This window comes from Dromiciops gliroides, chromosome 3, assembly GCF_019393635.1.
Source record: "Dromiciops gliroides isolate mDroGli1 chromosome 3, mDroGli1.pri, whole genome shotgun sequence".
Classification (NCBI taxonomy): Eukaryota; Metazoa; Chordata; class Mammalia; order Microbiotheria; family Microbiotheriidae; genus Dromiciops; species Dromiciops gliroides.
In genome coordinates, this window is record NC_057863.1 from 522,100,333 (window position 1) to 522,244,511 (window position 144,179).

General features: G+C 38.3%; 1 protein-coding gene across 1 annotated transcript; it reads right to left on the minus strand.

Annotated features, from left to right (window-relative positions):
- Window positions 1-6,358: 6,358 nt before the first annotated feature.
- TMEM123 (transmembrane protein 123) lies at window positions 6,359-88,825 on the minus strand. Its single transcript, XM_043996738.1, has 4 exons — window positions 88,435-88,825; window positions 22,227-22,553; window positions 18,183-18,327; window positions 6,359-8,898 (listed from the first exon to the last, which is right to left on the minus strand). The coding sequence occupies exons 1-4, from the start codon at window positions 88,526-88,528 to the stop codon at window positions 8,874-8,876; spliced, it is 591 nt and encodes a 196-aa protein (XP_043852673.1). The 5' UTR covers window positions 88,529-88,825; the 3' UTR covers window positions 6,359-8,873.
- Window positions 88,826-144,179: the final 55,354 nt, after the last annotated feature.

The following is a 144,179-nucleotide window of genomic DNA, read 5'->3' on the forward strand; positions in this document are numbered from 1 at the left end:
ACACAATTTACATTTAAAAAGTAGAAAACCAGATAGCATATGATTCTGTACATTTAAGGATTAAGGACAGCATTCTAGCAGCTATTCTATTTCCTCTGATGAGATACTATGGCCATTCAGGTATGCTGCTACTAGGTAGTTGGGTGATGATATACTTGGACCTAGAACCTTAGGATTTGAATAACTAGGCTTTCAACAGAAGTCAACTGAGGGACTTAAACAGCTTATTTGGGTGGAAAAATATATTCTCTAAAGTTCTGTGAGTATAGCTAATGTGTGATACATTTTGAAGGGTGATGCCTAATTTAAATGCATATAAAGACCTGGGTACAGTTTGGCACCTTTAAATATTTTGGAGGGACAGTGTGATCTAATGAATAGTGACCTGGGCTTCAGCCTATATTCAAATTTTCCAACAATATGGCCGTAGAATCCTGGTAAAGTTACTTAAATTTCCTATTGCCCTAGGCAACTTTGTTAAGAATAAGTTGAAGAACAAATGCCAGTCTGTAATGGTAAAGGGAAATTTCTTTTGCCAATTAAATAACAGGTTATACATAAAAAAACAAGTCAATCGTTGCCTAGTTTATCCAGGTTTCATTAGACTTTAGTAGATATGACTCCAGTTGCTTACCTTGGAGATAGAAATGGTTGTAGTGCTTAGATTTATTTTTGCAATTTTATAAAATGTCAGAAATTCCCAACTTCTACTGAGATTAATTGCCTTTAGGTATAGAATCCAAGTAGTAGGGGAAAAATCATTCATTTTTTTTCTTGTCCTGCCTCCATTCATTCCATGGTTAAAAACAGAAAATCAATGGGGCCAGATGTTCATTAGTGTCTCTCTTGAATTGTTCTCTACAGAGGAAGACTTCCTTAACTATTTCTTAGTGGGCTCTCCAAACCTTAAAGCAAACAATAAAAAAAATCCACCATAGAATTTGCTTCAGATGCTTAAGTTTATTCATTAGGATCATAGGAGCAGTATGGGGTGGTTGAAAAAACACAATACATAGAATTGGAAGGTCTGGGTTAAAATCTTGGCTCTGCTACTTGAAATAGTGTGGTATAATGTTAAATGTTGGAGTCAAAAGGCATCTGTGTTCCAATCTTGTTTTGTGACACACACTGTGTGGCCATGGCCAAGACGTTTAAACATCCTTTTTATTAGCCTCCTTGAGTTTGTTTCCACATATGCAAAATAGAGTTAATATTTGTAGGATCAGCACCGCTATATAAATGGGCTGTTGCTACTATTATTACTATGTGAACTTAAGGTAGTCACTTCTCTCCTCTAGGTCAAGTTATTCATCTCTATTATGAGGGAGTTGGATTAGTTGACCTTTTGTGTGCATTCCAGCTCTAAAACTATGATTTTATGCCTTGAGAGATAATGTAGTCCAAATCCCTTAGAGCTGAAGAAACTGACTTGCCCAGAGGAACAATAAAGCCAGGATTTGAACCTGATGCTTTTCCTACTATGTATTCCTTTAGCAGCTCTGCAGCATCTACACCCTTTAAAAAACTACTTGACAAACCTGATATAAACTGTTTGCAATAAGTTTGGAATACCAAAATATAACTTCAAAAAAAAATAAAACGCAAAAATTATTTTCTCAACAATAATTACTAAATCATATGGTACAAACTAAGTGCAATAAGAACTTTAAATCAAACATTGAGTTCCTTTTATGTACTAGGTTTTGTGGAGTTGAAAGATAAATGACACTGCCCTGAAGGAGCCTATGTAATAGAGATAAAGCATTCCTTCATAGAATCAAAGATTTCATGCTGGAAAGGACATCAGAATTCAACTAGATCGGTTTCTTCATTTTACAGATGAAGATATTGAGGCACTGGAAAGTTAAATGCCTTGCCCCAGGGCACAAAGGTAGTAAGTAGCAGTTGTAAACCCAGGTTATCTGAATCCAGTGATCTCACGATAGGCCCACACTACCTCCTTTATGCAATTAAATAAATTCATTAAGCATCTGTAACGTATAAGGCAAGAGGTAGCATGGTGCCCTGTTGCTGACCCTTACTAGATAACAAACCCCAGGCAAGTAATATAACTTCTCTGTACTTTAGGTAACTCTCTGGGATCTTTCTCCTCAAAGACAATTGCTAACTTTAAGTTGGTAGGAGTTCTCATATGAGGTGTTTTTTACACTGTTAACATAGTAGCTCTTTCAAGTATATGAATATGTAGAAAGCAAGATGAAAAACATTATGAAATCTCAGATTTGGAGAGAACTATGGAGGTAGTTTTGTCTAACCTTTACCTGGACAAAAATCTCTCAACAACATACCTGTAGTTATCCTTCTTTTGCTTGAAGACTTAGTGAAGAGGAAACCACATCAATCAGCATGTGCTGCTAGGCACTATCTCCTAAGGCAGCCTATTCCATTTTTGGACAGCTCTAATTGTTAGGTAAAAAATAGGTAAAGGTAGCTCAGTGGATAAAAAGTGCTGGGGCCTGAGTCAGGAAGAGCATAGGATGCAATGAATACTGTCATGGAAGCAATGAACGTGAACTTAAGACTTTGGGAGATAGTGGGGGATAGAAGGGCCTGGCATGCTATGGGGATCATAAAGAAGTAGGACATGACTGAACAACTGAACAACTGAAAATTATTAGGGAATTTTTCCTTACATCAAACAGTTTTCTCTGTACATTCCACTCACTGATCTCACTTCTGCCTCTTGGGACCAAACACTGACTTTGTTTCCACTTATTTGCTATTACAGAAAGTGCCACCTTTACTACTGTATATGTATGGAACTTTTTTGACTTCAACATTCCTGGTATATGTATGTAACAGTGAGCTCTCTGGGTCAAAGGGTATGGGAATTTTGTTCACTTTTTAAAAAGTTTCTTTAACTTTTTTTTTGGCAGGGCAATGAGGGTTAAGTAACTTGCCCAAGGTCACATAGCTAGTAAGTGTCAAGTGTTTGTGTCCAAATTTGAACTCAGGTCCTCCTGAATCTAGGGCTGGTGCTTTATCCACTGTGCCACCTAGCTGCCCCTGAAAAAAGTGTAGTTTCAAATTGCTTTCTATTATTTGGTTCCTCTACTCAACTGTCAAAGAGATCTTCCTGAAGTGCAGGTTTGACCATTTCATCCCCAACCTCCAAAGAAATGTTCTTTACAGGCAACCTTTCATTTCTTCTTCAGGGGTGAGACCTGACCTATTTCCCACAACACACTCCAATCCTGGCCATTGTTTTTATCTAATTTTATAATGCCTCACCATTCTTGTGAAAACACTAAATAAAGTCCTGTATCTTTTTACCTGCGGAATAGGTGTAGGTGTGTTTTCTGCTCCCGTTTGTTTCTTGTCTTCCATCTCTCCACTCACATATCTTCCCACTCCTCAAGATATAGATTTATTCTTGGTGAAGGACAGGATTTAGTCCCTGGATTAATTCAAGTCATCTTCCTTCTCTCCTAATTTTTTAAGGTTTCCTTAAATTTTTAGACCCCTAGGACATTTATGTCCCTTTTGTTTGCACCCAATTTTAATTTTTTTTAAAATGACAGCTTAAAGACAACTGAATTGATTGTTTTGTTTTTTTTTCCTTTGTAACTATGTACTTGCCTTTTTCCTGTCATCAACTTATCTGGAATGTTTACAAGTTAAATATTCTGTTTACTTTTTTTTTTTAAGTAATGGTCTCATATACTTTTTAGTTGAAGTTTCAGTTTTTCCCCTTGGTGACTGACAGAATATTTTGGGTTAAAGATTGAACATTTTTGCTATTTGCAATATCTTGTTCCATTCTTTTCTTTGATTTCTGGTGACTGAAGAGAAATTCTGAGTACTCAAACTGAAGTTCCTTCACAGTTGATCGTATTTCACCTGAATGCTTGCAAAGTTTGTCACTGGAATTGTTACAATTAACCATCCTTTTTTTACATTTTCTATACTGGTGATCTGTTCGGTATTTTCTGTTGTTGATTTTTCAGTAGGATATTCAGGGTTTTTTGTTTTGTTTTGTTTTGTTTTTGTTTTAAAATCATGTTCTTTTGGAAGACTTAGAATCCTTAAATTCTTTCTATGTGATTTGTCTTCAAGTTCAGTCACTTTGGTTTGTGTAAAATTAATGTGTCCTTTAAAGTTATTGCCTTTTGCTTCTCTACTACTAAATTTTGTTCTGCTCCTGTAATTGCCACTTTCTAAGACCTCTTCACCACCTGGCCCCAAATTACCTTTGTAGATTTTTTTTTTTTTTAAGTGAGGCAATTGGGGTTAAGTGACTTGCCCAGGGTCACACAGCTAGTAAGTATTAACTGTCTGAGATTGGATTTGAACTCAGGTACTCCTGACTCCAGGGCCCGTGCTCTATCCACTGTGCCACCTAGTTGCCCCCACCTTTGTAGATTTTTAATCAATTACTCTCAACATGTCTATGGTGCAGTCATACAGGCATTCTTAATGTGTATGAGGGTATACACAGCACTTGTTCTCTCATTTCTGTGCCTTTGCACTGGCATATTCCCCATGTCTGAAATTCATTCCCTTCCACCTCTTCCTCTTAGAATTCCTGTTCTCTCTCAAGAATAAGCTTAAATACCACCTTTTTACATGATACCTTCCCTCATCTCCCAGCTTCAGCATTCCTAAGGGCAGAAATTTACATTTTCTCTATTTGTATCCCTGATGCCCAACATATAACAGGTACCTAAAAAATGCTCATTGGTAATTAATTATTGAAATCTCCATTGTGAGATCTAGATTCTCTGGCTTGGTTGTCTTTAGTCCTTTATTGAGAGCGCTGATTTCAGACCCAATTTCCATCCTAGTATATTCTTTTAACCATTAAAAAATTTCTTTGATTTCTGGGGAAATCTTGCTTTTATTGATGATTTTTGGTTAATTTTTCCTTCAATGTATTTTGGCCTTAAATGTTTTTAAACTCATTTTTCTTTTTTGTTTTGCTCACTCTGATGATTTATCTACTCACAAACTAGATTTATGCTTGGGCTTTTTCCTTCTGACTTTTTTTTTTTAACTTCCATTGGCCCTTCTCTGACTTTCCTCCTGACCCTTCTTCCTTCTTCTTCTAAGGTCTATATTAGGAGTAGTTGGCTCCCTTTCCATAGCAAACTGTGGGTATAAAAGGAATGACTCCAGATAGGTTTCTAGTCCCCTTTTCCCTCTAGCCAACCTTCTCTACACTGTCTTGTTTTCCTCTCCTCCATTTTCTCTCTTCTTCAGGTGGCTAGGTAGGTACACTCTCTACTTCCTCTTGAGGAATGTGTGTGTTGGGGTTCAAACTGAATCACTGCTGTGGGGGGACTAGAAAGGGATCATAATAACAGAACAAGAAGCACAAGCTTATCTGTGAAACTGACAGCACCCAGAGAGGTCATGAAATGGGGTCGGAAAAGTTGAGTAAATTTGGAACCTTTACACATTTTCAAGGAAAAGTAGTATTATACAGAGGATTTAAAGAATTGGCCTTAGGGTCAGGAAAACATGTTCAAGTCTTCTCTCTGATTTATCCCATATGAACTCAGGCAAGTCAATCTCTTACTGACACAAACAATTATAAATATAAATCGCAGAGTCATTAAACAACTGCTTTGGAAGAGGAAGTCTCCTACATCATCGAAATCACAAGTGTGGATAAAAAATGTTTAATTTTCTCATTTCAGTCAGTCAATACACATGACTGTGCAGGGTGCTAGGCCAGACAAGAATGGGGGGGGGGGGGAAGACATCCTTGCCCTCAGGGAGCTTATGTTCTAATTAGGAAAGGGTAGTGTACAGGTGGCTTGTCCTCCCAATATGCACCTATAACAAATTCAGACTGCTTACTCTTCACAGGCTCTGGAAGAACCGAACAAAAAGACTTAAGAGATATCATAGAGATAGCATCCTTTCATCCAGGCTGTCTCACTACTGTGAGCCATGTTTTAACCTCACTTAGACTAACTACACCACTGTAACAACCAGCCTCAGCACACAAGCAAGCAGACTGTTAAAACGAAGACAAAAACAGACTGTTATTTATCTAATTTACTGCTTAATTCCCCAGGGAATGAGATTTGGTAGGATTTTTTAGCATTGAAGGTGTTTTATAAATATGTTTGCTGAACCAAGGAATTATTGTTTTGCTTCATTTGCAAATTCAGTTTATGAAGGCATTTACAGTTCTGAGTTATGAGATGATCTTTGCTGTCCCTCTTCTGTTCACCCAGAGAAAAAAAGCAGATTTCATGTCAAAATACTATATAGTGTCTATTTAGCACCTGACAGCTGCCTCTTGTTTTTCAGGCTTTTTCTGTTGATTGCCCTACTGCTTAAATCAAATTAAATAAATCAAAACACTGGAACCATTTTTTGTTGATGATGAAGTGCAAATTTTCATTTTATTACTTATCTAAAAATAGACCTCAGCAATAACAATATACCCAAATTGTGGTTACTATAACAAAAGAAAAGGAAAAACAAAAAGGAAACAAGAATTTGCCTTAAAAATATTTCTGGAAAGACAAAATTAAAATTACTTTTATGCTGCCAACTCTCAATTACTTATGTTTGATATACCTTCTGTGTGTTATCTATAGACTGTTTTAAAGCTTGGGCTGGTTTCTGCCCATCACCTAGCTGTGCACCTGGACTAACTTCATCAGTTGTCAAGTCAGCCAAATGCAAACTAATTTTAATAAATGTCTGTCAACATAATTAAGGAAATCAATACATAACCAAAAAACCCAGAATGTAATCCAAAGTCAAATTCAAAGGTACTTCTCATTATCTGTAATTAGTTCTGCTAATTTTGGAGGGTGTGGGAGGGGTCATGGGAACAGATAATCAAGAGTTGGCTTTTGCAAATAATGATATTTTCATATTAACATTATATTGTCATGTAAAGAAGAGAAAAGCAATATCTAAATTCTTTAGAAGCACAAGACAAAGTAGAACATTTTCAAAGCAAATAATGATATTCAGAATTTCAGGAGCTTGTCATCTTCAAAGTGCGACATGAGTATTTTAGAAAAACTCAGGAGGCCTACTCCACACAAGTTCCTGTAGACTTCAAACAACAGGCTCACAAGGTGGGCATGGAACAAACAGAATACAGCCCCATTCTTGCACCAGACCTGGGAAGAAGGCAGGCCTTCCTATTCTCTCTCATCTTATTTTACAGAGGAAGAAACAAATGCAGTGAGTGGTTGAATGACCGACACAGGGTCAGGGAAGTCAGTAGCATATAACTCAGTCTCCTGTTTGGCCTATTTGTCCATATCCTTCCTCAAAGTATGTGCATGTATGCCATACAAAAATTTCCCTACTAAATGCAATGTCAAACGGACTCTCACTACACAGTCTAATCTTTGGGATCAGTGGCTACTGTTCCTACATTTATCACATCCTGTGGCCACTGAATATAATAAGAAGGCAGTACTTTAATGTCCATTTGATGCCTAGGATTTGCTGCAAAGAAGAACTGGCTAGAAAAATATTCCTTATGCTCCTGTTAATTCAAAGTGTGTTTAAGGAAGTCTTCATTGCATCCTAGATATCTAGATTTTATTGTGGTTTACTTTGGTTGTCTGTTAGAAATTCATTTTCAGTGGGACTAGATACCCCAATCATGACTTGCCCTGAGATTTACATGCTGGGCTACATACTGGGTCAAACACCAAGAATAATCCCTGGGCCCTTCATTCCTCCTAATCATGCCCAACAATACTTTTGTTTATAATACAAGTGTCCCAGGAATACACTGTGCTTTCATTATCCCTAACTATATACACTGTCCTAAAAGAGGCCATGAATCACAAAAAGAGCAAAGTTGTTTGTTTTAAATGAGGGTGGGAGAGACTTCCTTAGACATTTCTGAATGTAGCTGAATCAAAAGCACAATTTCCAGTGGCAATCTAAATTTTCACAGTATTAAAAAAAAACTACAGTGTAAGTTCTTTCCTGTCATGCCAATTTGATTTGGTTGTTCCAAACAGCCAGTATGTAAAATCACATCATGTAAAACATAATTCACTGAACCCATGACAAGGAAAAGTAAAAATAAGATTGCCTACCAACTACCATTAAAAGCTCAAATGAAGTACTTAAAAAATAAAAACCCAAACTCCCCAGCTGGCAGTCCTTAATGGAATACAGCCCCATGTAAAACTCTGAAGCAAAAATTCTGGATTACTCTTAAAAGTTTGGGGTTTCTTTGTGGAGGGAGTGCTTGGAGAGGGATTGTAATAAACTGCATTGAATAGTATGTGTACTGTTAGCATGTTGAAACAAGGTTCGAATTTTTAGACTTATTAACACCCCCAATATCTGCTAGCTGGCATGTAGTTTCTGCTTTATCTGTACCATCAGCAAACTGGAAGGCTTCTACTTTCTGGGGTATACCAGCGGTTGGAAGTTTTGTGCTCACACGGTAAGGGTACTTTCAAAGACTAAGAGTTATGATCAACCATGGCAGCAGTGGTCCCTCCCCCACCCCATGTGGACGTATGCCCAGATGATATCCCTGCCTTTCCGTGTGGATGCCTTCCAATTGCTGACTCTATGGATCCAATTTTACAGCACCACAAATGGCTTTTACGATGTCAAAACTAATTTGTTTTTAAGCGTGTTTGTGGGGAGAGGATACAAGTTTTGTGTTAATTTGTGAACTTGAAACCATCAAGTCTTTTCATTAAAATACAAACATGAAAACAAATGCAACCACTTTTTTTTTTTTTACCTTTAGTGACCATGGAGAAGCTTTACACATTCATAGAACATATTTTAACTTGGTGGGTATGGTCTGTTTATATGCTTTTCAAGAGGGAAACTTTCTGAAATTAATGATGAGAGTTGCACCATCTTCTTCCTTTGTGTTGGTACTTGGATGATTTTCTTTAAATGATAGCGTCATGTTCATCACTGCAACAACATGAAATACTGGAATTACTCTCAGTTTTGTAGTGGTACTAAGAATACCTGACTATTCACATTGATTATGAAAGTTACCTTGCAGAAGAGTTTAAATTCAGATAATCTGGATTCATTTCCATTGCTCTGCTTCATTTCTTATATAAAGGTAAACTTGAATATAAGAAACAGGCAGCTAAGAATGCTAGTTGGTATTCTCAAATTTTATCTATTTTTTTTACTTGAAGGAACTGCAATTTCTCTATTGTCTTTCTTGGATGCCTCCTCATGGGATGGATGTGGTTTTGAGTTCTTAGAAGCTTAGGATAGTTCTGGCAGGGCTTATCAACAAGTTAGAAGGACTTCAAGTATAAGGCCTGTGGTAAAAAGTTTTAACAGTCGGTTAGATAATGGAGAGACGCCAGTTTTTTTTTAGGACCACCCTTTTGGGGAGGAGACCAACAGCATGAGCTACGCATACCAGTCCGCCTGCCACGCACACCAGATTGCCTGCTGAGCACTCGACTTCCGGGGTGTGAGCTTAAAAGGCAAGGAGAGAACGGAAGTGGGGCCTTTTTTCCTGCTCCGCTGGTCTCCTGGCTGCGCTGCACAGACAGACGCGGACTGGAGTTTGACTTGGCCTGGCTCTCGGTTAACAGCACGCGCTTGACTCGGTCTCTCTCCCCAAAGGTGGCCTTTGGCTTTTGGTGAGTTTTATACGGAATATAGACTAAGCCTAGATTTAAGACGATTTGTATTGTATTTCTACTTTCCTATCCTTCTAATCAACATCACCTTGTGACTACCATACAATAAAAGCTCTATTTAGGAAACCAGAAGCTTCTTCCATTTACTAGTCTGGGAGATAAATTAAGGGAAAGGTTAAGTAGGGGAGATTTATGATCTAATATCCAATTTTAATCTCACAGGCCCGATGCCAGACTATGTAAGTTGAGGACTGGTCTCGCTAAGTTTGGAGAGATTTATCACTGTGTGGACACCATATCGTGATTTTATTTTTGGTGCGAGCAACTCATGAGAAATGTCTACACTATGGCACAGATGGGGAGAAATCTCCACTAGTGGAGGAAGTACCCATATGGATGAAATCATGCATGCTTTAAGTAACAAGAAAGGTCTATGACTCCAAAATTCTACAGACCTCTAATTCTGTGGTTTCAGGAGCGCAGGAACTTTTATCTTATTTACAAATGTATTTACCTTAGTGCTTAGCAAATAGTTTACTACCAAACCAGATTACTAAGTGATGAAAATAATAATAATGGCAAACATTTATATAGTACTCCCTATGTGCCAGGCACTGTGCTAATAAGCACTTTACAATTATTACCTGGGAGGCAGGTCCTATAATTAGCCCTATTTTATGAGAGGATGAGGAAACTGAGGCAAGCAGAGGTTAAGTAATTTGCCTAGGGTCACACAGGGACCAAGTATCTGAGGCCAGGTCTTCCTGATCCAGGCCCAGACACCCTTTTTTTTTTTTTTTTCACTTGAAGGAACTAATTTCCATTTACGGATTACAACTAAATTTATAGCTAAACCCAATCACTACTAAATCAATTTAAAGTCAGAATTTAATGGAAGAAATAAAATTCCTTTTTTCTTTATGGATTTTATAAAAATCAAGCTTCCTTTGTAGAACAAGGGGTGCTCCTGCCAACAGAGATCCATTGCTCTGAGAGGGATCATAGATCTCATGGGGGTTCATAAGCAGGTGAGGAATCAGGCAGTTGTGAGGAAAGACCAAGTCTGCAAAAGTTAAAAATTACTATGTTCCACCAAAAACAATGATTTCAAGAAGAAAAGCAGAGTTGGGACGAAATTACTATATCAATTGCTAGCTTTACAAATTCTGATCTTACAAAAGATGAGCAACATTTAAATATGACATATAATCAAATCATGGCTTTTAGTTTGCTGGTGAGATTTGGGAAGGTGATAGATTACACACATTCTGGGCACATTTGAAAAATATTCAGTATTCAGGGGCAGCTAGGTAGCACAGTGGATAAAGCACCAGCCCTAAATTCAGGAGGACCCGAGTTCAGATCCGGCCTCAGACACTTGACACTTAACTAGCTGTGTGACCCTGGGCAAGTCACTTAACCCTCATTCGCCCCCTCCCCCCCCCCAAAAAAATTCCAGTGTTCAAAACTATTTCTAAGCTGATAGGGTTTGAGTCACAAAGCATTTTCTTGCATCTGTGGACTGGGCAAACACACACAAAAAAGCGCTTTTGTCCAAATTTGTACTTAGTTGATAAAATGCCAACTAGGTATTTCTTTTTTTAAACCATGTGACAATACGTCAGAAGATCCTTTGCCTTTTGTGTTGTGGACTCTTTTGACTTCCTGGGGAAACTTAGGGACCCCTTCTAAGGATGTTTTAAAATGTATAAGATAAAAACAGGATCACAATGGAAAACAATTAGAAATACAGTTAACAAGATCTTTTGAAAAAACAAGTTCATGATCCTTAGGTTAAAAACCTCTACAGCTGCAGAAGAATAAAAACTATGCCACGGCACTACTTGACTATAATTTTTTGGGGGGACACCTGTTAGTATCTGAATGATTTTTTTTTTTTTTGGTGAGGCAATTAGGGTTAAGTGACTTGCCCAGTGTCACACAGCTAGTAAGTGTTAAGTGTCTGAGGCCGCATTTGAACTCAGGTCCTCCTGACTCCAGGGCCAGTGCTCTATCCACTGAGCCACCTAGCTGCCCCCAATTTGAGTGATTCTTTATCCTAAAATCTCTACTACTTCTGAATTTCAAAATACGTTTGTATTATTCTGATGAATTAGGAATAATACAAATACAGAAATATGGTACACATTGCAGTATAAATATAAACTATTTGGTAAGATTTAATACTTTAAAATTTAGTCTTTCTAGGGTGATAATTGAAAGCATAAGCCTAAAAATTCTTCCTTTACCCCTTTTATAACTTTATGGAAATAAAATATTGATGTAAAAATGCAGAGATCTATTTTAATGTGTGATATGACTAATGACCAAAGCCGGTGAATGTCCAAACAGGAAAGGACAGGTAATTGATTAAACTTATGTTTATAATTTATGCTTAAGTGTAAATATGTTCCATGTCCTTTGTTTAAAGGACACATGTTACTCTTGTTAAAACCAAAATCAATCTGAACTTGAAAACTTGTGTGTAGTTACGGTCACCCAACCTTAGGCAATAACAAAGAGGTTGCTGTTTACTTAGTGCTTTAAAGCAAGCAAAGCATATATTTAATCCATATACTTAATCTCATTTAATCTCATAGCAATTTTATGAGGGAAGTTACAGGGTGTCCCAAAAGTCTTAGTACAATTTTGAGCTTTAATAACTTCAGAAGTATAATTCCTACAAACTAAAAAAAGGTAATTTAAAAGTTCAATGATTTAAGTTTATTCTAAACCTTTTTTAATTTTGTGGATTTTGAATTATTTTTAAATTTAATTTTAACAAGATCCATGGGGCACGTTCTCATTAGACATTGTGTGTGTAGCAGTTTCTGGATGACACTTTCATCAGACCAGTGGATTGACAGAGGAGGTCCTCTTGCTTTGCTTTGTCACTTCAGTCACCTGATCTGTTTCCATTAGACTTTTTCTTGGGCAAGGGGTGGGGGTCATGTCAAAACTGCTATATATTCATTAAAACTTCATCCCTCATATGATCTTAAGGCTAGGATTATAAATGTGGTCCTTTCAGTCATTGGGAGGCAGCTAATTTAAGTTGTTTGGAATTGACCAGAGTAAGGTATAGCGCAAGACGGTGGTTATATTGTATTGTAACAAGAAATATATCAATATTTCAAAATTTAATAGTTCAATCTTTTTTGTAAATGTGTATGTGGAATTTACACTTCTGAAGTTATTAAAACAAATTGTATTAAGACTTTTGAGATTTTCTATATAAGAATCTCCATTTGACAAATGAGGAAACAGGCCCAGAGAGTTTCTGTGACTTGCCTGTGGTTGTGCAATTGCAGTAAGTGTCAGGTGGGATTCAAACAGAGTTCTTTCTGACTCCAAGGACAATACTGTGTCCACTGTATCATGCTGCCTTTCAAGATAAATATAAGGAAGCTAGCAAAAGTTTAGGGAAGAGGGGCAGCTAGGTGCCACAGTAGATAAAGCACCAGCCCTGAAATCAGGAGGACCCGAGTTCAAATCTGGCCTCAGACACGTGACACTTACTAGCCGTGTGACCTTGGGCAAGTCACTTAACCCTCAGTGCCCTGCCCCTTCCCCCCAAAAAGAAAAGTTCAGGGAAGGGCATCTAAATTGATCAAAGTAATACATTAGCTTTGATAGGAAGGTACAATACAACAAATTTTTATTAAATGCCTTCTATCAATAGGGCACTGTGCCAAGGTCTTAGAGATTCAAAGATATTTATAACACATGTCCTGATCACTAGGGCTTACAACATAATTGACAGAAAAAGACATGTATATGCATACATACACACACACATACACAACAGAACATGACAACACTGAGGAGTGAGGTCTTGGCCAAGTACTACGTGAAGTTTGAGTCAAGTGAAATTTCCAGCTATGGAGGATGGGATCAATTAAAACTTGGAACAGATGCTTCTGTGAATTGGGCCTTGAATGAAGAAGAGACTTTAAGAGATAGAGAAGGGAGTCCCATTCCAGGTACTGGGAATCGTGGGAGCAGACACAGAACATAGGAGAAGGCAGAAACAAGAAGAGGGGATGAGCAGTCTACTGTGACTGCAACACTATTGTCTAGGGAAATAATAAAAACTAAGAAATTGGAGTCAGATTGTAAAGACCTTTGACTACCAGAATTATGGCTACACACTTTAGGCAATGAGAAACCACTCAAGATTTCAAAATAAGTCACATGATCACAGCAAAAGAACAAGAAGATGTCTCAGGCGGTAGTATGAAGGTCTACATGAAGAAATAATAGACTGAAGTCTGGAAAACCCAATTAAGATGCATATGTTATGACTGTTTAGTTAGGAAGAATTGGGTAGTTATGAAAAAGTTGTAACAGGAGGGGAAAGAAGGGAATGAATGTGAATATCCCTCCTGGATCTGTGTCATTTGCCTTCCAGGCCAGGGCTTACCTCTGATGAGATATTGACAAGGTGTAATTGAAAGATGAGGGTAGAGAAGAAGAAAGAGTTAAGGTATCATTCTGAAGTTACAAACCTGGGTAACTAATACGATATCAAAAGAAGAAATTATAGGAAAAGGAAGTTTTGGGGGAAAGATGAAAAGCTTGGTTTGGGCCATACTTAATGTGATAGCAGTATGTCCTGGTGAAGCTGGTCTACAAGCAACAGAGGGTAGGAAAAAAGCAACTGGCAATCATGCGCAGATGTAATAAAATTGAAAACGTGGGAGTAGTTGAGATCAAGGATGAGAATGAAGGTGGTCAAGGACAGAACTCTAGATAACACCAACACATTAGGGATCAATTCAGGATACAATGCCAGCAGAGGGAAAAGAAGAGTAGGCAAGGCAGAAGAGTCTTGAGTGAAGATTGTTATCTCGGCAGTCGAAGGAGATTGTTCAAAAGGGGTTGATACCAAGAGTGACCAATAGCATTGAAAGTGGCAGAGGTCAAGGGGAAAAAATGACAGTAAAAAGGCTACTGGATTTCGTGCCAGAAGATCATGGGTAGGGACAGTTGTTTTAGTAGAGAAGTAGGAATGGAAACCAGATTGCAAGGGGTTAAAGGAGTCAGTGGGTAGTGAGAAAGTCAGCAATTGTAAAATTACTCTTTCTTAGGGCAGCTAGGTGGCACACTGGATAGAGTACCTGGCTTAAAGTCAAGAAGACTCATCTTCCTGAGTTCAATCTGGTCTCAGACACTGTGTGACCCTGGGCAAATCATTTAACCCTGTTTGCCTCAGTTCCTCATCTGTAAAATGAGCTGGAAAAGGGAATAGTGAACCATTCCAGTATCTTTACCAAGAAAGCCCCACCAAAGTCTGAAACGACTGAACAATAACTCTTTCTTAAAATTCAGTAGTGAAGCAGGGAAAATCAATATTTTATTTAAAAAAGGAGACTGTAGAGGGCATGATTTATAATGTATGAAAGAAATGGAGGGATGATTGGTAGAGCAAGGTCCTGAAAAAGAGAGGAGAGGATAAGACTGAGGAAACAGGTAGAAATAGCAAATAAGTTCTCCAAATTCAATAATCCGTCTTCTATTTTCAAGACAAAATGTTCCTTGTGCCCAGAAAATACTTCCTTCTAACCCCCACCTCTTAGAATCCTTGGCTTCTTTAAAGTTGCCACCTTTTATGGGAAACCTTTGCACATCCCACAAGTTACTAACATCCTCTTCCTACTTAAATGTCCAGTATTTACTTATCCATGTAGATGCTGTATTTATCCTGAGTAAAATGTAAACTCTGGTGTCATCCACATAGCCGTCACTTAAAAATGCTTATTTCCACTGGATGAAATTGGAAAAAAAATGAGTAAATATGATGAAATTCTTGAGAACCCCTAAGTGGTACAGATAAGGTGTATAAAAATTTGTAGATAAAATTCAGAATATTAGAACAAGAGGTGCCTTGAACAAGTTTGTCTTTGTGCAAATAAAAATAAATATAACCACCATTCACTGTTATGGTTCTAAGGGAACACGGGATACATGTCTAGAATCTGGAGGTCAGTGGAGATAATATTAGGGAGAAAAAGTACCATGCTCTCCCACAGAGCTGAGTTTGGTGCCACATTCAAGTAAAGAACACTGAGTTACAAAGATTACTAGATAGACAAATTTAATATGGACATGCCTTCAAAAGGCTTTTAATTTGTTAAAGCCTTCTGCTTTGATCAGGGGTGTTAGCAAATGAAAGCATCTGCTGATCCTGGTTTCTCTGTATAAAATGCAAGACTTGTGAAATTTACATGTACTTGTAGAATGTTAACATTCTTTCAACCACTGATGGCCACGCTCCCATTCTTTCAACCACTGATGGCCACGCTCCCCAGAAGACGGAACAATAGGATAAAGAACACTGTTCCTTTAAGACATTTTTTCATATGGAGTATGATAAAAAGGACAGAAATTATTTTTGTAAAGAGAAAGATTTATATGTTGCTGAATGTTGTAAGATATTAAACTGTTAAAGATGAACATTTTGATATCTAAAAGGAGTAGGAAATTTTTTTTCTAGAAATAAAAATTGCTAATATATGTATATAAAGAAATGTTTTCAGATGGGACCTGAACATTTTTAGAAAAAATAAAATGTGCTTCAAAGACTCAGATCCTTTTGTGAATGATGTCTCATGTTGGAACCGTTTTTAAGAAAGGTTTTTAAATATATCAACAATTGGAGAAATGTCAACGTAAAGATAAACATTGTTAAGGACACCAAAGAGAAGTTGGACCATTTTGAAGCCTTCTGAGCATTATGGTACCTCAGTTCATTTGCACAGGAATGTTTTAGGACTCTAGAGAGAATAAAACTTTTAAAATGAGAAATCCTATAATTATTTAGCTATTGAGGTGGTTTTTTTTTTAAAGGACAACTGATTTGATGATAAATGTAAGGAACTGTGACTTTTTGAGTGAAAGGAGAGTTGTTGAGAATCAGGAATCTTTCATTTAAGCCACTAAAATGCAGAGAAACTGCTTTTAGGACCCTGAAATGAGAGAAGAATTCGACATAGGTTCTTTCTTTCTCTGAGAAGGATTGAACCCAGAACAGGACAGGCTGGGAAAGCTGTTGGACCTGTGGCTGACAGAAAGCTTCAGCTGAGTGATTGCTGATATGCGGAAGAGAGATTTGACTTCATAGACTGAGGGACAGCTATTGCTTTTCAGTACCATCTCAAGGAAGGAGAGAGGTGATGTCCTTTTACTCTCTTCTGCTATTTCTGGCTGAAGAAGGAAAAGGAGAGGGGTGCTTTGCAGCTACTTTTGATACCCTGTAGTTGGCTAGGAAACAAAAGAGTCAACTCGAGTTGGAGTGAAGTTCTGATCTGACAACACAGCACTTTGGTAAGTGAATTACTGGCTGGACTGGTCTATGTAACCTAGAGATATTGGATTTGATGAACTTTTTGGTTCTTTGGCTTAAGGAGAATTGGCATTCATAAAAAGAAGTAATGTATTCTAAATGTCCTTTTAAAGTTGATGATAAACTGAGAGCTTGTAAATTTTTTATGCACACACACACATACATAAACATACACACACGTCCGAAAAATGTAGAGAATAAAAAAGGATTTGCTTAGTTGAAGAGTGGTGAGTATTAATAGGGAGACAATGAGCAGAGAAGCAGTTTCTCATGGTTATGGCTTAGCAGTATGCCTGGCACATCGTAGGTGCTTAATAATGCTTAGTGACTTATGATCCTGAATGACTCAAAGACATCAAAACCTGCTGACCAGAGCTGTGAATTACTGGGCACACAGGTTTACAGGTTTTTCCATCTCATGTACTTTTCTGCCAGGTTCCTGTAAGTGTGCACCCAATTTGGCAACACAGACACTGGTATATTCATGAGAGAATGTGATCCATGTTTATATATATATATATATATATAATTTTTTTATTATTAAGCACTGACTTTAATATTAGTATTTATGTTATTTATCTTGCCTTTAAAGAAAGATCTTTAATTTGTAGATCCATTAATTACTTTTTATTAAATATATGGTTATGTTTAAGATCTAAAAATGCCATTACTGTGAGTGAGTGGTTGCAAAAGGATCTTGCACAGTGTGGATGAGTTACCTTGTATATGGCTGGTTGTGTAGACAAAGAACTCATCATATAGGAACTCGAGATAAAATACTGCATAGGGAGAGTACATTTTTCTTCAACACGTTTATCCATAGGATCTTGAGAGAGTGTGTATGTAACTACATCATATTTAGTCTATCTTTGGGAAAGAATTGCTAATGTGAGGGCAGGTTGGAATGACTGAGTTAACTCAAAGAAGGAGTGGTGTGTCAACATATTTTGTGAGAAGGATTACATTTATATGTGGTGTGGCATTTGGGAGAGACTATTCACACTACATTATCACTCACCATACCATGACCCCTGTTATAATTGGGGGGCCTCATGTAGGGTGTTGTCTATACCTCCACTGTAGTGTCACTACCACCTGTGGCATTAACAAAATATAAACTACAGATATTTTTCCTCACAGTTTTTCTGTTTTGGATATTTCAGCTGGAGTTTAGCCATAAAATAGACATTTAAAAAAAAAAAGGAGAGAAAAAAGACATGATGTCCCAATATGTTCAAACTTACATGGTTCTGTATCGAATGCCTCTTGAATAATACGTTTTGCATCCAATGTAGAGAACAGATAAAACTCCCAGAGTTAGTACGATACCACCAACAAAGCTGCCGATATCAAATTTTGATCCTTTGTTCATTTTGGCATTGATGTTGGCTGTGGCCAAAATAAAGGGGAAAAATGGGTTTTAGCATTTGGTTTTTTAATACTGTATTAGTCAAAAATCCTTCTGAATTTTAGTGCAGGGAAATCTGGTACCAGGGTATTGGGATAACACGGGTGACAGAAGTGCTTCCTTGCTCATGTGGCTCGGCTCACTGTGATTGCCTGTCTCTCATTTCTTTTGCTTTTATCTATACCTTTCCCTTAACTGAAATCCCTAAGAACTCTCATTTTAAGCAGACCTCCAGAAAAAGTGCTATTTAGGTTCAGGTCCTAGTAATTCTGTCTCTTGGGGTCAATTCTTGAAAGTCTCCTATTCGACTAAACCAGAAGGCAATTTATTTGGTTTTCTGTATAGTAATTTCCATGTGCATAATAATAATAATAATAGCTAACATTTACATAGTGGTTACTGCATACCACACACTGTGCTAAGTGCTTTACAACTATTGTCTTATTTGATCCTCACAAGAGCCCTGAGAAATAGGTTCTGTTATCCTCATTTTACAGATAAGGAAACTGAGGCAGACAGGTTAGGTAACTTGCCCATGGCTACATAGCTATTAAGTACCCCAGTCTGGATTTGAATTCAGGTTTCCTTGGCTCAAGACCAGGAGCTTTATCCACTGCCACCTAGCTGTCTCAAAAATACATATACTTATTCTTATAAATAGGAGTCTGAAATTCCTTAGTGGAAATCTCACCCTCCAGGTGGGGGACTGAAATAATGCTAAACATAAAATAATAATAATAATAATACTGGGTTCTAATTTTTTTGTTGTTTTGTTTGTATCTGAGTTTCATGTGTAACAACTGGACAATCTATAATTGCAAAGTCTATATATAGTTGCAAAGATTTTGAATTTCATTAGACATATGTTTTTGAGCTATCATTATTTGATTTGATGTGATTATTGGAAAAGTTATTTAAAGTTGTGTTAAGATCAATTTTGTAGGAGATGTTCCAGCTGAGGAGATTTTCTAGCTGGTGAAGACCATGTAAATAGCCTGGGAAAGACTTCTCTGCAATCATACCTGAGATCACACTCGGAATACAGAGCTGCATCCAGATGATGACCCAAGAATTATCTGTTGAAGATGAGACTTCCAGAGACTTCACTGGACATTTCCTTTTTGCTTCCCTTTTCCCTGTTCCATACACTATTTGTAATGTCTACCTCCTAAAGGGGAGTGCCCCCTTTAGTTTTGTCAATGTGTGGCTCATTTTCTTCTTTTATTCCCCTTCACATTGTTAACCATTATAAGCCCCATAGTTAAGAACCCTTTGTAAAATATCTGTAATATTAATTTGATTCACTGAGGAAACACAGTTTCTCAATGGGGACCTGTGAGAAAATAATTATTAATAATGATTTCTTGGGGGGACCTAGAGACCCAATTTTAGCCTTTCTACCCCTCCCCCCCCACTTCTAGAAAGCCCAGTGCTTGAGAAAGTTCTAATCTCTTTCAGGGTTTAATCCTGTTCAGGTTGGATTCTAGTCCAGTGAACTGAGGGGATTAAGGCACATCTATCAGAATGTGCCTTTGCCCTCCAGGGGGTCTCCCCCATTAGGTCCTGATGTCATTAAAGTACAGTTCATTTTAATATGGACCACCTTCAAGTAACGCCAACCAATGGAATTAAATGATACTAGCCAATTAGCTTTGATCAATGTGTAGTGACATACCTCTATCAAGTGGATAAAAGGAAAGAACACATGAGGCTCTGGGCTGTCACCATCTTGGAACACATTCTTGATCTGAATCCACTGTTGGCTGGACAGGGTAGACTGTTAAGACATGTGCTTTCTCTCTCTCTTTTTTTTCTGGCAGGGCAATGAGGGTTAAGTGACTTGCCCAGGGTCACACAGCTACTAAGTGTCAAGTGTCTGAGGCTGGATTTGAACTCAGGTCCTCCTGAATCCAGGGCTGGTGCTTTATCCACTGTGCCACCTAACTGCCCCCATCTTAGAAATATGGTACTGGGGGGTTTGGGGCTTGTGTTAAATGCCACACGGTCAATGCTTTAATAATGTGTAATGTTAATTAATAATGCTTACTGCTAAAAAAAATACATGTACTTATTCCTCTGATGAGCTCAAGACCAAATATATTTCAATTGCTCCCTGGAGAAAGGTAATCAACTTTAGAACCACATCAAACTATGGATCTCAGGATAGGCAGAACACTTCAGAGTGTAGTCCAAATCAGATTAAAATGTAATGGAGAAATATTTAACAAAATAAATAAAAACATCAAAGAACATAGATAATGTTAATCTGTGGTTTTTCTAAATCAATATGTCACCCTCAGGGAAGCCTTATGTATGATTTAATGGCCCCCATTTCTATTTGAGTTTGACATCCCTGCTCTAGTCCAAGCCTTTCATTTTATAGAAGAGTAAACAGAAGCCCATCAGGGGTTTCAATGACTATCCAAAGGTCACCTGGGTAGTGAGCAACAGAGCCAGAATTTGAACTTGCATCTCTTGACTCTAAATCCAAAGTTCTTTCCCATTATATGACAACAGCTGCTGCTCACTGAATATAGGGCTCTGAATTGTACAGCCAGAAACATTTCCTTAAAAATTATTTTTCTGTGTGTAAGCAAGCAATTGTGGCAATAAAGTTAACTTCACTGAATTTCATAACATGCTTTAAAGTTTGCAAAGTTTTTTTCTTTTTTAACAACCTCATGAGGCAGGTTGGGTGTGTATTATCATTCAAATCCCTTCCTCTTATATAGATGAGGAAGGAGAAGCTCATCAGGAAAGACTAAGGTGATATTTTTCCATAACTAATTTATCAATAAGATTCATGGCATAAATGAAAACATCACAGATTCTGGGTTGGTAGGGTCCTGAGATTACCAAATCCAAATCCTTAAAAATGAGGAAACTGAAGCCCAGAGAGATTATGTTAGTGGAATAGGGTCAGTCATATAGCTAGTAAGTAGGGGAGTCAAGATTTGGATCCAGGTACCCTGTACTCCAAGTCAAATCCAATTTCTATTATACCTCACAACCTCAAATAAGGGCTTAGATTGTGTGTGTGTGTGTGTGGGGGGGCAATTGGGGTTAAGTGACTTTCCCAGGGTCACACAGCTAGTAAGTGTTAAGTGTCTGAGGCCAGATTTGAACTCAGGTTCTCCTGAATCCAGGGCCAGTGCTTTATCTACTGCACCACCTAGCTGCCCCTGGGCTTAAATATCTTAAAAACATTTGGTATAAGGGATTCTGATGCAGATGTTTATAGGAGAAGCAAGCCAAAATGAGGTAATCCCTTAAGATTAGAATTTGGTGGCTGTTTTGTTTTTTAGACTCAGTCTCTCTAGCTTGCCCACAGGGCAGCTAGGTGGTATAGTGGATAGAGTGCCAGGCCTGGAGTCAGGAAGACTCATCTTCCTGAATTCAAATTTGTGTGATTTGAATTTAAATTACTAGCTGTGTGAGCCTGGGGAGATCACTTAACGTTGTTTGCCTCAGTTTTCTCATCCGTAAAATAAGTTGGAGGAAAAAAAATGGCAAACCACTTCAGTATCTTTGTCAAGAAAACCCCAAATAGGGCCATGAAGAGTCATAAATGGCTGGAAATGACACAACAAAAAATGAAATCTTGCCCAAGGTGGGATGTGCAATGGCCACTGAGGACTTGATCCCACTACTGATGGGCATGGAAGCTCTACCTCACTTTTGTTTTTCCAACCTGGACCTTCCACTCCCCCTTAGACAGCTTTTAGCCCTATTGCAGTTCAGAACTCATGAGCTCAGGTGAGCTACCAGCCTCAGTCTCCCCAGTGGCAGGGACTAAGAGGTCTGAGCCCCTCTGCTCTGGTAAGGCTAGATTTTGAAAAGAAGTTTTGACACAGGAGACATATACTAATTAGGGTCATACCTGTGGCCAGTGTAGCCATGGTTGTCACTGTACTGTTGTTGCTGGCTGTGGCAGCTGATGATTTTGAGGCACTGTGGGCTGTTGTGCTTCTTGTTGTTGTCAATGGTTTCACGGTGGTGTTAGTCCCAGGTGTTGAGAGTTTAGTTGTTACCTGAGGTTTTTCTGTAGTTTTGTTGATAGAGGCGGTTGTGTTAGCAGATGAGCTCTGGGACGCTGGTGTAGTTGTCACAGGTTTGATGGTGGATGTCACGTTGGATTGGACTTCTGTGCCATTGGTCTTATCTTGCAGAATTTCACTTGTGGTGTGGTTTGTCTTTGCATCTTTACCTTAAGAGAAAACCAAAAAAGTTATTAGTTTTGGAAATAAGCTGGAGAAGGAATGGGAAAACTGAGTGTCCATTTCAGTTGAGAATTCCATGGTTTTCTTACTAAATGATAGCTATAACTGGCATAATTAAGAAAGGGGCATTCAATAGCATGAAATACACTAGACTATTTAGTCAGAAAGCCTAGGGTCTAGTTCTTGCTTTAACTTTGTATTAGTCACAACCTCCCTGCACCTCCCTGTCCTCATCTGTAAAATGTTAATGATATTCATCTCTCAGAATTATGAAAATCAAACAGGAACATGCATCTGAAAATACTTTTGGAAATAACAAAGCAAAGCATGTATATCTTGTAATAATTATCCTTCACCATTCACTGAAAACAAGTTGAGGAAGGAATAAGCAAACTGAAGCTGACTGGATTTAGATTGGCTCTCAGAAAGAACTTTAGCTAGGTAGTACAGTGGACAGTGCTGGGTCTGAAGTCAAGATGACCTGAGTTCAAATCCAGATGTAGAAGCTTACTGGCTGTGTGACCTTGGGCAAGTCAATTAACCTATTTGCCTCAGCTTTCTCATCTGTAAAATGGGGGTAATGAGAGCCCCTATGTCCCAGGGTTATTTTGAGGATCAAATGAGATAACAAAGTCCTCAGTACAGTGTTTGCCACAAAGTGAGTACTATATAAATGTTAGCTACTATTACTGACTGTGGAATACTCAAAGGGCACCAGCCAAGGAGGTGGCAAAGGCTTCTTTGAATAATAAAAAGAGGATATAAGACCATTTCCAGGCATAGTAAGTATGCAGCTTTTCATCTTTTTTAAAAAAATTAGAAAAAAAAAGCCAGACAAGCAGACTAGTGTTGAAAGCTACAGGTTGATCCTGTCCTATACATAAAATGAAGAGCAGATTGTACATAAAGGAGCTGCGGTCTCATGTGCAAACTTTTTGTTGTTATTGTTCCTTGTATATGCAAATGTCCTCATTTTACTTCTTTGTTAAATTTGGGATAAAAACGAATTAATTCTAAAAAGTTCTGTGAACTTGTTAGGGAATTGATGAACTGGTCAGGAGTTGTATTACAGTAATACCATGTGCCTCTAAAGCCTTCCCTTGGGCTTCTTGAGCTCAGGGACTGCCCTGGACATGAATTTAGCTTACTAGAAGTCAGCCATTGTCCTTCCTTATATATAATGCTCAGAACTGAACACAGTGTTCCAGATTTGATCTGACCAGAATTACCTCCTTATTCCTGGCCAAAAAGCTTCTCGAAAGAAGTCTAAGGTTGCATCACTTTTCCCAGTGGCCAGTATCCTTACTGTTGATTCATGTGCTTACAGTCCACTAACATCCCCATATCTTTTTCGGATGATGTGAATTCACTAGCCGTGACTTCCCCAACTGTTTTTATCCTGTTGAATGCAGTGATTGTACCTACTCCAAATTAAAAAAAATTCTAGTTATTCATTTAGATGGGGCCTTGGTAATCTTAGTGTTGTTGGCAAACCTACACTGATTGCTGAATTGCTGAGAATTCTTCAGTTAAGAAACTCTTTCCTTGTAACAACCCTCTGAGTCCAGGTATCATATATATTGTTATCCTCCTGTTACAAGATAAAGAAATTGAGTATTGGAGAACTTTATTGTCTAGTCCAAGGCTAAAAATGTAGGTAGTACATGGTCAGGGTTTGGACCCAGCTATCTGGGCTCCAAATCAATGTGTTCTTTTCAATACATTATTACAATGTTGTTCACCAAACAAATGTACCTGTCCTTGCTGGGAACAGTTGCTCTTTATGTTAAGAGGTAAGGCCAGCCTGTGGCAAAATGGAAGTCAACTAAATTTGTCATTCTACACTGTGCTCCCCTGCAGACCCAGCCTCACCGCTCCCTTTCCAAATACTGGAATACCAGCTGCTTGTGTCTGTGGGAACACTGATGGCCTTGCTCGAACTTATTGTGCAGTGAAACTCACACTCTGTCATACCTTTCCCATCCCGGGGTTTCTGAACCCTTGACTGTGATAATACAAACGCACCCTCCCTTCCCCATCCTTCACTGTCTTGCTCTGCTCCCTTGTTCCCAACACTCAGGATCTATCCACATCTTCTAATGTGCTCTCTGGAATTTCTGTTCCAGAGCTATCAAAACTAACAATGACCTGTCCAGGAAAAAAAAATGTCCCCATGAGACACTTTTAAGTTTAATCTGTATCATTAACATTTTCTTCATCACTTTCTTAAGTTTAGACAATCAACAAAACAAAACAAGCTGTGATTGTGGCATTTGCTGATTTTTTCCCCCAGCACTTCAGGCACTAGTGAGTTCATGCACATGCCCAGGATGTGTCATCCCTGGCTACCCTTTCCAGCTTTGGTTGCACTTTCATTATATACCCCAACTCTTTGTTATAACAGGGGAATTAGAATACTCATTGTTCTTCACTGTCACTTTCAGGCTCTCCCTCTGCTACCATCACTCAGTTACATCTTCTCCTTTAAGGCTCATTCAATTCATATTTCTCATCTACAGACCCCCCAGGTGACCCTTCCTTCCTCAAGGTGTTTGGTACCTGGCTCACAGTTCCTGTCCCTGTCCCTCCCTCCCCACCCCCAACTTGAGGACTCTCTACCCAGTTTTTTTTTTTTCCCAGGCTCACCCACCTGTACTGACTTACACTCTCCTCCCTTCTACATCTTGACACCTCAGTGAACCTGCTCTACTCTCTATTCTCTTGCCCCCGATGTTGCCCTGCCAAGCCCCTACCTTGGATCACTCCCATCATATACTGCCTTTTTTCTTCTTATTTACTGAACAAACCTAGAAAAAACGGTGGAGCCATGCTGACTGGATTCAATAAAAAATTATGTCACATAACTTCAACTGGGAGCTCACTGCTGCAAGGCAATCCTTTTACACCTCTCTAATTGATTCACTATCCTACTCACTACAACAGCTTTTCCAAAAAATTTTATCTCTCTTGAAGCTTCCCATCTCATTCTTACTTTCTCTAAGCTGAGAGCTCCTTTTTCTTCCCTGGTCCTTATGCCATAAGACTCAGATGCCTTCTTGAATGAGTTCAGTGCCTGGCTTGGAGCTAGGAGGCCCGATGGATATAGCACTGGGCCCAGAGTCAGGAAGACCAGACTTAAAATCCACCCTCAGACACTTAGTAGCTGTTGCATCCCTAGGCAATCACTTAACCTGTCTGGCTCAGTTTCCTCAACTGTAGAATGAAGATAATCATAGCATCTACCTCCCAGGGTTGATGTTAGGATCAAATGAGATGACATTTGTAAAGTGCTTACCTGAATAAACGCTTGTTTCTTTCCTTCCCCATCTATCTCTTCCTTTACCCTTGTCCCACGTGAAGAGGTGGCCCTTCTCCTCATCAAAAAAAACCCCTCTCTACAAGCACTTAATCCCATTCCACCTTGTCTTCTTTTTGTCCCTTCTGTCACTCCCTACTCTCCCACCAATCTTAAATCCTTCCCTGCTGCCTATAAACAAGTCCTAGTCTCCCCTATCCTCAAAAAACCTTCACTTGATCTGTCCATCCCTGACCACCATTTCCCTCAATCTGCCCTCCCTTCTACTAGCCCCACCTCCCTTTTCTTTCCCCTTTCCCCTCCTACTTCTGCCTTCCCTTCTATCAGTGCCCCACCCTTGTCTTTCCCCTTCCCCTATAGGGTTACAACCAACTGAGTATGTATGTTATTACCTCTTTGAGCCTCCCTTCTTTCCCTCTATTGTAATAGGTCTTTGATGCCTCTTCATGTGATGCGATTTACTCCCTTTCTGCCTCCCCTTTTCTTTTCCCCCAGTACAATCCTTTGTTACCCCTTAAGGTTTTTTTTTAATATCATCACATCAAAATCAACTTATACACCCTCTGTTTATGTATATTCTTTCAATCTGCCATAATAGACGTACGGTTCTCAAGAGTTACAAGTATCTCCTTCCCATATAGGGATGTAAACATTTTAACTTTATTGAATAAACACGTTCCTCCCCCCACCTCAATTTTACCTTTTTATGCTTCTCTTGAGTCTTATATTTGAAGAATGAATTTTCTGTTCAGTTCTGGTCTTTTTATCAAGAAAGTTTTCAAGTACCTTACTTCACTGAACATCCATCTTTTCCCCTGAAAGATCAGGTTAAATTTTACTAGGTAGTAGATTCTTGGTTTTAATCCAAGCTCCTTTGCCTTCCAGAATATCCTATTCTAAGCTCTCTAATCCTTCAATATTAAAGCTTCCAGGTCCTGTGTAATTCTGATTGTGGCTCCTTGATATTTAAATTATTTCTTCCTGGTTGCTTGAAGTATTTTCTCCTTCACCTGATAATTCTGGAATTTGGCTACAATATTTCTTGGAGTTTTCATTTTGGAGTCTCTTTCAGGAGGTGATCAGTAGGCTCTTTTTTTGGGGGGGGGGGTAGGGCAATGAGGGTTGTGACTTGCCCAGGGTCACACTGCTAGTAAGTGTCAAGTGTCTGTGGCTGGATTTGAACTCAGGTCCTCCTGAATCCAGGGCTGGTGCTTTATCCACTGTGCCACCTAGCTTCCCCCAGTGGATTCTTTCAATAACTAATTTTTCCTCTGGTTCTAAGACATTGGGACAGTTCTCAATCATTTCCTGAAATATGCTGTCCAGGTTCTTTTTTTGATCATGGACCTCAGGTAGTCTATCAATTCTTAAATTGTCCCTCTTAGATCTATTTTCCACATCTGTTGCTTTTCCAGTGAGGTATTTTATGCTTTCTTCCATTTTTACATTCTTTTGATTCTGCTTTACTACTTCCTGATGTCTCATTGAGTCATTAGCTTCCATCTGCCCAATTCTGATTCTTAAGGAATTATTTTCCCCAGGCAACTTTTGGACCTTCTTTTCCATTTGGCCACTTGTATTTTTCAAAGAGTTGTTTTCCTCAGTCAATTTTTGTCCTTTTTCCAAGTTATTGACCCTCTCTTACATAACACTAATTTCTTTTCCCAATATTTCTTCTACCTCTTAATCCTTTTTGAGCCCTTCCAAGGAGGCTTTTTGGTCTAGAGACCAATCCATCTTCTCTTCTGAGGCTTTGCATGCAGGCATTTTGACATTGTTCTGAATTTGTGTTTTGATCTTCCTTGTTAGCTTAGTAGCTTTCTATAGTGTGGGTTCTTTTCTGTTTCTTATTTATATTTTAGCCTATTTCATGCCTTTTAATGTTGAGCTCTGCTCCTGTGGCACGGGGGGGTACTGTCCCAAAATTCTTTTGCTGAGGGTCAGGGGCCTGACACTGGCTTTCTGCTATGAGGTCTCTGGCTTGAGGCTTGCTCACTGAACTGGGGTGACCCAGCCTAGTTGCATCTATTGTATAGCAAACACCATAGCTGGCAGATTGCCTTCTGCATTGAATTTGGGGGTCTCATAACTAGTCTGCTGTGCCACTAGACTACTGAGGCAGGGCTGAGGAACCTCAGCTGCTGATCTGTGCTGTGGCTAATGCTCTTCCATTGTCTTGTCCAGACACCCTCCATGCTGCACTCCCCTTTTACCCAAGTAAGACAGACCCTTCCTGAAGTCCTTCTAGGTTATCTTAAGGCAGAAGATTGTTTCACTGTCTTTTTGTAGGTTCTGTATCTCCAGAATCCATTTAAAGGCTTGATTTAATGTTGTTTCCAAGGCAAATTTGGGACAGGTCGGGTAACTTCCTGGATTCTGTCTGCCGTCTTGGCTTCACCCCCATTTCTTAATGAAGCACTAGGCTTATAGTCAGCCTCTGTCCTTTCCCTTTGCTATCATCCTTAGCAATAATAATATTTATGTTGATGAATTTAGTGATACTTGTCTTTAGCTAGTTCTTCTATGTTCAAAAGAACTTATTAGCCAATCTTTTTCTTCCTTTTTCTGCCAAAATTTTTGAGTTCTCAATTACAAAATGACAGAATTTCAGTATTGGAAGGGAGCTTATCATTCATTTAGCTCAACCCCTACTTACTAAGAATTCTTTTTACAACATGACAAGTGGTCATTTATCCTTTTCTCAAAGGCCTCCTCTAGTGAGGAGAACCTCTTAAAGGCAGCCCATTCCACTTTTGGATGGCTCAAATTCAAGTTTTTCCTTACCTCAGGTCTAACTTTGCCTCTCTGCAACTTCCACCCATTATTTCTGTTTTTGTCTTTGCAGGCCAAGTAAAACTCTTTCATATTATAGCCTTTTAACTACTTGAAGATAGCTAACATGGCTCCTTTTAAGTCTTTCTTTTTTCCAGCTAAACCTACTCTCTACACTGGATATTCCTTCAGAATGATATCTAGTCACTTCACCATCAACCATCACCATTAATATGAATACATTCCAGTTTGTCAATGTCCTTCCTCAAATGAGGTAGTAAACCTAACTAAATGCCTTCCACAGTTATCTCCAGGGGAGAATGCTTAACCAAACATGAAATAGATATATTGTGAAAAACACAATTAAAACAATAAAAAACTGAAAAGCTTTTGCACAAGCCACATAATCTCCAGTAGGATAAGATCGGAAGCAGATGACTAAAAGTTTGAAAGCTAAGATATGTAAAGAAGTAATATAAATATTTAGTACCAAAAGCCATTCCCCAAATGTTACTGATAAACAGTCCTCAAAAAAAATTAGATTATTTCAAATCAGCGGTGTCAAGCTAAAAACGAAATGGATCTCTGCAGAATGTATACTGACTTAGAAAACCATAAATTAACATTATGTTATATTGTATTTTAATAAAAAATATTCCCAGTTATATTTTAATCTGGTTCAGCCTACTTGTAGGCCAACAATTTGACATATCTGTTCCAAATCAAAAAGAGTAAGAGAAATGTAAATCAAGACAACTCTGAGGTTTTTCCTCATACCCAGCAAACTGGCAAAGATGACAAAAGAAAGGAACATTCATTGTTTGAGGGGTTGTGGTAAAAAAATAAAAAGGAATAAAAATATACTGTTGGAAGAATTATGAACTGCTTTGATCACTGTGGAATTATGCTAAAAAAGTAATTAAAATACCTAAACCTTTTGATTCAATAGTAATTAAAAGTACCCAGAATGCGGCCCACTGCTCAGCGTATGTTCTAAGGAGGTAAAAAGAATCACAGATACAGAGCTAAAAGCGACCCCATTCAGAAGTCAACATTAAAAAGAAAGGTACCACATACATATCCTCCTTTTTAAAAATTACAATTTTTAAACAAAAAATCTGCCTGCTCAAAAGCAAAGAAAAACAAAACCTCTATTACAAATATATATAGTTGAGCAAAAGAGAATTCCATAGTGGCTGCATCCAAAAAATATATCTTACTCTGTAGTCAGAGTCCATGACTTGTCCATCACCCCTTATTTGGAAGAGCATAGCATGTTTCAATCATGAGTAATTTGTAATTGTGATTGGTCTTTGCATTGATCAGTGTTATTAAGTTTTTCAAAGTTGTTTGTCTTCACAATATTGTTATTTTATATATATATATATTTTTTTTTCTTTTTCTTTCTTTTCTTTTTTTTTTTAGTGAGGCAATTGGGGTTAAGTGACTTGCCCAGGGTCACACAGCTAGTAAGTGTTAAGTGTCTGAGGCCGGATTTGAACTCAGGTCCTCCTGACTCCAGGGCCGGTGCTCTATCCACTGTGCCACCTAGCTGCCCCTATATATATATATAGTTCCCTTGGTCCTGTTCACTTAATTCTTCATCAGTTTATTCAGGTCTTCCCAGAATTCTCTGAAACCATTCCCTTCATCCTTTCTTTTAGCACAGTAGTATTCCATCAAACATAACTTGTTCAGCTATTCCCCAACTAATGGTCATCTCCTCAGTTTCCAATTCTTTGATACCACAAAAAGAGTAATCATAGATATTTTTGAGCACATGAGTCCTTTTCCAATTCTTTCATCTCTTTGGGGTATAGACCTAACAGTTGTATCACTGGGTCTATGGATTTACATGTCAATATTTCTTGGGGGCACAGTTCCAAATTATTTTCCAGAATGGATACACTAGTTCACAGCTCTACCAACTGTGTATTAATATACCTATTTTCCCACAGCACCCCCTCTCACCCTGCATTTGAAATTTTCTTTTTGTAAACGTTGCCGATTGGAGTGTATGAGGGAGAACGTCAGAGTTGTTTTAATTTTCATTTCTCTAATTATAAGTAACTTAGAGCATTTTTTCACTAGGTTAGTGATAACTTGGATTTCTACTGTTCATATTCTTTGTATCAACTGTATATATCATATATTTGAATATATTCCTTTATATATCTTGGAAAGGAGACCTTTATCAGAGAAATGTTGCAATTTTTTCCTCATTAACCTGGTCTTTTTTCTACTTTTAGCTTCATTTGTGCAAAAAGTTTCAATTTTTTTGTAATTAAAATTATACATGTTAACTTCTGTGATCCTCCTTATCTCTTGTTTGGTCATGGAAACTCCCCCTATTTGTAGATTTAAAAAACATTTTCTTCCTTACTCCTCCAATTTGTTTAACTCTCACCTGTGGATTCAAGAAGCTATAGCATGCACAGCTACCACACCCCAGGAAAACTATCTCAGCAGACAGGCTAAACCAGGTTGAGGGTAACTGACAGGCCTCAAACCCATTGGTGATTTAGGGGGATGTTTAACCCAAACACATGAAGAGTTCCCCTAGCACAATAGGCAGATGAGAACAATTTATTCCAACGAGAGGTTGGTCAGACACCAAATTCATCTGCTCCATGCCAGGCCATTGCCAGTCACCTGACTTCTGTTTTGCCACTGTGCTTCCATGACTCTGGAAGAAAGGGTGAGGCTGACAATTTTGTGCAACTCTGCCTCACTTAAATCCAATTTGTGTGCGAGTTAAGACATCACCCCGTGATGTCAGTGATCCTCTTCAAAATGAAGGACAAACAACCATTTGTTTATGACATCACCTTTTATGTATAAGTTATATATCCATTTGGAGCTTGTCTTGGTCTGTGTTATAATATGTTGGCCTATAGCTCAATTCTGCCAGACTACTTTCTTGTTTTCCTAACATTTTATTTTATTTTATTTTTGGACCAGATAATGAGTTCTTGACCCAATAGCTGGGATCAATGGGTTTTTTCAAACACTAAGCTATTGTGCCTATTTGCTTCTGCATATTATATACTTAATTTGTTTCACTGATCACCTCCTTTATCTTAGCCAATAAAATTGTTTTAATGATTATTGCTTTGGAGTAGAATTTGAGATCTAGTACTGCTAGGCCTTCTTCCTTCCCATTTTTTTTCATTGCATCCCTTGATATTCTTAACCTTTTGTTCCTCCAGAAGAATTTTGTTATTTTTTTCAAGCTCTATAAAGTAACCCTTTGGTAGTTTGATTGGCACTAAACAACTAAATTAATTTGGGTTGCATTGTAATTTTTATTATATTAGCTTGGCCTACACATGAGCAATTGATTTTTCTCTAATTACTCAGATCTGTCTTTATTTGTATAATATGATGTTTAAAATCTAACTGTGCGTCCTACTCTGCCCCCCCCTCCGGTTTTTTTTTTTGGGGGGGGAAGCTGGCTAAAATCACTGATAAATTCAGCAAGTTTAGGCTTTTAAAGATTTATTAAAGTATATTAGAAGTTAGTGAAGAGAGAGTCGGTATAGCCAGAGAAAAACCCTTGTTTTTCCTAGCAGCCCACTTGAAGTCCCTCACCATGCCAAAGTCCTGGACGGAAAGGGGGGGCCCTCCTGTTTTCCATCTCCCGCCACCAAGACAGTTCCAGACCAAAAAAAGGCCAATTCAGCGAGCGAGCCTCACCTTCCTGCTTCTTGTCTCCCTCCTCAAAAGGGAAGGTCCTTCAAGCTGACTGGTTGAGGGTCATCTCCTGCTGATGTCAGTAGTCCACAGCCTCTGAAAACAACACCCCACTCAGGGCCAGCCAGGCATGGTCTCAATTCAATCATTCTTAAGTAGGTACTCAGTCAGTTTCTCAGTCTCACCCAATTCAAACAATTCTAAATCAATCTTCAGGTGAGGCCCCTGGGTGTCTGCCAAATCCCATTATTTTATCACAATAAATAATATTTTGTTATTGTGTTCATATAGTCACTATTTCTATGTCTTGGCAAGCAGACTCCCAAATATTTTGTATAGTCTGTGGTTAATAAATGAAATTTCTTTTTAATCTCTTCCTGCTGGATTTAGTTGGTTATATACAGAAATGTAGATAATTTGGGTGGGTTTATTTTATATTCTGCAACTCTGTTGAAGTTAATTGTTAAAATTAGTTTTTTAGTTGGCTCTCTAGCCATCTCTAAATGAGATTCTCTATGTGAGCCATCATATTCCATACAAAAGCACTATTTTTGTTTCCTCTTTGTCTATACTTATTCCTTTAATTTCTTTTTCTTTTCTTGTGTTAGCTAGCATTTTATTATTATATTGAAATAATGGTGATGATGGACATCCTTGTTTTACTCCTGATCTTACTGAAAAAGTCTCTAGTATATCTCCATTTCAGATAATGTTGGCTCTCTATATAGATACTACTTATCATACTAACGAAAGATATGTTTATTCTTAGTTTTTATTTTTAGCATTTTTTTACAAACAAGTATTGAGTATTATACTTTGTCAATACCTTTTTCTGAATTTGTTGATATAATCATGATTTCTGTTAATACAGTCAATTGTTTACATTCTTCCTAATACTGAATTAGCGCTAAGTTACTGGTATAAATACAATCTGGTCAAAGTATATAATCTTTGTGACATGTTGCAGTAGTCTCCTTGCTAATATTTTGTTTAAATTTTTTCATCAATATTCACTTGGGAAACTGGCCCATAGTTTTCTTTCTCTGTTTTGAGTCTCTCTGGTTTAGGTATCAAGACCATATTTGTATCATGAAAAGAATGTGGTGTGACTCCTATTTTTTCAAACAGTTTATATAATGTTAGCATTAATTGCTCTTTAAATGTTTGATAAAATTTGCTTGTAAACACATCTGGTCCTGGGTTTTTCCCCCCTTTTGGTTTTCCTTATGGCTCATGTGATATCTTTTTTTTTTCTGAGACTGGGTTACTTAAGTCCTTTATTTCTTGCTCTGTTAATCTGAATTTTTAAAAATTTGTGTAGATTATATGTACATATATTATATTTCATGTCACACCTCTCTCCCCCTCAAAAATAAAAGAATTAGGTTGAATAGCTAGCATTTATCTAGCACTTACTAAGTGCCTGACAGAGTGCTAAGTGTTTTACAATTATTATCTCATTTGATCCTCCCAACAACCTAGGGAGGGAGAAAGTTGCTATTATTATCCACATTTTACAGATGAGGCAATTGAGGCGGACAAAGGTTAGGTGACTTGCCTAAGGTCACACAGCCAGTCTGAGGCCAAATTTAAACTCAGGTCTTTCTTACTTCAGACCCAGTGCTCTATCCACTGGGCCACCTAGCTGTCCAATTAGGGTTAGTCTGGTGTAACAATGATTTTTAAATATTTTAATGATACTTCTCGTTTTTACATTTCTTTCACTTCCCAAATTGCTCCTTGCCCCACAAGCACTGTATAGGACACTCCCTTCTAACAAAGGACAGTTAGTTACGCAAAACAATTGTTAAGTACAAGTTGTACAAGCACTCTGTACATTATTATTAGGAACTTTAAGCTACAGAAGAATTGCCAGTTTGCATCAGAGAATGCAATTTCTGCCCTAGGAATTTTCCACACCAATGAAATCAAAAGTCTAGATTTAAAGGGAGGCATGTATAAGACTAAAAGAGAGAGAGAGAGATGGGGAAGGAGGGGGAGGAAAGAAGAAAAGAATGATAGGGAGGGAGAGAAGAGAGGAGAGAGAGGGAGAGAAAAGAAAATTAGAGGAAGAGCGAGAAGAAGAGAGCACCTCTTCCTAGGAAACTATCAGCTTCTGAGTTCAAGGACTGTACTGTTTTTTAATCTTTATCCCTAGTACCTAAGTACACATATAATTAATATTTGTTGAAGTATATTAAATTGTTTAATTGAACATTAAAGTTGAAAGATGAACAGACAGTCCCACTACTTCCTACTGCCTTTGGAGACAAAAGCTATGGAGTCTCTTCATATTTGCCCCTTTTTACAGGTGGCAATTCTCTGGATGCAGTTACTGGAATATCTGAATGGCTGAAAACTATAGGCACTCAAACCAATTCCATATCCAAATGCAAAGGTTTCCAAATAAACTCTTGCTACTCATGGTTGTTCTTAATGCATCGATTTTCCTTAACACTGGAAGAAAGACTATCCAATCACAACCCCCACCCCTACTGATATTAGAATATTTTACATACACTCTGGGAATCACAGAGAGTCACAAATTCATCAGGGTTTTAAAATATAATGGTCTGTCAAATTACCTCAGTGTCACACATCCCTCTAAACAACCTGAAGGAGTGGGGGGCAAACAAGATAAAATTTCCTGTCTCTGGAGTGATGGTTGGCAGGACATATACGTAGGTGTAAAAATAGAAAGATTATTTTTATGTATTTCGCCCACATCCTGATATCTTAGGAAGTGAAATACTTTGTCAGTAGGCAGCTCTGTGGGGATTCCACAATATACTACTTTCCACACTGGAGGGTTTTTACTTGTAAAATCACCCTTGACGCTGACGGGCGGCAAAATTCCCCAAATCAGAAATTCTCCATCTGGAAAAATGATTGTGATTTTCTGAAATGAACAATGCCTGGGGAAACCACCATTCTTAAACTCACGTTTTAATGATAATCTAGTTCGGTCTTCTCATTTGAGAGATGAGGCAGCCAAGGCCAACACAGGTCAAACAGGTAAAAAACAGGAGAATGGGAATTTAGGGCTCCAAAGTCCCAAACCCGGGCATTTCCCACTCTATCACCCTGCCTCTTTGCTGTTCCTATAGGGAAGAAGATGATTCTCTTTCTGATCAAAGGTATGCCACTTAACAAAGCAAACATTTCAGGGATGTTGTATACTTCATATGTATATGAAACTACTTGCACAACCTGGGGTGGGGGTGGGGGGAGGTTATGGCTATAAACTACTCAGTTGGTATCACCATCTATATGGTGTGGAATTTTCAGGAACTGAGCTTCCCCCCGCCCTTTTCTTGTCCTAGTTATAGAAATGCTTTCTGTAGAAAGCATCTGTCACTCAAAGGTTGTCTGAAATTGTATGCCTTTATATAGCATGTGTTCCTATATTATTATTTAGTTCCCTGTGAAAGCTTTGAAGAAATTTATGAACAAGTCTAATTTTTCCTTGTGTATACTTGGGAGCGATATTAATGGTTCTATACCACTTGTAACAGATAGCTGCCAGGCCCTCAAAAAGCCTATTTCATTTGTAAGGTTAATCCCTCCTTGGCTATTTTGGACTTTGTTTTCCCGCTGGTCAATATTTCCATATGTGTTTTTAATTGAATTGAATTATGTAGGATTTTAATAGGTTTACAAACCAGCTCCCCTCCCCCCATCTTAAAAAACAAACTATGAATATGCCAGTGGTTTTTACTCTTTGTTGCATTTCTTCTCCATTCAGAAATATTTTAGTATAATAATAGGCTAAAACATCCTACAGAGGCCTTCGGTCACTTAAGGTAAGAGACTAATATATGAACATTATTCAAGCTGCTAACACCAAATGAAGTAACCATGTTTTATCATATTTGTTCAGCTACCAACTTGGGAAAGTTTTGCTGGATAAAAAGTGTAAATGATCAACATTAGTACTCCAAGTGTCTACTTTTTTTCCCTTGTTATATGAATTACTTTGTAGCATAATAAATGACAGCAATGAGAAGACAATTGCTTGTATCTTATCCAAAGTACAGGAAGATCTTTTCAGATTAAGAAAAGAAATTTAATGTTACTTTTCAGCATTCCCAGGGTACCACAGGCACACTTCTCCCTCAGCAAGAAAAAAATTCCTTCTGAGATGTAGCACAAATTTACAGTGACAAAAATGGAGGATTATAATAGGCTAATATTAGGTGATGAAAATGATAATGATCAAAATATGTGTTAATTAGCTAATTAAAAAACCAAATGGATACAATAGCTTTCTGCTAGATGGATGACTGTAAAGGTGATAGGGGTAACTAACTGCATTGGTGATAAACTCTTACTGGTTACCCAGATTAGAGCCACAGTACTATCATTTTCCACCACAAAATGGCAGGAAATCAAGTTAACTCCCCCCCACCCCCAGCCTCTACAGCTGAAGGCAGGCCTGGTGGGGCTCCCCTAAGCACAGAACAATTGCCAGGTGATTCCCTAGAGAGGGAAGGGAGCTGGAAGAATGCCAAAGAGAGAGAGACAGCTATAGAGGTACAGAGAATGTTAGGAAAGTGAAATCTGTTCTGAAGTGTTTGAATGAGCTAGTCGAAGGTGCAGGGTTTTTTTTTGGGGGAGCGGGGTGCAGATTACTGAGACAGAGTTGCAAGCAACCTTGTGTCACTTCATCTCTCTCTCTCTCAATCCCCCCCCCCCCCCCCCCCCGCAACAAAACTGACAGGCAGTCATCCAGCATCTGCTTGAAGACTTTTAGTAATAGGCAATTCATTACCCCAGGAGATGGCCAATTCCACTTTGGAAAAGCTCTAATTGTGAAGAAATTTTTCGTTATGTGGAACCAAAATCTATTCATCTGAAATTTCCATTGTTGCTACATTATGCTCCTTGGGTTCAAGCAAGGAGTCCCTCTTGCCATCTGAGAGCTCTTCAAATACTTGAAGACAGACAAGAGGTTTTCTCCCTCTATCCCTCCCTCCCTCCCTCCCTCCTCTCAATCTTTTCTTCTCTAAGCTAAACAATGGAGTCCATCAAGTAATCACTGTATGGTAGCTGGTCTTCATGTTCTGAATACTCTCTTACTGATGGACTCTAGTTCAGATTGAGGTATACATTCTCAGACACGGCCACTGTGTTGATTTGTTCTGCTTAACTGTACTTATTTGTTAGGAAGGAAGGTTTGATTGTAAGGAGGGATGAGGCTTGGAAACTGTGATACAAAAGCAAAAAGAGCATTCATATTTTTTTAAAAGAACCAAATTATTTAGTGACTCATCCTAGAATTTTGGCAGGAATTGAAGCTGAAGGCCTCTCCCCTTTAGAAAAGTGATATATTTGTAATCGCTATCCAGTCTTGTGCCACCTTTCCTGTTTTCTAAGGTTTTTTTGTTTGTTTTTTGAAAAAGAAAATCACAGCAGCTCTGCCATCAAACCTGCGTGTTCTGTTATTATCCTGGGATATATTAAAAACAAAAAACCAAACAAAACCAAGCCTGGTAAAAGACACCCGTTGAGGACAGCTAAATTCTCTGACTAGTGAAAATGAAATGAAGAATCAAGAATGAAAGCCCTACCAGGTACAAGGAAAATGACTGAATATGGCCAAGTGGTTGAGAGTCCATGGGGGAATAAGAGGGCTCCCATTCACTGATGCTTTTATTGGCAAGTGGCACATGCTCCCTCTTGCCTTGTAAAGTCCCAGCTTGCCAGAAATCAGGGCCCAAACACTCACTAAGTGATCTGGACCTCTTTGCAGCAACCAACTGTGCCATTACACCACCCAAACTGGGGCAATCCTGCTCACTCATCCATTAATATCTACTTTGAAATGGATTGCAACAACAGAATGTGTTGTAAGCATTCAAATAAAGCACGGCCTCCATCCTGGCTGTTGCTTCAAGGCCAGGGCAGTCAATGGGCACAGTGGTCACTGAGCTGGGACACCAGGCAATTCCTGGCAAGCAAGGGAAACTCACTGGCTACGAAAATGAGGATGGTATAGGAAGCTCTTGGCAACACATGATCTGTGACTGCAAGTGACTCAGAGCACAGTTAAATTAGAATGGGAATATGGGGGGGGCATTATATGGTGGTTATCCATATTTACTTTTGGGTTTCACTTCTGTTGTCCATAAAAAAATGTCTCTCTTTAACTATAAAAGCAATGTTAATGATTTATGTTGGCCATATGGTGACTGAAAGTAAGGTCTTTAAGAAAGATAAATCTACAGACATCTGATAAAAACACCTTTTTATGGATGCATTTTGAATATATTTTGAGGTCCTTTTATATTTCGTAAACTCCTTGAGGGCAGAAACTGTTTCATGTTTATCTTTGTATCCCATAGGACTTAGGGAATGACTGTTGATTGGTTTAATACTTACACGGTTTTTTATTTCATCAGTAGTTCTTTCCTCTGACATAGATCATACCTTTTCCATGACTTACTCTGATTCAAAAGTTGATGTAGCTAAAGAACCCACCAACCTCTGGGGCCAATCTGGTGATGAACTAGGCTGGTCCTTGGACCAGCAAATATATCATCAGACTCTAGGATGTTTATTCGTAGTACTCAAATAATTAAGGTTTCTCAGTCTTAACTCATCAACTGTTGATTCAAATTATACTTATTAGTAGTAAAGAGTCTTTGAAGTCTCCATGATATCATTTAAATATTTCCGATAAAAACATTTCAAATTTTGCTTTCAGAGACTATATATTTGCCTTATGACAATCATAGCGACTAGGCCCTTGTGGAAGCATGTATAAAATAAATCAAATCCATATGGACATTGGAGATATTGAGGCACTGACATAGAAATAGAGTGGCCTCATGGGTTAGTGGTTAAAGAGTTGTTCTCAGACTCAGAAAGATCTGGGTTCATGTCCTGCCTCTGACAATGACTTTGTATTTTGGGTAACCCCATACCCAAAGAACTTTCTAAGTTACAGGCAAATTGCTGGCCTGAATTACTGAATATGCATCTCTATACCAGCGATTCTCGGCACCTTATGAAATCACAGGCACAGAACCAGAAAAGAAAGATATTCTTTCCGCTAAAACATTTCTGTGATTTCTTCATTATGTGTCCAGGTGATTCTGGGTTCCCAAAGGCTATTTCAGCAGGTCCTACCTATAGTAATAAAGTCTTTGAAAACAGAACCAGAGATGGACTGGGTGTCTTTCTTCCATGGACCAAAATTGCTGAGTGGGGGCAGGTTAATTACCAGGTAAATGACCACCAACCAACAGGGATTTTTTTTTTTTTGGCAATGGCAACTCATACAGCCATCTACTAAAGTATGGAAAGGCCATATAGTCTATATCAGTGAAGGGATTACCCACATGGATTTTTCTTGCTGCTGTTAAAATTAGTCAGCTTTAAAAGAATTTCCCTTGTTAAGATGGTTACTATCATTCTGCAGAAAAAGAAAGGGAGGGAAGGAGAGGGGGAAAGAAAGAGGGAGAGAGGGGGGGAGAGAGAGAGAGAGAGAGAGAGAGAGAGAGAGAGAGAGAGAGAGAGAGAGGGAGAAAAGGAATCGAAAGTCAGGCCAGAATAACACATTCCTGAATTTTGCGACGTTTTTTCCTATTTACTAGGAAGCAGTCCTGCTCTTTGTATAGCTAAGTGGTGCAGTGGATAAAGTCCTGGACCTGGAGTAAGGAAGTCTCATCTTCCCGTTTTCAAATCCGGCCTCAGACTCTTACTAGCTGCGTGACCCTGGGCAAGTCACTTAACCCTATTTGCCTCATTTTCTCATCTGTAAAATGAGTTGGAGAAGGAAATGGCAAACTCAAATTGGGTCACAAAGAGTAAGACATGACTGAAACAACTGAACAATAAGTTTTATGCTTGGTATTCTCTTGTTAAGGAATAGGGGCAGTAAAAACAACTGAGAATCCTACTACTGACAGCCAGCATTGGTTAAAAGAACAAAGATATTTCTTCCATTCTCCACTGTTATTAGTAATATCATATAACCAAAATCACTGTGAAGACCCAAATCACAAGAAAACCAAAATACTGTGGCTTATGATGGTTACTTCCACCTGTGTGCACAGCTGAATGGTCAAATGTGACTGCCTTGCATATGTCTTGTATAAACTGATAGGCGAGCACTTTGTCTCAATGAATGCAAGCTCCTTGAAGGTAGGGATTGTTTAATTTTCCTTTGTACCTTTTAGTGGCTAGCAGAGTACCTGGCACATATTAGGTGCTTAATAAATGTCTGTTCAATCAATAAACATTTATTAAGCACCTATTTGGTACCAGGCACTATGTAAAGGACTGGAGATACAAAAAGAGGCAAAAGACAGTGTCTATCCTCAGGGGGCTTATAATTTAATGAAGACAATATGCAAACAAACACATGCAAAGCAAATTATATACAGGATAAAGAGGAAATAATTAACAGAGGGAACCGCTCATCATTGTTTGTGTTTCCTCTAACGTTACCTGTCACACAGAATCCACCCATACCTGTTTATCCTATGTGATTCTTGGCCATGTTCACTCATACCCATAAGTTCTGGGGACCTCCCTTGTTTTTTCTTAAGAGCATAAGGACACCCAAGAAATCATGGGCTGTCTATCAGCTGTCCCTTACTTTTACTATTTCATAGTTAGTTCACTTCAGGAATCAATGTTACTTTGTTAAAAATAACTTTTCTACAAGCAGAGAATTCTAATTCTAATTCCAAAAATATCCTAAAACATGGCAGGGCTTTTCCCCCTCCTCTCTTTTCAATTTTGCCTAAGCATTTCAACATTTAGGGCTGTGGTAATTTTATTGACACCATTCTGGAATCCAAAGAGAGCAAATATCAGCTGCAACAAACACCCAACATTGTTTAATCTTGTGGTTCTTTAAAAAATAGGATCAAATTGTTTCTTTATCTTATTAGTTTTTGCATAAGTTAAAATTATTCAGCTAGGAAGGAAATAATTTCCCAAATTAAGATTTTTGTCACTATCACTCTACAGGAGAGGGAAAACCCCCCCGAAAAAACAAAACCAAAAAACCCCCAAAATCTAAATATCAACATAACCCAAGACTCATCCACAATTCTGACAAAGAGATTATAAAAGATTCTGCTGACATTGTCCAGAGGGATTTGGACAAAACCTAACGGCTGAAAAAGTGACAGGCTAGAGAAATAGATACAATTTTGAATAAAATTATTTATCTCAATTTTCTATTAATTAGTCGTTTTAAGTACGGTCTTTGGTCTTTTTTACTGAAATATCAAAATAGAAAAAATTTTGATCAATACACATACACTATACTATACTATATTATACTATTTTCCCTTTCTCTTCCTCCTTCTTCTCTCTCTCTCAGTTGCCAAATCTTATACTCTTTTCTGCTGTATGCATCTTGAACTGTCTGCTGCTTTTGACACTGCTGACCACCTTTCTCCTAGATAATCTTTCTTCCCAGCCTTTTTATGACACTACTCTTCAGAAACAGCTAGATGGTGCAGTGCATAGAGCTCTGTGTCTGGTGTCAAAAAGGATGGAATTCACATATGGCATCTGACTAGCTGTGTGAACCTGGACAAGTCACTTCACTTCTGTTTGCCTCAGTTTCCTTGCTAGTACAATGGGGACAATAAAATAGCACCTCCCAGGGTTGTTTTGAGGATTAAATGAAATAATATTTGTAAAGCACTTAACATAGTTTCTAGAATATAACAAGCATTTAATAAATTCTTCCTTTTTTCCTTCCTTCCTTCTCCTATTTGTCTGACTATTCCTTAAACGTCTCTTTTGCTGGCTCATGACCCATATCACATCCCCAATTATAGGTATTGTTTCATAGGTCTCTATCCTAGCACCTTTTCTCTATTACCTTCACGTTCTCTTGGTGACCTCACCAATTCCCATGGATTTAATTATCATCTCTATGTAGATGACACCACAAAGCTATATATACAGCCCCCCCTGTCTCTTCCCTGAGTTCCAGTTCTATATCAGCTACCTACTGAACATTTCAAATTGAATATCCAATAGACATCTCTAACATACCCAAAAGAGAACTCGTTATCTTTCACAAAAAGCCAACTCCCTTTCCACATTTCCCTGTTTCTATTAAAGGATCATCATTTCCCCAGTCTCCCAAGTTTATAACCTCATTGTCATCCCTGACTTCTCACTTTCCCTCACTATACATATCCAATCAGTTATTAAGTCTTGCTTTTTTGTTTGTTTAACCTCCGTAACACTGTCCATATCCAACTCCTTCTCTCGAGTCATACAGCACCACCTTGGTTCAGGCATTCAAAACCTCTTGCGGGGCAGCTAGGTGGCGCAGTGGATAGAGGACTGGCCCTGGATTCAGGAGGACCTGAGTTCAAATCCGACCTCAGACACTTAACACTTCCTAGCTGTGTGACCCTAGGCAAGTCACTTAACCCCAATTGCCTTACCAAAAAACAACAACAAAAACAAACCTCTTGCCATCCCCTACTTGCTTGGTCTCTGAATTACTTTTCCTGTCTCAAGTTTCTTCCTATCACAATCTATTCTCCAAATTTTGGCAAAGTGGAAAATCACTTAAGTACCAAGTGAACCATGTCACTCATCAAATTCAATAATTACCAGGGGCTACATATTGTCTCTCCAATCCAACATAACTCCTCTTTTACTGCTCTTTATGAACTGGCTCCAACCTACATTTCCATTATTTCTTACTTTGCACAGAAGCCAGGGGAAACTAGACTGGTGGTTCAGGTTGGAGAATGGAATACAATGAAACATGATAGAAAAGTGGTGTTAAACTCAAATAGAAAGGGTTCCCTATAGGTCATATATAGTATAAGAATATCACAAGTTAACATTATATTATATTGTATTATATTTTTATTTATTTTGTTTGACATTTCCCAATTACTTTAATCTGGTTCTCTGGCACTGGGCAATTTTGCAGGAATGCAGCATGAGCCCTGAATTTGATACCTACACTGCAGATCACCTAACAGATAACGGAAGAAGTTTACTTAGCCAAGCCATGGAAAGGTTATTTATCAAAGATAATAGCATTGATTCAATTGGGCACAGCTTCCCTCCCTCTGAATTGGCAACAGTAGGACATTGTGTCAAGCCTGAGGCAGATGACCTTCACTTCTTGTGTGATAGCTTTTGTACCCAGGCCATCAGGGAATAAGACAATTAAGCCTTAGTTACCTGGACCAATTAAGAACTGAAGTTTTAATACCCTCTCTATCTCCTACAACTCCACAATGGTTTCTTCTCCCCTGTGCTAGTATCATCCCTACCACCCATCCCCCTTCTACTCTGGTACCCAGGGCTGACTCCATCCTGTCTGGAACCTGTATATCATGAGAAGGCCCAGCTTCACTGTTCACCCTCCACTAACTGGCCTGGCCCATCTTCACACAGGCTGCCTTGGCCACCCCCCTTGAGATGATAACCTACCTGGACTCATTCCTCAATGATTAATATACTCCCATCCCCTTATACCTTCCATATTCCAGTAATTCTGAACCTTCTGCTGTCATTATATAAACCCTGTTCCTCATTCTTCACTGTCCCCTACCTTTTTACCATCCTTCCCCAATCTGACCCCTACAAACATTCCGTTCCTAAAGCTACCTACCAGTCCATGAAGTTATGTGGAAGTGTCTACTCCGTAGGTTAATAAAACATTTTTTCACCTTAAATGTTTTCCTTCCTTACTCCTTCCATCTTCTTGTACTCAATAAGTGGAGATAGGAAGGGATATATTTGGAAATATATGATATGAAACCAAAAAGCATCAATTATAAAAAACCATACTTTTATTCCTTCTCAAACCTCCCCTGGCTCTCCTTCTCCCCTCTCTCTCAGCTAAGAATATTGCCTCCTTCTCCCTTCTAACTCATCTCATATCACTTAGATGCTTTATTCCCTCTTTTACTCCTGTTTCACATGAAGAGATGGTCCTCCTTAGCAAGACAACCCCCTTTTCATGCACAAAAGATCACATTCCATCCCATCTTCTCCAGCAGCTTGCTTCTTTTATCATCTCTACTCTCTCATTAATCCAGTCTACTGGCTGCTTCCCTGATGCCTACAAGCATGCCCATGCCTTCCCCACCCTCAAAATAACTTCACTTTATCCATCCATCCTCACCAGCTACTGTTCTGTTTCTTTGGGGCTAAACTTCTTGAGAAAGCCATCTATAACTGGTACCTCCACTTCTTTTCCTTTCATTTTCTTCATAACTCTATAATTTGCTTCATTATTCAACTCAAGCAGCTCTCTCCAAAGTTTTCTTGATACTCTCTTATCTCTAATTTCCCTTGACACTGCTCTCTCCTGGTTCTCTTCCTACCCGTCTAACTGCTCCTTCTTAGTTTTCTTTGTTGGAGCTTCATGTAGGTCTTACCCGATAACAACAGGTATTCCGGAAGTTTCTATCTTGGGCTTCTCTTCTCCTATACTCTTTCACTTGGTGATCTCATCAGCTCCCATGGATGCGATTATCTCCATGCAGATGATTTTCAGGTCTACTTATCCAGTCCTAACTTCTCTTCTGACCCCCAGTCTTGCATCTCCAACTGTCTATTGGGACATCTTGAGTTTGATGTGTCAAAGACATCTTAAAACTCAACATGTCCAAAACTGAGCTCACTGTCTTTTCCCCGAACTCTCCCTTCTTCCTAACTAATTCTGTTATGGAAAGTAACATCCTCCCAGTTACCAAAGCTTTCAACCTACTTGTCATTCTTCAGTCTTTATGTTCTTTCACCTCCCTCCCCCATAGCCAGTCTGTTGCCAAGTCCTGTCTATTTTAACCTTTGCAAAATGTTTCATATACAGTTCTCTGTCACCTTCGACAATTCTACCACCATGGTGCAAGTCTTCAACATCTGCAACCTAGTTTCTGAAACTTTACTTGGTCTCCTTGCCCCCCCCCCCCAAAAAAACTCTCCTTATTCCAATTTATCCTCCATTCAGCAACTGACATGGTATTTCTAAAACACAGGTTTAACCGTTAACACTCCCCTATTCAATACATTCCAATGTCTCCCTATCATCTCCAGGATCCAACATAAAATCCTCTATTTGGCTTTCAAAGCCTTTCAAAAGCTGGTCCCTTCCTACCTTTTCAGGACTCTTACACCTTACTCCCTTCCACACGATCCACGAGGATCCAGTGACATTTCCAATGGCTGTTCTTCATGCATGGAATGCTCCCCCATCCCTTCCCTTTCCTGGCTTCCTCAAGTGAAAGCTAAAATCTTACCTTCTGCAAGAGGCCTTTCTCAGTCTAATGATTAGCATTATTCCCTCTAAGATTATCTCCAATTTATCCTACATACCATATTTGTACATAATTGTTTTATGTTGTCTCCCCCATCCTCCAGGGCAGGCACTGTCTTTTGCTTTTCTTTGCACAATGCCTGTCACATAGTAGGCATTTAATAAATACTTGTTGACTTGAAAAAGAAGTCTGGAGTTATCTAAAATAGGGCTGTCTCTTAATATTCTCTTCTTGCAGGGTTTTATTGGTGATATATCAGAATGCTGATAATTTATGTCGATTTACTTTATGTCTTGCTACTTTGCTAAAATTAGCAATTGATCAAAAATGAATACAGGACCTAGATATAAAGAGATACTACAAGAGAATATGAAGAAAATGGAATATATTACCTATAAGATTTATGTATAGGTGAACAATTTATGAATAAACAAGAAATAGAGTGCAGTATGAGGTATAAAATGAATAATTTCGATTCCATTAAATTAAAAAGGTTTTGTACAAATAAAAGAAATAAAGCCTAGATCAGAAGGAAAGCAGAAAATTGGGGGGGTTTATAGACAGATTCTCATCTAAAAAGTCTTATCTCTCAAATAGAGAACGAACTCTGTCAGATCTATAAGAATATGAGTCATTTTCCAACTGATAAATGGTCAAAGGAAATGAACAGGCAGTTTTCTGATGAAGAAATCAAAACAATTTATAGTCATATGAAAAAATGCTCTAAATCATTATTGAATAGAGGAACACGAATTAAAACAACCTCGAGATATCATTTTACACTTATGTTGGCTAAAGGTGATTGAATGGGAAAGTGACAAATGTTGGAGGGAATGTGTAAAAACTGGGACACTAATTCACTATTGGTGGAATCATGAACTGATCCAACCATTTTGGAGAGCAATCTGGAATTTTACCCAAAGACTTATTAAACTGCTTGTATCCTTTGATCCAGCAATACTAGGTCTGATTCCCAAGATGATTAGGGGAAAAAAGGAAAGGAACCTATATGTTCTAAAATATCATAGTCACTCTCTTTGTGGTGGCAAAGAATTAGAAATTGCAGGGATGCCCATCATTTGGGGAATGGCTGAACAAGTTGTGGTATACAATCGTGATAGGATACAACTATGCTGTGAGAAATGATGAGCATGATGGCCTTAGAAAACACATGGTTAGACTTGCATGAAATAATGAAGAGAGAAATAAGCAGAACCTAAAAAACTTTGTCTATGGCAACAGCAATATTGTTTTAAGAACAACTTTAAGTGATTAAGTCATTTTGACTATTATAAATGCCCAAATTAACTACAAAGGACATATGAAGGAAAACACTAACTGCATCCAGAGAAAGAGATGATAAATAGAAGTATATATAGAATGGTTTTGTACACATATGTGTCTAATGATAGTCATATCTAGGGGACAGAAAAAAAGTTACATGATAACTTTAATAGACTTGTGGTTATATGTACAATCATCTTTTTTTCTATTCTACTATGTTATGGAAATGTTTGTTTTATTTCTTGAGTTCAGAATAAAATAAATAAAATTTTAAAAATAAGTCTGGCCTGCTTGGGAATCTATTGCCTCTACAACATTCTCCTTCCTGTTTTCTAAAATCCAACCATACTGTTTTCTCTCCATTCATCAAACTCAGCACCTTCTCCAACACTGTTTGGATGGGACATCTCCTGTGCCTAGAACACACTCCTTCCTCTTCTCTACTTCATAGCACCCTCACTTCTTTCTAGCTGCAGCTTAAGCATCACCTTCCAAGAATCATTTCTTGATCCCTCCCATCACTAATGCCGTCCCTCACTACTTTGTATTTATTCTCTCTTTCTCTATTCCTATACATATCTCTTTGTAGTATCCTTAGATAGAATGCAAACTACTTGAGAAGGATTGGTGGGCACTTAATAAATGCTTCTTGATTTATATAAATACAGATTTGTCGCAATTAAGGTTTGATTAAACAAATTATAGTTTATCAGATACAAGTTTTTACCCAAAGGGCTTAGTTACACAGACTTTCTCTTTCTCTTCACCTCTGCCTCTTATTATTACTAACTGGGTTGAACCTTCTTAGTTCTTTAAACTAGGGTTTAAGATCTTTAAATGAGGCCTCAGGGAATAGCATGAGGCTTGAGAAGACAGAGATTAGAAAGAAATTTTGCCTCTCACTCAACGGAAACTGAAGAGCAAACTGTAGAGACTAATTCATGTGACTTATTTGCAGTGAAAACGATGAAATAATGTGGTTAAAATTGGTTTTGCTATACTCCAAACTTTCACCCTATCTGGGTGCTCTCTTTTCTCATAGGCTTCTTTATTCCTTCTTCTCTGCTTCTCGCCAAGAAACTCCTACAGTTATCCCCTTGCTCCTCTCTGCTGATATGCCACCTACAACCCTATATCAAGTTAAGGGCAATGGAGCCCTAGGGTACTGATCCGTAATCCTAATTCCATTCTCTTTGCAAGGCAGCAAGTGTGCATCTGCATCTTTAAAGGCATTGGTAAAAGATGATACTTTCCATTTATAGTAGTGAGAGGTTAAAAGAGCACTGAATTTGGAGTTAGTGAACCAGGATTCAAATCCCAGATCTGACATTTCTACTGTATGGGACTTTAGCCAAGTCCCTTAAACTTCCCAGGACCTTGGTTTTCCTCATATGTAAAAAGAGGGTTTGGATTAGATAGTTTCTAAAGTCCCTTTCAGATGCAAATCTGATTTTATGAACCTTCTTCCTGGCCAGTGGGGGAGAAGAACCCCTCCACCTCTCTCAGCTGTAAGTTAATAATAGTGGCTTCCCTGGCTAAGAAGAGGAGCTCCTGCAAGGGGATGAGGGGAAGAGAGGAGGAGAGGAGAGGAGACCAGGCAAGGTAGGTGACACTGATACAGGGTTTGAAGGTTTACAAAATGCCTTACATCCATTTTCTCAATGCATCCTCACAACAATCCTGTTAGGTGCAGAGTAAAAATATTCTAGAATCACAAGAGCTGAAAGAGACCTCAGATTTAGTCATAAGAACAGACTTCAGAGGGGGAAAAACACGTGAGAATCCCCCTCAACCAAACAGCCACATGGTGGCCACGAGCTGGAAAATTGTAATACAACAAAGAGCGATTAAGTTGGCACAACCTCATCCCCCCCCAAAATAAAAACAAAACAGCTTCTCAAATTCAGTACAAAAGAAATCCCGAAAGAGGCAGGGATAGTTTTAGAAGAAAAAAATCACTACACCCAAATCTTAAGTACTGAAATAAGTTTACTTTGCTGTGTGATAGCACAATAAACCTAAAGGATTCATTATCAAAGAAAGAAAAGAAAAAAAAATCAACCTCTGTAGTCACTAAAAACAAATGTTTTTTCACTATGCTAAATATGTAGCTTCATAAATCAAGATGAAAGCAGTTTGTGTAGTCAGAAACAGCTGTTATCTTCCTAATTTGCTTATTGCAAACTCCTGAAAATCCATCTGTGTTCTCTACAGCAGAACACAGTACCCATGACCACTACCCAGCTCCATCTATTTCAGTCTATTAAAAAGGATATTAACAAATTAGAGGTATTTGCAAGTTTAAGATTGATTATGATGTTGAACAAGTCTCTGATTTTTTATGTTTTATGTAAGTTTGCTATATTAGTGTCTTAAAATTTTGCGTGAGCCCCAGCTCAGGAATAAAGTGTGACTTTTGTCTGAAGTCACTTACTAGTCAAACTTCAACTATGGGAAAATACCTGAGAATTAGTAAGTAAGCAAAATAGACCCCTGGAACATGTAAAACCTAGCATAAAAATTTCTTACACTAAAGATCATAGAACTTTACTCAGAGGTGAGCTACTCAGATCCTCATTCAGAGCCTTACAATTCTTGCTTCAGGGACAATTCCGATGTTGGGTTGTCTTATTTTCCTGGCCAGAATCAGTAAATTAGAAGGGGGTTGAGCTGTGAGCAGTGTCATCTGACAACCCAAAAAAGAAGAAAGAGCCAAGACACTGAAAAACTATAAAATGGAGCCATAATAATTCAAAATTCACAGCAGCCTAGATCATTTAGTATAGGAAAAGGCAAATCTCAATAGGTTAAGAGGGTGTGCTAATTTTAGAGGACACTTTTTAAGTGATATTCATAATGACCCCTGGTCATCAAGAAAAGGTTTAATTCTGCTTCAGCAGATTTTGTTTAGAATGGCAAGGGAGTATATATTTACATTTCGGAAATATTTCTGATAAAGTTGGATGAAACAAAATTGGGGACATTAAATTTAAAAATAAGTTTTAATTGTCTATATGGAAATATTTCATTCCCACAACAATGCAGGATAAATTAAGCATTAAATCTATTTAATGGCAAGTGCAGTTGAGGTCTAATACTGGTAAAACTTTATACATTTCATTAAATGTGGCAAGACCATATCTGCTAATAGGTATGGAATAGAGACTGGACTTGTGGTTTCACTGATAAAGGGAACTCCTTGGTAAAGAAACTCCCCTTACTTCTACTGCATATGATGTGGCCAAAGGGATTTTTTAAAAGTTATTTTGGTCAGAAAAAGTACCGATACAATAACCAGATCAAGTGTCTGGCATTACTTCTCTTTTTTAAAACCGTCCTTTTCATGGTTTTGGAGTTATTTTTGTTTTTATGTCACACTGATTTCCAGATAAACCCTTTTCCCATCCTGTTTTACCTTTCATTTACCATACATTATGCATTTACCAAGCAGAAGGAACTGTACTAGGCCTATGATGGTAAATAAGACTTTGTCCCCATCCTCAAGAAAGTTTTAATCTAGTAGGGACTGGTTCAAACAACGACGACAACAACAAAAAAACAAACCCAGAGCCAATATACAGAGATCCTGAAATTAAAATATTCAAGCATATTAAAGAAGGAAAAAGTTTATTAGATCAGATTAATTTGATAACCTTGCTTTGAGGAAGAAGGTGAAATCAGTTAATAGTTTATAGGCTGGAAAGATGAAGAGGTAGAAAGGTGGCTGTGAAAGCTCATTAGCCTAGTGGTCAAAGTACTTGAAGATTTTGGGAAACAATGAGATTGTGATGTTAGAAGGGGGATTAACATGAATATTAAAGAAAATGGGGTTTTAAAATTTGCTGAAATCGAACAGTGGAGATACAGTGGAAAGCCAGGAGAATCAGGTACTGAAATCATTAACACAGATGGGACAGATGGAAAGGTGGATCAAGTATTAGGTAACTTTGTGCCAGGCACTGTGCTAAGGCCTGAAGGAGCTTACATTCCTATTGTAATGAGGAATGACAATACATGTAAGTGTACTGTCATTGAAAAGGTGGGGTTATGGGGTGTTTTCTTGAGGAGGGAATAGTTTAGAGTCCTAGACCTCAACAAAATAAGGAAAAAGCTGATTTATTAGAATCAAGGGACCCAGGGATGCAATCCAGGTTGCCAAAGGAGGGAGGGTGGGGTTGGAGAAGGAAGGGAAGGGTTGGAATAAAAGCTGCATAGCTACCATTCTAGGAAGGATGGCTACACACATTTTATATCCCACAAACCTTTCCTATCAATTTGCAGGAGTGAGCAGTGGAATAAGGGAAAATATTTTCTCAGTATAATTAATTCCCTCCCACTGTTTTCTCACTGATGAATCTGCATCATGAGTTCAGTGATATCAACATTCTTTTTTTTTGTTTTGTAGGGCAATGAGGATTAAGTGACTTGTCCAGGGTCACACAGCTAGTAAGTGTGAAGTGTCTGAGGTCAAATTTGAACTCAGGTCCTCTTGAATCCAGGGCTGGTGCTTTATCCACTGTGTCGCCTAGCTGCCCCCCTCCCCTTGTTTTCTACTTTGAAATAGCAACCCCTCTTCTAGAAGAAGCTCCTTTAAAGAAAACACACCTTGCTGAGGGCTTATAAAGGATTAATTCAAGGAACAGTTAGTTGGTTTCTTGACCAACACTGAGAGTTGGGGAAGATAAGGAATAGTGTCACACCCTTCAAAACCCTTACCTCTTTCTTTTGGATTTGGGGGGGGGTGCCTATAACAGCTAATAAACTAAAATAAGTGAGTTCAGGTTGAAACATCTGTCAGGTCCTTTTGAACCCAAGGTCTGTAAGCCCCAAATACGATGGGCAGAAAAGTCTTAGGGATAAGTACTACTCTTAAACACTTAGTAAAAACATCACTTTCCCTCTATCCCTATAAAACCCAAACCAAAAACCCAGAAACAAATCCAAAAGAACAAAATAAAAAACCCAGCCTGTAATGTAGGACAGTGTTCTAAGTTTGAGTCCCAAACTCCAATTTCTCTTGTAAATTGATATCACCAATCTATTACCCTAAAGACCTGTTAATACATTTATACATTTCTCTGAAGAAGAGGGCAGCGGAATATACCTTGGGGCATGGGGATGGTGCCAAAGAAGAATAGAGAGATACTTTAGAAAAAGGAGAATAAAAAACAGCCCTGGTAAATTAGAGAACGGACCTAAAATGAAAAAAATTAAGTTTATAATCCAACCATGCTGGAGAACAATTTGGAACTATGCCCAAAAGTCTATAAAATGGTGCATATCCTTTGATTCAGTAATACCGCTTCAAGGTCTATATACTAAAAACATCAAAAAGAAGGGGAAAAGACCCATTTATACAAAAATATTTATAGTAGCTCTTTTTGTGGTGGCTAAGAATTGGAAATCAAAGGGATGTCCCTCAATTGGGGAATGGCTGAATAAGTTGTAATATATGATTATGATGTAATATAATTGTGCTATAAGAAATGACAAGCAGAATGATTTCAGAAAAACCTGGAAAGACTTATATGAACTGATACAAAGTGAAGTGAACAGAACCAGGAGAATATTGTAGACAGTAACAGCAATACTGTACAATGAAGAATTGTGAATGACTTAGCTATTCTCAGCTATGTAATGATCCAAGACAATCCCAAGAGACTAATGATGAAGCATACTGTCTCCAGAGAAAGAACTGATATTGTTTGAATACAGACTGAAATGTTATTTTCCCCTTTTTTCATTTTTTCTTTTATTTGAATCTTTTTGTACAAAATAACTAACATGGAAATGTTTTCTATGATTGCATATGTATAACCTATATCTGATCGCTTTCCATCTCAGGGAGGGAGGAGAGGAAGAAGGGAGAGACAGAATTTAGAACTCAAAACTTAAATTAAAAACAAACAGGGGCGGCTAGGTGGTGCAGTGGATAAAGCACTGGCCCTGGATTCAGGAGTTCCTGAGTTCAAATCTGGCCTCAGACACTTGACACTTACTGGCTGTGTGACCCTGGCCAAGTCACTTAACCCCCATTGCCCCATAACAAAACAAAACAAAAACCAAACAAACCTGTTTTAACATGTAATTGGGGGGAAATAAAATATATTAAATTTGAAAAAAAGTAATTAAAACTATCTAGTTTTTTAAAAAAGAAAAAAAAATAAGTTCAGTATGGTCAAAACCCCCCAAAGCAATAGAGTAAGGGAAGTCATACATTTTACAGATAAAAGGGGAGGGGAATCTATGTTGATGTGGTTTTAAAATTACTTTAAATTTACTTGCAGCACGAGAGCTAAATGCAAAAAATTTCAGGAAAGGTATGGCAGGGTAAGCTTTGACCTCTCCTTAGTGCCTACCTATCAGGGCTCTTCTGAAAGCCAGCGAGTGGAGGATTAAGAGCCCCAGTAACTACAAACCATTAGAACTGCCACTGGATTCTCCATGCACCAAAAGCCTTATGCTGAGAAACCACTCTACTCAAAGGATTCAACTTTTCCTCACTAAACAACTCCAGGCATGTTTAAGAAAGATCAGAAGCGCCTCCGCTCAAACAAAACCTGTATTTCAAAGACATTCTGTGACTCATGCTTCCTAAATTTGCGGAAAAGAACACTGTGTTGATTAGGTGGTGGCAGGGGGAGGAGGAGGATGTAGTTTGACAGATAAGCAAAGTCTCTCCACAGGCCTTATGACCTGATAATCTGATAGCAGGGCCCTCTGCATGTGCCAAGAATTGTACTGAGTGCTGGGGATTAAAAAAACGGGGCAAAAGGCAAGCCCTATTTTCAAAGACCTCACAGTCTATAGGGGCCTATGAGAAATATGCTTGCAAGTGTAAGTTAATGTTGTTACTCTTACTTAGAACGGTCTGGAACCTGAAGGTCTTGACCACAAAAGGTTAATGATGAGTAAGATGAGTTGGAGAAAGATAAATAAAGATAAAATTTAAGATAAAAGAGTGGAAGGCTTCATATCCTTCTGCCATCCCCATGTGGATCTTTCTTAGGGCTACAGAATCAAAACTTTAAACAAAAAAAAAGCTGCAATATGGCCTATAACTGAGAATGAGCAACAGTGTGGCTCAATGGAGAGGCAAGGAGTGCCTACTGGCTGTATGGCCCTGGGCAAGTCACTGAACATCTTGATGTTCTAGGTAAATTTCTAGAATAAGAAGGTGTGGACCTTCCACATAAGTTTTCTTACCTAAGAGTTCTGCATAGAAATGAAATCACAGAATCAGCTTCTGTATCTATAACTGAGGAGAACACAAATGGGGTTAGAGCATCCTGAGCTCTCTTGGCCTAGCTATCCAGCTACTAGTCAGTTGACATCTCAGTTCTCTCTTCTTTTTTCTTATGCTCTTCTCTCCTTCTTTCTCTCTCTCTCTCCCCTGTCTTTTCCTCTTCTTTGTAGCCTACTCCCTCCCTTATTCTTCCACATCTATCAATCCTTTCTTCTCTCTTATCTACATTCTTCTCCTTCCTTGTGCCTTGTCTTCTTTCTCCTTTCCTACACTCCTTTCCCTTTCTTCCCTATATCCCTCCCTTTTTCTTTCCTTCCTTTACCCCTTCTTTTCTTTCTTTTTCTATTTTAATAGATATCTTTGTTTTTCTATTATCTTCATTTTCCAATACATCACATTACCTTCTCCAGAAATTCACCTCTTTGAACAAAGAATAAAAAAGAACTAGGGAACAAAAGTCATTCAACAAAAATATTGAACACATCAAACAAATATAACAGATATAACAAATATTCCACAGCTATCGACCTCCACCTATACAAAGAAGGCTCTCCTTTCCTCCTTCTGTGTATCCTCTCCATTCAATGAGGTAGCGTGCTACTCACTAAGACCACTCTGTTTCTAGCTCTTGATTCTATTCCCTCCTTTTCTTTGTGGACATTCCTCCAGAGGTGAATGCTTTTCTCCTCATGCATCTTCAATCTTTCCCTTACCTCAGGCTTTTTCTCATCATGGTCAGGTCTCCTAAATCCTAAAAATCCCTTTCCTTTTATTCTCTTGAGCTGCTGTCCCATTTCTCTTCCTTTTCACTGTTTAGTTTCTTTAAAATGTTGTCAAAGTTTTAGAGGAGATGATGGGAAGGCAAGTTAACTAATACAATCCAAACAGTGGGTATATATGCCAAGGATATCAATGACAGAGATAGACCCCATGTATACAGAAACATTTATAGCAGTGCTTTGTGCCGTAGCAGGAGGGAAAAAAAAGGAAAACAAGTGGGTGTCCATCAAATGGGAAATAGCTGAACAAACTGATATATGAATGTATTTTAACCACATTGTAAGAAGCAATGAACTAATTAAAGAAAGCATTTACAAAACTACAATAATGTGAGTAGTGGAGACAACACTGAGAGATAGCAGAACCTCAGTCAAAAGCAGTGATCACCATTGGTTCAAAATGATTAATGATGAAACATACTAACTCTTTTTTAAAAAAATTAATAATAAGCATTTTTATTTAAAGTGTTGAGTTCTAAATTCTACCCTTCCTTCAACAAGGTGGTAAGCAGTCATAGGTTACACATGTGCAATTATGTAAAACACTGTCATATCAGTCATTTTATATGAGAAATCTTGAGTAAAAGAAAAAAATTAAAGAAAGTGAAAAGTAGCATGCTTCAAGTTTGTGTTTAAACAATATCAGTTCTTTCTCTAAAAGTGGATTGTATGCTTCATCATTAGTCCTTTCAGGACTTTCTTGGATCATTGTATTACTGAGAAAAGCTAAGTCATTCACAGTCCTTCATTGTACAGTATTGCCATTACCTTCACTTTGTATCAGTTCATGTAAGTCTGTCTTTCCAGGATTTTCTGAAATCATGCTGCTTGTCATTTCTTATAGCACAATAACATTCCATTACAATCATATACCACAATTTGTTTAGCCATTCCCCAACTGATGGGCATACCCTTGATTTCCAATTCCCAGTCACTACAAAAAGAGCTGCTATAAATAGTTTTGTACAAACAGGTCCTTTTCTCTCTCTTTTTTAGATGTCTTTGGGATACAGACCTAGCAGCGGTATTGCTAGGTCAAAGGGTATGCAGTTTTATAGCCCCTTGGGCATAGTTTCAAATTGCCCTCCAGAATGGTTGAATCAGTTCACAGCTCCACCAACAGTGGATTGGCATCCAGTTTTCCTACATGCCTTCCAGCTTCAACATTTTTCTTTTTAGCCACTCTGACAGGTGTGAGGTGTTACCTCAGAGTTGTTTTAATTTGTATTTCTCTGATCAATAGTGATTTAGAACATTTCTTCATATGACTATAGATAGCTTTGATTTCTTTGTTTGAAAACTGCTTGTTCATATCCTTTGACCATTTATCAATTGGTGAATGACTTGTATATTTATAAATTTGACTCAGTTCTGTATATATTTGAAAAATGAGGCCTTTATCAGAGATATTTGTTGCAAAAATTCTTTCCCAGTTTTCTGTTTTCCTTAACACACTAACTCTTGACTCAAAGTCGTCAACAATGGGTAAGTCATGTTACCTTATCTTTAATGGGGCCTTTTTTTTTTTTTGCTCACTTTTCATTGTTAGTGGTTGTGGTATAATCATTCCTGCCCCTTCCTTATCTGATGTCATACTGTCAAGCCCAGAAACCAACCTCAGAAGGACTTAGTCCTTCCTTTCAAGCCAACAGCTCCTGCCTAGAGACCTCAACTTAGTGGTTGCCTTAGCTGCCCCCCTTCATCTAGGCCATTTCCCCAGCATCTTCCATACCCTGTCCCCTTTTCCATTTATGGAAGCATAATCAAATCAATTCTCTCATTGCTTTTTTTTTTTTTTTTAGTGAGGCAATTGGGGTTAAGTGACTTGCCCAGGGTCACACAGCTAGTGAGTGTTGTGTCGGAGGCCAGGTTTGAACTCAGGTACTCCTGACTCCAGGGCTAGTGCTCTGTCCACTGAGCCATCTAGCTGCCCCTCTCATTGCTTTTTGCACAGGTGTATCAGTTTACATCCCTATAAGCTCACTCACCATCTGTGTAACTCCCCACATCAAAAAATAATTCTCTGGAAACCACTCTGATATGCATATTGTCTCTCCCTTAATAGCTACTTGAGATCAAAGACTATCTCCCCTTTTTGTTTTTTTATTCCCCCAGTGGTTAGTATAGTAGGGGACACACAGTAATTAATGCTTTATTCATTCATTCATAAATAAAATGAATAAAATGTTATCATTCAAAAATCGTCTGCATTTCATGCTTCAGTTTTTTCATAATCCATTCTTTCTTCAACCTCTTGTGACTGACCCCTTTGCACTACTCGGATTAAAATGATTTTGTCAGTCTATACAGAACACAATATTTATGTGTATAATATATTTATAATTATAATCTTTTTAAACTCTAGAAACAAAGAACAAATATAAAATGCAAAGCAAAATTGTTGGCTGTAATGCAGATTAAATTTCAAATAAAAATATTAAATAATATATCTTTACTACTGCCTACTCTCATTTTCTTTTCAGAATCACCCCTACAGTTTCTCTAAAAATGATTTTTTTTTCAAGCTAGGACAAAAGATACATGGTAAAATACAGCAATACTCAACATAGACAATAACAAGCTTATACTGATTCTGTTTACTGAAAAGTTTATGCGGATGCTTTGTAAGCTTCCCAAACCAGACTGTCCAAAGTCTCATGAGAAAGATCTCTCTTACTCCTCTCTGAGATTTAGATACTTGCCGTGGAAAAATTTATTTTACAGTTAGTAAACATGAAAATATAAATGTTGTACCTAATTTTGATTTACAATAAAATGCTATCATACTACCCTAACATTTTTTTCCCTTCTTACATGTAACAGCATGTTTTATTTAAAAGCTATTACAGATTTCCATTCACAACCAGCCTAGTTCAAACTACCAGGGCCTCATGAACTACTTACTACCAAATGGTAGAAAAGAGATTTCTACAGGGATTAAACAGATTTGGTTTAAACAGTACTGGAGCCTGAAGTTAAAAACAAATCAATTTCCTCTTGAACCTGTTTTCTTTCAAGTTGGCTCTTTTTCCTTGAACTGTGTCCTCTTTAAGTCTCTCAAGGAAAGAACCATCAGTACTTTCTTCAAAATTATGGGTTTTTTTTTGGGGGGGGATCTAAGCTGTAATTTCATTAGCATAGGGAACTTCAGAAGAGAAAAACTCTTACCAATAAAGATGGGCACTGAGACCATTAAGGGACTTGCCCAGGGTCACAGAGCCTCGACAGTGCCTGAGGGAGGAAGGATTTAAAACTCAGGTTTTCTGGACTCAGAGGCTGCCCCTTGATTATTACTGGCCATTTATTTGATAAAAACCACAATTGCTGATTTCCCCCAATTACTCGGGAGAACTGGAGTGCCGGTAATAAATGAGTGAAATACTAAGTCCCACTGACAATATTAATAGCCTGCCCACTTTGGTCAAGTCCTATTACAACAAATGCCAGAAGGAATGAAGTTGTTGTGAGCAGCAAATAGAAGAAAATAGCTCAAAGTAACTCTTCTCTGATAAGTTCTTTACTGAATTGAGTCTAAGTGCTGCTTTAGAAAATTAAGTTTCTCTCTGAGAAAAATAGTCTCCAAGCTCCAGGGGATGGCTCACTGCCTTCAAATACTGGCCAAAATAAAATTAATATACGATCCAAGATTCTTAGAGTCTGTCAGAATCAGAATTGGCGTATATTTCTTATTAGCATATTGATCTGTTATAGATAGCTCATTTCCCCCAAATTTGACTTATACAAAACCTGAGTGTGGCTTTTAATCACATCACAATTTTTTAAAAATCGGCTTGCCTCTCTTTGACTTTATGTCTTAAGAAGCAAAAGAGGTTGAGTGTGAAATGTGTAGTTGTCTCAGCTAGATCTCTTTTTCCTTCCCTCTTTCCTTCTCTCCTACTATGGGTCTGTCAACTTGGCAATGCCTACCAGACCCTTTCCCAGGTCCCAGGGCACCCCAACCATGCAAGCACCCAATTTTCCTGATAAACATTTCATGGTAATTTTGTCTATACTTTACTGAAGAAATTGTATAAATTGAGGCAATATGGGTTAGCAGAGACCCAGCCTCAAAGTAAGGAAGATGTGGGTTTGAGTACTACCTCCAATATCTACTGTGACCACTGGAACCTTTCTCTTATATTTGGATCAATAAGATTTTTAAAAATCATGTTATTGGACACAGACCTCAGCATAGTCAAAGAAATAAAGGCTTTTAATATGTTAAAATATTCATAATATCACTTATTGTGGGCACACAAAAATTGGAAATTAAGTGGAAACTAAGAGAATAGTTGAACGAATTTTGGTACATGAATGTAAAGGTTGTTATTGTGCTATAAGAAATGCTAACTAAAGAAGTCAGAGCAACAGAGGAAGACCTGTATGAAATGATGCACAGGGAAGTAAGCAGAATTATGAAAGAACGATACATGTAATAATGGCAATAAAGTAAATGAAAAGAACATTAAAAACAAAAGACTAAGTAGGAATAATTTTAACCACCAATCTAGGCCCTGAAGAATCTATGATCCTATGAAATATACATCCTTCCTTTCATATGCTGGGGGACTCTGGGTATAGAACACTGTATACTGTCGGATGTCACTGATTCATTTGGTTTTGCTTAAATATTTTTTTAAAGAAGGGAAGGTCTCAAAGGTCATCGGGGTTTATATCTGAAAGTAATGGTAAAAATGAAAGCAAATCAATAAAACATTTTTTGTGAGAGGCAAATAGATTATTTCTTAATCACTACAGCACATCCTTGACAGAAAGTTACATTTTTTCAAAAGGTGATAAACAGGAAGAACAGTCACTAGGACCCAGCAAGCTTCCTCTCACAACCTCTTCCCCCTCCCCCAACTCCTGAAAGTAATGCCTTCATTAACTGGGTTAGACAGGAAAGGTGTAGTCTGCCTGACTTCAGTGCTTTATTTCCTGGCTGTGTGTGTGACCCCATTCCCTCGACCTCCATTTCCCTTCCGTTTTCTTTATTATTTCTTTGCCTTTCCCTTCTTGATCAAAAATAACTAAGCAGAGAGGAAAAGAAAGGTGTCTTTCTTTTCCCTTCTCTGTTTTCATTTTCATTTCTCAAGCCTCTATTTCTCTTTCCTGATCAGTTTCACTGTTTCCCCCAAATTTGTTATGGTGTATTCTTTCTTTCTTTCTTAGCTTTTTTTTAAACATCTTTCACCCTCTAGTACTATGGAAGTCCTGAAATCTTGCTGTGGTCACCCTTCTTGCCATTACCAATGTCCATGTCCACTGGATACCCCTGGATTCCACTGGAAATCCTTCACTGTTATTTATACAGCATCAACATAGTTCTTACATATTCTATTAGAAAATCTGACCCTTCAAATGATGGAAATTTAAGATAACCCAAAGTCTTTATGTAAACCTCAAAAAATATTAAATTTGTTTAAAAAAAACCCAACAACATCCCAGAATGGTACAATGGAAAGGGCAGTCAGTGCTTGTGGAGTGAGAAGACCTGGGCTTAAACCCCACTTCTGATGCTTATGACCTGTGTGACAAGGAGCAGATCACTTAACCTCCCCTAAGCCTGTGTCCTCAACTAGAAAATGAATGGGGTAGAGCAGATGGTCTCTGCAATCTCTTCTAACTCTATACTTAGCGTCCTGGGATCTCAGTGGAGAGACCAAGAAGCTCTCCTCAGGGATAAATTAAAACAATTAGTGGTTTTTAGCCTTGTTTTCAATATGATGAAAAGAGCACTGGGCTACAAGTCACAGAATCATAGAATCCCAGGGGCTGGATAGGCCATTAGAGGTGACCCTGTCCGACTTCTCACCTGGATGACAAGTCCTTCAGCAAGCAACCCAGGATCTAATCTTGACATTGCACTTGCTAAGCTATGGGACCTTTGGCAAGTCACCTCATCTCTCTAAGCCTCAGTTTCCGTTTCTGTAAAATGAAGGCATTGAATTAGATTAACTGCATTCTGCTCCAAGTTTTCTCATCTTCCTTGGAACACGGGCCAAATTACCTATATGGCTAAATAAAGCAGCTGCCTAGCAACCAGAAACTACTTATACAAACCATAACCACCTCTGTGGGAAAAGTCTAGCATTCAATCACAAAAAAAAAAAAAAGCTATCTAACTTGTCTGATTTTTCAGTTCTTGATGGGTGAGTTCTGACTTGCCAACTGACATAATAAGGCTGGCCTGCCAAAGGCACCAGGTTACCCACACTTTGGCATAGCTACAGAAACAATAATGGGGCCATTAAATAGAGAAGGCCACAATGCTCCTTTCAGATCACTCGCATCCTTCCTGTCTTTTACATCAAACACAACAGAGTCAACTGTTTCAACATCTTGTTGCCAAAGGTCATGGAAGGAGTAAGCAACAAAACTAGACATACAACTGTGGTCATGACACCCTGATTGCATCAACAGGGTAGGCTCCAGGTAAAATGGTGAAGAAGGAAAAAAGATGGTGGTGTTGGCAGCCTCCCCACGCTGTTCTTTCTCCCACTTCATCCTAATGGAACTTACCATTTTTTTCTGGGTCAGTACTTTCAATTTTTCCAACCCCTTTTCTCAATTTAAACTCTTAATACCTCTGCTCTGGAGCACTTAACACAGTTGCCCATCACTGCTGTAGAAATTCTTTCCCCTGACTCTGTTGGCATCTTTCTCTTGTTCCATCGCAATGATTTACAGGATTCTGTGCCAACCCAAGGTTTCTTTCTGTCTCATTCACTGGCTCCTTTTCCTGTTCTTTTCCCTTTAATTAGGGATTTTTAACTTCGTGTGTGTGTGTGTGTGTGTGTGTGTGTGTGTGTGTGTGTGTGTGAGAGAGAGAGAGAGAGAGAGAGAGAGAGAGAGAGAGAGAGAGAGAGATGGATGAACCCTTTGGCAATCTAGTAAAGCCTGTAGATCCTTTCTCAGAACAATGTTTTTAAATGCATAGAATATATAAGATTATAAAGAAAACCAATTATATTGAAATAAAGATGTAATTCCTCCCCCCAAGTTCTATCTATGGATAGAAATCCATAAAATCTATCTATGGATCCCACTGAACATCTGTGGATCCCAGTTTAAAAACTCTTAATTGAATACATGAGAGCCTTCCAGGTTCTATCCTAGACACTCAGGTTCTGAGTTGGACGGGACCTCTAAGATCATCTTGTCTGACCTACAGCTGAACAAGAATCACCTTTACAATATTCCAACAAGTGGTCAGCTAGTCTTTGCTTAAAAACCTCTAGTGAAGGGGAACTCATTACTTTAAGAGGAAAGTCCTTCTATTTCTGGACACCTCTATTAGGAAAGGTCTCTCCCTCTCCATTAGATTAGACCTAAATCTTCCTTGTAGATTTTTTTCTTGGTCTTTTTCTCTTCTCTCTGTACTTTCTCTCCTGGAAATCTCATCTACTTCCAAATTAAACTATAACCTCTAAGCAGATCATTCCCAATACAAATGAACTAACCCAAGCTCTGATTCTCTTCCCAAGTTGGTACCAGACCTATTTTCTCAACAATTGATGGACTACCCTTGGATGTTCTGCTGGCACCTCAAACTACACATACAACTCACACTAAATTCATTATCTTTCTCGAAAACTACCTTCTCCCCTCGATTTCCTTATTTCTGTTAAAGGCCCTATTCCTCTTCCAATCTCCCAAAATGTTTCAGTCACCTTTAACTCCTTCCCTCTTTCTCTTTCAATCTTCACATCCAAATGGTTGCTAGGTACCTCAGATCCGCCTCGGTACACTCTGGCATCTGTCTCTTCCCACTACCATCACTCTAGGTGAGGCTCTTATTACCACTTAACCTAAATTATTCCAACAGCCTCTTAGCTAATCTCCCATCCTGGAGCTTTACGAGTTTGATTAATATGCAAGCACTCAATAAATATCTGGTACCATTAGCAGAAAAAGCACTAGATTTGAAGTGTGGTGACTTGGCTACTCTTTCCTCTGCCACTTAGCAAATCAACCTGTCAGCCTCAGTGTCCTCAACTGAAAATGGAAACAATATTATTATTAATAATAATAATGTATTACCTCCTTCACAGATAATATGTGCATATAACTGTTATAAAGTAGTTATTTATAAAGCATGCAATCAGAGCTATCCTAACATGATGAACTTCCAAAATAATGAGAGATTTAGATTTCACTTTAATAGACATTAAGCCTTAGGAAGTCTGATGTTGTTACCCATATTTTGTATGTTTCCAATGATGATGATGATGACACAAGGCACACTTGAATTCATCAAGAAATAGTATTAGAAATGCCATCTTCCGTCATACTTCCTACTCTTTTTTTCCCCTCTAAGCCCTTTAGTATTTCAATTTTTTTTTTTAGTGAGGCAATTGGGGTTAAGTGACTTGCCCAGGGTCACACAGCTAGTAAGTGTTAAGTGTCTGAGGCCGGATTTGAACCCAGGTACTCCAGACTCCAGAGCTGGTGCTCTATCCACTGTGCCACCCAGCTGCCCCTAATATTTCACTTTTTAACAGCTTGAGGGTACAGGCAACGTTAAAAGATTCATCTTTTATGAAACTGAAAGGCCTGCATAGTACTTGGATAATAAACCAACATTCTTGGAATTTCTATGACATTTTATATTCTGAGCAACACCCTTGTCCACAAGTTTAACTTTACAATATGATGCCTGAATTCTTGCCTCCATCTTTATCTTCCCTCATCAAAAATTTGGACTCTGGTCCTCCCATCCCCATAGGTCAGCTTTCACCTATTTGGATCAGAAACAGTTCTCCATCCCACTTCCCAAGCATCTCTATCCCATACCCCTCCCCACCTTTTATGTGTTGTGTTCTCCAATTAGAATTAGAAAAAGACAGCCAAGGTTGGGACAAAAGCTTTGATCTAAAGTGAATTCATCTGGGGGTGGCTAGGTGGCACACTGGCCCTGGATTCAGGAGTACCTGAGTTCAAATTGGCCTCAGACACTTGACACTTACTAGCTGTGTGACCCTGGGCAAGTCACTTAACCCCCATTGCCCCTCAAAAAAAAAAGTGAATTAATCTGTATTTGTTAATAGCTTGTTTTTTTTGTTTTTAAACTAACATTTTTAGCTGCTTCCTCAATGTTCCCAGTTAAATATTAAGTTCCTAGAGGTCAAGGACTAGTCTTAAAAATTGTTTTAATGATGTCTTTTGTTTTTATATCATTGTCATGTCTGGATATAGTCCTCTCACTCCTTTCCCCCACGCCCAACTGAATCTGCTCTTTTAACAAAGAAAAACGGGTGAACAAAAACAACTAATATGGTGACCAGAATCTGATAGTGTGTACAACATTCTGAAAAGACAGGAACTATTCATTCCTTTGCCTCTTTCCATAGGGACTAGTAAAGGCAGTGTTCTACTCTTCCCCCACCTGAAGTAAGACTCCTATTCCACACTCCTGTTCTAAGTGGTGAGCTTTCACCTTATGTAACCCATCTCCATGCCCATCCATCCCCTGAGTTTGTAGTTTCCTGCCCCACTATACCACTTTTCACTTATGGCTCTCCTTTATATGCTGTCTTCCCTTCTCAGAATGCAAACTCCTTGGTGGTACTGGGTTGTCTTGCTTGCTTGTTTTTGTATCCCTGTAGCTTAGTACAGACCCTGGCACATGGTATTTAATAAATGCATGCTTGCTTGCTTGTTTGCTTGCTTCCTTCCTTCCTTCCTTCCTCCCTCCCTCCTTCTGTTCATCCATCCATCTGTCCATTCATCCATCCATCCACCCACCCATTTGTCACGATATATTCTGAAAGTCAATTTCTAAATCAGCTCTTAGGAATTGGGAATGGATTGTACTAAAATAAAATACTGGTCTGCATAACAATGTTTCTATTGGACAATAAATATATTCAGAATTCCAATTGGAATTCCAAAATTCTCCTCTCTAAAGAAGAATCTGAGGCTACCCTAATCTCCCACTTCCTGGACAGTGGGAATAAATCTTTGTACACTCCCTCCCCCACTGCCAATGGGGATGGCTTCCATGGCTTTGAAATGGGGCTCCGGCAAAGTGAAGACCAGTGAAAAGGGGAGAGAAAGTCAGGGCTGGGAGCTTTTAACTCCCATCCCAGTTCTCTCCATCCCAATCCCCATCATTCATCCCCATCATCCCCAGAGCTGCTGGCCCTGATGTGGATAGGGATGAAAATAATAGGGGATAGTGAAGAAAAGCTTCCTGCTAACAGAAATGTCAGCGAAGAATATTTAATCTCAGTTGGCTTTCAATTAGCTTCCCCCCACTTTTTCTGTTCTTCCCACCTCCCCCCACCCCAGGTCCTAGGGTCTTGCCATGTTTTCCTTTTCATTGCTATCACCTGTTGCTTCCAATCTGGGTTTTTTATTCATCCCTTCTTCTTTGCCCCTACCCCCAAGTTAGATCGGAACAAAAGCTCTTTGATTTTCCTTTTTATGTTTCCCCTGAAGGGGGCATGCATAACAGTATGCTTGCATTTCTGATAGGTTTTAATTGCTAATGGAAATAAATTCACAAGCAAAGCTGAGTTTTCTTGCATGAAAATGAGAATAGTATGGGTAGGCTTTCTTAAATGATTCCCTATAGCAGATCACATCTTCACAGGCATACAGTTGAAAGGTAAACTACCGCAGTAAAGCAAAGGAGTGAGTGAGTGGCTTATACAATTTAAGATTAGACAAATTTCCTAGACAAAGGTAATCAAAGTGATCACTCTATGTAAAGATCCTCTTATTTTTAACCTAAAGTGAAACAAAAAATAGGGAAATGTAAGCTCATTTGCCACTAACATGGATGATGTCTTCATGCAGGTCCAAAAGGAAAAAGGATTTCCTTTTGATCAGAGATTCTTTTTTTGGGGGGGGGGGCAGGGCAATGAGGGTTAAGTGACTTGCCCAGGGTCACACAGTTAGTAAGTGTCAAGTGTCTGAGGCGGGATTTGAATTTAGGTCGTCCTGAACCCAGGGCTGGTGCTTTATCCAATGCGCCACCTACCTGCCCCTGATCAGAGATTTTTTTTTTTTTTTTGTGAGGCAATTGGGGTTAAGTGACTTGCCTAGGGTCACACAGCTAGTAAGTGTTAAGTGTCTGAGGCCGGATTTGAACTCAGGTACTCCTGACTCCAGGGCCGGTGCTCTAATCCACTGCGCCACCTAGCCGCCCCCAGAGATTCTTAATACAGAAATTTTTGTCACAGATTTTTGTGTCAGAGATAGTCTGGCAATGCCTACCAATCCTTTCTCAGAATGTTTTTAAATGTATAAAATTAAATATATAATATTATTAAGGAAATCAACAGTACTGAAATGTAGTTATTGTTAAAAGTTCATGGAATCCAGGCCAAGAACCCTTGCTAGAGAAGCTGAGTTCTCCCAGAAGCTCCTCTTTGTGGCTGATACTGTACTGAATATGTCAAGTCTCAGAATGAGACTTATGAGCTCTACCACCAGCCAAAACGGGGGGGGGGGGGTCCTAGCAATCCACACAGGGAAAAAACAAAGGAATAAAGAATACCCAGGTTTTGGACTATGATAATAGTTGGATGAACAACCCATTGGATTATTCTATCAATACATTTGGGATACATGCTACAGATGGATAGTGGGATGGGCCCAAAGCTGAATGGAGGAAGATAGGAAGGGCACATTCACCTTTGGGAAACTGCTGTGATCCCAAAGTTGCTCCCTAGGTATAAAGATCACTTTTTTCAACATAAATGTTTTATGTGCTAATCTCTCTCCCCTCTCCCCTCTCCTTTCCCCTCCCTCCCTCCCTCTCTCTCTCTTTCTCTCTCTCTCCCCCCCCCTCTGGTGAGGCAATTGGGGTTAAGTGACTTGTCCAGGGTCACACAGCTAGTAAGTGTTAAGTGTCTGATGCTGTATTTGAACTCAGGTCCTCCTGACTCCAGGGCTGGTGCTCTATCTACTGCGCCACCTAGCTGCCCCTATGTGCTAATCTCTATGGCAGTGAGTACCAGGACACCACAATCTTTATGGAATTAAAATTGTAGGTAACCCAAAAGGCAATGGAAAGACACAGTGGGGCACAAGTAGCATATTTCAAATCCATGATGAGGAAATATATGATCAGAAAAGGAGGTGGACCAGTCATGTTCTTTTGAGTGGGGGCTAACTGAAAAGACCCAAAGAAGGGAAATCTTTATCATGTTGGGTGGTTTCTTCTTTTATGGAGACCTAAGAAAAAATAGGAATAAGAATCATACAGAATGAGAAGGCGTGGATGGGTAGATACAAATAGGGCAGGGGTTCTTAATCTTTTCTGTGTCACAGACCTCTTTGGAAGTCTGGTGAAGCCTGAAGACCCCTTCTCAGAATTATGTTTTTAAATGAATAAAATACACAGAATTACAAAGGAAACAAATTATATTGAAATAGTTATCAGAATACAGGCATACCTTACTTTATTTCACTTTTCAGATACTTAATTTTTCATTTATTTATTTAATTTTTTAAAATTGAAGGTTTGTGGTCACCTTGCCTTGAGCAAGTCTATGGGTGTCATTTTCCCAACAGCATGTGCTCATGTATCTGTGTGTCACATTTTCATAATTCTCACAATATTTCAAATGTTTTCATAATTATTATATGTTATGGTGATTTGTGATCAGTGATCTTTGATTTTACTATTATAATTGTTTTGGCGTGCCATATAAGATGGCAGATTTAATCTATAAGTGGTGTGTGTGTGTGTGTGTGTGTGTGTGTGCTGACCACTCCACCAACCAGTCATTCCAGTCTCTCTTCCTCTCCTTGGGCCTCCCCATTCCCTTAGACACAACAATATTGCAATCAGACCAATTAATAACCTTACAATGGAAGAAGAGTCAACCGATGAGGCAAACCTTCATTGTTGTCTCATTTTAAGAACTGCCTGCCACAGCCACCCCAACCTTCATCAACCACCACCCTGATCAGTCAGCAGCCGTCAACATCAAGCCAAGACACCCCACCAGCAAAAAGATTATGACTTGCTGAGGCCAGATGATGAGTAGCAGATTTAGCAATAAAGTATTTTTAATTACCGTATATACATTGTTTTTTTAAGATATAATACTAGTGCATGTTAAATAGACTACAATATAGTGTAACCATAACTTTTATATGTACCAGGAAACCAAAAAAAATTGTGTGACTCGCTTAATTGCATTATTTGCTTCATTGTAGTAGTATGGAACCAAATCTGCAATATGTATGTATATGTGTATGTAGACACACATGCACATGTATATACATATATATACATATCATATACATACAAACATGCATATGTAAAATAAAACAAGTCCACAGACCCTAGGTTCAATTCCTTCTGGAAGGAATACCTACATAGGCAAAATGAAATTGTTTTTACAAAACAAATCTAGTAAAGCTCAGGTTAAAAGTGAAACAACTGGGAAAAAATATATGCAGCCAATTTCTCTGATAAAGGAAATAATTCTATTTTAAAAAAAGTTACTTCTCAATTGATAACCGGTCTAAAGATATGAAGAGCAAGTTCTCCAAAGAAGAAACTCCAGGCTATAGGATTCAATTCAATGTAAATGTTTATTTATTTGGTCTTCTAGGATCAGACACTGTTTGTTAGTTATTTAAGGCCATGAGGATATAGAGATAAAACAAAAGAACATTCCCCCACCTTCAAGGTGCTTATATTCCACAGGGGGAATATAACTTATACATAATAAAGGAAATATAGAGCATCTCCAAAATAATGCAGTTATTTCAAAAGGGAGAAATTGTTAGTAACAGAAGCAGTATACTAGGAGTAAAAGGTGCAGGATATTTTAGTGAATGTTTAAAATGGTAGTAGTGGTGGGGAATGTATGTGCAACACATATTTAAGTTTAATCTTCATTATTAACATTTTCTCCATCACTTTTTAAAGTCCCGATAACCAATAAAACAAACTCTGATTTGTAGGGATGTATATGTGAGTGCTCATACTTCAAATGTAACAGTTGGGTTCTCCCAGGTAGTTTGAGTTGCTCTAGCCCCCCTGAAGAGGTTGTCATTTGTAAGTAAGAACTGCAATTATAATTAGGAATGTTGAAGAGATTACAGATGCATTGAATCATTTAAGTATAATAAGCAAATGGCAACAAAAGAGGAAAAAAAAAAAGAATTCTCCCTCCCGTGACTATCAAACTGCCCATTCTCTTTACTCATTTCATTAATATAAGACAAACCCAAGTGATAGATGCTAATGGTGGATCTTCATACATAGATGACTGAACTAATAGGCACCTACATTTCTGAAGAAAACCAGACTCAGTATCAAAATTATTTGGTAATGGCTAAGAAATAGAGTGGAGGATCAATGGAATAGGCTAGGCACAGGAGACATAGTAGTAAATGACTTTAGACTCTAGCTTCTGGAATGGGAACTCAGTATTTGACAAAAACTGCTGGGAAAACTGGAAGATAGTATGGCAGAAATTAGGCATAGACCAACATCTTACACCTTATACTAAAATAAGGTCAAAATGGGTATATGATTTAGATATAAAAGGTGAAACCATAGGTAAATTAGGAGAGGAAAGAATAGTTTACCTCTCAAATCTTTGTAAAGGAAAACAGTTTATGATCAAACAAGAGATAGAGAATATTATGAAATGCAAAATGGATGATTTTGATTACATTAAATAAAAAAGTTTTTGTACAAACAGAAGCAATGCATCCAAAATTAGAAGGGAGGCAGAAAGCTGGGAAACAATTTTTATAGCCAGTACTTCTGATAAAGGCCTCATCTCTAAAATACATCGGGAACTAAATCAAATGTATAAGAATCCAAGTCATTCCCCAATTGAGAAATGGTCAAAGGCTATGAACAGGCAGTTTTCTGATGAAGAAGCCAAAGCTATCTATTGCCATATGAGAAAATGCTCTAAATCACTATTGATTAGAGAAATGCAAATCAAAACGGCTCTGAGGTACCACCTGACACCTATCATATTGGCTAATATGACAAAAAAGGAAAATAATAAATGTTGGAGAAGCTGTGGAGAAACTGGAACACTAATGCATTGTTGGTGGAGCTGTGAACCATTCTGTTTTTGTTTGTTTGTTTTTTGAGGGGCAATGGGGGTTAAGTGACTTGCCCAGGGTCACACAGCTAGTAAGTGTCAAGTGTCCAAGGCCGGATTTGAACTCAGGTATTCCTGAATCCAGGGCCAGTGCTTTTATCCACTGTGCCACCTAGCTGCCCCCTGATCCAACCATTCTGGAGAGCAATTTGGAATTATGCCCAAAGGGCTGTAAAGCTGTGCATACCCTTTGACCCAGCAATACCACTATTGGGTCTTTTTCCCAAAGAGATCATAAAAAAGGGGAAAAGGACCCACATGTACAAAAATATTTATAGCTGCTCTTTTTGTGGTGGCAAGGAATTGGAAAGTGGGGGGCTGCCCATCAATTGGGGAATGGCTGAACAAGGTGTGGTATATAAATGCAACGAAATGCTATTGTGCTGTAAGAAACGATGAGCAGGCGGAGTTCAGAGAAACCTGGAAGGACTTGCATGAACTGATGATCAGTGAGATGAGCAGAACCAGGAGAACATTGTACACAGCATAATCAACATTATGTGTTGATCAACAGTGATAGTCTTGATTCTTTTCAGCAATACAACAGTACAAGATAGTTCCAAAGGACTCATGATGGAAAAGACTCTCCAAATCCAGAAAAAAAAAAGAACTGTGGAATATAGATGCAGATCAAACTATACTATTTATTTTGTTTTTGGTGCTATTGTTTTTCTTTTTTGAGGTTTTTCCTTTTTGCTCTGATTCTTCTCTTATAACATGACTAATGCAGAAATATGTTTAATGCTATTGTACATATATAACCTATATCAGATTACTTGCTGTCTTGGGGAGCGTGGGAGGGAGGGGAGGGAGAAAAATTTGAAACTAGAAATCTTATAAAAACAAATGTTGAAAACTATCTCTACATGTAACTGGAAAACAATAAAATACTTTTATAAAAAAAGAAAAAGAAAACCAGACTCAGGCTATTCTAGGCATTTGGGAGCGGGGCAATATGGAGGCTCTGAGGTGAAGAGCAGAATGAGGACTCTGAGTGGGGAGTGAGAGGTGATTATGTGGAACAGGGGGCTTCCAAATCAGTTTTGAAGCTGGGGTAGCTAACATCAGTGGTTAAGAAACCTTCTGCTCCTTCCCTTTTTCTACTGCCTTAAAATGAAGCAAGTAACAGGATGGGACAGGACCATCTGGAGATTCTCAGGCATTAGCTAAGGGAGGGAGGAGGACAATAATTCCAAGCAGCTGCAGAAAGAGGAAAGTGAGCATGATTTTCTATGGCCACAGAAAGGGTAGTAGCTGCAAGAAGTCAGAAATATTTTGGTAGGAACCACCTGTAAGGGGGAAAGGGGTGGGGATGGTACTGCACCTTCCCCTGCCAGTCACTCCATGGTAGGATGAATAACAAACACAGGATCTGGCAGCCCCTGGATTTTGGATCCTGAAAAAGGCCTATAGCATTTGAATTTGTTACTGATTAGCCAGAACAGATGTTAGCCCACAGAATTATGGAAAGAACATTTGTTGACTAACACAACCATTTAAGGTCAGATTAGTTTAAAAGTTAGTTTAAGATTAAGAATAGATCCTCATTAATGTTAATATCTAGAGTCAACAAGGTCTGTTCTTATCTCAAGGTTTCTGTGGCTTTGGGGATGGTGGAAAATAAGTTGGGATGACTTTATGAGTTCCCTGCTTTTAGTTTGAACATGTATGTTTCCACAGCCAGATCTGTAAATTCAATTTCTGTAAAAAGAGAACTAACTTTAGTAATTTCTGGTAAAACAGAAAGATTTTGACACTGAAATGACACGAACTCTGGATTCAGATGATGGCATTCTGGGGAACTAGACAGATAAGCAGAATTAACTTAGATTTTACCCCAGCCTGCTGGCCAATGTTTTTGTTTTGTTTTGTTTCCTGTACAAGCTTTTCATTAAAAAATATTTATTAAGCTCCTACTATGTGCCAGGCACTGTGCTAAATGCTTTCCCCCTACATTGCTTGTAACCTGGCTTTTACTGTGCTTGGAAGACTCCCCCACCCAATTTCAATTGTCTGTTTTTCTACTTTCATATTTCTTCCTTTTAATCTGTTTTCATTCCTGTTTTCTTGGATGTCCAACGCCACCATGTTTTTCTCAAGTTTATTTGTTCCTTTTGCTTCAGTGTTACCTTTATGACAATTATTCCTGGTGTGACCCTATCCTCTCTCAAATTCCACTTCCTCCACTCAGGGAGTTCCCCACCACTAGAGTCCTACTTACTCAAGCTATCCTTGCAACCAGACATCTTACCTGAAGGGCATGTAAAAAATTCCGGGTATTAGTATGAACCTTTACACACACACACACACACACACACACACACACACATAGAAATGTCAAAACTTCTCTTAGAATTCTAAACTAGGGATAAGAATAGCACATGTAGTATGCAGCATTCTACTTCCTTGTTTGTTGGAAAACAGTACTATTAAAAAAGAACTGAGTATAATTATTAATCAGGTGGCACTGAAGGTTGCTTTAAAAAAGGGAGGGCCTATTTAGTACAGTTCTCTGAATATGTATGTGTGTGTATAATACACACACACACACACACACACACACACACACACACACACGGTGTTTAATGTTTGTGACTGACTTTCTGCTTATAATATCTTTTCCAACATCTCACCTCAATTAGACTGTGAAGAATAAAAGTGTATAGAGTGCTGGTCCTGGAATCAGGAAGACTCATCTTCCTGAGTTCAAATCTGGCCTCCAACACTTACTAGCTGTGTGACAGTGGGCAGGTCACTTAACCCTTATGCCTCAGTTTCCTCATCTGTAAAATGAACTGGAGAAGGAAATGGCAAATCACTCTAGTATCTGACAAGAAAACCCCAAATAGAGTCATGAAGAGTCAGATACATCTGAAAAACTATTCAATGACAATAAGGAAAACTCTAAAAAGAGGAACCACTGAGGGCCTTGACACAGATGTACAAAAATATGTTCTATTGTTGTCACTGTCTTCCTGGTCCCTCAATTCTCTGTAAGCTAGTAAAAATAGAGGAGGCCCAAGGGAGAACTGGTGCCTAAGAAATCCCTAAACATCCCAAGAACAGAAGAAGGAGAATGAGTTTAAGTTTTCTCTTTTGTCAGGGGGCAGCAAGATGCATTTTGCTACCGTGGAATGAGAATAAGCTCTCAAGTCAGAAGACATGGGTTGAAAAGTGACCTCTGGTAACTGTTACCTGTGTGATCCTCAAAAATGAGGACGTTGGACTAGATGACCTCTGAAGTCCTTTCTGACTCTAGATCTATCTGTGATTCTGGAACTTAAGGGGGGAATGATAGCTGAATTTTGTATATAAAACAAGAAAAACATTCCAAGTCAGCCAAGTATGCCTGGCTGCCCACAATTCTCTGGCTTTGAATGCCCTGCCCTGCTTCCTTTGGAGAAGAGAAAGCTCAAACAAGCATGGACGTCTCACACAGTTGGGCTAATGTCTGCCACTGCAGGTACAAAAAAGCATATTAAAACAAAACCTGCCAGTATAAAAGTATTTCCTTTTATATTCTGGTCCCACGTATTCTAAATTGTTCATATTTCTCCTACTTTCAGAAAGAGTATTAATTAGGTCAATATACTGGTTAGCTTGCTTATATTTCCCCAGAGTATGGCTATAACACAGTATGACTATAATTATTTTTAACTGTACCAAGAATATCAGTCTCCTTGGGAATTTTTAAATTTACCTGTGGAGGTGGCATCAAAGGATATCACCTGAACTGAGAGGAGTTACTGAAAAATAGCCCCTACTAAAAAAAAAAAAAGGAAAGGCAAAGAAACCTCCTGTGAAGACAGGGCATTATATGGTTAGCTCATGCTGCTTTGCTAATGGGGTGATCCTTTTCATGGACTAGTTGCCCTCTCTTAATAGAAGCTCAGCTAAATACTGGGCCAATGTGGAAGTCACCTCCACCAAATTCACCATGGTGCCAATTGGACCATAAGATTTTTCTCACCAAGTCAGTGACTGTGTGACCACAGAGTGCAAGTCACTTACTTTTTTGGGCCTCAATTCCAAATTTGCAGAATGAGGGAGCTGGGCCAAATGACCTCTAAGATCACTTCCAGCTCTAAATCTATGAACCCATGTGCCTCTTTTCAATGAAATTCTCTAATATCCACAGAGTTTGAGTTCTGCCATTGTGACAGCTGAACACTTTGATGTTAGGTGTCAAATTGCTAGTTGACTATCAAAGTCCCCAGAACAGAAATTTTAGGTTAGGTCTTCACAGCTCAATCAAAGCAGAGAACCATGCAATTAGCGAATTAATCTGAGAGAGTCCATTCAAATAATTCAAGGAAAAGATAATTTGGGGGAGGCTGAAATAAACCTAAGACCACTTTTTGTCATCCTTGAAACTTTGGACAGCTGGGAAGAAGGTACTGATTTGGGATGAGAGGATCTGAAAGTTCAAATTTTGCCTTCGTCACTTAGCATCTAAGTAATTCTGGGAGAATCACAACTTCCCTGAACCTCAGTTTTCTCATCTGTACAAATTAAAGTGATGGACTAGATCAGAGTCCAGCCATCCCAAGTGGGGCCCAAACAGGTTAAAATGAAATTGGGAAATACTTAACAAAATAAAAATCCAATAGGACATAGATAATGTTTGTATGTGGTTTTCTAAGGCAAGATTTGGCTGCAAGTATTCTTATGTACAGTTTAGTGGCCCTGTATTTGGTATTACCCGGCTAGATGACCTTTGAGATTCTTACTAGCTCTAAATCAATGGTCCTATGATTCATGTTGGCCATGCAAACCAGTTCCTGAAATTTAATTGCTTTTTCTTATTAGTGTTGTCCTTGGCAAATGTAAGAAAATCAACAGTTATTCTGAATTGTGACTGTCCTGAGGCAAAGCAGAAAATGAAAATGTAAAAGGCTCCTGTTTCAAAATTCATTAGAGAAACTTGTTTTAGACCTTAAAAGCATTACTAAACATCTCCGCTAGTTAATAACCCTTATTAAACATCTACTGCACCAGTAACACATGAAAGTCCAAAGAAAGAACTGACCTCAAGGAGCTTATGTAAGTATATGGACCAGCACATCGACAAGTGAAAACAGTGATATTCTGTGGTCTCCACAACAAGGTCTAATAGTCACAGAGATCTGGCAGGATGAGTGGCTTGTGGCAATGCCAAATGCTAACAGAATCCTTCTGATTAGCTTCCATCTTTCATTGTTAGTTCTAGAAACTTTGCCAAACAAACTAGACTATTAAGAGCATAAAAACAATCATTCACAAAACCCCTTAAGGCTTACATGATACCTTTCTCACAGGATCTGTGTAGAGTTGGGGATACAGTTCCTAGCATCTGTATTACCTCTGGCCCTTTTCTGAACCTTCTAAGTGTTTGGAGAGGTTTCAAAAGACCTGCAGAAATGAGGAGTGGGAAGAAAGCATTCTCCTTACCAAGAAGAAATTGAGTTTTTTGACTCCTTTCTTTGGATTTCTCCAACTGGAACTTACGCCATACAGGCCTTGTTGTTATTGTTCAGTTGTTTTTCAATTGTGTCTGACTCTTCATGACCACATTTGGGATTTTCTTGGCAAATATACTAGAGTGGTTTGCCATTTCCTTCTCATTTTACATATGAGGAAACTAAGGCAAACAGGGTTAAGTGACTTGCCCAGGAACACACAGCCCTGTCTGAGGCCACATTTGAACCCAGGACTTCCTGACTCCAAGCCTGGTACTCTTTCCATTGTGCCACCCAGCTGCCCTATACAGGGCTTACTGAGTCTATACAGTCTAAGTCTAAGACCACAGTCGTAGATAGAAACATCTCTTAAGGAAACCTACAGCCCATAAGCCCCATCCCAAGCAGCTGCCTAATTTAAAACAAAACAGGAATGCAACAATTGGGGTAGCATTCTTTTTACATCTTGGTCAGCCCATCTGCTGACCATTATCCTTTTAGATCTACAGTATTGCTGCATTTTATTCCTGTTCCATGTTTATCTTTTGAATTGTTGCTATGTTAGTAAATTAAAGTGTGATTCAATTTAGCAAAAATTATAACCTATTAACCCACATTCTTGACAGCAGGGCCTTTGCATCTACAGGATACTCCTGACTTATGTGCATTTAACATTTACTTTTGCACATATTCTTTATCCATCAATGGTCACTTGGAAATGTTGGGTTCACACAGAGGCCCAGGGAAACTCCTATTACCTGTGAAGGCCTGACATTTGCAATTTCTCTTCCCCATTTGCCATCGAAGGTCAGAGGAGAATGGAAGGAGGTGGCTTTCAGAACAATGGTCAAAGGAAGAATTCACAATAATAACAGCTATCATTTATATAGCTCTTCAAGGTTTGTGAAGAAAACTTGCTTTAGCCTCCTAACAACCCTCTGAGGTAGGTACTACTATTATCCTGATATTATAAAAGAAGAAACTGAGGTAGAGAGAAGTTAAGTGACTTGCTCGAGGTGACACATCTAGTATGGAAGGTGGGATTCAAATTCAGGTCTTTTTCCTAACTCTAAGTCCAGCACTCTGGACACTATGATTATAGAAAGGTAAAACATTTTGTTTAGACCAAATCAGTGCAACTAGGAGAGGAGAATAATCTGCAGGGCAAAAACATCTTACATCAAGCTTCTTTGATAACATTCTGAGAACCAAGATATACAAAATTGAGACAGACATATGAACAAGTTCACCACCCCCACCTCTCCCTAGACACAGAAAGATTAGGACAAAATTTCAAAAGAAGAAATTCAAACTATCAATAATCCTAAGAAAATGTTCTAAACCACTAATAATAAGATAAATACAAATTAAAATAATGTTGAGGTTTTATATCATCCCTATCAAATTGGCAAAGATGATAAAAGGGGGGAGGGCTAAGGAAAGACAATTTAATAAAGAACTGAAGGACTGGTGAACTGCTCAGACTGTTCTAGAAAACAAAATTATTTAGTTGTTCATAACCTTTGACCCAGAGAACTACTATTGGGCAAATGCCTCAAGAATGTCAAAGACAGAAAGAACAGATCCTAATGTACCAATATCTTCATTCATTTCAGGGCTTGCAGCTCATTTTGATCAAGTTACAAAACAGGAGGGGCACACAAGAAAGACAATGGAGTATTAAGATTTTGGTTACTTTATGACTTAGAGTAAACCTTTTAAATATTCATCCTTTCCAATTTTGAGTGGATTATTTTTGTACCTTATAAAGGATGGGAGACCTCAAGAAGCTCAAACCTTTAGTGGATTATTCAGAAGTATGGATGAGGGCAGGTATAAAGAAGAGGTTATACTTCATTGCTCCCTTAGGAAGAATGAAAAGGTTCTTATGTCAGTTTGATGAAATTACAGGAAAGTTATTGGTTAGCTCATAGGATCACATCCATAGTGGTCTGTTATGGAAAGCTAGCCAGATCTTGCTGACACACTCTCTAAGGAATCATCTCTTCTGGCTGAGAGATGTTTCTGGCAGTTAAGAAAAGTGACCCGACCCTGTAGAATAAGAACCCAGTTCTTGAGAAAGAACTGCCCTTCAACCTTTTCCTTTACACCTCTTCTAGAGTGAAAGGGATGGGGCTGGGAGGGTGGAAGGGTTCTCTTTCATCACACACCCCCATTTTCAATGGAGTCTTGCAATTGGAGGAACTCATCCTCTAGGATACCCCTCACTCAGCAGAGAGCAGGACTCAGAGATTACAAGTGGGAAATTGAGATACTGTACCTCGTAAGGAGAAGGGCCAGGGAGCCCAATGAGGTAACCTGTCCAGCAGAGACTAAAAAGAAAATCATGAGGGCACTATAAGACGAGAAAGGATATCAGGCCCAGAGGTATGTGTTAACTTGGCCACATATACGCCCCATGTGGACCTGTCTACTACTATATTCTGTGTACGTACCCCCTGTTCTTTCTGATGTTACTTGTTTCTTGTTGTAATGTGTGCTACGAGTTTATGGAAAGAATATTGTGTAGCCACTGTTGTCGCTATGCCATTACAGGAGATACCCTTGCCTTGAGCTAATTGTATCAATTGGCTGATCATTGTAAATAAACACATAGGTAGGGGCTTGTATGCTAGTTTTAGGAATATAGGGGGTAGTCATTCTCCAAGGGACCCAACCTGATGGTAAGTTGGGATGGGACAAGCAGCCCAGAGACAGTACTACAAAACAAAAACAATTAACAACCTTTTTCTAGGTTTCTTTTATTAATTTCTTTTCAGCACCATGAAGCTCTACCAGAAAAAAAGCTTTTCAGTTTTCACATTTCATCTCTGGTATTACTATCTATTGTATTAACCCAGGGTTAACAGAGTTATGAAACCTTATACAAGAAAACTCAAGAACTACAATATCATATCATCCATTCAAATGGTAGGTTTATTTTCCTCAAGGATATTAAAACTCTACCATCTTTATGTGTGTAGCAAATGAAAAAATAACTACCAAATCCGAAAGTCATCTCTGCTCTAGAACAATACACAGTACAAACCCACCCATTGCTTATCTATTCAAAAAGAAGTACGTTAGGGAAATTTTAATCACTCCTCCTAGGAACATTAGATAAATTAGTTGAATAGCCCAGTCAACACCTAGAAACACTGAGATGTCAGAGCTTTCTGAAATTTCAAAAGGAAATGAAAGATAGTGAATATTTACCAAGCTTAGTTACTAAGGTGACCCTCTTCTTTTTCATTTTTTAAAAAGTAAAATCTTATTTTTAGAACTCTAAGGAAGGCCACCAACAGGTTTTTCTGAGATTTTTTAAAAGGGGTTTATTTACTTTCCAATTGAACAGAATAAACCTAAGATAGAAGAATTCTTCTGGCACAAGGGATTGTATAAATAAAAGCATGACATTTTTGAGAAATGATATTGCAACATGAAATGCATTCACCAACAATGTTTTTCTTATTTTGGAAAGAAAATTTCTGAAATGAAAACCATCCAAATACCATTCAAAACTCTCAATAAGCTCACCCTTAGCCTACCTTTCCAGCCCTATCTCCTACTACTTCCTGGCTTCAGAAATATTTATGTTTTCTAAAGATGTCACATGGCCCTTACTCCATGCATTTGCTCCTGCTATTCCCTCTCTGCTTAGAATATCTTCTTTCCCACCATCTCCATCTGTTGAAATCCTATCCATCCTAAAAGGCCTAGATCAAATATGACATCTTCCTTGAACCCCTCAGTCCAAAATTATTTCCTCTTAGTACCTACTGGGTTTTACCCATATTAGTGATATGTGCAGGTCCTAGCAGAATATTAGACTGAGTCACAAGACCTAGGTTGGAATTGTTTCTCACTCTTGCTAATTGTGAAACCACGGGCAAGTCACAACCTCTCTCAGCTTCAGTTTCCTGATATGTAAAATGGGAGTCACAGGATCCTAGATTTAGAGCAGTAAGGGACCAGAAACAGGGAGTCCCTAAATTTACTGTATGAGTGTCTGGGATCTTCACTGTTTGGTAGAAATGGGGTGCAGGAGGAGGGTGGTGTCAGTCAGGCTTTGTCTTGAACCAGATTTTGATTCCTGCTTGAAAGGCCAACCACCCCAAGGTGATCCAGAACTAGAGAACAAGTTGCCCAAAGTGAAAATGTCCCTTACAAGAGCTATCCAGATGTGAACCACCAGAAGTGGGAGGGGAAATGGAAGAGATGTTGACACTCAGGCCAGGTGGTACTGTTATTTGAGAGAAAAGATTCTTATGGTCTAAAGTGATAAAAACAATTCTTTCCTAGTTTATTCTTAATCAGGCTTGTTTCCTGGGGACATGCCCAACGACTCCTCCGAAACTCATGCCCCTGCCCTTACATGGCCCACCCTGACTGTGGGTATAGACTCCTCACCCTCCAGCCCCCTTATCCTTGTGGGGTTGAAGAATGAAATGTGGAACCACGGAAGCGAGGACACAACACCATGCCTCACAGGATTGTGAGCGAAATGCTACACAAATTTTAAAGTGATAATAGAGGAGGCAGCTAGGTGGCGAAGTGGATAAAACACCGGCCCTGGATTCAGGAGGACCTGAGTTCAAATCTGACCTCAGGCATTTGACACTTACTAGCTGTGTGACCCTGGGCAAGTCACTTAACCCTCACTGTCTCCCCCCCCCCCCCCCCCCCCCCCCGCCCAAAGAAAGTGATGATAGATTTTTTTGGGGGGTGAGGCAATTGGGGTTAAGTGACTTGCCTAGGGTCACACAGCTAGTAAGTGTTAAGTGTCTGAGGCCGGATTTGAACTCAGGTCCTCCTGACTCCAGGGCCCGTGCTCTATACACTGCGCCACCTAGCTGCCCCCTGATGATAGATCTTAATCTAACTATCTAATTATGTGAGTTATTTTTTGATTGTAACCTATTTGAGGGCAGAGACCAGGTCTTATTCATCTTGTATCTCCCTGCTTCCCCCACCATTCTCAAGATCTCACCCTAGTGCTTTGTACACAGAAGCAATGAATCAATAGGTATTTATTAAGTATATACCGTACACCAGGCTTTTGGGATGCAATAATAAAAATTAGAAAGTCCCTAATGCCAAAGAGCAAAGATTCTATGATGGAAAACATAATTGCACACAAAATACAAAATATGTATAAAATAAATACAAAGACAGTACGACAATGGAAAGAGAGCCTTCCTTGAACCCAGCTCTTTCTGACTTCAAGTTATTCCTCAGACACAACAATGGCTAAAAGACCCTGTAAAAATCACTTAAACTCTGAGTGCTCCAGTCATAAAGTGAAGAGCAGTTACTCATCTACAATGGTGGAGGGAAGTTCCTCTCCAGAAATTTCAGAAGAAATCAAAGTTATAGATTTAAAAACAACAACAAAACATAATTGGGAGAAGGGCTGAGCATTAGCAAATGGGGAGGCTAAAGAAGGCCTCCTATAGGAAGCAGCTACTGAACTGAGCTTTAAAAGAGACTAGACCAGGGCCAGCTGGGTGGCACAGTGGATAGAGCATTGGGCTGGGAGTCCAGACCTGAGTTCAAATCTAATCTCAGACACTTACTAGCTGTGTGACCCTGGGCAAGTCACTTAACCCCAATGGGACATGGGAGAAAGAGAGAGAGAAAGAGTGAGAGAAAGAGACAGACACAGAGAGACAGACACAGAGAGAGAGAGACAGACACAGAGAGAGAGAGAGACAGACAGAGACAGACAGACAGACTGATATTCCATGATTCCATTATAGGGGCCCAAGAAGGGAGAGCATCTGAGACAGGTAAAACAATACACAAATTGGAGACACCGGAAACATTAAAGAGGCCAGTTTGAATGGAGTGTAGAATGTGTTAAGAGAAATGATGTATAAAAAGCCTGGAAAGATAGGCTGGAGCCAAACTGTTTTTAATGCTAAAATGCTAAAATACAAGGTTTTAATTGCTAAATAGTGGAGTTTGTATTTGACCCTAGGGGCAGGAGAAAGCCAATGGAGTTTATTGCATAGGAAGTGACATGTTCAGACCTATGCTTCAGAATATCAATTTAGCAGCTGTTTGGAAAATGGACTTACTGGAGAAGGAAGAAATTTAAAGACAGAGAGACCAATTATAAGGCTACTGAAATAATTCAGATAGGAGTGATAGCACTTGAACTAGGGTATAGGAGTCGAAAGAAGGGAATGAATTCAAGATAGACGTGAAGAGTCTTTTTTGTTTTGTTTTGTTTTGTTTTGGTTTTTTGGCAGGGCAATGGGGGTTAAGTGACTTGCCCAGGGTTACACAGGTAGTAAGTGTTAAGTGTCTGAGGCCAGATTTGAACTCAGGTACTCCTGAATCCAGGGCCAGTGCTCTATCCACTGCGCCATTTAGCTGCCCTAGACTTGAAGAGTCTTAAAAGACTGACAGATATAAAGTTTTAGGGTGAGCTAGGTGGTGCAGTGGATAGAGCACTGGGCTTGGAATGAGGAAGACTTCATCTTCCTGAGTTCAAATCACTTAACCTGTTTACCTCAGTTTCCTTATCTGAAAAATGAGTTAGAGAAGGAAATGGCAAACCACTCCAGTATCTTTGCCAAGAAAACCACAAAAGGGGTCACGAAAAGTTGGAAACAACTGAAATGATCAAACATCAACAAAAGAGTTGAAGATGAAATTGTGAATTTGGATTAGTAGAAGGATGGTGGTGTCCTCAATGGAAACAGTAAAGTTAAGCAAAGGGGTGATCTCGGGTGTGCAGGGAGGTAGGTGATAAATAATGAAGTCTGTTTCAGACATGGTGAGTGTGAGGAGCCTATAAGATAACCAGTTGGAAATGTAAAATAGACAGCTGGTAATGGTGGGACTGGAGCTCAAGAGAGAGACTAGAGTGGGCTGGAACAGAGTTCTGGGAATCATCTGTCTAGAGGTGAAACTGTAGAAAAAGAAGAGAAGGGTGCCCAGGACAGAACCCTACAGGTAAACCCACATAAAAAGAGAAGGGCATAGATAATGATCCAACAAAAGAGACTGAAAAAGACTGTGCAGACAGTCAGGAGAATGAAGAAAGTAGTCATGAAAATCCAGAGAAAAGGCAGTATCCAGGGGAAGCACATGGTCAACAGTTAAAAAAAAAGGATGAGGATTGGGCAAAGACCATGAGATATGAGATATGACGATAAAGAGAACATGGAGATTTAGAATTTGAAGGAATCTTGGAGGTCACTGGATCCAACCCCCTCATTTTTACAGATGAAGAACCTGAGGCACTGGGAGGTTCAGTAAAATGGAACTGGAACACAGGTCTATCTGATCCCAAGCCCAGAGTCCTATCCAGGACGCCAACACTACATCATAGGTACTAAATGTTTGTTGAATGACAGAGAAACCGTTAATCTAATCCACTATCCTTAAAGAAACTCACTTACTCCTCTCATCCTGGAACAGAGTGAATTCAGCATGGCACTAACACCCCTGCTGCCCCTTACTGCAGGAAGGAACATCCTGAGAGAAACCTGTGCAACCCACTTTTCCACTGCCCCTGTATTCCATTAAAGTTTTTCAAAACAGTTATTTTGACTTCAGATTCCAGGGCGAAACCCAGGCATAAGGAAGAAGAGGAAGGTCTAACCGGATGGGCTTTTCATTTCTCTTTATAATCTTTGGCAATTTGTGTTTCTCTTCATTCTTATAAAATGATACCATATAAGAAAGTTAGCTCTAAAAGGTGAGCAGTTTCTGAGGGAGCATGACTTACTCAATTGGTAATGGAACCTTTATTTAATGCAAGATTTAAACTTATGTAGAACTGTGTAAGAAAAGAGTGAACAATATACGTTTTTTTTTTTACTTTTGGAAAAGTTTAAATAGAATCATCAAAAATGCAAAATTAAGGGACAAGAACATTATGGGACCTGTCTATATCAATTTCTCACAGATAGAACTGTTATCTGCTCACTGGACAGGGATATTGTAAAGTTACAGTGTAAAGCCAGGTGACTGGCTACACATTTATGGCTGATAATCAATCAAAATAAATGGATTTTATATGTCAAAAGGACACTCCCTCAAACCTCAAATTAGATCCACAAACAGACCTAGGAATGGCAGTAAGATGGGAAATGTGTGACTTACTAAAAAAAGATTCCTTACAAATTCTCTTTAGATAACTGTCAGAACAACCCCTCTAATACTTAGCATACCTTCTTTCATTACAGATATTTTAAAGGTTTCTATGATATTATTATTTTTATAGCTAATGTTGAGAAGGCTTAAGGTTTACAAAGTGCTTTCCTCACAACAACCCTTTGAAGTAGGTGGCATATTATTATCCACATTTTACAGATGAGAAAATCAAGGTAGAGAAATTGATTGATCTACCCAGGACAATACAGCTAGCTATCCAGCACTGACCCACCAAGTAAGGTCTAGGTCTTTACTAAATTTTGTAAGCCCTTTCAGTTGAGAAAAAAAAGGAAGCACTTGGCAGGACACCTGTCACAGTGTCTTGCACATAATAGGCATTTAAAGGTTATTTGCTTTATTAAATGTGTGCAATGTGACACACAGCCAAAAAGAGGTGTTATCTACTTGCAGCTTTCTACATATTCTAATGATGCTGCCATTCGCCCAGACATTTATGGAACTCCCCTTGCGCAACTGCCTTCAGAGATATCGTATGGGCCACAAGAGAACATTGGTTTTGTAACCTTATACATAATCACCTAATATACTGTTTTCGATCAGAGACAATATCATGCAGCTTATTCCTCAAACCTGGAGCTGAATAACTTTGGAATGCTTCCAAAAATGAAATCCACTTTCAAAGAACAAATATTTGCCACTATACGGTCATCGCAGAATCATAGAGAGCAGGTGATCTAATTCAGCACCCTTATTTTACATATGAAGAAATTGAGGCACAGAGGTAAAACCCATGATTACTCAGATAGTGGGGAGGGTCTGGATTTGAATCCAGGTTCTCTGACCTCAAATCTACTGAGACTTCTAAAGAACATGTTACCAACTCTGTGGGTAATTCTAGAAGAATAAAAAAGTGAATCAATAAGCATTTATTAAGCACCTACTATGTTCTGGGCACTCCACTGATTATTAGAGCGGAAAGGGATCTTACTGATCATTTTATTCCAACCTCATTGTATGGATGAGGGCAATGAGGTACCAAGAGAAGGGTTCTGCCCAAGGTCACACAGTGAGTCAGTGCTATAACTCGGTTTCAAAACCAAATCTCAGGGCAGCTAGATGGCGCAGTGGATAGAGCACCTGCCCTGGAGTCAGGAGTACCTGAGTTCAAATCCGGCCTCAGACACTTAACACTTACTAGCTGTGTGACCCTGGGCAAGTCACTTAACCCCAACTGCCTCACTAAAAAAAATCAAATCAAAACAAAACAAACAAACAAAAAAAACAAGTCTCCTGATTTTAAGTCCAGGGCTCTTTTTTTATACAATAAAATTATGATCATTAGCCACTCATCCCATTGCTGTTAAAAGCAGAAAGGGACCATTCATTCCATGGAAGGTAAATGAGGCCCAGAAAGAACCTACCCAATCCTACTCACCTGCTAATGTCAGGCTCTGGATGAAGTCAAGCAACAGGATGCCGTCCACTACAAATTGGCTCTACATGATCTCTCTGGGCCCTCAGAATTCCAAAATTCATTTACCTTCATGGTTTACTCCTTCTGAATGGCTCTGCAATGACCATTCCAAAATCTCTCAATCCACCTACACCATCCATTCCCAGGTGCCTCTCAGGAGAGAGGGAGAGAGGGAGGAGGGGGGGAGGCCACCTATATCACCAAGAAAACTGAGGCCATGCATTGTGGAGGAAGGAAGGAAAGAGAAGGCTGGAAGAAAGTGACCACCTCCACAAGTGTCGCTTGCGCTGATGCCATATGACTCTCAGTGTCCTCAGCAGAAGGGAAAGCATGAAACTTTTGTAACCAGTCTCATACATGTATACCTGGGGCATCAAGGGCCAAGTCCTACCATCTTCTAGTTGGTTATACTGGAAAAACCAATCAAAAGCTTCAGATGAAGAAACTGCATCTGCCATAAACCCATGACTTTCTGCTACTCTGACAAGCTGTCTTGGTATGGAGGAAGTAAAGGATGTAAGTGTCGTACACATACACTAGGAAAAGAAGGGAAGAGCTTGGTGAACCCTCTATGTGCCAGATTCAAGGGCAGCCTTTCAAAGGGCCCATAAATGACCACTATCTCTCTTCCTTATGTGACCCAAAGATGATCCTCGCAGAGGCCTAAAGGCCTCAAGGACTGAGCCACCTGAGTTTCCTTTGCCTCGAATCCCTCTTTTCTTGCCCTGTTTCCCCAAGCCCCAGGGAATTATGTGAGTTAAAATGTGAAGGCCTTATATGAGTTAAAATGTGAAATAATAAAGTCCCATTATCTTAAAAATTAGACTGTTTGGCATTTTTGTGAAAACTCATCTAAGTCCCCAAACTCATTATCACATCCTAGGGCTGGGTCTCACATTCCTCATCTGGAGAATGACAGGATTGGATGAGATGATTTCTCAGGTTCTTTCCACAGGTAAAACATTTATGGCTCCTAAGCCTAGCCACAGGTCTAACTGCTCTGCATAAAGGGAACTCCACAGACCTATTCTCTGAGACCATCTAAGTTTAAAATAAATCCATTGATACAGACACAAGCATATACAAATGATAGCAAAATAAAAGGGTGGAAGAAAGGGACAGAAGGAGGATGAAAGGAAGAAGAGATGAAGGAAGGACGGAAACAGTAGCACCTGAGTCTGGAAGGAAAGGAAGGATTTTTGCAATTGCAGAGGGGGTGTAGTACAAACAAATGTAGAGAATCAGGAGTAAGCTGGATAAGGTCAAGGAACCACAACTCAGCTAAGCTGAAATGTACAGTGTGTAAAGGGTAATACTGGGAAATAAGATTGGAAAAGCAGACCTGGGAGGACCTTGAATGTCAGAGGTTGATGTTTGCTTATCAGTTAGAACAAATTTATGTAAAAATCTTAGAAGACTCCCCAAAGAACTACTTTGAAGGGGGCAGCACTTCTCTAGATGTGTGGGTTCTGTTGTACTCGTCAAATCAGCTACACCATTTTAGCTTCCTAGAGTGAGTCCACAGACAATATAAAAACTGCTAAAAGTTGCAGGTAATTTTAGAAGAATAAAAAAATCAATAAACAAGGAACGGAGAGATGAATATTCTGTATCATACCACTTTACAGTTCTTATCTGGACTGGAGATATTCAAGACTGACCAGAGCTCTCATGTGACTACCTACCATGGTAGTGCCTTTGGAAATAGCATCTCAAGAGCCCTAACTGGAAGTCAGTGCTGAGTTGGTGATGGAACATGACAGCCAGGGCTCAGAAAAAACAAAACAAAAAGTATATGCTATGAGGCCAAAAAAATGGAGAGCAGAAGCCCTTAGATAAGTAAGAGCAGGACTGCAGAAATGGTACAAAGTTTACTAGCACACCAAAATGACAGACATCTTGAGTATTCAGAAGTCTTGATTCTAGGCAATGTTACAAGACAGATGTAGCAATTTTCTTTTATGACTAAGTGTTTCATCAGTTAAAGAAAAGTAGGAAGGGCCCAGCCAGGGCTGACAATAAACCCCATCCCTACTTTAAATGATCCAGGTCTACCAACTCACAGTTATCTGCCAAATTCAGACAAAACGTCCATTTTGTCTGATTCACTGAGATAATTTGAGCAAAGGCAGGTGTTTTGCCTAAACCATCTTGGCAATTTTGCAAATTCTCTCTACACTAAACTTTGGCTGGGTAGAACTAACATAAATGTAAACAATTTTTTTTTTTGGAAGAATGGCTCAGAGGACTAGTATTTACAACAAAAAAATAGTTGAGCTCACTTATTTTAAAGTAGTTTTTGTTAGTTTGCTGATCAGAGCCACTGCATTTGGGTTTGATGACTCATTCCCCAGTAACCATTAGTCCTATACTAGTTGGCAAAAAAAGCAGACAGAATTTGCACGTAGTATTGGACTGCAGTACCCCCAAAACACTAAACAGGAAATATGTAAACATCTTCAGAGAACAACAGCAAAAACACCACCAGAAACAATGGAGAAATATTAAAATGAATTGGGCTTTGGTTTCCACTGGACCCAGGGATATTTTTCTTTATCTCAGAGTTGGGGTCACAGGACAAAAATAATTCACAACAGCAAATGCCCCTTAAGGCAATATATATCTGCGTTGTACACAGAAGCAGGAAGCAACTTACTTTACTGAATTACAGTGATGAAAAGGTGTCTGGGCATATTGTTGAATTGAAGAACAGCAATTTCCCAGACTCCTAAAATCTCACTTTTAAGCTGAATTATTTTTCTTAACACCTAGCCTTATGATTCCTTAAAACTGTAAATGGCTTGGCTCATTATTACTTACTGAGTAGGGATGGAGAGCCTAATCCCTCCTCACACTTCATAAAACTGGGCAAGCAACACGTTTAGCTTTTCCAACCTACTTCATCATCTCGTTTCCAAATGTGCGCCTCAGACAAATCCTTCAGCAAACGCTAAGCAGGATCAAACGCTACAAAGGTTTCTTTTCCTTCTCATCTTAAGTCATAACTTTGATCACATACATCTGCTCCCCAAACCTCGAATCTTGTCGTTGAAAACCCCCACCACCCATGCATGATTGGGCAGGATAAGCCACGCAGCTGCGTTCGATACAACTCATCAACTGGCTAAAGCTGAAGGTCCGACTGGTCCTTTAGGAACCCCAATTTCTATTCTCTCCTACAACACTCCCCCAGTTCCCACTTTTGCACTCGGAGTTCGGGCACGGGTAACCTAGGCGCCCAGGAACACTGCCAGCTGCCAAACTTGCTTGAACAACTGAAGTCCAACTTTAAACTGGAGGATGTCCCCCCTAGAGGGCTCTAGATGTCCGGGGATTCCCCAGAGCTCCCCGTTTTAAGTGTTGCTCTACTTACCCGTGTTTTGGCTGTGCGCAGCTTCCAAGAGGAACAGCACCTGCAGCGCAACCACGAGTAAGGGAGCCGAAGTCGCTACGGCGGAGAGTCTCATTGTTCCGAAAGAGGCAGGCCGGTCGGTGGGGCAGAGAGTGGCGCGGGATCTGCGCGGAGGCTGCGTCCAACGCCAGTCCTCGCTCCCCAGGCGCTGAGCGGAGCCCGCAACGTGGACCCTTCCGTCCCTGCGGCGCGCTGCGCTGGCTCCGCGCTGGTTGCCTGGCTCGCTCGCTCGGCGCTCCCTCCGGATGACCAAATAGGGTCCGGGAGCCCCCGAGTCGGGAAGGGGGCGGGTAACAAGACCAGCGTGAGAACCTGCGGAGGGCGGGCGGGGAGGGAAGAGCCAGGGAGGGCGAGATGGACGCGGGGCGGGGCGGAGCGCAGCACTGCGGGGGCCCAGCGCGCAATATACTGGGCGTGGTGAAGACAGGCTCCTCCGCTTCCCCCGGCTAAGGCAGGCTTCCAGCTAGCGAACTGGGAGCGAGGAGCGAGGAGCCGGGCTCGGCTTGCATGCTTGCATGTGTGCGTGCATGTGAACTGTTTCCTTTCTTTTCGGAAATGGCAATTTTCGCTAGTTTAGATAAAATCGACCAAGGCTTCTTGCTCGTGGCACGAAGTCGGCCGGCTCGAGCGCTCCCGAGGAAGAGGAAGTCTTTGAAAAGTAATTTTCACAAGGGCTGACTTTGGGGTATATTTCCGTTGGGTGCAAACAAAAAGTGAGAACATGAAAGTGGCTGGAATGGTCTGAGTTAAAAATAGGAGTTGGTACAGTTGCCCACCCCCACCCCAGGGTGGGATGTGGGTGGGTCTTGGTTATTTCGCCCAGGTGACAGAGTGAGCTTCATTTGCTACAGCAAGAACTTAAACTTTTTATTTGAAGATATTCGTTTTCATAGGTTTGCAGGATGAAGTTAAAGTCCCGGGAGGGGGTGGGGAATGCCCTCTACTTTCTCTAACCCCTTAGGGTTGGTTCGCTGACCTTCAGGAAAAAGCGAGTTTGTTCCTTTATGTCTGGATAAAGAACAAGTTGTATATTGTATACAGTACTATCCAATGTACAATACTGTGGTGGTCTAACTTGGGAGCAAGGGGAATATGCAGCAAAACAAAGGAGTTTGGATGTTCCTAGGCAGAAGCTAATCTCAGCCTCTTCCTGTTCCTTTTTTCCTCTGTTTCTGTGGGATCATATTGAACTCCCTCATACTGGAATCAATTCCGTTGGGCTATATATAGGAAGCTTATCTACTACTAATCCTAACTTTTATAGAGCACTTTACGTGGACCAAAAAAAAAGTAGAATATATTATTTCATTTTAATGTACCTCAAAACAATCTTGTGACGCAAGATGCACATGTGTTATTATTATTACTATTATGCCCATTTTACAGATAAATTTAAAGGACTCAAGAGGTTAAAATACTTGGCCATCGTTGCACAACGGTAGGTCTTATGACTCCAAATGCTTTCCAATGCGTTGCCCTGCCTAGGCAGTTCATCTACCCTATACTCATTCCCACCCCCCACCCCCATCTACATTTTATTTCCGCACATAGAAAGTCGAGATGATCAATGGCGACTTCTACCCAAAGTTGGACAGGATCCCAGATCCAGTTCCAATTTTGAGTTGGCAAGAAAAAAAAAAGATCTGATAACCAGCATACATCTACAGCTGGGATGGGGAGGGGAGGAGCGCAGCTAGTGCCTTTATAATTATTAAGCCCCTTGAATTTGTAAATTAGTGATCTGAAATACAGTCTTGTTACCGTGACAGACAAGAGATAAGTACAACAGTATGCTATGAGAGACATGGGAAAATGCCTCCTGGTTCTGAAGGCAGTCGTGATGTGGAGATATAATCAGGGTCCAATGTTATTCTCAGAATTTGCCTGGACTTCCTCAACCACTGTACAATCCATGTGTTAAAACCTGTTTGTGATGATGTTGTTTTTTATCTGATCTATGATTTCATCAGTGCAGGGAACTCACCCAGAGGAGCTTTCTCTAGCAATGTAGAGTGGGGGTACTGAGAGATTAAAAAACTTGCCCAGGGACACACAGGTAGGATGTGTTCAAAGCCTCCGCCCATGAACCCTGGTCTTCTCTAAGGTCTTTCTCTGCACACTGTATGTCATTCTGCCTTTCTTTAAACCCTGGTAATTAATAAATTATCCTCACTAAAGTTCTCAGATACCTCATTATGCGGGTGACCATGGGGGCTAGAAGACTATGTCAGCAGAATACAAGCTCTGGCAGGCTCTCCCGAACAGGTTTTCCCATCAGTTGTGGGTTGGGAGATGGAAAGTCTTGTGGGAAGGGACGTCAAGGGATGTCACTGCATCACAGAGTACTTCATGTGGAGGGGAGTAAGACATAAGAAGACGGGAAAGGTAAGAGGGGGCCTGGTTAGGAGGGCTTTAAAGCTCATACAGGATTTTCCATTTTATCCTTAAGGTGATGGAAATTCACTCAAGTTTACTGATAGAGGGATAATATGGTCAGACCTGTGTCTTAAGATCAATTTGACAGCTTAATGGAGGACAGATTGGAATTGGGAGAGACCTGTGGCAAGGAGACTAACCAGCAGGCTACTGCAAGTAATCCATGGTGGTTGCAGTGTCAGAAGTGAGTGTCTACCAGAGATGTTAGGAAGGTAGAAATGAAAACACAAGTGATTGGCTATGGGAGGGGTGGAATGAGAGAGGGTGAGGAGTCTTGGGAATGACAGTTGGAATCCTAGCTGTCTGGAATAACTGGAGTAATTTCTCTTTAGGCTGTACTCCTGCCTCTCTGGACTTTCCCAACTATGTCACAGAAACCTCTACAACCAGGAAATTCCCTTCAGCCCTGGATTTCTCACACTAGAAGTACCCTCCACCACTGCAGCTTCTTCTTCTGATTGGCTGGTTCCTCCCAGAGCCTCCATTTTAAGGACTTCCAGGCCAGCCATGTCTGTCTGCATCCCTCTCTAGGCTGCATGCCTGACTGTTTGGTTATTCTTTACCATGTGCTGGGACAGTACTCCCCCCTTTTCCTCTCCCCTACCTCTTTTCAGCTGCCTTTTTTCATGTCTCCTTTTCCCTTTAGAATGTAAGCTCCTTCAGGGTTGGAACTGTCTTTCTTTCTGCTTATGTTTGTATTCCCAGCATATAGAACAGTGCCCGGCACATTGTAAGCACTTAAGAAAGAAATGCTTGTTGGCTTGACTCAGTGGATGGAGCTACTCTTGAAGAGTTTGATGGGAAAGACAATGAATTCAATTGTGAACACGTTGAGTTAAGGATGTGTATGGTACATCTATCTAGTTCAAGATGTCTAATAGTTGGAAATTCAAGACTGGAAGTTGAGAAAGTTGTTAGGGCTGGATAAATAGATCTGAGAGTCATCTGCAGAGAGATAATAATTGGTGAAGAAACAGAACTCATTTTTTTTGTAAATAGTTAACCATTGCAGAGAATTGTTTCTTCCTAGACGCTGTTTCTTTACATAGATGCTGACTAATATGGGATACCTTAGGTTCTATGGAATGTAGACTCTCCTCCTGGAGAAAGTAATCTGAATACATAAAGGGAGTTGGAAAGAGAGAATAGGGCAGTAGCACTGGAGGCAGAGAGAAAGAAGGACCCAGCTCTGGGCTCTGTTACCTGCTTGTCATCCTCTCCAGAATCTCTACTTTCTATGCTTTTTTTTTTAATCAGAAGTGCCTCACTTAGTCGAACTGATGTTGCTTGGAACTAGGAGCCCACACAAGAGAAGACTTAGGAATATATTTTAGATATTTGTTTCCTCATCTGTAAAGTGAGCTGGAGAAGAAAATGGCAAATCACTCCAGTATCTTTGCCATGAAAACCCCAAATGGGGTCACGAAGAGTCAGACATGACTAATTGATAAACAACAACAAAATAGATCTCAAAAGCTGTCTTATGGAAAAGAGACTAGATTTGCTCAGTCTGGTCACAGTTGACAGAACTAGGAGATGGGTGGAACTTCAAAAGAAGTATATTAAACTTAATATCGAGAAAAACTTGCTAAAAGAACTATTCAAAAGTAGATTTCAAGGTAGTAGGTTCTCCCCTTTTTTAATGTCTTCAAGCCAAAGACTACTTGCCCTATATGTTATAGGATGGGAAGGTTCTTGTTTAGGGATGGGTTGGACCAGATGGCTGAGGTCATAGGATCATAAATTTATAGGGAAAAGTGACCTCTTCCTACCTTCTCCTACTCTCTGAAAAGGAAGGAAGAAAAGAAGAAAGGAAGAAAGAAACAGAAAGAAAGGAAGGACCCCTTATATTACATAAACATAGTTTAGCAAAACATTCCTATAAAGATCACATGGAAAAATGAATTTCTTGTTCTGCATATTAATCCATTATTTCTCTGCCAGGAGATGGGTAGTGTTCTTCTCTACCAGTCTTCTGAAATTATGGTTGATCAACTTATTTGATCAATTATTAAATCTTAAAGAGTTACTCATTTCAAAAATATTTCTGTATAATATAAATATTCTGGTTTGGTTAATTTCATTCTGCAGGTTCATGTCTTTCCAGATCTCTTTAAAATCATCTCTCCCACCCTTCATTTCTTACAGAACAATAATATTCTGTAACATTGCCTATACCAGTTTGTTCAATCATTTTCTAATTGATGGACATCCCCTTGTTTTCCTTTTTTTTCTACCACAAAAGAGCTTCTATAAACATTTTTAGACATATAGGAAGAACTTTTTCTCTTTCTTTGATCTCTTTAGGGTTATAGACCTGGAAGTGGCACAGCTGGGTCAAAGGACATGTGATGTTTCGTTACTTTTTGCTATCCCAGATTGCTTTACAGAACAATTTGACCCATTCTACATATGATGGAGATTTTGACAGATTTCTTTATATCATTTGATGGATGAGGAAACAGAGTCCCGGAGAAGTGACTTGCTTGATGTCATACAGATCCCTTCCAATACTAAAATTCTCTTGACTATTTGACATGATTTGAAAGTGAATTGGTTTCCGGATGATGTTGTGGTAGAAGCCTGTCTCATGTTTTTAGTAGAGGTTAGAGGTTAAAAAAATTGGAGGACTAGAGCCTTTAGATTGTAGTACTGCATGTCATTTAGAGTCCATAGTAATTTCACACACATATTGAATGAAAGGAGATAGAGAGAAGAGGACTGGGTCCTTTTGTTGTTCACAGATAATTATACCTCAGCTGTTATAAATCAGTCTATGGGATACTTTCATGAGTACAAATTCAAAGTCAGCTCAGTCATAGAGGTTTTAAGCAGCAATTGGCCTTAGGCAGCTGAAAGATAAAAGAATGTATGTTTGGCATGAGGCCATTTCCCCATTTGTGCCAAATTGTAGTCAGAATTCTTATTACAACAGGTTGAGAACATGTTGTAAGTGATATTAGGGTCTTTCCAGGAAAAACAGATCACTGACATTTAGAAAGTGGCTTTTACACATAGTTTTTGTCCTTGGAATGTTTGAGAGAGAATGGAATCTTTTCCTCACTTGGGGGAAACTTTCTTTTGTAGTTTTGCCCATGTAAGTTAAAGTATATTCACAGCCTTTTCATTCTCCTTGTAATTTCCATTCTATTCCCTCATTCTTTTTTTAAAACTGTCTGTTTTTTTCCAAATTAAAATTAAGCATTTATTTTCTCTTTCTCCCATCCACTCCACTCCCAATGTAAAAGAAAAGGAGAAAAACAAAACTTTTGAACAACTATGTATTTCAAGCAAAACTAATTCTGACAATGGCCATGTCCAAAAAACGTTTGTCATTCTGCATCCTGAGTTTATCACCTCTCAGTCAAGAGGTGGCTGATTTGTTTCAGTTTCAGCCTCTTATGTTGTGATTATTTGTTGCATTGATCAGCTATCCTAAGTTTGTCAAAATTTTTTATTTTTATGTTTTCACAGTATAAATTGTTTTGGTTCTGCTCACTTCATTCTTTCTGCATCAGTTCATATAAGACTTCCCAAGTTTTTTTCTGAAACCATGCCTTTCATCACTTCTTACAGCACAGTACTATTCTGTTACATTCATATATCATATTTTGTTCAGCCATTCCTCAGTGGATGTCTAACACCTCACTCCCCAGTCATTTGCCACTACAAAAAGATCTGTTGTAAATATTTTTGTGTAATTGAATCCTTTCCCTCTTTCCTTGATCTTTTTAGACTATAGGTTTTGAGGTGGCATTGCTGTGTCAAATGGTATGCACAACTTAGTAACTCTTTGGTCATAGTTCCAAGTTGTTTTCCTGAATGGTTAGACCAATTCACAGCTATGTTTTTCCTACATTTATCATTTTCTTTTTTCGTCACTGTTGTTAATCTGATGAATGTGAGTGGAACCTAATAATAGCTTTAATTTTCATGCCTCTAATTAGTGATTTTTCATATGGCCATTAATAGCTCAGATGTCTTCCTCTGAAAAGTACATGTTCATATCCCTTGGACATTTTTCAATTGGGGAATGGTTCTTATTCTTATAAATTTGAATCAGTTCCATATCAATTTGGAAATGAAACTTTTATAAGAAAACATTACTGCAAAGATTTTCCCACACACACCCTTCTATGCTTCCCTTCTAAGTTGAATTGTTTTTGTTTGTGCAAAAAAAAAAAAGTCATCAAAAGCATCCATTTTATTTTCTATGATCCTTTCAATCCCTTATTTGGTCATGAATTCTTTTCCTTCCCACAGATTTGAAAGGTTAATTTCTTCATTGTTCTCTAATTTTCCTAATTTTCTGTCTGAATTCCCTAACTCAATCAATCAATAAACATTTATTAAGTGCCTGCTATGTTCCAGACACTGTGCGGTGTAAAGATCACTTCTATGGAGTCTTACCACCCACACACAAATGAAAGTGATCTTACTATTTCTTGTGTCATAGTTTTGTGTGTGTGCTCCTGTTCTTCCCTCTCCCCCCATTACATTGTAAGCTTTTTGAGAGAAGAGCCTGTGTCATATTGATCTTTTTATCCTTGTTGCTTAACATAGCAGTAAGTAACCTTTGTTGATGAAATTGAATGAAATGACTTGATAGGTATTTATTGCATCTACCACGTGCCCCCAAACTAGGCCAGGCACTAGGAAGGTATAAAAAGGCATAAGATTTGCTCCAGCAACCAAAACTAATAAGCATAATGTGAATAGATACTAAACTGTGATATTATTGACTTTGCCTGGAGGATGAATTCAAAGAAAAAAAGAAATCAGAGTAGGCTTAGTACTTAAGGAAGGTTCTCTGTGGAGCTGAGAGTTAAGCTGAGTCTTGAAAGATCGGTAAAATTTGGAAAGATCCAGAGATGATATAAGATCATTCTAAGAAAGGAGAACATTATCGGTATAGGTTGGAGGCAAGAATGAGTGTAGTGAAATACTGGGAACAGTGAAGAAACTGTCACTACCTGTGTGATGATGGGCACTTAGGCTCCTTGGGTCTCAGTTTCCTTATCTGCAAAATGAGGAAGTTGGACTAGATGGTCCCTGAGGTCCCTTACTACTCTAGTTCTAAGACCCTACCTGTGTGCAGTGGATCACAGGATTCAAATTTGGAGAGTACTGAGAAGTAAGTTTGGACGAGAGTGGTCTTTTCCCCCTTGGATTTCTTATAGCACTGTTCCCATACCTGTTCTCTGCATGTGTGTATGTGTTTGTAAATAAGATTATTATTATTTGGTGTACCTGTCCTTCCCTTCCTCCCCAGGAGATCAGTTTATAGGGTGAGGATTTCACTGGAATGCTAGCTCTTTATTTTTAGTTTCTTTTTCTTCATCTAACAAGAAATAATCCGCTGATAAGATGAGAATTTCCCGTTTTCTTCTCTTGAGAGACTCTTAAAAGGTGTTTCGTTGTTGTTGTTGTTGTTGGCTTGCTTTTATTGTAGTCATTTTGAGATATATGCTTCCTCCTCTCCCATCCCCTATCCCTCAGGTTCTTGATAATACTGATATGTTAATAATGACACCGAAATGACTTTTACTCATTCAACATTACGTTTATTACGTATCATTCATGGACTATCATAGCCCTTGCTCTAAAGGAACTATGTATGAAAAGTTAAATAATAATGCAAGGCCACAATAGAACAGTTGATATAATGCTACTGCCTTCCAACAGTAGGAATCACTGGAATAAAGAAGTTTTAGCGCTAGAAAGGACCTCAGAGATCCATAACAGTATATAATAATGGTAAGTATCTAGTTAGATAAACTATACCGAGCAGGGAATGATAGGAGGGACAGGATAGATTATTGTAGGTGGTTGTGGTAAGAGAAGATTTCACGAAAACGGAGCTGGCTCCTGCCTCTAGATAGACAGGTGGTTGGCTATAGTTGCAGAGTAAGGCAGACGTTTTTTGGCATGGCCAATGTATTAATTTGTTTTGCTTCACTGTATTTGTTTGTTACAAGGCAGCTTTATTGAGCTAAAAGGGGCATTGAAAAGTGGAAATGATTTTTTTGGGGGTGGGGCAATGAGGGTCAAGTGACTTGCCCAGTATCACACAGCTAGTAAGTGTCAAGTGTCTGAGGCTGGATTTGAACTCAGGTCCTCCTGAATCCAGGGCTGGTGCTCTATCCACTGCACTACCTAGTTGCTCTCAAAATGATTTCTGAAAAAGAATGTTGTTATTTTTCGTCTTACTCTTTGTGAGCCCATTTGGGGTTTTCTTGGCAAATTTAGTAGAGTGGTTTGCTATTTCCTTCTCCAGTTCATTTTACAGATGAGAAACTGAGGCAAACAGGATTGAGTGACTTATAGCTAATAAGTGTCTGAGGCCAGATTTAAACTCAGGAGGATGTGTTCTTGACTTCAGGCCTGGCACCCTATCTACTATATCACCTAGCTGCCTCCCTTTTTTTTTTTTTAAATAAACAGAAATTGAGCTGGATCTTTAAAAAAAGGAATTATTTTTTAAAAAACTTTTTCAAAGTGCTATCATGTACACAATTTCATCTTTCTGCTAGCTTTAGGAATAAAAATGCCAACAAACAAACATCATGCTGACAAAAATATAGGAGCAATAACTAATTATTCTGGACCAGAAATTGACATGAGTAAACATCTTCCAAGTAAGAGAGTAGAGTAGACCGTAAAGGAGAGACCCTTAGGGAAACCCCCACATTAAGAGGTAGGGAATGATTTCTATGAGATGGATAAACTGATTAGAGAAGGTCTTTAAAGCTAATTAGGGAGGTCTCTAAAGCTAAAGGAAGAGAAAGTATCCAGCAGGAGGGAGGAGTCAGATGTGTCCAAAGTAGCAAAAAGATCAGAGTCTGGAAAAAAGTATCATTTGATTTAGCAATCAGAAGATGAACCTTTGACAATGTAGTTTTAGTAGTATGGTGGGGAGCAAAGCCTGCTTTTAGGGGTTGAGAGGGTGAATGGCAAGGAATTAAAAGCAATAAATATGAACAGCATCCTCAAAAAATTTAATAGTGAAGGGAAAGACAGAAAAGGGAGGGAAGAAATAAAAAAGCAACTGGGTGTGGCTAGAGAATATAAGGAAAGAATCATAGCATAGTACAAGTGACTAAGAAGAAAAATCATCAAAATACCCCAGTTCTAATTGGACAGAATTTTTCACCCACCACAAAGAAACAGAGAAAAAGATGCAATACTTCTCACACTGTATCAACTATAAACTTGATAAACATGTCATTTATACTTTCATTCAAGTAATTCATAAACAACAACAACATTAAACTGGGCTCAGAATAGATCTTTAAAGCACCCTATCACATATAACATAAATAATAACCTGAGTAAAACATGGAGTCCATGGGGAAACTAAAAAAAATCTATTGAATCACATCTGAGTAAATGAAGAAATTATTTCAAAAAGCACATTAAACCACTAGTAAGAGAATAAATCTCATTAACAAGGTGAAAACCCAAATGGTGGTGGTGGTGGTGGTAGTTGTTAAGTTATTTCAATCATGTCCAACTTTTGAGTTTTCTTGGGGAAGATACTGGAGTGCTTTGCCATTTCCTTCTCCAGCTCATGCTACAGATGGAAAAAGATGAGATTTCCCACAGAAATAAAAATCAATTTCTTTTGAAAGCTCAGTAAATCAAGAGATTGAATTAGAAAAACCAACTGGGTTCAAATTCTAGTTTTGTTATTTATCACCTGCATGACATTAGACGGGTCTCCTTCGGTCTCAGTTTCCTCATCTGTAAAAGGGGAGGACTGGATTAGGTGATTTTTGCAGTCTTAGCTCTAAAATCTATGGTCCTATGATACCATCAAAATAAGCATATAGCAAAGGTGTCCACTCTTGCTACTTCTAAGTGATATAATATTACAAATGTTAAGTATGAGGCATGAAAATGAAATTAGAAGAATGTGTTGGCAGTGAAGAAGTTAAAGCATCACTTTTTGTAGAGGACATGATTGTATAGATCTAGAAAACCCAAGTAACTAAGCTACTTCCTCCTCATTTCTGCCTATTAGAATTCTTGGCTTCTTTCGAGACTTAGCTCAAGAAGTTCTTTCTGTAGAAAGCCTTTCTGCTGCTTCCTGGCTGCTAGAGCTGTCCCTTCTACTGTTACCTTGTACTTTGCATGTATCTTGTTTGTGCCCATGCATGTGAGTGTTGTCTTCTCTCCTAAAAGGTAAACTCCTTGAGGGCAAGAACTGCTTTTTGCTTTTACTTCATATTCCTAGTGTTTAGCATAGTACCTGGCCCAATAGCACTTACTAAATGTTTTTGCTTATGGAAATAATCTCTATCTTCAAAGAGTTTATGTTCTATTTAGGAGATACTACACACATGTAGATAATTAAGTACAGTACAATTTGTTAAAGAAAAGAACACCAAAATATAGGGGGTCGAGGAAAGGCTATATGAAGGAGGCGAAATTGAACTGAGCCTTGAAAAAAGGTCACAATCTTAAGAGTTTGTGGTGATGGTGTTTATTTTTATTCCCAGTGCTTGTAACTTGGTTAAGCACTTAATAAGTACTTTTTTATTCATTCATCAGGTATGGGACACAGCTTGTGCAAAGACATTGAAGTGGAAAATGGAATGTCCCTTTTGGAGAACAGCCTGCTGGACAATTTAGCTGTAACACATAGGAGTGTGAAATAAATCTGTAAAGGAGAATCAAACTGTGGAGGCCTTTAAATGCTAGTCTGACAAGTTTGTATTTTATTGTAGAGGTAATAGGCACCCACTGAAGACTTGTGAGTATCTGAGTGACTTGGTTAGACTCATGGCTTAAACATTTCTTTTATTGACTTCTTGAGTATCCAAGTTGTTGTTTAGTCATTTTTCAGTTGTGTCCAGTTCTCTGTGATCCCAATTGGGGATTTCTTGGTAGAGATGCTGGAGTGGTTTACCATTTCCTTCTCCAGCTCATTTGACACATGAGGGTCTGAGGTTGGATTTGAACTCATGAGGATGAGTCTTTCTGGTTCCAAGCTCAGTGTACCCCAGTACCCAAGACATTGTATGAAAAAAGACTGGCCAAAACTAGGAACTTTTTTTTGAAACTGGATCTCCTTACCCCACCCAGGTTAAAAATGCATAGTTCAATCAGTCTGATTGCATTACTTATGGACATGGGGACTTTTACGTGTTCTGTTTCCAACCTGGACTAGGCAGTCTAGTGATTCCCCTGCTTCTGGGGGCTCACTCTATTGGAGCTGGACTTACTGTGTACATCTTATTAGCTTTAACCTACTGCAGCTCATAATTCCTCAGCTCAAGCAATCCACCAGTCCCAACCTCCCCAGAAGCAGAGATTACAGGTGTGTGCCACCATAGCTGTCTGAACATACCTTTCAAGAAAGGGCAAGACCCTCAATGATTTGCTCAAAATTGCTTTTATTTACTTCAATCAGTGCATTAAATCTCATTGACTTTGCTCAATTTTCTCAGTAGAGGGTAGAAAAGCCCCTACTCATCCCCATATTTCATAATGGAAATCACCAAAATTTCCTGTGATCTACAGTAGGAAAGAACCAACCTAACATCACAATCAAAGTATTCTAAGCAATTATACTACTATCAGGACAGTGTAATCATAATTGTAGGTAAAGGTTTGAGGGAAAAGGTGGAGAGAGCTGAATTGAGTCAGAGAGATCATATGCTGGGAGCAGGGATATTGAAACCCACCTGGTTCAGTCTCTGGTCAGGCTGTAGTTAATCCTATTTGGATTTCAGAAGCCAGAGGTTCACAATGTGGTTTCTTTTCAAATCTTGGCCCATTACCATTGCTGGTTTTTCTCACTGTTACTTGGCTTGGGTTTAGACCTATTCTTCACCACAATACCAAACGATGCTACAATGATTAGGAGTGATAGTTTGTGTTCAATGTGACCCATTTTTAAGTAGAGCTTGACCAAACAGGTTTGTGCTGATGTAACTGGTAGTAAAGGTTGTGCCAACATATGATTTATAGCATCCTTTGGGATGACTATCAAATGTTTAGTAAATAGTTTATGATACTACACTTATGTCATACATGAAGGTGATAGCACTTGGCCACAAGCATCAGATTATCAGACCTACACAATCTAACCATTTACATAGAAGGCACTTAGAGTAGGCAGGCATATTTGAAATTCAGAATGGAGCCATTCGTCTCAAGAGACTCATGTCATTCATGACAGGAATGTATTACAATAGTCTAAGGAGCAAAAGATAATACTATTTGAAATTTATGTGAATGGAGAAAAGGAATATGATGGAAGAGATGCTGAGACAAAATAAACAAGACTTGTCAACCCATTGAACACGAGAATGATTAAAGACAGAAAAAAGTAAAAGATAATTCCAGAGTTCAAACCTAGGTGACTAAAAAGATGGTAGTGTCCTCAATAGAAATAAGGAAGTTTAGAGGAAGGATAAGTTCTTTGGGAAACATTATGTTTTGGACATATTGAGGTTAAAATTCTAATGGGGCAGGGGCAGCTAGGTGGTGCAGTGGGTAAAGCACCGGCCCTGGATTCAGGAGGGTCTGAGTTCAAATCCAGCCGCAAATACTTGATACTTACTAGCTGTGTAACCTTGGGCAAGTCAATTAACCCTTATTGCCCCACAAAAAATTCTAATGGGACATTCTCTCTGTCTCTCTCTGTCTCTCTCTCTGTCTCTCTCTCTCTCTCTCTCTCTCTCTCTCTCTCACACACACACACACACACACGCGCACACATATCAGACAGTTGGTTATGGAGTTCAAGAGAGAGATGAGGGCTTGGAGTCATTTTCAAATACATATTAATTGAACCCAAGGGAGCTCATAAAATTACCAAGAGAGATGAGATAGAGATAGAAGTCACAGGACAGAGCCTTTAGGGACACCAACATTTGAGTGGTGTAGAAGATGGATGATGATCCAGCAAGGAAAAAAAGAGAAATGCCATTGACAACAATGAGAAAAATGAATCAAATATTTATTCATTAACCTATTAATCGTTGTGAGAGAAGCTATAGACAACTTTGAAATAATTTGGGGATACATTAAGAAAGAATTGATTATGTAAGGAGGTTTATCCTACACTTGGTTAGGTTAAACAGTAAAAATATCAGTATTTTAAAGTAAGTTCCTAGATTTAGTGTAATAGAAATAAAAACAACAACAGGCCATATCACATAATTAAATGGCCTCATTCATATGAGAAACACATGATATAGTACAAAAAACACTGGTCTTGGAATCAGAGACCTGACTCAGAGTGAATCTGGCCTTTGACATATATGACCGAGTAATTGTCTTAAATGCTGTGACCCTCAGTTTCCTCATCTGTAAAAAATGTGTAATAATACCTGATGTACTTACCTCAAAATAGGGTCATTTTGAAGATTAAATGAGATAATACATATACAGCATTTTGCAAACCTTAAAGTATTATAAAGGCCAGTTATATGAACAAAACAGATTTACAAGAATAGCAAGAAAGGTTATAAAAAAGAGAATAGTTGAATGGGATCTTGTTTACCAGGTTTCAAAAATGCATTATAAAGCAATAGTTATAAATTTCTCCCTGGCATTTGGGGGGGGGGAAGAGAAAACAGATCAATAGAACAAAATAGAAAAAGCAGAACTGGAACCTAATGTATATAAGACATTAGCATTTGATAACCTCATGACTAAAAACATTGGGGAATCATTATTCAATGAAAACTGTTGGGAAGATTGGATAGTTGTACAGCGAAAAATTAGTTTAGATCCATACCTCACACCATCTGCTACAATAAATTCTAACAGGATCAATGGCCTAAATACAAAAACAATCATACAAAACCAGAAGAAAAAGGAATAGTATATTTGTATCTGTTGTCAAGAGAAGGACAATGGTTTACCATTCAAACAAATGGGGGAAAACCATTGGAAACAGTCAGTGGACTTGATTGTATGAATATAAAAGGATTTTATAAGAAAAAGAGATAATATCCAAAGTATTAAAAAGAAAACATGTATTAGGAACTACATTTATAGTAAATGTTTCAGAAAAAGAATGGCTTTTACAATCTATTAAGAACTGATAAATGAGCAAAATGCATTCCCCAGTGAAGAAATTGTCAGTTTATCAAGGCAATTTTTGAAGAAGGAAATACAAATTGTTAATAATGAAATGAAGAATATTCAAATTTCCTAAAAAGACAAGCTTACGCCCCCTTACACCTACTAAATTGGTTTAAAATAGCAAATATTAAAAAAAAAAAAAACAACCCAGTACTGGAATGCCTGCTGGGAAAAGGCACTCTTTTATACTGATGGTAGGGTTGGAGAATCATGTAAATTTTTTGGTGTGTAATCTAGCAATATAGGAGTCACAAACTGATCATACCCTTTGATCAAGTGATCTCATTATTGGTTCTATGTTTAAAAAGCAATCAATAAACATTTATTAAGCACTTACTATATGCCAGGTACTGTGTCAAGCTCTGGGGAATAAAGAAAAAAAAAGGACTTAGATGTACAAAAATATTGATAGGTGCTTTATTTATAATACTGCCATTTATTTTATTTATTAATAATTACTAATATCACCAATCATTAATATTTTATTACTGATGCCACCATTGTCACTATAAATGAACTCAAAAGATAGAGGGAAGTTACAGCTAAATGGAGTGATTGCTCACATCCTCTCTGTAGGGTGGCAGAGTTATTTTTTCATGTGTAAAAAGGGAAAAGGAGATCCTATTATGGAACACATGGTTATCTTGCCTTTCAGTGCTCATAATGACCATGAGGCTATATCTAAGTATCTGCTACAGAGGATGGAGGGGTAGAGAATTCTGTGAAAGACTTGAAAAACTCTTCCAAACCAACTGATGCTAGATGCCTTTAATGTAAAGGTGTGAGTGAGGGAAGATAGTGAAAAATATATTGGAAAATATAGTTTTGGATTATATAATGAAAGGGACTAAAAAGGTTTTTAGACTATTCAGAAGCTTCATGGCAATATATCTTTCAGATATCGAGGAGGGCAAATATCTTCTCACATCACAAAAACCAAAATTGACTATATTTCTTCTTTTCCTTTTGTTTTTGGTTTGGATGTCATGATTTCATATATGTGGAGGATCTTCTAATGTGGAAGCTCCCTCTATCAGTGCAAATCAGCAACCCATTTGCAACTTAGAGTCTTAGAGTTTCCTGAAGAACAAATGACTTGCTAGGGATCACACAGGCACTATGAATTAAATGGCTTCAACCCAGTCTTCTTGATTTCAAGGCTGGCTTTCTAACCACATACATCTTAAAGCCATACTGCTTCTCAACAATCTCTTAAAAGACAGGAAATGATTGTCTACTTCTGTGAGAGTCACTTCAGAATTAACCGTCCATGTTAGACTAGCCATTGACTAGTTGGGCCAAAGATCAGAGGCAATACCAAATTGGAAGAAAGTTTTAAAAAGAAATAAGCAATGTTGAATGGAGTATGGAAAGTCAAGCACACTAACATATTTTTTAAAAGAAAAAAAAAACAAAGAATGTTATACTTTTATTTACCTTATTAATTTGTGTGACTTTTTTCTTTTTCTTTTCTTTTTCAATCTCCCCCCCCCCGCCCTTTTTTTTTTCAGGGCAATGAGGGTTAAGTGACTTGCCCAGCGTCACACAGCTAGTAAGTGTCAAGTGTCTGAGGCCGGATTTGAACTCAGGTCCTCCTGAATCCAGGACCGGTGCTCTATCCACTGTGCCACCTAGCTGCTCCATAAAATACTTTTAAGATTGAAAAAAATGGGGCAGCTAGGTGGCACAGTGGATAGAGCACCGGTCCTGGATTCAGGAGGACCTGAGTTCAAATCCGGCCTCAGACACTTGACACTTACTAGCTGTGTGACGCTGGGCAAGTCACTTAACCCCAATTGCCCTACAAAAAGAAACAAACAAACAAAGAAAGAGAAAGAAAGGAAGAAAGAAAAGTATTTTATTATTTTCCAATCACATGTAAAGATAGTTTTCAACATTTGTTTTTATAAGATTTTGAGTTCTAAACTTTTCTACCTTCCTCCCTTCCCTCTTCCCTCCCCAAGACAGAAAGCAATCTGATATAGGTTATATATGTACAATCACATTAAACATATTTCAGCATTAGTCATGTTGTGAAAGAAAAATCAGAACAAAAGGGAAAAACCTCAAAAAAGAAAAAAAAAGTAGAAACAGTATGGTTCAGTCTGCATTCAGATTCCACAGTTCTTTTTTCCTAGATGTGGAGGGCATTTTCCATCGTGAGTCCTTTGGAATTGTCTTGGATCATTGTATTACTGAGGAGCTAAATCTATCACAGTTGCTATTACTGTGTACAATGTTCTCTGATATGTAGATATATAGATAGGCTTTGAAAAGCCAGGGTATTATTATTCCATGTTATCACTCTCCATGCAATACTCCCATTTTGCCAGTTAAAAAACCCAAGCCTGGGCCAGATGGTAAACCTGTTTATCGTTTTGTGCAAGATCTTAGAGCGATTAATAATTATGTTATTCCTAGACATTCTATAGTTCCAAACACAGCTAGGATAATTTCATCCATTCCCTATGAACCTACATGTTTCACAGTGATAGACCTCTGCTCTGCCTTTTTCTCCATACAAGTACATGAGGACTTCCAATATTTATTTGCTTTTACCTGGAAAAATAGAAAGTGGACCTGGACTAGACTCCCATAGGGATTTGTAGACAGTCCCACATTATTTTCCCAAATTTTACAGCAGGATCTGGCTTCCATTACCTTTAAAGGCTTCACACTGGTACAATATGTTTATGACTTACTTTTGGCTTCTCCTAATGCTGAAATTTGTCAGGAAGATAGCCGTCACTTACTGGGGGAGACTTATCACGATTGTCTGCTAGACACAGGAGCCTCTAAATCAGTATTAGTAAGCAAACCAGATGCTGGGTGTAGACCTGTAGGATTTTTGAATGTAGTGGGAGTCTCAGGAAAGAGCCAGAGAGATCTATTCTTTCTTGGGAGTAACTCCAAAACTCCACACGCCCTACCATCCACAAAGTTCAGGCAAAGTTGAACATATGAATAAAGAGCTTAAGAGTATGATTGGCAAATTATGTACTGAAGCCCATTTGAAATGGCCTGATGTTCTACCATTGGCATTATTCTATCTACGCAGTAGACCAAGAGGAGAACTTCATATATCTCCTTATGAAATGCTTTTTGGTCATCCTCCTATCTAAGCTAAAACTTTTTCCCCAGTTTATACATTACCTGGTAACTACCATACAACAAAAGCTCTAACTAGAAAACCAGAAGCTTCTTCCATTTACTAGTCTGGGAGATAAATTAAGGGAAAGGTTAAAGAGGGGAGATTTATGATCTAATATCCAATTTTAAATCTCACAGTTTATTCTATATATCAAAGTTTGAACACTAATCCATTGTTGGTGGAGTTGTGAACTGATCCAACCATTCTAGAGAGCAATTTGAAACTATGTCCAAAGGGCTATGGGGCTATGGGGGTGATACCACTACTAGGTATGCATCCCAAAGAGAACATAAAAAAGTGAAAAGGACCCACATGTACAAAAATATTTATAGCAGCTCTCTTTGTGGTGGCAAAGAATTCGAAATTGAGGGGATGCCCATCAATTGGGGAATGGCTGAACAAGTTATGGTATATAAATGTGATGGAATACCACTGTGCAATAAGAAATGATGAGCGAGCAGATTTCAGAAAAACCTGGAAAGACTTAAGTGGACTGATGCTGAGTGAAGTGAGCAGAAATAGGAGAACATTGTACACAGTAATAGCAACATTGTGTGATGATCAACTGTGATAGATTTAGTAGTGGTATCGCCCCATAGCCCCATAGCCCTTTGGACATAGTTTCAAATTGTTCTCTAGGATGGTTGGAACAGTTCACAACTCCACCAACAATGGATTAGTGTTCAAACTTTGATATATTGTTGTTGAAATTGTGTATTAGTTCAGCCACTCTGGCCAGACAAAAATAATTTGGAATTTTGCAAGGAAAAAGTTAATAAGATTCATACTTTAACTTAGAGGATTTCAATGACAAAATGGAAAGTCTCTACATACCAGATATTAATTGCCTAATATACTAACTATACTAAAACATTCATAGAACTTTTTGAGTAGGAAAAAATATTAGAAACAAAGTATGTGACTACTGAAAGGGGAATGCCTGAACAAATTGGGGTCTGCGGATATAATGGAACATTATTATGCTATAACAAATGGTGAATGTAAGGGATTCAGAGGAACATGGGAAGACCCAAATGAATTGATACGGAGTGAGTGAAGAAAGCATAAACCAGAGAAAAGACACACAATGGCTAAAACAATGCAAACAAAAGCAGTCCTTAAACACAGCTGAATCTTGATAGGTTGAAGTAACCATCATTGGCATATAGGACAATTGATAATGAAATAAATTTTCCTTCTCTCAATAGAGAGATGCAGGGACCATTGGTGTGAAATGTGTTCAAACATGGGTGCTTGGTTGATTGGTTTTGCTTAACTATTTTGCTTTATTAGAATTCAATAAGCAGAATACATCTATCTATTTATCTATCTAGATATATAAACGACAATGATATTTTAAAACGTTAAAGATAAGAAGACACTGCATGCAATTATAAAGGCTCCAGCTTGACCTATTAAAAATGGACAAAGGAAAAGAACTTAGATGATTAATTTTTCCCAAAGAGGTTGTGGCAATCATTACAAGTTCAAAAACACCTCAAAAGTGCTTCACTCATCAAACACATGATTTCCTAGTCAAATGGAGAGACATGGATGCCAATGGCAATACCAATTTAGAATACAAACTCATTTACAAAATGAATTGTCTTTAGGAACCTCTGATCTTGTTAACAAACCTTCCCTTATCCTGAAGCTCTTCACTTCACATCCTGCCTTTGTAGGGTAATGGAAAACTGGTTGTCGCCAGAAGACACTTCATCTCAGTCATCTACTTCAGGACAAGGTAATCCTTCTCTTATGACCCTCTGAACCCTGGGCCAGGAGAGAGGCATAATCATGTTCTTCGGTCATCAGTCCTACTTCCAGACCATTGTTTGCCATTGTCACTCTAGTGTCCTATTCTCTGTCATTCTCCCTTCTTTTTCAAAGAGTTTATTACCTGACTTAGTCTTCCTCTTCAACCCAACTCCTATTCCTATCTTTGGAGCCTTCAATATACATGCTGATATCCTCTAAAACACCCTGAATTCCTAGTTCATCAACCTCTTCAATTCCCATGGCCTAAATCTTCCAGTGGTTTTTCCCCCCATCCTCATTTTACTTCATATTTCTGTAGCTTCTGACTCTGTTGATCACCACTTCTCCTACATACTTTTTTCCTTTGGCTTCAATGATTATCTTCTCCCCCTTCCCCTCCCACTCTCCTTACCAGCTCCCCTTGAAATTACTTAGTATATACTTTGTATTTGTCTGTGAACAGTTTTTCTCTGCAGTAAAATATAAGCTTCTTCACAGTAGAAACTTTAAATATAATCTTTGTATTCCCAGAACCTAGCACAATGCCTTGTGCATCATGGATACTTAATAAATGTTGAATTGAATGTTACATAGGAGATTGGTGAAAGATTATGAGCAGCAGCACTTTACAAAATAGTGAGATGAAGTGGAGGGGAAAATGAAATTTGCAGAAAACTTGATTTGAGACCTAGTTAAGTCAAACGATCCCCAAAGCATTTACATATGAAACTGGAAGGTCAATAGAAATATTACTAATAGAGATTGAGAGAAATAGATGGAAACGGAAATACCATTTATAATAATAACAAAAATGAATCAAATTATTGGGAATTGAATGACCAACAACTGAATAAATACCTACATAAAGATAATTCTAATTTTTAAAAACATAAATAATGACTGAATTACATAATTAGATAGATACTCAATGTATAAAACTAGGTTGAGCCAATATAGTTTTTAAAAAGTTGATAGTATTCAAATTAATTTTTAGATTGACTGCAGTATCAGTTAAAATGCCAATGTGATACTTCATAGAAGTAGATGAATTGATCATTTATATGAAAGAACAGTCAAGAATATCAACTAGAATTATGAACAAAAAATTAGGAAGAGAGAATTGCACTGACAGATTTCAAATTATACTGTGAAGGGGATAATTATGAAAACTATCTCACATTGAATAAAAATTAGCAAAATAGATCAATGGAACAGAATAGATAATTCACAATTGGAATCAGAGGCAAATACATAACCATAGAATTTGGAGTGAGAAGGGACCTCAAAACTGGGTGGGGGGCAGGTTAGGACCCACATTTAGATTTTAAACATCACACACAGTTTTATGGCTCATTGGTTATAGTTTGAAATTGCTCTCCACAATGGTTGGATGAGTTCATAACTCCACCAACAGTGCATTAGTGTCCCAGTTTTCCTAGTCCCCTCCAACATCTGTCATTTTCCTTTTCTGTCATGTTAGCCACTCTCTTGGGTCTGAGATGGTACCTCAGAATTGTTTTCTCTAGTAGATTTCTCAAGTTGCACTTTTCTAGTTGATAGTGATTTAGAGAATTTTTTCATTTAACTATATAGAAAGCTTTGGTTTCAACATCTAAAAACTGACTATTCATACCTTTGACCATTTATCAGTTGGGGGATGATTTGTATTCTTATAAATTTAACTCACTTCTCTATATTTTTGAGAAATGAGGCCTTTATCAGAGAAACTTGCTGTAAATTTCTGCTTTCCTTCTAATGTTGACCATATTGGTTTTGTTTGTGCAAACTCTTTTTAACTTAATGTAATCAAAGTTATCCATTTTACATCCCACAATGCTACCTCTTATTCGGCAATATATTCTCTCCTTACTTATAGATATTACAGACAAACTATTCCATATTCCCTTAATTTTCTTATGGTATCACCCTTTACATCTAAATCTTGTATCCATTTTGACCTAATCTGGGTGTACAGGGTGAGGTATTGGTCTATACCTAGTTTCTGCCAAACTGCTTTTCAGTTTTCTCAGCAATTTTTGTCAAATAGTGAGTTCTTGTCCCCAAAGTTTGGATCTTTGTGTGTATCAAATACAAAATTGTTATGGTTATTTCCTACTGTGTATTGTATACCTAATCTATTCCACGGATCCACTGCTCTATTTCTTAGCCAGTACCAGATTGTTTTGATGATTACCACTTGTGAGATCTGGTATGTCTAGTTCACTTTCCTTTCTATTATTATTATTATTATTTGCGGGGCAATGAGGGTTAAGTGACTTGCCCAGGGTCACACAGCTAGTAAGTGTCAAGTGTCTGAGGCCAGATTTGAACTCAGGTCTTCCTGAATCCAGGGTGGGTGCTTTATCCACTGTGCCACCTAGCTGCCCCTCCTTTACATTTTAAAAAGGTAATTTCCTTGATATTCTTGACTTTTCATTCTTCTAGATCAATTTCTAAAATTATTTTTTATAACTCTATAAAATAAATTTTTGGCAGTTTGCTTGGTATGGCACTAAACATGTAAATTACTTTAGGTAGTGTAAAGAATTGTTATTTGAGGTTTTTATGATCCCATCTTTTGGCTAGAATTTGAAAGAAAAACCTCTGCGTGCACTGGCCTAGGGCTTCGCAAACCGCACGGTGCTCCATCCACTGATTGTAGCCGTTGCCATGGCGCTGGCACCTTACATCATCACCACTCGCTGACACCTACATGGGCCTGGCAAAATTATAATGATTGGAAGCCTAGTGAGGGCAGTCATGTGACTGTCAGAGTGGTCAGCCAATTGGCTGGGGGCTGTGTGGGGTGTGCTGGGAAGAAGGGAGTTTTTTTTTCCAGCATTCTAGCTGGAAGCTGGAAGGTGACAAGCGTGGCTGTGTATTCTCAGCTGATTCCTGAGTGGTGGTTTCAGGTTGTATAATTTCCCTTTCCCCATTTTATTTCCTTTCCCTTAATCCTATTGATCCTGGTTTTTTTTTTTTTTTAAGTTCGTTCTTAAATAAATCTTGCTCTGTTTTGAGGGAGGCTGCTGGTCTCCTTCCTTGCCCCAGTATTTCGGCAAGGTGCTTAGCTAACACTCCCCAATTAAAAATTGGTCCCCACAGTAGGATTATCATTTTTATTATAATGGCTTGGCCTATCCATGAGCAATTAATATTTTTCCAGTTATTTATATTTGACTTTATTCATGTGAAAAGTGTTTTATAATTGTGTTCATATATATAGTTTCTGGGTTTGTCTTGGGAGTTAGACTCCTAAGTGTTTTGTATTACCTACAGTGTTTTTAAGTGGAATTTTCTATTTCTATCTCTTGCTTCTGAGAATGCAGTTATTAAATGACTTTTCTGTCCACTTCCTTTACGGCAGAGGAAAGACTTTCTAATTGTCTTCTGAGCCAGATACCTTGACTTTGTTCCCTTTCCTGCTGGCTACACTGGAGTGAGGAAGGCAAAAACTGCTGTAAGCCTTGGGTAGGGAGGCCAGTCTGTTAACTTTTTTTCTTTCTACTTGGTAAACATAAAGACATGAGCACATCACCTTGCTGTTGCTCCTGTCCCTGTGATATCTATATTTCCCAGACTTAGGTGAAGTGATATGAGACAGAATGGACTAGGTTTCCATCTTATGAGCTTCAATAGGGTGGAAGAGGACCAGATGTGGAGGAACTAAAATACAAATCAGAGTTTCTGGGCAGTCAAGATCAGTGAGGAGTGAACCCATTGGTGACCTACAGAAACCATGCTTTCTGTGAACAAGGGAACAACTTATTCTATAGGGTATGCTGCATTTCAAAGTAACCTTATGGGGTGAATTCTTTGTAGTAATCATTTAAGTTTGAGTCCCCCATCTCCCCCTATCATGGCTGAGGTTGTAGAAGAAAGAGTATACCACCAGGCATTGAGGATAATGCTTTGTATTTATATCCTCACTATATCTTTCTTCTCAGTAATTAACTTTCAGGAAAACTAATCGATATGAATGGTTAAATGATACTAGGTGCTAATCTAAGGTATTGATGACATTGAAGAAATATTAATTACCACCAATTAGATGATATTGAAGGGATGACTGGGATTGGTATTGGGGGCACATTGTAATAGGGCTTGAATCAATAGCCTTAGAATGATACCACTAACTCCACAGGGTTACCCCTAGAGCCCTGAGGTGAAGATGTGGTCTTGCTCTCAGAACCCAAAATGCCATTGTGAGTTGGAGTTGGGAAAAGGACCTTCTTATTCAATTTGCCAATGAAATTGGTAGTTGGATTAAGGACTGCAAATTCCATTGCTAGTTTTGCTCTGGGACATGACTTGCCAGTGATAGTGAGCGTTTGGATAAGAAAGTTTAGAGCTTACAAACATTACATTTACACGTGGCACTCAGAATTAACCATCATATCTGATGATTATGATGAAATGATTACCTCTTTGCTTCTGGGAGATATACTTCTCTTAAAATCACATTTCACTTTCTTGGTTGCCATATCACTCCATGGATTCATATTGAGTTAGCAATCCATCAAAACACCTAGCTCATTTTTCTGATGATCTTCTGTCTAGCCACAGACATGATTCTTCCAGCTTGTACTGGTGAAGTTGATTTTTAAAAACTTAAGTCTAGGACTTTAAATTTGACCCTTTACAATTTTATCCTATTAGATTAATATCAACTATCTTCTTCATTAAAATCTTGAATCCTGGGGGCGGCTAGGTGGTGCAGTGGATAAAGCACCGGCCCTGGATTCAGGAGTACTTGAGTTCAAATCCAGCCTCAGACACTTGACACCAGCTGTGTGACCCTGGGCAAGTCACTTAACCCCCATTGCCCCGCAAAAAACAAAAACAAAAACAAAAAATCTTGAATCCTGGCTCTATTATCCAGTGTGTTAGTTATCTCTCTCAACTTTGTGTCAGATGAAAATTAAATAAGCACCCTATAATTGCCTTTATTCAAGTTACTGACAAAATTATGTTAAAACAGCTGAGGGCTAAGTGCAGAACTGGGGGGCATTCAATTGGAGACCTCTTCCAGAGCTGATATGGAACTGATCTTTTCATCTGACCAATGCTGATTCCATCTAATTGTATTATTGCCTGGCTCACATTTCTACATCTTGTCTACCAGAATAGTATGACATACTTTTCTAATATCTAACATCCACTTTGCCCTCCAAATTTAATAACTGCCCAAAAAGAAAATATGGTTAGTCTGACATGACATAGTCTTGAAGTAATATTGACCCTTGCTGATCATGGCTTTATTTTCTAAATGTTAACTAACTGTTCCTTTAATAATCCACTTAAAATTTTGCCAGAAATCCAAGTCAAGTTCATCATCCTGAAATTGACATGCTCTACTCTCTTCTGTTTTTGAAAATTAGTAACATTTTCTCCTTCTCTAGTCTTAAAGTTTCTTTTTTATTCTTTGCATTCTTTCAAAAATTACTGACAATAACTCAACAATCTTATCTGCCATTACTTTCCTAAATATATGGTTCATTTGTTCCTAGTAACTTAAACTCAATCACCTTTCCTACCTTAGTTAGCCAAATACTTTTTAATTGTTTAGGAACATAGCCACATTTATTTTGCTGCAGTTGGCCAAGAAAGATTGACAAATACCTATTATGTGCTACAAACCATAATATATAAGATTTTATAGAGTGGGTTAAAAGTAGTCTACCATATACACTTGTTCCTTCATAAATCTATTCTGGGATTCTCTCTGCTTTGATTCCCAGGTGGATTCTTGAAGAGAAATGTTGCCTATTTCTGAAGTGATTTTAATGCTTTTTCAAATATAGAGTCTTCACATAATAGAAAAAAAAAATCTCAGTGTATAATTGTCATAAAGTTGCACATTTTGGAAGGTTATTGGAGCTATAAAATTCATGTAAGTAGGGATGTTGAGTGACAGCAAGACAATTACTTTGTGGAATAATTTGTCATTTATAATTCTAACTCCCTCTAATAGGGTCCTGAAGTGCATCATAAAATACAAGCAAAGTAAAGCCTGAACTACATTCTGGCTATAATGTGAGCTAGAAAAACTTAAATATGTTTTTATCACTAAGACTTATACTTTTTATATTGCTTTAAATGAAATTTTAACTTTAATATATGTAACACATTTAGCTAATGAATATGAATTATTTTAAAGCCCTGTGATACAAGCCAGTGGGCAAAATGAGGAACCACCATCATTCGTGTGTTTGTTTTGTTACTGTTGTTTCTGACATTTACTATTGGCAAGTTGGTGGTGGTGGTGGTGGTGGTGGTGTGTGTGTGTGTGTGTGTGTGTGTGTGTGTGTGAGAGAGAGAGAGAGAGAGAGAGAGAGAGAGAGAGAGAGAGAGAGAGAGAGAGAGAGAGCAAGAGCGAGCGAGCGAGCATGTTTGCTGTTTGCTGCATTTTCCCCCTATTTTTCCAGGGTTAAACATTTTAGCAGCAAAAGTATGGGCAACATGGTGGCCATATCTTCCATAGACAAAGACTTATTTGAACATTGACTTCACCTCTGCCATGGTAGAACTAGGGCACATTGACATTTATTATTCTTTACATCTTGACCTTCCTCAGGTCAGGTTGCCCCCTGGTGGACATCAGTGGCAGCAGCTACCTACTTGCTCTACTATTACCTTATGTGTGGATATTGTTAGCTATATTTGTTCTGTCCCTTTCAGTCCAAAGATGTTTCTCTCTGGTTGAGAAAACAGAAACAAAATAAAAATTAAGCATCTCTATTCTCTCTGTCTTCAGTATTATTGTTCTTATCTTGTCCCTTTTACTTCTTTGATCCTTCATCTCCCCCCGTCCCCAATAGATAAAAAATTCTCACTTCAAGGTTTGTGGCCAGGTCCTTTGGAACTGACTGAAACAATCATCATGTTTGATGTGATGTCAATGAGCCAAAAAAGTAAACAGAGAAATGAAGGCTCACAAGGAGACATCGCCAGTGCCAGAAATAATTCTCAAATGTGGTTCCAATGTGGATGTTTATACTTTTTATAGGAATGCATATTCATTGTGAAAACACGACAAGTGTTCCCTTTTCTTTTAATCTTGTTAACTTTTACCAGAATCATTCTGGATACACTTTCTACAAAGAAATGACTATAGCAACAAAATTTGGAAATAAAATAAGCACAATAAAAATAAGAAATGATTTCAGAAACAAATGACTTTATTGTTGTTATTTTGTCTAAGTTTTACACATTGAAAATATAAACCGTGAATAGTTTGGAGTTTTTTTCCATTCCATTTGAATAAATGAAAATTGCAAAATGTTTTGCAAATTTAAAAGATCTGTATAAATAGGTCTTATTATTATTGCTATATGATCATTTTTTCTTCTGTTTCTTTATTTGAATATTTGGAGGAATAACTGTGGATAGAGAACTGGCCTCAGATTCAGGACACTAACTGTGAGTCTAGGCAAATCACTTAAATCTCTGAGTACTAAATTGCAGAGCAATTTGCCAGTCATCACTGGTAGAAGGGTTTTCCTATGTTGAGTTTTTTATGACAATTAAATCATAGACTCGTCCAAAATAATTAAATATTTTTCTTTGTTAATAGTTAATAAATTTAGACTTATGAAATTATTAAAAAATACTCACAATTTATTTTTTAAAAATCTCCAGGGACTAAATTTTTTTAACCAAAAGATAAAAGAACAATCCTGCAGTCATTCAGTGTTGAACAAATGGTAACTTGGAACCCCAGCTGCTGTTGACATAGTCAATTCTGGTAGCATAACATTAGCAGCACTTGTTTGAGGGTTGTAAGTTGCATTGGGAGAAATTCAGGGAAACAATGGCAGGACATCATATTTGCTTCATTACTTCATCCCTGTATTATGTAAAAGAATTTAGATTGTATATAACCTGATTAGAACAAATATGTTATATTGTCTACTTATTATTCCAATTGACAATATGCCATTTATCTAATTTAGCTCACCAGTTCAGAATAAATATGTATTAAGCATTTACATATATCATCTGTAACATGCTGTGCAACATTCGAGAGACCCAAAAATACACTACAGAAATCCTGTTCTCAAGGAGTTTACAATAGAATGGCAGGTGTGGTTGAAAATACTTCTCTTTGTTTAGTTTTCTCTGTAGAATAAAAAACTAGATAATCCCTAAGATCTTTTCCATCTAGAAAATGTAGGATCCTATGATATTATATATATATATGTGTGTGTGTGTGTGTGTGTGTGTGTGTGTATACATGTCTGTATAATACAAGACTGAGTGTGATAAATTTTAAGGATGTTCAAAGTATTATGGAAATTTTATGATAGAAATTGCTGTTAGTGGGAATGGTAGGATGGGAGACAGTCAAGGGAAATTTCATGAAGGGTGATCACCAGATTATAGATTTAGAAATGCATGAACCCCCTATGAGGGACTTTTGCTGTTGTTGAGTCATTTTAGGTAAGTCTGACTCTTCATGACCATATTTAGGGTTTTCTTCACAAAGATATCGAGTGGTTTGCCATTTCCTTCTCCAGTTCATTTTACAGATGAGGAACTGAGGCAAACAGGGTTGAGACTTGTCTGGGGTCACACAACTAATAAGTGTCTGAGGTCAGATTTGAACTCGGGAAGATGAGTCTTCCCAATTTCAGACCCAGCACTCTATCTACCATGCTGCTTTGCTGCTCCTATGAGGGATTAAGCCCCTTACTTTATAGTTGAGGAAACATCTAGTGAAGTCAATTGATTCATCCAAATTTGCACAGATATGTAGTAGATTTAGAGTTAAAAGAGACATGAGAGGTTTTCTAATCCAACAGGGTAGTAGACCCAGGGATACTCAAAGTTACCCTGAGGCATCTCCAAGCTCAGGATTGGGTGTCCAAGCTGACAGGCCTGAGCATACTAAGGGTTTTGAGCTGACAAGTCATGGCAGAAGTCCTAGAACTATTCAAGTTGTCTTATGAATTGGATGTATTGGGGAGGGCATTACATATTTGGACGGACATCCATCGTTGGAGCACATGGAATATGAACTTTGAATATAAATACAATACATGTTTAGCAGAAAGGAACACAGCAGAGATAACCCCATTTTACTGGAGAAAGTAGCTTGCCCTATGGTATCATCAGAGGGAGTGGGCAATTCTTTGGGGGAAAACAAGCAACAACACTGGAGATATAGTTCCCTAACCACATGTGCCCCTCCATGCGTGGCTTTCCTTGAGTGTGTCTGCACTGTTAGCATGGTATTCTATCCAAGAGTATACAAATGAATGAATGAAAAATACTTCCTGTCACATACTTTCAATCTACTGATACTGACTTCCTTGCTGTTCCATAAACAAGATACTCCATCTCTCAGCTCTGTCCATTTTTTCCGATTGCCCCATATGCATAGAATGCTTTTCTTCCTTATCGGTCTCCTGGCTTCCTTTAGGTTTCAACTTAAATTCCATCTTCCACAGAAAGCTTTTCCAAACCTTTCTTAATTCTGGTGCCTTCCTTCTTTTAATTATTTCCTATTTCTCTTGAGTATACTTTTTGTTATGCATATTTGTTTACTTGTTGGCTTCCCCATTAAATTGTGGGCTCCTTGAGAGCAGGATGTGTCTTTTGCCTCTTTTTGTATCTCTAGTGCTGAGCATAGTGTCTGGCATGTAGTAGGCACTTAATAAATGCTTATTGGCTTGTTGACTATTAAGAGCTGACTGTGTGCCAAGTACCATGCTATGTACTAGGGATACAAATAGCTAAAGCAAGGAACTTATACTGTAATTGGGGTAGGCAAAACATAAAAGAACATTTAGCTTCAGCGCATTATAGAAAGACCCAGAAGTCTTGAGTGTGTAAAGATGGAGTGGATAATAAGATCCAGAGGTCCTTAGGTTATCTAAGTTGTTAAGATGACAGTGCTGGAGGACTTCTGACATAGGCAGGGCAGATACTGAGGCCTGGTGGTCTTTTATGGTATTAGAAGGAAAGGAATTATTGATTCCAATCTCAACTGAAAAGTCAAGCACCAAGGGAGAAGACAAGGGGATAGGGAGCCCCCAGGGGTAAAGTCTCTTCCCACCCTCTGATTATCCCAGACTATATCTTCTGTCCTGGAGGGAATCTTTCTTGTCTTTATAGATCTATGCTTTTTAATTAAATGTCTTTTATATTGAATTAATATATTCTTTTGTTGGCCTAAAAAACACTAAATATATCAGTGGGGTCTTGTAACTATGATTTGGGGTATATAATGATTCACAAAGTGTTTCAAAACAGTGGTAGCTTTTAGAGACCAATGTATGAGGGTAGTCCTGGGTTCTACATAGAGATGAAGACACCGACACCAAAACAAGTTTTAAGTGACTTGCTCACTGTCACACAGACAATAAGTACCATAAGTAGCAGAGTGGAGTTTGGAACCCAAGTCCTCAGGCTCCCAAATCCAGTGCTTTTTCCATTATAGCACAATAGTCCTGTGTAATAAATCTCAGATCCAGAATTCATATCCAAGTTCTCTGACTCCAAATCCAGCATACTCCACACTTCCATGTCTTTGGTGGTGTCCTGTTGGATCTTTTTTTTTTTTTTTTTTAGTGAGGCAATTGGGGTTAAGTGACTTGCCCAGGGTCACACAGCTAGTAAGTGTTAAGTGTCTGAGGCTGGATTTGAACTCAGGTACTCCTGACTCCAGGGCCGGTGCTCTATCCACTCCTGTTGGATCTTGAAGGAAGGGAAGGACTTCAATGGACTGGGTGGTGATGGGTGATCCATTCCATTCATAAAGGATGGTATTAACAAATTTACAGAGACAAGAAGGAAGAACAAAAATGAGGAATGGAGAAGAATACATTGTGGCTAGTGTTTATGTAGAATTTTAAGGTTTGAAAAGTACTTTACAAATATTATGTTATTTTCATAATAACCCTAGGAGGTAGGTGCTATTATTATCTCTATTTTACAAATAAGGGAACTGAGGTCAATAACAACCTCGCAATCTTATCTTTCCTCAGTTCTTCTCTGTCTTATCCTGCCGTCACCACCAAGTCAGGAACCAAAAAGACATGGAGCTCTCCGCGCAGGCCCTCCTTCCTCCTTCCTGTCCCCTCCCAGAAAATAGGAGGCTCCTCAAGTTGATTGGCTGGTAGCCTTGATAGACAGCACCCATGAGCAAACGTCACTTCCTGACGCCAAGGAAAAGCCGCATGCCCTTGCCCTCTGAGGCATTCTCCTCATGGTGGAGCTTTCCTATAGTAAGTCTCTAGTAGGTGGCGTCATTCCAATCATTACACCCCACTCCCCATAACTACTTGGAAATACTGTAATCAATTCTGGGTGCCCCATTTTAACAAAGACATTGGTAAGTTTAACTACCCTAATAGTGTCAAGGACACCATTGTCCTTCTAGAAATAATGATGATAATAATAAATAGGTAGCATTTCTATAGTGCCTACTATATACCAGGCCTTGTGCCAGGAACTTTACAAATATTACCCACTTTGATTGTCACAACAACCTTATGAGTTAAGTACTATTATTGCCACCATTTTAGTTGAGGAAACTGAGGCAAGAAGAAGTTAAATGGCTTATCTGAGCTAGTTAGTGTCTAAGACCAAATCTGAACTCAGGTGTTCTTGACTAGAAGCCCAGTGGTCTATCTCCCATACTACCTAGGGACTTCTAGTCACTTCGGCTTACCACCTTGGTGTCATTCTTAGCTTCTCACTCTCAGTCACCCCACATATCCTATTCATGGCCAAATCTTGTTATTTTTAGCTTCTCCACACCATTCATATATGTATGTATAAACACATACACACACACACACACACACACACACACACACACACACACATATCCTTCTTTTGATTCACATGGCCACAACATTCTTTCCAGATCTTTTCTCCTCTGGACTATTGAAGTAACCTTCTAATTGTTCTCTGCCTTAAGTCTTTCCCCACCATATTCTGTCCTGCACTCAGCTGTCAAGGTGATTTTTCTAAAGTGGAGGTATGACCACAGCACTCTTCCTGCTTAATGATCTCCAGGGGCTCCTTATTACTGCCAGGATCAAATAGGTACTCCTCTACTTAACCTTCTCCTCTCCTATTTTTCCAGGCTTCTTACACTTTTACTCCTTTTCCCCTGGGGAGTCAACCTGAAAGTGCCTCAGAGATGTGTGCTTGGCATCGGGCCAGTCAATCTTTTTATCAGTGGCTTGGATAGAGGCAGAGATGACAAGCTTGTCAAATTTGCAGATGACACACAGCTGGGAGAAAATAGCTAATAATTTGACAACGGAGCCAGGATGCATAAAGGGCTTGACAGACTAGAATGAAGCCGAGTGATTTAGTCAGAGGACCTAGGTTCAAATAATAACTACTTAACCTTTCAGTCAGTCAGGATCTATCGAGAACTTACCATGTGCCAAGCACTGTGCTAGGTACTGGGAATACAAATACAAATAGAAAGAAAGACAATCCCAGCCTTCAAGAATTCTCTGTTCTAATGTGGGGAAAGATAATACATAAAAGGATGCTGAAAATGGGGAGAGGAGGGATGGCCCAAGATAAGGAAGGGGGGAAGGTAGAAGAGGTCTGGAGTGCATCCTGGAGAAGAAGGCTCTTTATGGGCCTTGGTTTCCTTTTAAGTAAGTGAGTGGGTCTAATGATCTTAAAGGTCCAAGATCTATATATTAGGAGGTTTTGAATAAGAATAAATTTAATGGAAATATTTGTAGTGCCTTTCACAGAGCCAGTGAGACTGGGTTCAGGACCCAGTGAAACTTTCTTTTATATAGACTTCCCGGCCAGGGCAGACAAGAAAGGTGAGGAGAAAAGAGGAGGAAATTGATGGGAATTAGATTAATTGATTAGACCGGAAGGGAAGATAGAAGGGGAAGAGCCCTTCCTTTCTCATGGCTCTCTTTACAAGAGATTTGTATTAATGTACAACGCCCCCCTCCCCCATGCCCTGCCTGGCATACAAGTGAAACATGAAATAGGAAAAGAAAATATCTATTCTTACAGAACCTATACAAATTTAAAAAAACATAGAAATCTTATTTCATAATCACATATACCACATTCTTATGTCACATTATTGTACTCACAAAATGCAACCTTGCAAATTGCAACTTTCTTCAAATTGTGACACTTGTATAAAGCAACACTTAATTACTTGCAAAATGTAGCATGTTTTTTCTAGAATGTTTCTATTTTTGTGATTATGATATGTGATCTTATGTATTTGAAAACTGAGAAAATACAATCAGAAATATTTTTTTAAAAATTCGCATTTTTATAAAATATGTATGTAGGCCATTTAAATTTTTGTAATTAAAGAATAACTAAACATTTAACAATGAATGCTTTATTTTAATAAGGTAAAATTATATTTAAATTTCCCTAAATGCAATTTGATTTACAAAAAAGTCCTACATTTAAAAAATAATCAATTCAGGAAAGTTGTAAGTGTGCCTAAGATGGGATGGCACTTTCATACTGTTAAAGTACAGAAGCAGATATTGATATGAATTCAAAAATAACTGGAAATACATGAATCATACCACAGGTTCACAGACCATTATTTAGAACTATATGTACTAAACATGATACATATGTATATAAGCACATATTTCATACATATACAAATCCCATTAAAATTTCACTATATTTTGTTGTTAGGTTATAATTAGTTCTTTGGTTGATTAGAATTGACATTGCTATATGACAGAATTTTTTGTATCATAATAATCTTTGAAATTCACTGATCTTTATAACAGATGTCAAAGGCAATCAACAAACAATATTGTCAAGAAAGACAAAAACATATACAAAATATGGTAGGGTATTTTTTTAAACCATGATACACTGCTAGCATCAGAGAATCAAGATAGATAATATTTATGTTGTCATTTCTTTTGTTGTTATTGTCTAGTAGCACATTGTTTAGAATCCTTCAGTAATCCCTTTTTGCTTCCCCAGGTGGTACAAATTGAAATTTAGTACTACTTTCAAGATCTTTGATTTTATTAGTGTGACTATATCCTTAACTAATACAGATCACAACATTTCACACCTTAGGAGAAACTATTTATGATCTTCTGTAGCTAAAAAAAATTCATCAGCTCCTGGCCAACATTGTGGAAAAGAACCTATCATCACCCATCTACTGGTTCTCAGATGATAGCCATGCCCATTTCCATTCCCAATTCCATATTCAAAGTCTTTTTGGCTATACTAATTCTTTTGAAACGATTTTCTCCAAAGTTACTAATGATCTTTTATTTGCCAAATCCAATGGCCTTTTCTCAGTCCTCATTCTACTTGACTCTCTGTAGCCTTTGACACTGTTGATCACTCGCTCCTCCGTGATACTGGGTTTTGGGGACACTACTATGTAGTATCTCCGACTGCTCCTTCTTTGTCTTCCTTCCTTGACCCTCCTATAGATCCCACCCTTTAACTGTCATGAGTTCTCTCTTCTTCTCACTACTTCACTTGATAATCTCATCAGCTCCCATTACCATATCTATGCTGATGATTCTCAAATCTACCTATCCTGCTCCAATCTCTCTGTTGATCTCCAATCTCACATCTCCAGTTGCCTTTCAGAAATCTTGAATTAGATGTCCAGTGTGTGCGTTCAATCATTTAAGTTGTATCCAATTTTTTCTGACCACATTTGGGGTTTTCTTGGCAAAGATACTGGAATGATTTACCATTTTCTCCACCAACTCATTTTACAGATGAGGAAACTGAGGCAAAAAGAATTAAGTGACTTGCCCAGGGGTCACATAGCTAGTAACTGTCTGAGGCTGGATTTGAACTCAGGTCTTATTGACTTTAGACCTGGTGCTCTATCCACTGTGCCACCTAGTTGTCCCTTGGCACATAGTTGGAACTTAATAAATGCTTGCTATCAGGCTGCTATCTCTGTACAATGGAAAGTAGATCAGATTTTGGTTATGATATAATTACGCCTACATCTATATCCATATCTACACATACACAGATACATATATAATCAATTATATAAAAGTAAATGATTAAATTAAGCATCTTCAACAAACCACAGTTTGCCCTAAGCATTTTTATATGTTTTTCATCTAAAGATGGTTATAGAAAACATCTCTATCTATTTTCAAAAATTCATTGATTTCCATTGTAGGTGTAACTGAAAGATTTATGGATAGATCACAAATCTCAGCTGTACATTTTTCTACTTTCAGCAGCTTAAAAGTTTCCCTACAGTATTACAAAGCACTGAAAGGGAAATGCTGTATTAGATTATCTATTGATCCCTTCTAATCATATGATTTAGTACATAACTATTATCTAGACAGATGGATCCCCCTGCATACATAATTGACACAATACTGTGCCATGAAAAAATGAGACATGAGGGTAGGGGCTCTTAATTTTTGTGCGTGTGTGTGAATGATAGATCCCCTTGGCAATTGGTGAAGTCTATGAGACACTCTGAATAATGTTTGTAAATGCATAAAATGAAATACATAGGATTAGAAAGGAAATCAAATATATTGAATTACAATGACCAAAATATTAAACATTTTTAATGGACTCCACTTTAAGGACCTCTGCCTCAGAGGAGTTGAAGAGTTGTTCTTTTAAAAAGACTTTTAAAATGCAACTTGAATTTTTTTATAGGAAACATGAATTATTTGCAAATTTCTCCTTATCCTTAAAATGCTCCCTCCATCACCATTGCTACACAAATAAAAAGGCATGTCTGTAAAGAAGTCCCCTGAGATTATATATAAAGTAACACATTCATTAGAATTTTTGCTAATAATAAACTTTGATTATCAGTCATCCCATCAATGAATAAATATTGACTACCTGTTCTGACCTAGGTAATTGGGACAGGAGTTATACTTTCTGGGTAGGAAAAAACCACACACAAATACATTCACCTTAGTCTATTGTTTGACTTTGGGTGATGATATTTAAAATGTGCCATGTTATACCACTAGGTGGAGGCAGGATACTTTTTCAGGTTCACATTTGCTTCCATTTCAAGGCTGTGATAAAAGTTGAAGGCAATTTATTGTTCCATCAGACAGTTCAGTTGGGTATTGGTTGAACCTTGGAAAAAGTGATAGTTCCAATTCTACCTGTTTATAAAGACACTTCAGATCCTACTGTGATGAAGACTGGTCTGGGAGCTGTGTGACTTTTGGCAGATCCCTTACTGTCTCTGAGGTTTAGTTTATTTATAAGGTGAAGAAGTTGAGCTGAATAATCTTCGTTTCCTTTCAGCTTTGTATCTTATGGTCCTCTTTTCTTTTTTTTCTTTTGATGGTTATTCTTTTGCTCTCTTTGGCACATTTCTTTCTTGTTTTGAGATAGAAGTGGAGAGAGTTAAGTTTTGCCAGGACCTTTCAGTTGACTGTCTTTCTGTTAAGTCCTCCCTGAGGGAAAATCCCTAATATTTTGTTTGAATTAGGAAAGACAAACCTGCTTTATTTCAATATATGACATCATTAGGTGGAGCAGTGGATAAAGCTCTGGACCTGGAGTCAGGAAGGCCCGAGTTCAAATTTGATCTCAGACGTTGAACTAACGGTATGACCCTAATCAAGTCACTTAAGATTTGTTACTCTCAGCTTTCTCATCTATAAAATGTGAAGAGTCAGATATGACTGAACAACAAAAATAAGAATGTCAGTTACTAACATTATATACAATATCTGATTCTGGACATATCACTTCTTTATTTTGGAAATAACTTCTATCAAATAGATATAATATTATTGCAGAGGTGGAATGTCCACAAGTATAGTGCATTGCACAAACTATTAAATTTTTAAAAATGTATTGATATTAGATTTTTTCCTTTACTTTTTTTTCTCTTTTTGCTGAAAAATACAATTTGCCATATGGGCTGACTCCTCAGGAGACAAAAAGAAAGGATATTTAGAGAAATGATGGTGATGTAAAGTAACAAAATAACTTAAAACACAATAAACTTAATTGTTTATGTAACTTGGTTACCAAACCCTTATTAGAGAAATTTAATAATGTGACGTTTAAAATTTAATGTGTGGTTGCCTTTTTCCTGTCCCAAGTGTAGGGAAAACTAGCTAGAATTTACTTATAAATTAGAAGCTTTAGCACCAGTTTTGGGCATTATGCATTTATTAGTAAAAAGAGAACACCTGGGTCAGAAAGTCAAGGAAAGGCCTATCTACCTACAGTTCTCAATTCCTCCACCACCAGCCTGTTTGAGCAACAAACTTCTCCCAGATCCTTCTTCTGTGTCCTGAGGAAAGGCAATCCTTCCACCCTGCTTCAAGCTAATTGGCTCGCATCACTCAAATCCATTGGTTCACTGGATTTGAGGGTGATCCTGTGTTGAGGTCAGAGTCCACAGCTTCTGAGGACAATACCCTCTTGAGGGCCAGGCAGGTATGGTTTCAACTGAATTAACTCTAAGTACATTAATCATTGAAGTCAGTCAATTTCAGTCAATCCAATCAATCCAATCAATCTTGGGCCTTTTGGTATTGGCAAAATTCATTATTTTCTCACAATACAAAGAATCAACCCCCCTCCCCCCATTTGACTGCTTTCTTTCTTATACTAGGTACATTATTTTTCTTTGGTCAAACACTTTTCAGCTTTACATAATTAAAGTTATATGATTTATCTTTTGTAATTGCCTCTTTCCTTTTGTTAAGAATATATCTGTACATAGCTATGAGAGGCATATAAATTACTTCTCTTCTAATTTTTTAAAGTTTTTGATCTTTAATATTAAGGTCATGTATCCATTTAGAATATATCATGGAAGACAGTGCAAAGTTTTGGTCCAAAACTAATTTCTGACAGATTGCTTTGCAGTTTTTCCATCAGTTTTTTTTTTAAATCAAATAGAGTTCTTAGCTTAGTAATTTTTGTTTTCTGATGTCAGACACTGGCTGTTTGAGTTTCGTTGTTTCTGATTCTCCCTTGTCTAGTCTATTCCATTGATCTACCTTTGTATTTTTAAACCAATATGAAATAATTTCGATGACTGACCTTTTTCACATAGATTGAGGTAGAAATGCTTTACCTCCCTTCATATTTACCTCTTTTCATTATTTCACTTGCTATTTTAGACTTTATATTTCTAAATGAATTTTGTTATTATTATATCTAGTTCTAGAAATTATCCCTTTGAATATTTGACAGATATAACATTAAAAGTGCCAATTAGGGGCAAGTAGGTGGTGCAGTGGATAAAACATTGGCCCTGAAGTCAGGAGGACCTGAATTCAAATCCAACCTCAGACATTTAACACTTACTAGCTGTGTGACCCTGGGCAAGTCACTTAACCCCAATTGCTTCACCAAAAAAAAAAAAAGAAAAAAGTGCCAATCAACTTTGGTAGTATTGTCATTTTATTATATTCACATGGTCCAACCATGAGCAGTGACTATTCCTCAGTTATTTAAGGTAATTTCTTCCTTGCTACTCTAATTTGTTTATGATATCACCCTTTATGTTTAAGATATGTGTCCATTTCCTATTTTTATTAGTATAAAACATGAGGTGTTAATTTAAATCTAGTTTTTGCCAGACTGCTTTCCAGTTTCTTCAGAACATTTTTGTTTTGAATTGTGATTTTTGAACCAAATAGCTGGGATCTTTGAATTTACTAAATGTTAAACTACTTTTTTAAAATTTCTAAATGCTGTATACCTAATATAGTCTGCTAGTTGACTTCTTTAATTCTAAATCAGTATCAAATCAATTCAATGATTACTTTTTTTGTAATATAGTTTGATATTTACTAGACCTCTTTCTTTTCCCTCTTGGTTTCATTATTTCTCTTTGCATTCTTGACCTTTTGTGCCTCATGATGAATTATTATTATTATTATTTTATTAGCTAAAGGGATCCTTTATTATTTTAATGGGTATGGAATGGAATAAGTAAATTAATTTAGGTAGTATTCTCATTTTTATTATATTGTCTCAGCTTGCCCATAAGCAATTAATGTTTCTCCAATTATTTAGATCTGTTTTTATTTGTGTAAAGAGTGCTTTGTAGCTGTATTTATATAATTCTTGTGTATCTTGCCAGGTGGACTCACAAGTATTTTATGTATTCTGGAGTTACTTTAAATGGAATTGCTCTTTCTGTTTTTTTCCTGATGGTTTCTGTTGGCAATATGGAGAAATACTGATCATGTATATGTATTTATTTTATATTTTTCAACTTTGATAAAGTTATTCTTTGTTGCAATTTTTTAGTTGACTATCTAAGTGGTTCTTATATATTATATTATAATATTATATATAATATATAAAATATATAATTTTATTTTCCTTTTGCTAATGATGATTTTCTTTATCCCTTTTTCTTGTCTTGTTATGAATAGCATTTTTTATACAATATCCAATTATAACTGAAACCATGACTTTGGCCCTGATTTTAAGTGGAATGTTTAGCTCCATGACATAAAATTCTGACTTTTGGTTTTAGATGGATACTACTTACTGTATTAAGGAAATATCCATTTAATCCTATTGCTTTCTAGCATTTTAAACAAAAACTATTGTAATTTGTTAGGTCTTTTTGTGCATCTATTGATAAAATTATGTGATTTTTTTGTTATTCTTGTTATTAATAAGATCTATTAGATTGATACTAATCTTACATTCATTCCTTAAATCTTTACTTATTTAAATATTTTTGTGTCAATATTCATTAAGGACACTGAGCTATAGTTTTCTTTTTCTATTTCGACACTTGCTGGTTTAGTTATATTTGTGTTGTAGAGAGGATTTTGTAAGTTCCCTTCTTTATTTTTTCAATCACTTTGTGTAATATTAGAATTATTTTTTGAATATTTGATATTATAAATTAATCTAGTCTCCACATTTTATCATGATATTTCTATTTCCTTTTTGTCATGCTATCAGCTTGTCTTTTCTTAACTAAATTTCTATTCATTTGGAATATATATATTTTTGTGTGTATAGATATATGTGTATGTATATATATTTATATATGTGTGTGCATATGTATGTATGTGTGTATATACATATGCTATATTTTCCATAATGCCCCATTCTTTTTAACACTGTATATTATCCTTAGCTCTTGTAATATTTTGGGGATAAATTTGACATAATATGAAATCATAACTACTATTACTATATTTCTGATAATAGCATGTTATACCATTTTCCAATTTTTAAATTTGTAGTATACTCATATCTTTTTCTTACAAATATGATTGTTTCAATTAACATATTCTTGGACTTCTAAAAATTCAGAATGTAACTTTTAATTGGAGGATTTAATCCATTAACATTTAGTACTATAGTTATATTATTTGAGTGATATAAAGGATATCATCAGAAAATGTATGACCAGAAATAAAGATGGGCCATCACATAGTATTAGCAGGATAACCAGCCAATACACAGTCTACATGCTCCATTTGTATGTACATGATATGAAGAAAATGAAAAGAAAAAGACCTCCAGTAATTTATTTATTTATTTATTATTATTATTTTTTTTTGGTGAGGCACTTGGGGTTAAATGACTTGCCCAGGGTCACACAGCTAGTAAGTGTCATTCGTCTGAGGCTGGATTTGAACTCAGGTACTCCTGACTCCAGAGCCAGTGCTCTATCCACTGTGCCACTTAGCTGCCCCTACCCCCAGTAATTTTCATAGATTATAGGAGACTGTGGATAGAAACCATATAGGAGAAACAGTTGTGATCTATAATATTTAAGAGCATTGTGATAGGACCATTATTTCTCTGACATAATTTTTTTTTCATATAACATATGGAGGCTTTACCTAAAAGAAGAGAAAACTGTTCTGGGAATATGATTGGCTCCAGCTTTCCTAGTGCAATTCCCTCCTTATTTAGGGGCATAATAAGTCTCAGCCATGTGGAGATTTGATGGTTACCTAAAACCATACTAGTTGCTCTATCCTGATTTGATGGATCAGATGCATTTTTGTGAGGAGGTGAGGGGCTGCATCTACCAAAGCTGAAAACAAGTAAGTGTCATCATATCCCTGTTACATGTCCTTTCTGTGTTAGGGCAAAGTAAACCTCTTTTTGTTAAATATTCAATGACTTACAAGTGGCTCATTTTGTCCTTAAATAAAATTTAATTTAAGAAAGTTGCTACAGTTAGAGCCATACTTCAAACAGGGATACAAATGTTGGATCACAGGACCACTATAATATTGGACTATTGGAGTATATTTACTTTCTGCCATCATTTACTACTGCTATACTACTGTTGCTGCTGCTATTTTAGGAAGAGAATATAACTTTTATTGATCTACTTATCCTACTGCCTTTCCTCAATCTATTTTATTAAAACAAAGCATATTCCCATAATTTATCCTTTCAAATTGTATATATGGGGACAGCTAGGTGGTGCAGTGGATTCAGGAGGGCCTAAGTTCAAATCTGGCCCTAGACACTTGACACTTAGTAGCTGTGTGACCTTGGGCAAGTCACTTAACTCTCATTGCCCCTCCTCCCCCCAAAATTGTATACACTTACCTTGAGTTTGTACTTCCTTTTACTAAATTAGAACTGTGTTTTGAGATTTAACTCTTGTCCTTTTATTACCATTTCTTTATTGCTATATCTCACTTATCTGAAACATACTTTTGTTTTTCCACCTCCTGGCTTCCCTTGTTTCCTTTAAGACTCAGCTCAAGGCTCATCTTCTGGAAGAGGCCTTTTCTGGTTTTCCTCCACTGCTGTTGCTTTTCCTATGAGATTAACTCTTATTTACCGGGAATGTATCTTTTAGATATGTCCATAACATACAGTTGTTTGCATACTATTTCCCCCCTCTGCTCATAGAGGACAGAGATGTGTTTTTGCCTTTTTTGTGTGTGTCCTCAACTCTTAACATAGTGACTGGCATGTGGTAAATATTTAATAAATGCTTGTTGATTGATTGTGTTTGAGAGATGGTATACATACATGGGTGTTTATGTTCTCCCCCCCTCCTCTTTTTTCTCTTCCTTGTCTTTTTAATTAGGTCTAAGGCCATTCTTTTGTGTGTGTGTGTGTGGGGGCAACGAGGGTTAAGTGACTTGCCCAGGGTCTCACAGCTAGTGAATGTCAAGTGTCTGAGGCTGGATTTGAACTCAGGTCCTCCTGAATCCAGGGCCGGTGCTTTATCCACTGTGCTACATAGCTGCCCCTAAGGCCATTCTTATAGCCACACATATTTTGGCTTATTTTCCTCTTCCTTGCTTTTGTCTGTTGTGATTTTAATTAATACATATCGGTATATCAATTCTCCTTTGTTTTTCACTGCTTGAATCTTTCATTTATCTCTGTAGTTTAGGAGTATGACTCTAATATACCTTGGATTCTTGTGTTGTAAACACTACGAGTTCTTCCTATTTGAAGATTACTACTTATTATTTTCAACTTTGAAAGATGTTCTTCAATTATTTCTTCAAATCTATTGTAGAAGTTGGTCTATTTCTTCTGGGAAACCTATTATCTTGAGGCTTGATCATCTTGGGCTATTTTCAGCTTGGTTGTGTCAATGCTATTTTTTGTCGTTGTTGCTTCAGGTGATGTTTTAAGTTATACCATGTTGTTTACCAGTTTCTTGACTTCTTCCTTCACCTTTTTCAGTGTTTGTTTGTCCTCTATTTCTTTGAGTATACCCAGTATTCATTGTAATTTGCCTCTTCGATTTTCTCTCATCTCAGTTCTTGCGTCAGTCCCTATTTCTTCCTAAGTCTGGTTCTTCAGTATTCTTAACCTGCAGAATGTTTTTAATGCTACATTTTCTTTGATTTGCTTGTTATTTTTAAGGTTTGTTTACATTGTTTGTGCTGTGATTTTAAAAACGGCGTTTTTTTCTCTGTAGTATTTCTAAGATTCATATTGTAGGGCTTATTTGGAGTAGACATCCATGATGCCCCCATGCAGTCATTTCCCAAAAGTTTCACAGTATGGCCATTCTAAGGTATTCTCATGGAAGAGACAAGTCTTGAGGTAAACTAAAACAAACAAAATAAACCCCATAACAATAGAACTTCTCAGATATATGGGGTATAAGTAAATATAATTATATAGGAATGGGCAGAGAAAGACTGGTAAGGTAAGGTAGAGTGAATCTACGGTCAGGTGAATCTGAGAGTACATTCAAGTATGGATGTGTTTGAAGGATGCTGCATTCTGTTTTGCTCAAGGACCTTTTCTAGGCATTCGACTAAACACACAAAACAAATATGGACTAGGTTACAGAAACTAACCAAACACAACTGGTAAAATCCCAGTATTCATTCCTTTTCTCCTTTTCTTTCCCCTTCCTTTACTTTATCCCTTTCCCTTTTATCACCTCTTTCTTTTTCTTTTACCTCTTCCTTCATTCTTCTTACCTTCCCTCTTATCAATAAATCAGAAATCATTTATTAGGTTCTTACTAAGTGTCATTAACTATGCTAAGCACTAGTGATACAAAAAATGGTAAAATGAAAAACAATCTCTGCCTTCAATGAACTAACATTCGTGTGTGTGTGTGTGTGAGAGAGAAAATGCAAATAATTGCATCTGTACAAGGTATATATAGATTTTCTCTGTAATTCTATTAATTTTATTTTATGCACTAAAAAAACATTCTTAGAATGGATCCATAGGCTTCAACAGGTTGGTAAAGGGGTCTATGACACAAAAAAGGTGAGAAACCCTTTCCCTAGTAGCTGTAAGTAGGTGGGGGAATCAGGAAAGTTTTCCTGTAGAAGATAGAATTTGATCCAAGACTTGAGGAAGCCAGGGAAATTAAGAGGTGGACATGGAGTAGGAGAACATGGGGGATAATCAATCAGTCAATAGTCAATAAACATTGATTAAGCTCCTACTATGTGTCATACTAAGTGCCAAGTTCTGAGGATATAAAAAAAGCAAACTATGGTTTCTGCTCTCACAGAGCTCAAAACCTAATGGGGGAGACAATATGCAAATACCTTATATTATAAATTGTAGATCATCTCAAAGGGAAGACACTACCATTAGAGAGGGGGAGGGACAAGAAAGGCTTCCTGTAGAAGGTTAAATATGTGTGTGTGTGTGTGTGTGTGTTTTCTCCTCCCCTTCCCAGCAAACCCCAGCAGCCCCCAACCAATTGGCTGGCCATTCTGACAGTCACATGACTGCCCTCACTAGGCTTCCAATCATTATAATTTTGCCAGGCTCATGTAGGCATCGGTGAGTGGTGATGACATGAGGTGCCAGTGCCATGGCCACGGCTACAACCAGTGCATGGAGCACCGTGCCATTTGCGGAGTCCCAGAGGCCAGTGCGTGTGCCGAGGTTTTTTTTAAAAAAAATTCTAGCCAAAAGATGGGGTCCTAAAAACCTCAAATAACAATTAATTCTTTACATTGTGTATGTGACATGATGAGACCTGTGCTTCAGGAAGATCTCTTTGACAGCTGAGTGGAAGATGGATTAGGTTTGGGAAAGACTTGTGGTAGGAAGGCCAACTAGCAGGCTGGTACAACAGTCTAGCCATGAAGTGATAAGGGCCTGCATGAGGGTGGTGGTGGTAGTGTCAGGAAAAGAGAAAGGTGTGTATATGAGAGATGTTACAAAAATAAAATTGATAGGCCTTGACAATAGATTGGACATGGAGGATGAGAAAAAATGAAGAATTGGGAATGACACTGAGGTTGTAAACCTGGGTGATTAGGAGGATGGTGGTATCCATCTGCTCCAAAATAATAGGGAAATTAAGAAGAAAGGAAGGCTTGGGGGAAGTACTGAGTTCACTTTTGGAAATGTTAATTTGAATATATTTACGGGACATCCAATTTGAGATGTCTAATAGGCAGTTGGAGATGACTGGAGGTTAGTGGGGTGGGGATATGGCTGGATAAATAGATTTGGGATTCATTAGCATAGAGATGATAATTGAATCATATAGATCACTTGACCACTAAATGAGATAGTATGGAGCAAGTAGAGAAGAGCTCAGGGGGACACCTTTGATTAGCAGACTTGACCTGGATTCACAAAAGGAGACTGGGAAGAAGTTAGATTTGTAGGAGATCCAGGAGAGAGCAGAACCCATAGTTTGCTTTTTTATATCCTCAGTACTTAGCACTTAACACATAGTAGGTACCTAATAAATGCCTATTGACTATTGACTGACTGATTATCCCCTGACTGATCATTGGTAACTTCGGACAGAACAATTTTGATTGAATGATGAGATCAGAAGCCGGTCTGAATTAAGAAGAGAGTGAGAGGAAAGGAAAGAGATCTTTATCAAGGGAAGGCTACAAAAGGGAAGAGATGGGATGACAAATAGTGGGGATAAATGATCAAGGGAGGTTTTTTTGAAGATGGAGGAAACATGGATATGTTTGTAGGCAGCAGGGAAGCAGCCAATGGGCCAGGGTAGAGTGAAGGTAAGTGAGAGAGTAGGAATTATGAAGGGTGCAATCTTCTGGAGAAGATGGGATGGAATGGATCACATGTGTAGAGAGATTTGCTTTGGCAAGAGAGAAGGGCCACCTCATGATATGAGATAAGGGTAAAGGAGGATATAGTGATAAAAGCCATCCAAACAATATGAGATAGGGAAAAGATAAGAGGAGAACTCTTGGAGAATGGCATCAATTAAAAAAAATGTGAGGCAAGGTTCTCAGGTTCTCAGGGGGTGGCAGGATGGGAAACCATGTGAAGAAGGTTGTATAAGTTAACATACATATTCCCACTACATTCCATCCTCTGGCTGTTGGTTACTCCTGCAGCCAACTAGGATGATCTATACCTAAGATTACAATAATTATGAAAACTATCCATGTAGCAGTTTCAAACATGTAGTACTTTTGTTACTTAGGATTAGAATAAATAGTATACACAAGCATTAAATATCACATTAAGCATTAGAACATCTTTAAATAAGTGTTTTGATGCACCACAGTGGTCTCCAGCTTTTGTTTTTCGATGGTCTCATGGTCACTGACGGCAAGTCTTTCGGAAGGCCAAGATTCTTTCCATGTATGAGATATTGCATGGGTTTTAAATTCCCTCTCATTCTTTCTGATGCCCTGCAATTATTTGTCTAGAGACAAAGTGGCTCATTTTGGGGCTCATTTTCTCCTCATCTCTTCTTAATTTATGTGACAATACTATTCCTAGTCTTCTGTCATCTTCTACTGTTATGTTTGCAAATGAGTTTGTACTCTAAGCTTGTATTGTCCTTATTTGCTATATTAGCCACTTTTCAGCAGGAGATTAAAAGAGCTTCTTGGCTGAGTCAGTTTCTGATCTTTTACCTACCTTGTTGTGACAGCTGTTTCCATCAGTTTCACTTCTTTAAGTAATAATGATGCTCAGAGTTAATGTTTTTACTTTTGTCCATTTTCCTTTTAGCTGACAGATTATTTAAATAGATGGTGTGGAAGCTGCTATAATTGTGTTCTCATATTTTTCCTTCTATTTTAGTAGTATTCATTTTGAATTTAGCTTTCACAAGTCCATGATTTGAGTAGGTATAGATAGCCAATTTGGAATGGCTGCTACCTCTGTAACTAGTCTTTTCCTCTTTGTTAAGAGAGCCTGACATAATGAGGAACAGTGTGAAGCAGTGGGAAGATAGAGTATTAATACAATGGGCTCTCACCAGAGGAAGTAGACTGCCCCTCCAGAAAGGTCTTGGAAAAGAGTAATGGCATCCCCTTCCACTTTGGACAGCAATTGGTGGCATAAAGAAGAGAGTACTGGAGTTCAAATCCTACCTCAGAATTTACTAGTTGTCTGATGTTGAGCAAGTAGCTTAACATCCTTCAACTTCAATCTCCTCATTTGTACAATGGGGAAGATATTGGTACCTACATCACAAGGTTGTTGTGAGGGTCAGTTGAGATAATATATATGTGATGTTTAAAATTTAAATGTGGTCACCTTAAATTAGAAGCTTTAGCACCAGTCTTTGGGCATTAAGCATCTCTTCAAGCATACCAGGTATTCATGTGGAGTTCAGAAAGTCAAGAAAAGGCCTATCTAGTCTAGAGTTTCAGCCTGGTCGGGTTCTTCCTCAAGTCCTCCACCACGAGCCTGCTTCAATCATGAACTCCCATCAAACTGAATGTGGAAGCTTTTTATAGGTCTGGATCAGAGGCGGTCCTTACATGCTGCTTCAAGCTGATTGGTAGGCATCATCCAAATCCATTGGTTCACTGAACTTGAAGGTGGTCTAGGAGTTGAGTTCAAAGTCCTTAGCTTCTGAGAACAATACCTTCTTTTTTTTTTTTTTGGCAGGGCAATGAGGGTTAAGTGACTTGCCCAGGGTCACAGAGCTAGTTAAGTGTCAAGTGACTTGAGGCCGGATTTGAACTCAGGTACTTCTGAATCCAGGGCCTGTGCTTTATCCACTAGGCAACCTAGCTGCCCCTGAGAACAATACCTTCTTAAGGGTGTGGTTATAATCTAATTAACTTGAAGTAGGCTAATCAGAAAAGTCAATCACTCTCACTTAATTCAGTCAGTTTAGATTCATCTCCAGGTGGGCCTTTGAGTATCTGCCAAATTGTATTATTTTCTCACATATATAAAGTACTTTGTAAACCATATGACATCATATAAATAGTAACTATTATTATTATTATTAGCTATCTACTATTCTGAACTTCAGTTTCCTCCTGATGACTTCAGTTATTTGGGGCAGCATAGAGATGTCTTGGGATATACTTCCTCCTCAGTTAGTCCTACTGCAGTCTTTTCTCCCAACATAAGTGCATAGACAAAATTTGGGTGAGCTGCTTGGAAAGGAAGTAGGTATGTTTAGCCTCGAGAAGGGAAGGATTGGAGAGAAGCATACTCTCTATTTTTAAGTATTTTAAGTCCTTCATGTGAAATATGGATCAGCATTATTTTGCTTGGCCCCAGAACACAGAATTAGGAGCCATGGTGGAACTTGAAAATTTATTTAGGCTTGCTATTAGGAAATCTTCCTGAAGCCATCACAGTGATCCAGGAGTAGAATATGCTGGATCTGTAGGTAAGGAGTTAGTCAGGAAGCAAAGATTGTTGGGGTTGCGGCCAAGGGCATTCTTGTTCAGTTATAGACTGGTCTCTTCCAACTTCGAGTCAAAGATTTAAAAATTTTGTGCTAGGACTGAGTAATTTTTCCCATAGTGGGGAATACTGAACACTGGCTCATCTTTTGTCTATTTGCTGAAACCTAGTACCACCTAGTTAAATAAAGGCTGATCATGTTAACATCAATAAAAAGTTACCTTTTCACCTTACTCTTCAGAGAATGAACCTGTCTTTTCTTAAAAAAAAAAAAAAATATATATATATATATATATGTGTGTGTGTGTGTGTGTGTGTGTGTGTGTATGTGTACACACATATATCTATTACAAATCATTTGAAAATGTCAGAAAACTGGTTTTACTACAAGCTGAATTTGTCCCCACATACAAAGTGACAAAGAAGATATATCTCTTACTAAGTAGTAGAAGGATTATTCACAATTGCCATCTTGGACCCAAGCACTAGCATTAGAACAAGGCTCTGCAGTATTATTCATTTTTCTTTCACCTTCAATTTTTCTTAGTCTGTAAATTTCAAGGTTGTTACATGACATCATTACCCTGACCTTATGCATAAGGATGGGGGGGGGTGCATTTTATTACTTATTGAAGGTTCAAGGGACTTCCTTCCCTTGTGAACATGTACCGAAAGGAGATTTTAGTCATAATTCTCTAGGGAGTCATGTAGTCAGAGTTGCCTACTGTACTGAAAGGCTAAAAATGATTTATCCAGGATCTCACAGTCAATATGTGATAGAGGAGGGACTCTTGATGCCTTTATTTCATCAACTTTCACTCAGTGTGTGTGTTAGTTATACTGAGACTAGCTATTATTTAAAGTGGGCTACAAAACCATAGAATTCAACTAATGGCATGTCAGGTTTTGGAAATATTTGGTGAAAACTTTTTTCCAACCTTATAATAGTGCTAATATGTAATCCAGAATCCCCCATCCCCATTTATATTGCCAAACGGGTACCAGTAAATATGTGGTACTGTGAAGACCAAATCTAATATAAGGAAAGTTAATTGGGTGACTTGCAAAACTATTGGGGTCCCAGAAATAATGAGGGACCTCTAGGTTCAAAGTTCTCTCCCCTCTGAACTGCCCTTTTAGATATTTCTCCCAGGCCAATAAGAAAGGAGCCTTACAGCTTCTTTTCTACAAAAGGATCAAATTTTCTTGGGAACTAATTAAACAACAAAGGTGAAATTAATAAAAATCAAAGATAAGGAAGTAGGGAAAAAGAAATACAGATAAATTATCCTAGCTCTAACCTAAGTCTATACAATCCCCAGCTCATTTCCAATTAAGCTAATTCAAAGGAATTTGTGTGCACTCACCACACCTGGGACATCTGCAGTTGCTCGAGCCACCATAAAGGCAGAAGAGAGAGAGAACTAGCGTTCCAGAAGTGCCTCTGCCTCCCCTCAGGGAGCGTTCAGTCTTCCTCCCCAAAAGGGGAGGTCCTCCAAAAACTGCCTATGGAGAGGTTTCTCCTCTGACCTCAGTAGCATATGTAACTTCAGGGTGGGCCAGGTGTGGCCCCTCCTAAATTAATTGGCTAAAACTCCAATAATTTTTACCACAGTACATTGTTAATATTTTCTAAAAATATGCACTTTTATCCCATGATCACTTTCTTTGACTGCTTCTTTTAGGGAAATAGTTCATATTTTATACTTTACTTGTTGCCATTTGTATTTGTGCCTTCTCTTTCAACTTCAAATGAATTTTGATTATGAGGAAATTTGGGGGTATATTTTCCAAGTTCTGATTTTTTTCTTATTTTCTGGGACACCTATCTGATCATAGTTGATAACCAGATGCCCTCATCCTTTCTTATAATAAATTTGAAGGATTAGGGACCACTCTAACTTAACGATAATGAAAGTTACAGTGAGTAGGTCATTTACCCAGGAAAGTACCTTTGCTCCTATTTGTGAAAAAGCAAAAACTCAGAGAACAATATCAGACCTAGGGATGATCTGTCATGTCTCTTTGAAGTGGTTGCCAAGGGCTGAAAGGTTATCTCTTTTCCCACTTAATTAAATTCCCACCTTAGAGATTTTGTTTCATAGTGTTGAGACTGTACCATATATCATCTTTAACCATATAAATGCTCCTACCAGGGATATACTGTGAGGGAATCATGGATGAGGAGATACCAAGAAAGTAAATAAGTACCCAAAGAATCAAGTCAATTTATTAACCACAGGCATATAACCATGTGTGTGGATGCAGATCCATAGGCACACAATCATGATGGTGGCTCTGGGTGTACCTTTATCTTGTATCCCAATTGAGAGCCCCATCTCCTGGGCCTCCAAATCTTATCCTTTGTATCTGATTGTTGCTGCTAGGCAGATTCATGAGGACTGAGAGGGAGGGAGCAGGCAATCAGTGGGTTGGTCTGGACTGGGACCCTACTCTATCAGCCACAAGATGATTAATAAAGTTTGCTAGCTTTATACATTTGGATTAGATAAAGTTTTCTAAGATAATACTTTGTTAACCTTGTTTTTGTTTTTTGTTTTTTGCAGGGCAATGGGGGTTAAGTGACTTGCCCAGGGTCACACAGCTAGTAAGTGTCAAGTTTCTGAGGCCGGATTTGAACTCAGGTCCTCCTGAATCCAGGGCCAGTGCTTTATCCACTACGCCACCTAGCTGCCCCAACCTTGTAATTTTTTTAACCCTAAACATGGATGATCAAGCTAGTTGTTGGGTACATAGGTATGTGTATAGGTGAGTTAATCAGTGGTCAACTTTGGAGCCACTTCACTTGGCTAGGGCCTAGCAATAGGTTGATTCTCATATATACATTATTATTATTATTATTATTTTTTTTAGTGTGGCAATTGGGGTTAAGTGACTTGCCCAGGGTCACACAGCTAGTAAGTGTCAAGTGTCTGAGGCCGGATTTGAACTCAGGTACTCCTGACTCCAGGGCCTGTGCTCTATCCACTGTGCCACCTAGCTGCCCCATACATTAGTATTATTGAAAGTGGATTGTTGGGGCAGCTAGGGGGTGCAGTGGATAAAGTACCTGCCCTGGATTCAGGAGGACCTGAGTTCAAATCCAGCCTCAGACACTTGACACTTACTAGCTGTGTGACCTTGGGAAAGTCGCTTAACCCTCATTGCCCTGCAAAAAAAAAAAAAAAAAGTGGATTGTTAATGATTAAGAGTTGAGTGGACTATTAGGGGATGACCAAACAAACTCCATTTTGGTGCTCATTTCCATTTGTTGTGTATAGCCTCGGCACCTTACTGAAGGGAAAGCTTACATCAACTGCTTAAATGAAATATCTTCTTTCCAACCAATTGCCACAAAAGATTTTTATTGTTATTTTAAGGGCTCAAGGAAGTCCCTCTCTCTTCTTTATCTTGTTTTATAAGTTAGGATACATTCCTTTTCCATCAACTGCAATTAGTGATATAGATCCTCTTCAAGGAGTACACCTTTCTCTTATTTTTCTCATCAGCTGAGTGAAACAAGGAGAAAAATGGCTGCTTGTTATGGAATAGCTGATGAGAAAAATCAAAGAAAGGTGTACTTCTTGAAGAAGATGTGTGTCATTAATTACTGGTTATATATAATATTAGATATGCATTATATAATATATAACATTCATTATGTAAGCATATAACATATACATACATATATTTATACCTATAAGAATTGTAAGAACACCCATTTCTATCAGCTGTTGATGGAATGTGTCTCACTGAGTGAATAAGACTGAAGTGTCCCTTCTCCCTGTGTATCATTACTGGTATATTGCTGTTGGCTGGTCAATGTGTCTAAGAAGAGCTCATGTAATAGTATCAATTAAAATATTAGAGATGGGCACGCCAGGATTTTGGCATCATGTGTGATAATAAGACACAAATTGGTAACTTGTGGTGTTGGAGGAAAGGGGAGTGAAAGGTATAGAACATGGGACTTCCTGGAAAAGGTAAAGCTGAGTGGGATGGATGGACAGAGGTCACAGAATTTCTGTGTTGTAATGGCCTCCTTGGCTCTCTAGTCCAACCCATACTGGAAAAGATTCCTAATTATGACACATTTTATAGGTCACATGGCTTTTGCTTTAATATCTTCAAAGATGTCCATTACCTCCCAGGGCATTCAATTTTGCTTTTAGATAGTTCTGCTAGGAAGTCTTTTCTTAACTCAAGCCTAAATTGCTTCTTAGTGATTTGTACCCACATTATTTATTTCATCTCTCTAGGACTGGACAGAACATGTCTAATACCTCTTCCACATCAAATCTTCTTAAGTACTTGCAGTCAGTTATCATGTTCCCCTTTTTCTTATTTCGGCTAATTAGACCCATTTCCTTCAAATAGTCCTTATGTGGTATGGTCTCAAAGTTTTTCATTGTTATGATTGCTTTCCTCTGGATGGTCTTAAGCTTGTCAATGTCCTTCCTAAAAAATCATGCCTACAACTGTACATAATACTCCAGAAACTGAACAAGGGCAGAATGCAGGCAGAGACGGGTACTATCACTTTCTAATTCCTAGAAGTTATGCCTATTTTAATATTGCCCAAGAACACATTAGCATTTTTGACTGGCATATTACAGTGTTAATTCTTATTGAGCAGGCAATTAATTCACCAAGACCCCCCCAAAACTGAACACCAGGGAAGTAACTTGCCCAAAGTTGCACAGGTAGTAGGTCCAAGAAGCAAGATTTGAACCAAGGTGCTTTGACTCTTTTTACTATTCCAAGAGATGATAACTGACAACAAAATGAAATCAAGGCTATCTAACGCTTACTTTTTTTTGTTTTCTCTACCATTAGCAACCAAGATCACACTATTAACTTTTTTTTCCATTGATTAACCATTTTATTTCTTATCCAGTGTATGTTCTTCTTCTGGTCCCCTTTATCACCACTCCCCATTTCTAGTCAGGCTTTTAGGTACCCTAATAATTCTTAAATTATCTCTCCTTGATCTATATTTTCAGGTTAGTTATTTTTCTTTTTTCTTTTTTTTTTTTTTAGTGAGGCAATTGGGGTTAAGTGACTTGCCCAGAGTCACACAGCTAGTAAGTGTTAGGTGTCTGAGGCCGGATTTGAACTCAGGTACTCCTGACTGCAGGGCCGGTGCTCTATCCACTGTGCCACCCAGCTGCCTCTGTTAGTTATTTTTCTAATGAGATATTTTACATTTTCTCCAATTAATTTTGTTTTCGGTTTGTTACTTCTTGATGTTTCAGGGGGTCACTAGCTCCCACTTGACTGATTTTGCTTTTTAAAGAATTATTTTCTTCAATGAGCATTTGTATCATTTCCTATTTGGCCAATTCTGCTTTTTAAGTAATTATTTTATTCAATAATTTTTTCTGCCTCTTTTACCAAGCTATTGATTTTCTTTTCATAGTTTTCTTGCACTACTCTCATTTCTTTCTCCACTTTTCCTTCTACTACTCATTTGATTTTTTTTTGGTGGGGCAATGAGGGTTAAGTGACTTGCCCAGGGTCACACAGCTAGTTAAGTGTCAAGTATCTGAGGCTGGATTTGAACTCAGGTCCTCCTGAATCCAAGGCCAGTGCTTATCCACTGCACCACATAGCTGCCCCTACTCATTTGATTTTTAAAATTATTTTTGTTCTTTTTTTAAAAAGCAACTCACTTTCTTTAGCTCTTCTAAGAATTAGGATCATGTTTAATCTGCAGTTTTCTTTGAGGCTTTGCTTGTAGATGTTTTCATGTTGTGTTCTTCTGACTGTGTGTCTTGGGTTTCCTTGTCATCAGAGTAGCTTTTGATGGTCAGGTTCTTTTTTTATTTGTTTGTTCATTTTTCCATCTCATTTCTTGACTTTGAACTTTATGTTAGAATTGGGCTCTGCTCACCTGGGTGGAGGTCACTCACTGTCTCAAGCGTTTCCTTTTCTTTACCTTGCTGTTTTCACAGCTAGTTCTGGGGGTTTATAGAGGAATGGTCACTGCTTTCCTGGTCTCCTTCCCCCAGGAAGGGCCCCTGCTCCCTTGCAATTGCAAATACTCCTCTCTGCCCTAGAACTGTGACCTGGAATTGTGTAATGGACAATAGAATTGCCAAGTGGTACCTGGTCCTATGCCCAGTGCCCACACAAGGATCCCCTGTAATCTTTCTGACCATTTGTCCAAATCAGTTACTGTCTCTGGGCAGTGAGAATTCCTAGAACTATTGTTGCTGCTGCTGCCACCACTGTCCCAGCTTCCAAAGCCCACCACTGGTTTTGTTGCCATCTTGCACTCTGGGTCAGTCCCCACCACAGTGTCACAAACTTCTCCTTCCAATCTCCTAAATTGTCTTGTACTAGAAATCTCTCATCCTGACCTTTTGTTGGCTATGCTGCTATAGAATTCAATTTGATGAGTTATTTTAAAGTTGTTTGGAAGGGGAATGTAGTGAGAGTTCAAATGGAATGCTCCCTCTTCTCTGTCATCTTACCATTAACACTCAATCATGAAACATTTATTAAACAAGAGGGTAATAGTAAGAATAATCATAACATAACTATCCAACCATAAATGTAAGTTGTGCTATTCCACCAATGCACAGTGGGGGAAAGAGAACACAATTTTAGAGAAATCTTACAGGGAGGCACAAAAGTAGGGATACCCATTACCCTGGGGTAAATCACAACTATGGCTTTATGTTTTTGATCTCCTTAGGGAACAGTCTGAATAAAATCACCTAATGGTCAGTGCCACTCCTCTTCTGAAACTCTCTGCTCTTCTGCTACTCAGAGTCACTTTTTTGCTGGTTGTTACTTTTGGACTACTGAAGCAGTATTGGTTATTTTAATGAAAGCAAAGACAATAATCCTGGAATCTGTAGAACTATTCAGATTTGTTACCTAGGTAGACACTAAGGTAGTGCTAGCTCTCCCAGTAAAACAGTTCCCCAAGTCAGAAATCCACAGAGCTATTCAAGTCTGCTCAGGGCACTCGGAAGGGGTTTTCACTTCTCAGATTGTAGATCATAGTAAAGGTCAAGGTAGTCTAGACTTTCCTTTCCCCAGCCAACTCTTCAAATAGCAGAGATTTTCTTTCTTCTCACCAGCTATTTTTGAGCAGCAATTTCTCCTCCCCTCCCCTCTCTTCCACTCTCTTTCCCTTCTTTATCCTCCCGTCCTCTCTTTTCCTGCCACTGACTGGCTGCTAACTTGACTTTTTGGGTGCTGACCCTAATTTGAGGCTGACCTTTGCCTCAATTTATGGTCTTCCTTGTGTGAAGTGACTTGCCTCTTCCTTAGGATGAGAAATCAAAATTCCTATTTCTGCCAGACCTGCCACAGATGAGCAATATAAAATGGTCCCATAGTTACCAAAGAGTTCTAATTATCAGGCTTTCTCAACTATCATCCTTAAATTCCACATAGCAGAATACAAATGAGCTGCTGTGAAAAAAGACACTTTGGCCATCTTTACCTTTGCTAAGTTCTTTGTCTCTGAGAGGCTGATTTCTCCCAGATCTGGCCTTTCTCAAACTCATTTGACCCTCTCCCATCTCTGTGAGAGGTTTTTCTTGATGGATAAACTGTTTCTTATCCAGAGCACAATCTTTTCATATAGTTTCCTGTTTTGATCCTTATTCAAGGCCCAATTCAGGCGTCATCTCCTCCATAAAACTTTTCCTGGTCTCTTCAATTGAAAGTCATTGTGATACAGAGTGGAAAGACCATTGGATTTGGAGTTATCAAAGACCTGGGTTTCAATCCTAATTCTAATACTTATTAGTCTGTGTAACCATGGGCAAGTACCTTTACCTTTCTGAGCCTCAGCTTCTTTACCCATAAAGGGCATATAATACCAGGAGGATGTACCTCACAGAGCAGTTGTACAGGTTCAATGAGATAAAGCATATTAAATACCTTGTAAACCTTCAAATGTCATAAAAATGCCAGCCATTATTTTGTTTCCCTCTTCAAATTTTCTTAGAATACTTTGTCTGGAGTGGCATAGTGAAAAGGGTACTGGATATAGAATTAGAAGATCAGGGTTCAAATCCTGTCTCTGCCATCTTATACTTGTGAGGCCTTGGACAAGTCATTTAACTTCTCTGGGTATCAATTTCCTCATGTATAAAATAAGGGGTTGGATAAAATGGTCTTTAAGGTCCCTTCTAGTTAGAAATCTATGGCTGTGATCTCATGATCTCTGTCAAAATTCTACCCTGTGTGCCATAGTTATTTGTGTTCT

Bases quoted from the DNA above. Each gene is read 5' to 3' on its own strand.
- TMEM123 (XM_043996738.1), bottom strand. From the start codon at position 88,528: ATGAGACTCTCCGCCGTAGCGACTTCGGCTCCCTTACTCGTGGTTGCG. The intron at 22,554-88,434 runs GTAAGTAGAGCA...TTTTCTCTTAAG, and splicing joins TGCGCACAGCCAAAACACGG to GTAAAGATGCAAAGACAAAC. The intron at 18,328-22,226 runs GTATGACCCTAA...TTTTGGCCACAG, and splicing joins CATGGCTACACTGGCCACAG to CCAACATCAATGCCAAAATG.